We start from the raw sequence: 106,492 nt of genomic DNA, 5'->3' as shown, positions 1-106,492 counted from the left end.
ACAGATAGACCCTTTCTGACTTTTCTTTCCGGTCCCGTCAGAGTTGAATTAACGGAAGGCGGCCGTGCTACCATCTTACAGAAGGGTAATACAAAACATGACAATACCTTGGTCAGAAGGTCGTCACGATTTTAGTGCATTTCATTTACAAGTATAGTTTGCCGACCCATTCAAGTACGGGGGGAAGTCAAAAAGTAAAGGGCCTTTTGAGAAAAGGTACATTTATTCTAATAGAAAACTGAAACCTAAATTATTTTTCCACGTAACCTCCCTGCACTTCAACGCACTTTGCCCAACGTTCCACAGGTTTTTTGATTCCATCGGAAAAAAGTTTTTGGGTTGTGCCTGTAACCAATTTCGCACTGCACCAATGACTTCTGCGTCGGTTGCAAATCTTCCGCTGGACGCGTCCTTCAATGGTCCAAACATATGAAAATCACTTGGAGCCAGGTCTGGACTGTATGGTGGGGGTTCCAGCAATTCGAATCCCAACTCATTTATTGTTTCGGCCGTCCGTTTGGCAGAATGCAGCCGAGCGTTATCTTGCTGCAGGATGACACCTTTTTGCAGTTTTCCACGACCTTTGGATCTCATTGCAGGTTTCAGTTCGCAACACATCACAATAGTTCTTTCACAGTTTTGCCTCTTGGGGTGAAATGAATGGCTACCACACCTTCCATATCCCAGAATAGTGTTAGCATGATCTTACCGGCTGATGGTTGATGCTTAAATTAACATCTGGGGATGATTTGTGTTTCCAAACCGTGCTCGCAGCCTTACGTTCCAGTTTGTGATGATGTACCCAAGCTTCGTCTACAGTAACGGTTTGCTGTAAAAATCCATCTCCCTCGTGTCAATAATCGGCCAAATGTTTACGAGATGTCAAACCTTTGTGCCTTATGCTACACTGACAATTATTTTGGGACCCACCTTGCACACACTTTCCAAAAATTTAGCCTGTAGTGCAAGATGGAATATGCTGAACGATGACTGATATGTAAAGTATTGACGATTTCGTCTGCTGTGATTCGTCTGTTTTCCATCCCCATACCCTCAACGACTTTCAAATTGTCCTCAGTCATTGACACCGATGGCTTGCCCGATCATTCCTCGTCACATAAAGAAGTTCTTCCCTGTTTGAAATGCTCTATCCATTTGTAGATTTTGATTCGCGATAAACAACTGCCACCATACTGCGCTAGCATTCAATGAATAATTTCCATAGGTTTAACACCTTCCGCAAACAAAAAGCGAATCACTGCCCTCATTTCCTCCATGGTGCATATCGACAATGGAGCTGCCATGTTTAACGGTCTGCTACACTCTTAATGACTAATGCGAAAATAAGAGTGACACATTCCGTAGAAGTCTTGCAGACGCCACTAATTCAGCGCTGGATACTAGCAGTGTTGCCAAACCCTAGTGCGAAAAATTGCAGAAGTCCCTTTACTTTTGGACTTCATATTACTCTCATACTACTTTTGGACTCATATTTTGGACTTTCATATTAATGCTTTCATGCAGGACTGGGCATCCATTTCTGGTTATTGATTATATAACATTGACATATAGCTGTACATGACATATCAACTAACCTGCACAACCACATTTTCTGTAGTTTGATTTATATGCAGGGTCTGAATTGTACGCCAGTTTGAATTGGACAGATCACACCGAACAATAGAAAGGAAAATGGAAATGCATAACTCATAGCCCTGAAAAGTAATTGAAGATTACCTGTACAACAGAAAACCATTATAGATTGATTGTGACCTGTACACTATCGAACCTATCCTATATATATATATATATATATATATATATATATATATATAATGTACCATAATACTGGACAAAACAATGCACATATCTTTTTGTATTGGAATGACTTCTAACCCAATTTTTTCTTGCAATGCTGAGAACTTTGTGAGCTGTTTATTTTATTGAATTAACGGAAAACTAGAAATGATTCATGCTGTCCGTGGTTTCTTATTTAGCATTGGTAGCATGTAGTTGTCACTCACTGCAGCGCTTTGAATGAAAGCAGATTCATTTTCATCATTTTGTGATTCCTGCACAGTCATCTTTGTGGAAAGCTGTGAATTGAGGTGAACTGTTCCATCACTAGCATTCGGCTGCAGTAGGTGCGATTAATAGAAGCATGGAACTCGCCTGTTCAGTTGATGTCGGTGGTGGCGTAAAACGGCTTTGTAGGTCTGCCAATAATAATTTTTGATAGTGAATCAAATACTGCCAGAACCGAATACCAATCGAACGCTTTTTGAATACTAAAGAGCCATTTTCTCCATTAATATAACAGTCTTCCCACTCCAGTACGTTCACAATGCTGGCAAGTTTTGGTCGCCACATTGCACCTTACGAAGAGTTGTTTATTAAAAAGTACAAATGGATCTCCAGCATTAGGAGCAAATAAGCAGTTTTATTCACATACGCAGGACCCATTGGCGAATGCAAGCGATTAGCGGCTTGGCTTGGAAAGTCTGACTTTTTGAGCGATGTAAGTTGCTCCAAGTATCTTCTCGTTTTCTGTCTTCTATATGGCCGCTGGGATGAAATTCGTTGCACTATTGCTCCAATGTTATGCTTCATCGCACACTTCACGATACGAAACATTAAAAAAATATTCGTACTTTCTAATATAGTGCTTATTGGATTTGAAGACTGAGCGTAATAGGGCAACATATTGAATTCGTTGTTCAATAGTTTCAGACATCCACTCGCTGTTTTGTAGAACTGTGTAGCTAATTTGAAGGCAGCGTACACGTTACCTTATTACAGCTGTGCCCTTTGTGAGAGTGACAGTGAATCACTTAAAACCTTGTAATTAAGGTATTCTGTGAACTTGTGCACATCAGTTTGATGGAAAGTGTTCGATCGCTAGCAGACAGAAAGATGGTGAAATTCTTACGCAGCAGTGCCACTATGTCAGGATGACAACATGGATATTAATGTAATTTCTCTTATTAGGCTGTTTCAGCGCAGAAAAATCTGTTCAAATGTTGACAATATCTTGTTTCTGCCAATATAGGCAACATTATCCTTCTTAATCGATCAAAAAAAGTCGCAGTTTTACCCAAAAGGCAAAGCATCAATTGCAATAGAAAATTAGTGGACAGCTATACGAAGTAAGGATAGCAGCTTTATCAGCCTTATAAACTTGTAAACATATAGGCAAACGAAGTTAACAAGCATGGTGTCATGCACACACAAGCCAACATGAACACGTCTCATTTGATGACAGCGGAAACTCGCTGTCTGTCAAAATGCTGCACTGAGGAAATGCGGCAGCAGCAGCTAACGAATTGACCTTTACATTGCCGTTCAACGCAGATGGCTTTCAAGATGCAGCAGCCCGACTGGGCACGCGCGACCGCCAGGAGTAGAACGCACCCCCCTTCTCCCTATACTCCCCCCTAAGCCTTAAGAGGAAGCTTTAGCTCGGGCCCAATTCCAACGTGGCCTATTCAATTACACGTAAAGCGCAGAAACGCTTTTCTGAGAAACCCCTGGACTGATTGTAATGAAATTTGTTGCATTTGAGAGAGAAAATTAAATTCTAGTGATTGTTGGGAACGGAATTTCGATTTAGGACCTCAATTTTGTTGAAAGAATTTTCACAAATTCAAATGTTCTAAAAAAATGGAAGCATGAAGTTAACAAATTAATATCTCCGTCTAGAACAGATATCGCGGTTCTGCAAACGACGCCTATCAGATCATTTAAAGTGGACAATTTTGATGTTGCAATTTATATATTACGCAAATTTGTTACGTCGTGTGCAAGGGTTCTGCAAAAGCTGTATATACACATTACTAAATTTTTGAGATTCATGTGTAACATAAATTTCGTCCACTTTAGATGTACTGTGAGATGCAGTTCACATAATTGTGATATGAGATATGATATTGTGATATGACATAATGAGTTACGGAGTTCTAAACTTCATAGTTTCGTTTTCTTAAAATTTGCGATTTATGCCCATTTTTAATAGAAAAATTGACGACCTAAACCAAAAATTCGAAACCAACAGTGACTGGATTTTAAGTTTTTCTTTTTAGTACAAGAAACCTCGTCAAATTTGGCGCAGTGGTTGCCGAGAAAAGCGAATTCTCCTTTTACATGTATTTAGATGTGAGCAATCGAGCTGACGGAAGGCGAAACGCGTCCTTCCCGCGTTCCGTGCGCGAGACTGAACCGCGATCGCAGGCTCACCCTACGCTTTCACTCGCCGATACAGCGTGCGGCGACGATTTTATCGCCCTTCGATTTTATACGGAACCTCACGACGACGCCGACGGTAGAAATACGCGTGGAGTGTCCATACAATTGATATCGCAGTATAACTAAACTAGCCCATGAGCTGACGCTGCAAATATTCGTTACGTCACGAGATGGCTAGTGCGATAGCTTCGAGATGACGTCGCCACCTCTCTAGTCTTTTAGTGCTCTGAGATGTTGGTGTTCTAAGTAAGAATGACCTTAATTCCGCTATAGCGGGTTGCTACTGTTTCAGTCGTTCATGAAAGAACAAAGTGGCTGTCTGACCTGGAAATTGGGTGAGGTCGTGCTTTGAACCAAATATCTGTGAGGACGTTGCTTTGTACGCATTCCGCAACTATTAAGACACACATACGTTATTTTTCACCCGTACCTGTACAACCTTTGTTGTGCGACTTGGCGCTCTGTGAAATTTGAAGTGATATCCCGCTTTTGTGTGAAAAGCTAGCGCGCGCTAGTTCAAAGCATGGTTCAAAGCTACCGCCACGAGAGCCGATGTTGATGTCGATGCAATATTCACAGCAAGCTGCTGGAATATGTGGCGCCGTCTATGAACAAAACTTGCTGCTGTTAGTTGGCTTCCAAGATTTCCGTGATGCGTTCGCCATTTCGGATAGTTTAGTAAAAAAGCACAATACGCAGTACATGAATGAAATTGTGTATATTATTACAACAGAGATACTGTAAATGTCTTTAGAATTATGGACAGTGTCAACTAGAGGGCGTTAGGCATAGCTTAACTTCGAGTGCTTTGAGGCTGCATCATAGGTGTTCTTTGGTTGTATGTTAGTGAGGAAGGGTAGCACGTGGGTCTAGTGCTCTTGCACATGTGTGTCATCTCTCCTGAGCATCAAAAATGGCAGACGCATTCGCTGTTCGTGGGATATGTGGCGGACTGCTGTGATCGTTTTATTGAAGCAAGTGCCTCGGAAGCGCCTTGACAGTGCCATAAACCGGCACGGATGTGACTTCTGCGAGTAATGACGAGGCCCGCAAGTGTTGACAAACGCATCGTTCATGGCGTCAGGTACGTTTGCGTTGATCCGTTTTTCCGCGTATTTCGCCCTCTTCGTCCGTCCGTCCGGACGTGTTCGGCTGCCGATCGTCCTCTGTTTATATAATGTTACTTCCCTGGTGAGCGCCGTGTAGACCGGTCAACACTAGCCGGGGCGTCCCGCGGTGCCGTGGCCCTGTTGCATTTTTTGTCTTCTTTTCCGGGAAGGTTTCGCGATCAGCGTGGGGACTTAGCGCCTTCGAGCTTTTAGTCAACAGGACAGCTCATGCGGCGACGTAGGTGCGAGATCCTAGCGCGCGGATGTGTGCGGAGGGTGTCATCGCACAACCGTGCTGGAGGGGCGTTTTTCGAATCGTTGCTTTCGAATCCGTTCATGCGAAACGGGAGGAGGCCCCATACGTTCGCGTGTCGCCACGCACGAACGGCTGTCGGAGATCGTTTCGAAGAGAACAATGCCGTTAGCTTAGACATCTCTGTCCGCTGTTTGCCGACGAGAATTGCCGTCGTCCAACACACGCAGTGCCGCAGGCCAGGCGAGCCTTACGTAACCCGTTTCGACGACAGGTGTCCGAGTGGACCGGAAAACAAACACGCTAAAGAAGAAGGAAAAAAGAAAAAAAGACATATGCGGTTCCTCTATATCTCTGCGCTTGCAGCGCTCTGGAAGGTAGGACGGGCTGGGACAGCTTTCTGTATCATTATTATTTTGTTCTTTTGGAACTCCCGAAGTTTCGAACACCTGTGACTATTGCGGCGTTTTATTCCCATTTGCGACGTTGTCAGCCTAACGGCACGTTCAGTGGATGTCCAAGGAAAAAGAAAACACGTTCATGGATCGAAGAGGACTGGAGTTTCTAACATCGTACGTGCCGAGGAGAAACCGAATAGGCATGGTCTGTGTCAGCGTTTCTAGATATAGCTTGTCGAAAGCACACACCGTGGCCGGCGATAGGGACCCGGCAGTGTGTTCGTGCGGGACGCCTGCGTTATCCGAGCTCTCGCTTCTTTTTTATTTTTTTGTTCCGCACTGTGATAAGACGTGCAAAGCCCATGACTCTCTTTGCAGACCTGAGGTCAGGGCTTTGGAGAAAAGAGCACTACTAGATAAAAGGGATCGGGGCAGACGATTCCTAACTGACGACAACTTTAGTTTCTCTCATAACGTCGTTTTGTTGCAGACGACTGTCAAAACTATCGCAGAACATCGTCACGCGAAACACGTGACTCGGCGCGCTACTCGGCTGATCGACCTTTCGCGGATTGGAGGTGGAGTCAGTGTCATCTTCCGGTGTCCCTTTTAATGCGGATGAGATTGAAATTACAGCTGCTGTCCGGATGATTGGACGCTGCATCGCGTCCAATCAACCGGACATCCAAGCCCCCCTCCCCTGACATCCTGTTTATCAGTCGATCGCTCCCGTATGCTGCGTGCGCCGAAAGCGATAGTTGACGGTTATATTCAGAAAAGCAAAATCACCGGTTTCGCGGAATTTCCCTGCGGTTTTCTCGCGCTCAGGCTCTATTTTCGCGCAGTGTTTCTCTAACAGGGGAAGCCTGTAACCTTTAGGCATTAATTTGCGTTCTTTTCCGTGTTTATTGATTCTTTTAAAACAGATAAGAAATCAGGAACTTCTGTCCTTGATGAAAAAGGGCATATTAGCTCGTTAGCTGATATGCCCTTTTTGTAATAGAGAAAGAGCTAGATTGTACGTCAGCTTCAAATATGTTGGCAGATTTCCAGTCTTTTGTTTACTCGCATCACACCTCGTCTGTATGCGCATCATTGTGTAGCGCTTCGTGACTCAACCTTTACTGCACGCGTCCCACTTCCGTCACTGTCATCTCAAAGAATTGTCATACCCCGCCACCCACCCCTCTTTTTTTTTTTCTATCTGCCAGCGGAAACACCTCATTGATTATTTTTTTTAAAGTTAAGCAACAGAACAGTTACTGCGGAAGTGCGAGCTAATATAGCTATTAAAGCCTGCCTTGAAATTGTTTATGAAAATACTCAACTCTGGTGGTAATGAAGTTAATTGAATGTTTTAGTAGTACTTGCTAAGTCGAGATCTCTTGCAGTGATCCTTGATTTCAGACAGGGAGGCGTTGTTTCAGGCAATTGTTTCAGCGTAACTCAACTCTCTGCTGAATTGTCACGTGTCCATTTTCGTGTTGGAGCATTCTGTACCAATAGCGACAAGGGATGCAGTAACGTTGCGCTGTACTTCACATTTGACGTTTCTGTAGTTGCCGTCGGCTGTGCTCTTTTCGTGCATGCATCGCGCTTTGTCGAAACGTCCTCCAATTCCCCTCTCCCCTCCTCTCCACGCCCCGTTCCGAAGCAAACATATATCGCACGAGCACGCCGAACTGATCGGGCTTACGCTTCGTTCAAGTGCGCAGTTGTTGCACGTACCGCGTGTCGTTGGCCTGTTGGCCCGGTTGGTGCGCAACACAGCTGCTGTCGCACGCAGCCTTTGTTGGCGGAAAGAGCGGTTTCTCCCTCTCCCTTTGCGGACACAACAAACACGCACGCACAATGGACCCATTGCGCAAGCGTCATTTAGTCGTCGTAGCTGCCGTGGATTTTTTTATTGCCGTCTGGAGGGAGAGGATGTGCGCGAAAGGGAGAGTGAGGGGGACCGTCCGCCAGGGGCGCGCACTGACGAATAAACGGTAAACTGCGCGAAGCGGCGCGAGCGCACGGCGTCTATTTTTAATGCGGGCCTTCTGCACGAAACAAACAAACAAAAAAATAAATGCGGATAGTGCACTCAGACGGTTATGACCCCACGCTCCCCCTTCACAGTTCGTCGGCACGCCGTAGCCGTATTCTAACGTGGCGCTGGCTGGGGGAGAGGTTCATTGCAATGACGAAGTTGTGGCCGAAAGTGAGGTGACGTTTACCTGCCATCGCGATATGTTTTGCGGGCGTGTAGCTGTTGCTTCGCTTTTAGTTTTGCCTATAGTCTATTGCATATTCGGTGAAAATGGGAATAGCGATGCTTGCATGTGTGACATTTGTGCTTTCATCAAATAGCTGTTTCGGCATCATATATGTGTACATGATGTTGGAATAAACATTCAATATTAGTGTTGAATTGGAGATGCAATGAGACAAACAGTATTTGTTGGGCTCCAATTTATACCTTTGTTTTCTACTGTTTAGTCTTCTGTCTCGGCATTATTAAAGATATTGAGTAGCCACTTCTTATTTTCACCTTTTGAAACCATAGCTTTTGCTGCTTGGAGGATTTCAACACTATAAATGATTAGCTGACCCGTTGGTTAATAACAGCAAGAAACAAAGGCAGCCCTTGCTGCACAAATGGTGCCAGGGGCGTGTTGTGCTTTCCATCCACGCAAAATCAATCACCCCTCGCCCGTGTTATGTGGACATTCCCGCATATTCTCGCTACCTTGAGTGTGCCGTCAGCTTACCTCTCTGCCCTCCCTCCCCGCTGACACGTGACACCACATTTTCGGATGGCGCTTGCGGTGGGGGAGGGGAGAGGTTATTCTGGGCCACCTGGGCTCGGGGGAGACACATGCTCGACAGACACGGGGGTTCTCACCCCTTATTGCTTCTCCGAGGAAGAGGCCGCACCCGCCGACCCGATGGAGGAGTGTTCGGACGGCGTGGTTTTCCTGGCGGGTGCAGCCTTGCTGACCATCTCGCTGTGTTGCCTGTCGTATGTGATCTCGCTGTACATTCAGGTGGCCAGGGAGAGCCACTGGGTCAGCTCCTTCCTGGGTGATGTCTCTTTGCCTGTCGTTTCTTCGCTCTCTTAGACTCTCTGTCACATGTGCTGACAGCCATCTCTTGTCACTTTTAGCTGCACCGTGATGGCTGGTTTTCACCTTGACATGGTTAGCCCTGTAAATACTTGTGAGCTCTTCCTCAAAGTAACATCTTTCTCCGTGCATACCTTTGCAGTGAGGCAGTCCTTTTTCATTTAGCTGCCCCACGATGACTGATTAGCACTTTGGCATGGCTAGCCCTGTAGCCCTGTAAATAATGCCTGTGAGCTTTTGTCTTTGCGGATGTACAATTTTGCAGTCTCGCCACTGAGTATTCCATCCACTGCATGTTGTGCTAGTGTGCTGTCGTACAGCTGCTCAATCAGCTGCCTTTCTGATGGATCTCTCTGAAGTTTAATGTGTTTAGCCTCACCAGTGGTATCTCCACTGTTGCTTTGTTATGGTGGCGTGCGGGAGTGGTGTTCAAAAAGCATGTGCTTGTCAGTGCATCTTTAAGGAATATATCATTTCACGTAATATACTCATTGCATTGATATTGAAAGTGTTTGCTTTCTTGAATACTTTCCAAACTTGAATGTAGTAAACTATAAAGAAAATAAGGTACTCGAAAAGAGGATGGATTGATATCACAGGCATGCGTGGTACTTGTAGTGCTTGACATTGGGTGAATGAGAGAAGCTTCAGCATAGAGCCAACATTTTCATTAGGGGACTTCACTTTGTTGGGGCACATTTTCTTATGGAGCTTGCAAATAATGTGCATGCTCTTGGCAAGTGAGCTCTCGCTGTGGTCTTTCTTAATTTTTCGGTTTTAAATTAGACTGTTTGGGAATCTGTTACGACTCTTCAAGTGCGGCATTGAGTCTCTGTTTTGCTTTCTTGTGAACCTGTGGGCTTGCTGAATTAGTTACTTGTGCAGCTTGAGACATTAGCTAGCTGCTTCACTCCTAAATTATGCATCTAAGACTTTTGCATTGGTCAGTCATAGTTGTACTGGCTTGCAGTTAGTGGACCTGTGATTAGGCCCATCGCTAGCTCCTCTATTGGCTTATCATTGCCCTTGTTTACACTTCAGAGGTCCCTCTTAATTGCATCTACAGCGTGGTTGATATTTCGAGGGAAGACTTTGATAGTCTTTGGCTACTGATTACAGCTGAAATATAGCATGATGGCATGTTCAGAATGATGGCACGTTTATAAAGTAGAAGCGTGTAAGTTATATTGGCTTCGTTACCAGCCAGCTGTTCCGTTCAAGAGTGGACTGTACTGATCATATGTTTACACATTTCCCAGCTTGTGTGTGTGTCATTATGACTGAGAGTCCGCATGCAAGATCTTTCAGCGATGGCTGTCTCCAGTTATGAAAAACGGGAGGCTTGAGACAAAATGGTAATTTTTGCTGGTTGATATTTATAGCAGTAGTGGACATCAATCCATTGTGTGATAGTCATCAATAAGCTCTTTATTTAACTCAATTTCACTAACAAGCTTTAGTGGTTTAGTGGCAGCACAAAAAACAGGATAGCCAGTGCATATCTGATTTACTCCGAAAGGATGACAAGCCTGGAAACGCTTGAAGCTGTGGGAAAAAGTGGCAAAGAAAATCTAAAATAGAGAATGTTGCAAATCACCAGTGGTTGTGCAGGCATGCCATGCATCCTCTGACTCTAGTAATCAGTTTCCTGTTTTGTTTTTCCCTTGCTGCAGTTTGCCTCAATATTGAGTATTGCAACATGTGTCATTATCTCTCATTGTCCAGTGTCCACCCTGTGTGCTGTCTGTATTGTACCTGTCCATTTAGCACCTTGACATGTTACACTTTTTGGGAGCCAATATAGCAGCACCACTTTTCACATATTTGTCTCTAAAATAAGTGACAAAATACATTGGTGTTTCGCCTAATTTTGTCCTGATGCTTATTAAGGACGGTTTTGTGGGGAAAATGTTCGCACATGTGATTTGAAAGTTGGAGTGTCACAACAACCTGCATGAAAACATACAAAAAAAGCATGGGACCACTTGTAACTTTGGGAACTTTTCTAATGAGGTAATATTGTTGAAATTAATGGTTATTGCACCAAGCTGTCTTCCTCTTTTCATTTTGGAGCAGTTTTTTCAGGTATATCAACACATTTGGTAGCTTGCTTCCCATAGAGTTTTTCATTAATACGTACCTCTCTTTCTATTTCTGCACCCACTACACTGACTTAGCAGATATGACATTCTGTCTTTGAGCATGAGGTCACTGGTTCGACTGCCGGCTGCAGCAGCTGCGTTACGATGAGATGAAGTGAGAAGGAGGAGGAGGAAATAAAGGTAGAAGGCAGGGATGTTAACCAGAAATGCGTCTGGTTGGCTACCCTACTCTGGGGGAGAGGAAAGAGGGAATAGAAATATAAGATAGAGAGATGAAGTGGACAAAATGCCCATGTATACTATGGGGACGCTGGCCGCAAGGTGGCACAGCGGTGTCGCCATCATCATCACAGTGGGGCTCATGCGCCCCAGTCACGTGCAGCGAGCCTGGCATGGGGAGTAGGGATCAGGAAGCTGGGTCTCAGTTGGTCTGGGCTCCGAACAGAAACGGTTGTCCTTTGCATGTCTCCCGCACACTGCGTCGCTTCTGAGAGCATCAGCTGGTTCCACGTTACAGGTGCCAAATGTGGGCTCAGGGCCGTGGCTTTAAAGCCAGTGGCCAGCTGAAGCTCTCAGAGATGACACAGAATGCGGGAGACATGCAAAGGACAACCCTTACTCTTCGAAGCCCAGACCAATTGAGACCCAGCTTCCTGATCGCCGCTCTCCATGCCAGGCTCGCTGCGCGTGGCCCAGGTGCATGAGCTCAGCTCCGATGATGATGATGGCAGCCCCGCTGTGCCGCCATGCTGCCGTCGTCCCCATAATACTTATGTTTAAGTGCACATTAAAAAATCCCAGGCAGCAAAATTTAATCTTGAGCCCTCCGCTTGCATTCCCATGGCCCTTATGTTCCTTTGGGAAGTTAGAATGAATGAATGAATCAATCAATCAATCAATCAATCAATCAATCAATCAATCAATCAATCAATCTTTTGTGATTGACTCATTCGGATGTGTGGTTTGCAAACTGTCTTGAAGAGGTAGTGTTGTTTGTTTCATAGATATCGCATGAGCAGTACTGTATCGGAGAGTTGACTGGGATGATCACGAAAAAAAAAAAAAAAATCTGGCTACCTTATTTTATCATTATTATTATTACTGTTACTACTTCTTTTGCATACCTACAGTTTTAGTATGGTCAGGTTTAAAAATCTATGTGTACGTTGATCCACCGTCAATGCTTTCAAGATGGCTATTGCTTTTGTAACAAAGCTCCATTGCAGCATTTTTTTAGCATAATCTACCCACTTCTCTCTGTAATGCTCCTGCCTTGAGAGAAAACAAAATAAATAAAAGGTGGCATGCATTGGCATTCCCGGTGCCTTCCTTTTGCATATATTTGTCATGTACAGCTGTCATCTGGCAGATCTTCATGCTACTGCTTTAGTAGTGCACAAGATTGTCTCTTAGTGAAAATTGATAATACATTGGACTACCCAGTATCATTTTGTTCACTGTCTGTTGCGATTGATACAACTGTGAACAGACCCAGCATGTTAATGCGTGTAAAGACTGATTCCTTGGTCTTATACACCAACACATGAAGTTGCAGCTCACACTTAATTGCGACACATTTGCTAGTTTAATGATTAGATAGACATTATTATGCTCATGTAAAATGTTAGAGCAGAATGGCAGTGTAATGTTTATTCAGTCCGGTTCCTGGTTTGCTTAGCGTTGGTCACTGGGCAGGGCTTTTAATGTTCCTGCTTGCTTGTAGCAGGTGTTGTAAAGAAATGATTGATTGGGTGATTAACATGCCTTTTGGGTGATTAACATGGCTAAAAGATGTAGGCTTTGTGCATGCAAGTGTCATTGAATCAAATTAATATTCGATGCTACTATGACTACAGTGGCAGGAAAACTGTCTTTTTGAGAGACATTTTGTCTTACATAATGAACACAGATATAACGTAATCAAGGTTGAGATGGACTAACATCTGTTTATTTAAAATCACGTTGAGCAGAAAGTTGTATCACTGACAAAGCCGGAAGGAACATCCTAATCAGGGGCTCTGTAAGTGTCTGTTGAGTGTGGAGGCAGGAGCTGGGGTGTAGTTTGCCTGCATGAAAAAATTTTTTTTTTGTCACTGTGAAACCAAGGTTTAACTAACTATAGTAGAGGGGGAGCCAGCCCGTAGGGCTGGGCTCGCAGAGCTTCTGTCGGGAGCTTGGTTTGACGGAGGCAAAGAATAGATGTTTTCACAGCTTGAGAATGGAGAGTCGACTGGCTTTATTCAAATGTAGAAGCAGGTTTGTCGAGTGGCTGTGGTGGCGCCCCAGTCGGCGGCCACCTCAATTACAAGAAAGAGCAAGGGGCAGTGACCTCCACGGCAAGGCAAGGTGAGGTAAACTGGATTTCCCAAAGCAGGGACAATGTAGTGACAGACGTTCGCTACACTTCCGTGCAGTAGAACCTGTGGGAGCACCTGCTCTCGCTGCCCCCGCTCCCCTTTCTCCCGGGTTCCGGAGCCCCTGATCCTAACGTTGTAAGCTCAATATGGAACCCTTGTTCCAACAAGTGTTCCACGGGGGAATAAAAATGTCAGAATGTGAACAAGTGTCCCTTGTCCACCATGGGGACATTTGGAAGTTTTCTACAGAACCATTGCTTTCACAAGGGTTCCATAGGTATGCAAAGGTTCTGTAGGGAACTTGAGTCATCAGAATGTTCATTTGGTGAACAAAGGTTTCACAGGAAGAGCACAGATTTCATCAGGAGCTTGAAATAAAACGTTCATTTTGACTTGGTTGGAGACCCAATTTTCTGCTCAACAGATATGTATAGTATTGTATGAGTAGTCATCATAAGTATTACTCCCTCTGCATTGGAAATGCACAATAATAAATTCTGCAGGTATGTAAATAGCTTTCGAATAGAGGAAAAAGTATGCGAAATGTAATGTAATAAATGTGTATGTTGAATAATCTAGTAATCGAACTTAACATGCAAGGTAGGTTGTTAGCTGAAGTTTTTTTTTTGCTCTTATAGTCTTTAAGTAAACTGCATCTTAGTGGTTTAAAGTGGCAAGTACCTTTAGATCCTGTCTCCTGAAAAGGAATGAGCAGATGAGTTGTAGATGAAGGCAAGTGGACAGTAAGAGACTTTCTGACTACTAACGCAGCAAGATAGCTGATGCTTGTCTGTCACTAAGTTGTCATGGGACTGAAAACAGAATCTGCACCAGCAGGCAGGACCAAGCAAGTTAATGGATAGATCTTATATTGAGACATTTTAGATTGATATGCTGTTACGTGCTGGACTAAAGAAGTTGATAGGAATCGAGGATTAGTATGTTAAATCCAAAATTTTGTTGATGGATGAACCCTTTAAGAAATCAATAAAATAGCATATTTGTGACTAAGCAAAGTAGCACAGGAGCAGTGCGCAAATTACAATCATAGTGTGCAAAATAACTATGCACTATCAGCTCTCTCACACCTGCCATCAGATAGATTCGTGAGGTCAATGGCATTCAAGTGCTGGCTTGGTGGTGACTGAATACAGTTGACACTAGCCGCTGGTTACTAAGTTTAATAATTTCCATTTGTTCACAGCAACAAGTTCTAACAATCTCTAGTTACATTGACAACCACTTCTTGCTATCTCCCCCCCTTTGTTTAGGGCCTCTATCATATCTGCACTTCTGTTAGCTTGACGTTCGTATTGCTAACACTTATTTATGATATCGTCATGGCATACAAGGTATTAGAGAGGAGATGTGCTCTAATCAGACATACAAGCAATAAATGTCAAAAGAGCACAAAAACACAACAAGCAAATAAACAGCATTGTCATTAAATAATTGCATAGCGACTGACAAATAAGGCATTACTAATGCAAAAAACATAAAGCATACAGTATGGGAAGCTGAACAGCTGTGTGTAAAAAAATTGTGTTGTTACTCGGGTTATGTGGGTAAAGGGATCTGCAAATATGATCAAGTGTCTGTTGTGCTGATTAATGAAAAAGGACAGTCACTCTTATCATAGGATATTTTAAGAAAGAAGGACTTGGAATATAGGACAGTCTTTGGATGGGGACCACACGGGGAGCATGTTGTCTAGACGTGGTAAAATGAATGGAGCAGGTCTGATGCATTATGCCGCTGCACGTGTTTGCACATAGGCTGGTGATGAACTTGGAAGCACATTAAGTGTTGTATGTATGCAGTAACTTGTTTTTATTTGTTTCATCAGTGTGTCACTTCTCTGTTGTGTTAGTTACCAATAAATATCTTCCACCTCGTCTGGTTGATATTGCAGTATTTCACACCTGAAGTGTTAACAAGACCAATCTCGCGTTGTCAAGCCATCATGTTATGCACCTGTACCTCCAGTCGATAACTCCGACCAATGGCATCATCTTTTACAATACTGCAGATGCTCAAGGGTTATCTAATTTAATCAACCTAACCTCATCTTAAACCTAAGTGTCCAGCCTATGAGTTTTCCGTGTGAATCATCAAAGCCAGCCTGACGGATAATGTAGAGCCAGTGTGTGCCGATGCTGGATCTGGATTTTTTGCAGTGTAGCACGCCTGACTGGACAAGTTCAGCAGTGCGTGGTGAATGTAAGGGGACAGGTGTGGTTGCAGGGTGTCGAGGCGTGACGTGCGGTTGTGTGCGTTTCTCTGACAGGCAAGCCCAAGCCTCCCGTGCCTCCAAAGCCCACTGCACTGCTCTCGGAGGGAGGTGCCCGCCGTCCCATCATCAGCGTGTCGCCGTTAACCGAGACGACCGAGCAGAACCATGCCAATGGTGCCACGAAAGAAGGTGACAGTTCGGAAGACCCCTGCAAAAAGGAGACGGCTCATGAGTAAGTTTGGTTTCGCAGTTGCTGATGGTGGCCAACATGCTTGACGTTTTTTCTTTTTGTAATTTGGGTTGTGCCGAAAATTTTGCTGTTTGGTACCAGACATTGCTTTGAATATCCTTCTGCAAGGTATCGTATAAATTGATATGTTTAATATATAGTATTTGTAACTCACTTTTGCTTGGGAGGCATTTGGGTGCTGTGTGCCATAGAGTTTTCTGCTACAAATACTAGAGGAAACATTCGAAGCTGCGGCCTTTCAGCTAGCATGGCAATGGTGGGTTGTACATGGATTTGTCCAATCATTGTGGCTTCAGATGTTCTCGTGGCATTATTTGTTATCTGTAAATTTCAAAGAATTTCTGTTTTCTAAATGAGAAGGCAATGAGACTCTGTGCATCTGCATAATCATTGCAAATTACCCGCCGTGGTTGCTCAGTGGCTATGGTGTTGGGCTGCTGAGCACGAGGTCGCGGGATCGAATCCCGGCCACGGCGGCCGCATTTCGATGGGGGCGAAATGCGAAAACACCCGTGTGCTTAGATTTAGGTGCACGTTAAAGAACCCCAGGCGGTCAAAATTTCCTGAGTCCTCCACTACGGCGTGCCTCATAATCAGAAAGTGGTTTTGGCACGTAAAACCCCAAATATTATTATTATTAATCATTGCAAATTGTTCGTTTCGTAATGCAATACTTTATTGAATATGGTCATTTTGTAGAGAGTCATGAAGAAATTTGAAGCCATAAGGATCAAGGTTGGGCAAATGCGCATAATATATACCCATCATCCCAATGCTGGTTCAACCACCATGCTTGCCGCTCTGGAAGCAGGTTTCTTTTCCTAACTTTTACAGGAAACTGTACACATGAGCCATTGCAGTAAACAATGCAGCAAGGTGCTTAGCTATGAGGACCAGACAGACAATGTTGGTCTGGAATGTTCACGGCTTGAAAGTCACTTTCTCCCTTGAGTAGTTTTTCACATTTCATAAGGGAGTCATCACTACTTTATTAACTAATAAATTTGTTGATTTCTTCGTAAGCATTGACCAGAAATATGAGCAGTGTAGTTAAAGGTGTCCGTAGCCTCCTAAGATGATCTAAGGCATCTTTTGTGTCAACGCTGCTCAAGCCGTGACACATTGTTCAAGCCATTCAAGCAGTGTTCAAGTTGTTGCACTGGACAGTGCGGAAGGCTCAAAGTAATTAGTGCCCGGAAACCTTTTGTCAGTTTTGTGTAATGCAGCGATACTAAGCTCTATTTTCCATTTTGTAGTCTCAGGCAGATATCATCGTAGACCTCTTTTTGATAGTAATTGTTAAGGAAAGCCGACATTGCTTAGATAGCTGTGAAGGTGAGAGACCAATTATTGGCTGCAGCATCTCTCTTATGATTTTGTGATCATATTTTTGGTTGTTTATTTGTTAGTTTGCAAGACTTGCAGCAGCAAGTTACTGAAAAGGTATTTTATGCGTTGCATAACTCTTATTGTACAGTCTGGGAAAAAGAAGTTTGTGGACTGTAGGTGCATTGAAAACATTTCATTTTGTTGCAGTTGTGGGGATGCGCGACTCACGTGCGTCCCCAGATATCTTGTTTTCCCCCATCTCCTGCAATCCCGCTTCGCCGCGTGGCCTGCATGACGCCCGCGGCAGTCGATGTGGTTGAAGTGCAGTGCGAGAGATGGCGCGAGTGTTGCGCTGTTACCGGCGGGGTTACTCGGGTGCGGGAGCGGAAGGCGCTCTCCCTGGGACGGGATAGCAAGCGGCACGGACGTGCCGTGTCGCGTGTGCGCCGACCCATGCTTCTGCGAGACCGTCTTGCGTGGCCGCCTTGGAATGCGCCACCGTTCGCGTGACAGTACGCGCAAACGACCAGGCGTTGGGATCCAGCATGGGGCGAACATATTCGCTCGCTATCCGGTCGCGGTGAGTCGGACTTCTAGATTTGTCGCGCGCCAATCGGCATGTTTTGTGGATAGCAACTCGGCTAGCAGGCATTGATCTATGAAAGGTGCAATAAATGCCCTTGTGACTGTTTGCACTACTGTGTTGTCAGTCTTTTGTCCCAAGAGCACGGAGATCCCCACACAGTCAAGGCGCAGTCAGGTGGCAACTCGTACACTGTGATGCTCAAGCTTAAACCTCGAAGTCACACTCCTCAATGCTGCAACTTTCTCACTCTGCTTATGGTCTACAAACATTTGTCCCATGCTGTAAATTTACTGCACTATGAACTGGGGTAGGCTGCCTGATTTACAAGTTTTGACCCAATCTGCACCCACAACAGAAACTGAGTTTTGTAGCAAAACAGTGCCATTGCAGGAACAAACTTCATGAGCTGGATCAGTAACTCAAAGCCCCTTGTGCGCTCTACCGCTATCCACTGCACTATGCCAGACTGTTGCACTCAAACGCAATGCACGGCTTACGCGTCTGTGTTCCACTCGGTCAGTGTGTCTGTCGTGCTCGAAAAGAGAGGGAGCCACTTGTTTGCTCAAAACTGTGGCGCCGTTATATTTGCGGCGCGTGCGTCGCCAGCTTTCTTGGCATCGTGCCACCTTGAGGTTTGTCTGGCTCCCACGGGCTTCGATGGGCACGGGCCGGGTTTTCAGGCCTCTGGTGGTTCTATTTTGGAGCACGCACACCGCCTCCCGGCATTCGGAAATAGGGAGAAGTTGAAAGTCGTTTCGCTCGCGTTTGTTCTAGCTACAGGGGTCTGCCGTGTACATCCCTGCATGCAGCCCGGTGAGTTAGCCGCTGTCCAGAGGCACAACATCACACGTTTGTTTGCCTTCCTTCTAGCCCTGTTTTCCTTTGCAAGCGGTGGCCGCGCTAGGTTTTGCAGACTCAGCTTTTCATTTTCGGGTGCGGAAACCAGGCTTGCCGTGTGTCCTTCGCATGTGGCCCTGAAGAAGTGTTTTTCAGGTTCCCTTGCAGCTCCAGACCCTGTGTGGTGGGAAGGGGCTTCTGTGCCTAATGGAGTGAAGATAGTGTTGTGAAGTACAAGTGTGTTACAGATTGTGCATACATCAAAACCTTGCTTTAGTTAATGGGAGAGCTCATCCTGATTGAAGTCCTGTGATTTTCGGGGTGAAAAGCACCATTGTAGTAAACAGCTAGCCTCTGCAAAGCAGCCGTAAGTAAATTTTAGCAGCTTTTAATGTATACAGCATTGCGTCAGCTGAAGCGACCAGTGGGCTGAAATCCAAGCTATGAGCAATCGTTATAAACATGTGATGTGTGACAGCGGTGCTCTGGAACAACTCTTGGCAAAGATATAATGCATGCCCTGTTGCTAGCTATTGTTTTGAGTTTTCGAGCTTGCTGTCTCTCTGCCTGTGCTCAGGTGTAAACAATGTTAACGATCAATAGGCTGACAAACTTCGTTCGGTTTTTATGGAGCACTCTTTGCTGAACACAGTATTTAATGTAAATCTGCTTATTGTAAATCCACAAGTGTAGTGCTAAACATCTTGTTTTGATCCAACTGGTGCTGAATGCTGCCGAACCTCGAAGCTAAAACTCCTAGAGCGTCTATTTGTGTCATCAAAAGTATAGCTTAAGGGGGCAGCCTGGTTCTGAATTTATTTCTCATTTATCAACCTGTCTCGATCAAATTGCGCCTACTTGTTTAGTTCTTCATGCTTATTTCAAATATTATTTTGTTTTTTACACGCCTAAATTACTTGACAAGTTGAATAAAATTAATTAAAAATCTCATGCCATTGATTCAGGAGGTCTCTATTGTGAGAAAATAGCAAAATAAATATTTAATTTTAATGCAGAGGTCAATAGCCCAAAAGGTTACGAATCCAATAATGCAAGCATATTTAAAAAGTGGTCAACATAAGTGCCATTATAATACATTGAAGTTCACTTCTAATATTGATCCATGAAGTGAGACGTTTTACAGATTACTGAAAATAGTTACAGATTTCGAAAATGTCAGTTTTAAAAAATTCAACTTTTTCGTGATTTTCGGTCTCCTAGGACCAGGCACCTAACACAGGTTGACTGAGCCCTTTAGGCCCCTAACACAAATCTACTGAGCCTATGGGGAACCTAACAAAGGTTCCCAAACTATTCTACTTCTCAGATGGTTCACTGCCACAGAGTTTATATTAAACAGTAATGGGTTCCACTGCACTTGTGTTTGCCCATAGTGCACTGTGCTTAAAGGTGAGGTCTTTTCACCTCTATAATGCCATTGAAAAGACATAACTTGCTCAGTTGGTCCTTAACATTTTATAATCTGCTGCTCAAATTTGCCTCTTGTTTCTGTGACGAGGCAAGCAACATTCTGTTCTACGAAAAAGTGGGTAGTAGTTGCACAACTGGACTACACAAGCCTGCAAGGCAGGAAGTGACTCAATGACAGAGTCGGCTGTGGAGAAATTTACGCAAGCGCTGTCGCTTCCTTGTTTTAAGACGATAGTGTTAAGGGCCCCGTGTCGAAGAAGATCCGATGTCGACATCTGACGTCACTTGGCAAAAAGCATTGCAAACCACAACTGTGCAGGCCCTCCGCATGGCGCAGATGTGTTGCTGAACTAATTGAATTTCTCAAAGTAAAATATGTCAGAATAATCGTAAAGTATGACCTGAACACAACCTACACACATGATAGCATCGGAGTTTAATTTGAATATACCAGAAAACATAATTTTGTTTCGTGGAAACGCAAACACAAACCCCTTTTCTGAGCAGGCACAGCCTGCTCAGTTCCTTGCCACAACACCTTCGTGCTCGGCTCAGTGCATCCGCAAGAAAGCTGCAGTTGCCGGGAAGCGCGACAAGCAGTCAGGGATCCTTGAAATCTGAATGCAAAGCTTAAGGGTCCTCCAAATTTTTTCACAGTGAAATCGAGAGTGAACAGCTCGCTAGTGGTAAATTTGGCTGTGGAGAAGTTCAGTTTGGGTTTGTTTTGTGCTCATTAGGTTAGTGACAGTTCTCGCTTCTTAGTTTAATAACTGCTTGTGGCACCAGTTTTACATCCTCCTGCCCTCTGTCCATCATGCGCTGCTGCTTTCGTACATAGGACACATTAGCAGGATTTATACAGATGCTTGTCAGAGCACTGCCTGGCATCTGTATTGTAGCATTGTGTTCCTGCTATATTCACTCACTATGATGGCTCTATGGATGTGATGTCGTACTGACCGGTTAGAGTTCATGGACTGAATTCCTGGTCAATGTGATGTCGGCCGCATTTTGTTGAGACAGAATGTAAAACTGCTTGTTGATTTTGATTTCTATGCACATTAAAGAACCTCAGGGAGTTAATATAAATCCTGAGCTCTCCACCATGACACCTTCTGTAGCCCACCTGTTGCTTTGGGATGCTATACCCTATGAATCAATCAATCAATGAATAAATCAGTCAACCAATCATTTACTCATTTACATTGCATTCCAATTAATTTTCCCCCCTTTTTGTTGGCTCAAATGGGAGTGATATTCTTGGAACCAGCAATTTGGAGCTGTAAATGTTACAGTAAATCAGAATCGGGTGATAACAGTTAAACAGCGTGTAATAAGAATAGTTGTAGTATTACACAAACCTGGGCATGGATTGTGTGAATTAAGGCTTTGGAATTCGCGTGGTTATTGAAAAAATTGCTCTCTGTGCTTACAGGCAAACAGTGTACTGTTAGTCAACAAGTTCGAAGGCAATTCGTTTCTCTGTGCAACTCGCAGAAAGTGGGATGTCACAGGCTTCCTAGAATACAGGCTGCTGATGCTGATCCTGTGAATGCAGCTGGGAAGTCACTGTAAAAACTATTGTCGTAAATGTCAAGGCTTACAAATGTCAAGATTAGTAGATAGTGGATCCACTTAGGAAACACTTGTCAGGACCAGCGGGAAAGCACAGACATGCACGTTTGTTGCATTAATCTTGAAAGCTAAGTCACTTAGCACGCATCATGGGCAGGACTGACATTTCTGCGTTCCACATTTTGGCGGAAGCTTCTGTGCCACCTTTACAAGGTCTCGCGTGCTTGCAGGGTGACGGTCGTCATTGAACACCGAGCAGAAGCAAAAGCCCTGTGCAACGGTTCGAACGACGCAATGCCTGCGACCGATGACAAAGTCGACCCCGCTCCAAGCACTAGCACACAGCCAGTGCAAAACGGCGAGTCCGAAGCGCAGTCCAAGGACGCACAGCAGCCGTCGGACAGCAGCAAGCGGAATACCATAACAGAGGACTGGTAAGTGCTCATTGTCTTCCTTCTCTGACAACTGCGTCCAAATTATACATGTGCTCGCTGTTCTTGGCTGTCGGCCTTGCCCTATCGGTCGTCTGCTCGTCCCTCAAGCTCTTGGCATTTTAACCTTTTATAGTATAGTCAAATCTCAATGTACCAAACATGAATATGATGAATTATCGAATGTAACAAAGTAAATATGTTCTTTGCCTATATGACCATGTATGAGCACAGGTGCCGAGCGATAATTTGGACATGCTTGATTATTTGGACACCTACTGACCAAATAACACCACTGGCCCCATAGACTTAATGTATAAGGATGACCAAAATTTTGGATGTCTTACAGAGAGTCGTGGAATAATTTGGTCTCCGACTGCGTGGTCATGTGCTAATTTGGCCACCAAGTCAAGCAAATAATGTAACAATTATTTTATTTTGATACGTCACCGGTGCCTCCTCGAAACTGAAACTAGCTAAGCCTAGTTGGTCTCGTAGTTGCCAACCGCAGCTGAACTGCAGGCTGAGCAAAGTCACTAAGTCGTAAAGGCTGTATTTGTGATGCGCGCGATGTGTTTTGCGAGTATCATTCCACTATTATGAGCTGCTGCTCATGGCCAACTGAACCCATCGATAACTCGGGTGGAGCATCACTCTGGCCACTGACGAAGTGCCAAAAGTGTAAAACATTTCACCAGTGATTACGAGACTCCCTAATGCGAATTTTGAGTGCAGTTGTGTATGTAGCTGTTTTGAATTCGGGATATATCATGGCAAAAAACTTGATTCTGAAGGCGGTGGTGCTGAGCCTCTGCTCGGGCAGCTCGTTTAGCAGCAGCAGCAGACGAAGCATTTCCCTCGGTTGCGTTGCTTATGTATCAGAAAGCGTGAACACGGGAATGCGTGGCTCGCATGTAGGGAATTCCCTAGCGGCTGCAGCGCTACAGGCGAAGTAGCGCACGTGCATTGGGTCCGAAGCCCACACCAGCACTTTGTTTCTGTGCTGGCTGCATGCCTGGTCGTGCTGGCACTCCACTTTACTCCTCAAAGTTACTCCTTTACTCCTCCTTTACTCCACTTTACTCCTTTTTGCCATACTCTCCTTCGCTTTCCACCTCCTAGTTGTGCTGCACCCTACTCTCTGCCTTCCTCCTCGCGTCTTTCATCCTCCCTCTGCGCTCTTCATTTGCTTTCATCTTTTGCTGTGCTTGTTCACTCAATTACGTCGATGCTGACGTTCGCCGCAGAAATGGCTGCCCAAGAGATGTGCTCTAAAAGGAATATCATTAAAGGCATCACTAGAAAATCGCTGCCACAGACTGCCTAGGCCAAAAGCAAGCATATGTGCGCGTAGCAATGCTTTGACAAACTTGTGTCGTACACTTGGACGACCACTTTCGAAGCTACTTTCACTTTTGTTATCTTTTGCGTGACTAGCACTGGACGCATAAATGGGAGGCAGCATTTCCGCACAGTTATAAGATAGCAGGCTTGGCCCTGTGCCAAAAATGCCACTGCTTGTTGATACCAATGCGCATAGCGCTAGTCATGCTACAGATAGCGCCCTTGGCATTATGCCAAGAATACCGTTGCTCGTTGTCGCCAGTTTGTCTCGCGTCAGTGAGGCAAAATTTAATGTATCCCTGAAAGTGACGATGTGAGGGTATGGCACACCTTTTGTGGCCACTTGTGGAATAAAGTTATTTTCTGGTGAATTCACTAGTTCGGGCTCCGATCACTCAGACTGTTTCGCAGTCCTCGTTGAGTGTGAATTATAGGATGGCGACTGTATATGCTAATCACAATATATTAGATATAATGTAGCTATGTCTATGTTGTACGCGACTTCGTAGTAACAAGGTTTGTCTTTATCGCCTGTTAGCCACTCCTTAGGCCAGCCACATGTTCCTTTGCTACCACAGTTACTCATCATTGTCTTCTTGCCAATGTAACCATTGCCTCCTCTCGTTAAATGGCATTACTATCTGCATTTTCTATGAAATTCTCTTGGGTCTTTACTGCAATTTTGAAACTTTTACCGTTGCTTGGGCCTAGTCAAATGTAGCATTGAATTTGAAGGTATGGGATGTACAATACAGTTCACTATTAAAGGGAACACTAAATTAGTATTTCGTGACTGATTAGAGCCCTGTTTTTACACGGATGCCTCGGCAATAATTTTTGGGCCAATAGTAATGAATTAATTGTAATGGATTAAATCAACCACTTTTTTTCTTGTGACGTTGATGATGTGTTCAAGATACGTTGCTTTCAATACTAATTGTGTTTCCTTTGACAGTGGACTGTATTTTACACCATTCGTGTAGGCCATTTGCCAACAGTTTTGCTGGTTTATGGTCACAGATTTAATGCAGTGCTCAGCCTGTTCAAAGTACTACTCTTTTCTCTAGCATTGCTTTGCAGTTCAGTGCATTTACTCATGTTTTGGTCATACAGATAAGCGATAGGTTAATATTAAAGTTTTGGAGAGCCTAGAAAGATACTTGTTGCCATATGTGCAGGTCCATCAAGGACAACGTTGAGTCGGGAGATGAAGCATGCTGCACACGACTCTCGCAGCTCATTCACCGTAAGGCAAAGGAGCTGTCCACTCACTTGACGAAGCCGCCAAAACCGCTCAAGCCCCTCAAGGAGAGCAAGGGACTGCCGGCGCAACCAAAAAGCTTCGGTGATGAAATTCCAGGAGGGCGGCATGGCATTCGCTATGCTGATGAAGACACTGAGGCCAGCTCTGACTATCAAGATGTTGACCTGAGCAAACTCGCGGTAGCAGAGGTGACTACCGTGTCTGTTCACAAGGAAGGCACGCCCAAGCCAATTGTTGAAGAAAATGAATATGAAATAGTCGAAGTGCCTCGCGAGGAAGTCAAACCCACACCCCTACCCGTCGCCCCCATTATGGTCATTATAGAAGACGAAGCAACTAAGCAATCTGGTGTCATTCCCGAGGAGACCCAGAAGAAGACGCGGTCTCTGGAAAAGCCAAAGAGGCCACCACCACCCAAACCAGAAGCAGCGAAAAAGCCGCGTGTTAGATTCGGCGTCGAAGTGTTTCCCTCTGACATCATTGCTGCCATGGCAGCAAAGAAGAAAAGTAGCAGTGCCGCGGCAGAATCTAATGTGTCTCAGTCAGCGGCAGCCAAAACAGAAGCAGCTTCAGCGAAGGACACGCCTTCCGACAAACACGTGCAGGAGGAGACTCCTCTGGAAAATCCCATTCTCGTCCGAGTCAAGGAGAGAGAGGAGCCAAGTCCCGTGCTTTCGACCAAGATGCCAAAGTCAATGTTCCCACCGTCCTCTCCTGTCAAAAAGGTAAAGCCCCAGCGACCTCCTCCTCCGAAGATTCCTCCTGCCACTACGTCGCCTCATCCCCCTTGTTCACCTCCGCCTCCCCCTTCATCACCTCCCAAATCCCTAGAGGTGTCGACAGCTTCACCTGCTAGCGCTGCGCTGAGTACAACCTTGGAAAGCACTCCTGTCGCAGCAGACGAAAGCAAGAGTCCAGAACCTGTCGAAAATGCTGTTCCCAAGGATTCAGCAGTCATGGCGGAAGAAGCCAAAGTCATTCCAACAGAAGTGCCTTCGCGTTCCCCCATTGTTTCTCGAGAACCTGTGATAGAAAGCGAAGTGGTCGCTGCTGCAGCAAAAACAATTGCGGACGTTTCCAAGTCTAGCGAAACACCACGAAAAAAGCGAACTCCCCCGCCGAGGCCACCCCCTCCAAAGTGTAAGCCAAAGCCAGCAGAGATGGCAGCGGTGGCCATGGTGAAGCCCACAGTTTCGCAGAAACCAGTGGTTTCGCAAAAGCCTGGGACTCTGCAGAAGCCTATGCCTTTGCCGCAGCAGATCATCTCGCCGACGCCGTCCAATCAAGCAGTTCAATCTGGCATGAATGTGTATAGTCAGACGGACGACCTCGTAACATTTCGTGCAAAGAACATTGTAGCCGATCTCGACGCCCTCTTGGCTCAGAGGGAGGCGGAAGAGGCAGCACGAGCAAATAATTTGTCCTGCATCGAGGCATCCCTCAAAACAATGGCACGAGAAGCCGCACATCAGTTTAAACCATTTGAGGATTTAATGTGCAGAGCTCTTGACAAAAAAGAGGACGTTCCACAGGCTCCACCACGAAAGCGGCGGCAGCGCTCAAGGACTGTGGAGGCAGTCAGGGTCTCGGGAGAAGAACAGGCCAGGCGACTGCGGAGAAGCCACTCACTCTCCGAAGCTGATATCCGAATCAAAACGGCCCAGAGGCTTGGTCACGAAGACAGTTCTGATGTCGCAGCGACTATAACCGAAACATTTGTGATGGTCTTGGAGTCGCCTCTTACGAAAAAGGAGCTGAAGGACCTGTACACTAATGTCACTGTAGCCCCTACGAAAGAGCGTCGCTTCAAGGAGGTCCCACAGCCAGTGCCTACCACAGGAATGCGTTTCAGACCTCTCCCACCTCCTCCACCTCCACCGCGAGGGAAATTGAAATTGCCAGTGTCGTCCGCCCCAAGTTCTGCCGATGACAACCCTTCAACGCCACCAGCAACAGCAGTAGCAGCCGGAAGTGAACCTCCTAGCACTCATCCTAGTGAAGCTCCTGCCCAGGAGCCGAGTGAAAGCCCAGGGGTGCCTGAAAGTGTTGAAATGAGGACAAGTCCAGCTAAGCGTGATTCCAAGCATGATTCTAAGTGTGATTCTAAGCGCGATTCTAAGCGTGATTCCAAACGTGATTCCAAGTCAGAATCACTCGGCCGGCACAGCACAAAGAGTGGAAGCACATCTCCGAAGGTTCAGCAGGAGAATGGGGAAGCGAAGGCGTTCCGGCTTTCCAACAGCACCTTCTACGGACCACCACTTGAAATCCCGCCGGAGGCGCAGAGGGGTGCCGAGTCACCATGCACGGAGCCCAACGCCAGCAGCGAAAAGTCGCACTCCAGCTGGTACGACGACAGTGATGCGTCGGGCGACATTGCGGATGTCGACTCGCCGGCGGTTCCCAGTGACACCGACCCCACGGTCTGCTCGCGCCGGTCGGACTCTTCTCCCGGGTCGGTGCAGCGGTCAAAGACGAGGCTGAAGGAGAAGAAACGTGCAAGTGCGAAGTTTTACTGCGACATCGAAGCAGAGCGAGGAAGTTCCACGGACGGCGACGTGCCGCCACGCGCCTCCTCCAGGGCGAGCGGTTCAGACAAGATGCTCGAGGCAGCTGAGAGCAAAGGGGAGGACACTGACGAACTCCTCGAGATGGCTGAAGGTCTGCAGAAGGAGATGACAAAAGTCCTGGTTGAAAGACAGAAGAGGCTCCTGGAGACATTTGACAGCGAGCTGTCAGCACAGATGGGTGAGTGCCCACTTGAGAACGATTTCGCACTGCACCTGAAAATGAGTTACCAAGCAGGGAAGAGAAGTGCACATTCACTAGAACATCTTCTTGTAGGCTAGTTGATGCGTATTTGTTTGCATAATTGTCTGTGCATAAAAACACAACCACACGTGGGCACATTGGCAGGACGAGAGCAAACGACCAAATTTATTGCCTGCGTCGCCTGAGAATGTATGCATTGGGGAGCCTTGTAATGTACTTTCGCAGGAGGAAGGCAAAAGAACACATAAATTAACCAGCAAGGTGACCCAGGGAGGACTGTGTTTTGTTTGCCTTTCGGTATTATTGGTTGTGGTTTTACACGCTGGCAGTTCTGATATCAGAAGTTCACATGCATCAGAAATGTCTGATGTTGTCTGAACAAAGACAGAGTTTCAAAGTACTCATTGTTCTATGTTGTGGGTTCTGTCATCGCTGCCTGGCCTCCACCAAACTGTATTCTATTTCTTACAGCTGTTTGGCCGGTGTGGCCTTCAACACCGCACTTAGTGCGTGCTGTGAAAATAAACTAATTTAAAATTTTATTGAAAGCGGTCTGGTGCATTTGGGCATTCGAGAGTGTACTAGTATCACATCAGAAGATACTAATGAGCATTGTCAGCAAGGAAGATGGTTGCTGACTAGTTTACAAAAAAAAAAAGTGGAGGTTCAGGGTTTCCACAGATTGTTTTTACTGAAATGCGATATTATCAGAACAGTCAGCTCTTCAGTTACCTTTAAAACAGTTAACACACAATTGTTATGTAACCTTTAAAACAACCAGTCGCGAACTCTCTAACCAGCACCTCAGCAATTTTGTAGACATTATTGAGACGTCTGTCAAACACGGATTACTAATCATTAGGTGCTATAGCTGCATATTTAGTTTTAGTTCTACATGGTTTGTGTTTAGTTGCTTTAAACTACATTCTGGGGACTGCAGTGTTTTTTGTGCACTATGAATTCACAACTGTCTTGTCAGTTTGCCACACCTTGAGTTAAAGCAAGTACTTGAACAAAGTACCTCGTACACTAATTAATTTTTCTTTTTGCACGTATCTGTTGAGTTTCCAATGCATTGGATCGCCTCATAACGCCTCTGCTTGTTAACAAGAGTAGTAGACTCCTGCTTCCAGACTGTGTCCTGCTCAACCAGCAGATTTGTAAAAGATTTGGCATTCTGTAATTTTTCATATTTTGCTTTAAATGTTCTCAAGCTTGGCTTCACATTTTATGAAGACAAAAAAAAGATAGTAGAATTTTCGGTGCACTATTTCCCTCTTTTCTGTTAAAGGGCCAAGGAAGGTTATTTAATGAAGGCTGTTTTGACCAGTTTTTTTCATGAACGAGGGATCCACTTGGATCCCAAAGTGGCACTTTCTACCTGTGAAATTGGTCAAGCAACGTGTCTGACCACTGACAACACTAAACACTCTACTACAGCGCTCCGCATTCCCCTGGGACAGTAAATTCTATGAATCAATTGCTTGTAAACACATGCATAAAGTGTTGTCGGGAACTGGTTCTGTACTGCTGCATTCTGTCCAGTGCTTATATCGTTTTCTTGCTTACTGAATCTTGGTCCTTGCTAGAATAAAGAAGATTTTATAGGTACAGTGAAACCCTGTTGATATGTTCCTCGACGTTGTGTTTTCCCGGCTGCTGTGTCACATTTTTGTGGTCTTGACCTAAAGCCCATTGACTCCTATGTATTATGTTCCCATTTGATATGTTGCCATTCTGTAATGTTCCCGCATGTTATGTTGCATTTGAATGTGGCAGTCACACAAATTTAGTAGTGCTGAGGCAAGTTCGGAAGTATGAAATGCCAGAAGTATGCGATCGTCGGTCCCAATAAGCGTGTCATGGCCCCCTAAAGTCAGTTTTGCTGTAATACAGACATGGTATGCCATGATGCATACAAAGAGAGGAAAGGGGCCACTGTCACGGAACATGGTACGTGTCCTTTAATTGTACATGCACGCAAAGCTGTTTCTGATTTTGCTGTGGCAATTTGGGACATTGCTCACTGTTACGTTTTCCCGGCTGTTAGATTTCTTTTTTCCCATTGTCCTTTGAAAAACGTATACCCCCCCCCCCCCCCACCTGTTTTTCAAGGGAAGGTTATACGTTGCTGCTGTACAAACTGGGTTCTCTGTAAAAGTGTGGCTTTAGCGTCTCCTAAGGACCCTACATTGGTGAGAACCAAATTGACAGCAGGAACTCATTATCCATGTATGTGTTGGAACTTGGGATACTGTGCAGTGCAACCTGGGAAAATATTCGTGGGCAATCACTTCACAAGATTTTGAGGGACTAGGCTCCGGACATGGCTGCATATACGGCCAACAGTGTTTCTGGTTCAGTGCCAAGCTTGCTATCTTCCCACAATGACAAGAGCGCCATTGGCTGTATACTACATAGCATGCAGCATCATAGCCTTGCAAAATCTTGCGGTAGTGAAACTATCTCTGAAAGGGATCTCCTGCGAATACCGCCCCCGTCTTCATCTTTTGCCTTTGTATGTTCCAGCATGTCCAGGACTGTACGGTCCAGGACTGTATGGTTCAGGACTGTATGGTACAGGACTGTATGGTCCAGGACTGTACGAGGGCTTTATTTACACCCTTATGAATTCTGTGGTTTTACATGCCAAAACCACAATCTGATTATGAGGCACGCCGTAATGAGGGGACTTCGGATTGATTTTGACCACCGGGGGATCTTTAACGCGTCCCCATTGCACGGGATGCGGGCGTTTCTGCATTTCGCCCCCACTGAAATGCGGCATTTACACCCTTGTAAAACTCTGCTCCAGATTTTTTGTACCTGTGACTCTTAATTTTTGTTGTAGAATATTTTTCTTCTTCTTCTTATTATTATATGGGAAAAGTAGTAGCTGTCACCATTACAGGTAACAAAATGTCTCTCTTTTATTTTCGTTTCGATAAAGAAAGACATAATGAAAGAAAAATATCTTTTTGAATTTGTGAATTTGGACGTGTTATGGGATGCGTTATTAAACAGTTAAGGCACTTCCGAAAGGTTAAGAGTTGATTCAGTTCCATATGCCACGGCCATGCTCTGGTAATTAAGAGGGCCGTAATAATACGCTCAGCCAATGTCATGCTGTATGGCTCGCTGATAAGCTGTCCGGAAACAGGCATATCTTTTTGTTTGAGAGAGAGAGAAGCATTATCAAGGGCTGGAGAGGCTAGCTTAGCCGTACGCCTGGCATGCAGCTCTGATCAATAGGGTAAGAGGTGACAATGAACAATAAAATGAAAAATGGCAAGAATGGTTGATTGATTGAAGAAATTTTTTATTTTTGGCAGGACGGCTATAGTAAAGCAAGATAAGTAAAAATATTATTGCAAAAAAAAAGGAAAAGAGAAAGGAACCAACACACATCTTCATGTAATGAAATTAATGTCAGGACAAAGAGAGATAAGCTAACTTGATGGACTTAGCAGGGCCCTGGTTGAAGCCTGTGTCACTGAAAAAAAAAGTCAAAGGGGACTCTGTAGCACACAAAGTATTTATTGTTCACGCATTTCATGACAACATTCTGCAGTTCAATATCTGCATTGCAATGGAGGTTTGAAGAACTTTTTATGGCAGCCCTTTAAGCTACTGAATGTTTGTAAATGTAATAACCATGTAATAACCATGTAAATATAACCATGGGAAGCTATAGGAGAATAAAGCCAAGGAAAGCTTAGAAAGAGCTAACCATTTTTATTTTGCTTGAACTTTGGGAGTAAATATATAATGACAGTTATATTTGTGATATAATTTGTTTTTTTTTTAATAAGAAAAAAAGGTAATGAATATGAAAGAAAACACAACCTTTGCTGACAGGGGGACTCGAATTTTCAACCTCTGTATGCCACTCACAATGCTCTGCCAATTAAGTTGTGATGACTATTTTGCCTGCCTCTGCACATTTTCATAGGCATTTAACTAATTAATTAATTTGTTTGTTTGCTAACATACCTCAAAGGCTATTATGGCATTATAGAAGGGACGAGACGTAATACAGATAGGTAACACAACCTAGCCCTGGGAGCATGGGCACACGATTTTTACTAAAAATCAAGCCTCTCAGTTTCCCCAATTCTTTCTCACTTAGAAGTGCAAATTATGTGAGGCGAGTCTCTGCTTACACAGAATGTGTAGGACATTGCAGTACTGTGCTGCAAAAATTATAGTTATGCAGCACTTTCATTTTCTATTCTTTCTGAAAAATAAAGGATGCTACCTTCAGTGCAACGGCATTCTTGCTTTTGGAAAGCGTACTTGTTTCAGCGCATCACAAGAAGCCTATGTTGCAAGACTTGTATCAGTGTCTCCTTTGGCTTAAGTACAAGATGAACCATTCTTATACTTTTTGGTTGCTTTTGATAAACGACAGCATTGGGATGGGGGACGTAGTCTTATCTTTCACGCCTGCTTTTCGTGGCGGCTGGTTGCCCTTTGATTGCAGTCTTGCATGCATGCACGGCATGGCATGTTGCCAATCAATGTATATTCAAATAAGAACCATGGCAACCCAACCTCTGAGAAGCCCTGAAGTGTTCCTTTGAAACGAGATTACCGAAAAGCCGCGAGAAAGTGAACAGATGCCGTTGAGTTCGCAGCTCGTATCTTCGCCCTGACAGTAGCCTCTTTATTCATGGCCTTCTTATCTTATCACCGCTGGAGACCACGGTGTCAGGTAGGCCGGCAAGGTCGTTCCTGCGTTTGAAGGGGGGAAGGGGAGGGGACAGAAAAAAACCCTCGTCCCAAGTGCACGTCCCGATTCGCGGGTGTGTTTGTAAGTGGCTTGTGCTCACCAGAACCTGCAAATTTTTTTTTGTGTCATTCTTGAATTCGCATTTCTCCACAAATGTCTGCCCTGTCTTTAAGTTTTTGCGCGAGGTATGCACCACCTGTTACCGGCTCCCGTTTGAATGTTGGGGCATATCTCGCCGAGGCTTGAGTGCCATCTGTTATGGGACAGGGGCGTCCAGCCGTCTGCTTCTAAGTGTTGTGTTGTGTGTGCAGCGGAAAGTGAATCCAGGGAGCAGAGGTTGACGGATGAGAAGGACTCACCTTCGCTCATGCCTCGCAAGGATCTACCCAGCGTCCACTCATCTGCCTCAGAGGTGAGAAGTTGTCTTGCATCTAGTAGCTTGTCCACTTTCCAGAACGTCTGTGCGTGTTGCGATTGAAGTCGTTCACATTCACTGGCTTTGCATACCACCTGGAATCATTTTCTGCTTATCTGTTGTCTGGAGCTGTTTGCTTATGCTGTGCAAAAACAAACACTTTGCTATGCTGTGGGCCGTGGTTTCTTTGCAGCCTGGCTGCTTGCCCGCTGATGTTGAGTGGGCAGTGGGATCTAAATCACCTGTGCAGCATTTCGTGCATATGCCAGTTTGTTTTGTAGCAAAATTACAATAAAAAAGCCATGTTGAGACGGTTGCATCATTTTCCAGATTTTTTAATTTCGGTCCTGTGCACGCACATATAACTGAGATCAGGTCATCTTTGTAACTTTTTGTTACTTTTGGTAAATTGTTCACTGATATGCAAAAACTTTCGTATTTCGAATTTTCATGTGTGAATGACTATGTATAGGAGTGTTGTGATGGTGAGTAGTGCTTTGCCTGGCTGACCAAATTTTGCCTGTGATGTTTGAAATGAAACGACCTTGTTCTGCTCAATCATTGAGTGCGTGTAACTGTAAAGTAACATGTTGCATGCACGAGCTTTTCAGTCTTTGCTTGCTTTGCATGTAGATGCCTTCCCCGGCTTTGGTCATTACGGGCATCAAAAAGAGGAGATGCTTATACACTTGAAAATATGATACCATTTTCTCTAACACTATAACAACAAGTTTTGGTGATAGTACAGTACAGGTGATAGTGGTTAAGTGGTTATATATAGCCGAGCTCACTGGTCTGCCTCAATGCGTGTTGCTGTAACTTTCAGATTTCCTTTGTTTTGATTGCAGGATATGGTGGTTTGCTGCTATTTTTGTTGCTTCTTTTTACATTTATCTTTAAATGTTGACAATTCCTTCATTTATGTAGCAGTAGGAGCCAATTACTTATCACAATAGCAAGGTTCTTTCTTTTTTGTTAGCATTTTAAATTATTCTCAAGAACTTTCGGCACTGCCAGTTACATTGAAAGCTTACTGGCAACTTGGCACATTGTGTGGTGCTGATGTTTCACTTGAAAAGGCCAGCAATCACTTGAGAGTGTTGGTGATGCATGACATGATGTCAGTAGAAGTTGTGTTGTACCAGAATATAGACCTCATATAAAGAATTAAGGGCTGATTCATCAGAACATAGCCTGCTTCGATGCACCGTCTTGCTGTGAAAAACTCTTGAGACATACTGTTTGTGCAGCTGCTCCGAACATGGCACGTGTTACCAAATTTTGCCCCCTTTGCAGGAGCATAATGCCTCTTTGTAACTGCTTTACTCTCCCGAGCAGAAAATACCATGTCTATTACTATTACTACTGCTAACTACTACTGTTGACCGCTACTGCTATTACTACAGCTGCTGCCAACTCTGTGTACTACTACTACTATTGCTACTATTGAATGCATCCTGTAAATGTGACAGAAGGAGGGAAAAACTTCTTTGTTTTTCTTTTGTGTCACACCGGGGTTTCGCTTACTTTTTCTTTGTGGTTGCATTGGCTTGTGAATGCTCTTGTTCCCCAAGCGTGGAAGCAAAGGCTGCAACTTGCTGCAACGGAAAGAGGCTAGACAGTGGCATTGTGGTCTCTGCGTAACATTGTTGCCACTTGGTACATAAGAGCCTCCTAGTACACGCTAGTATCCTGGTATTTGTGTCTGAGGCGGTTGAGCAGCTATCATGATAACGAGAGGTTCTGGGGCTCGACACCGGCTAAGCACAGTGAGTGTCCATACTTAGTTCCACAAGTAGCAGGCAGAGCTGCGAAGGCTATTGACTAGACTTTCTCTCGCTGCTCGCTTTCACGACCGAAAACATTGTGAATTTCAATTTAATTCAATTTCAATTTATTGTTGCCTTTGTATAACAGACATGTATAAAACGTTTGTAAATGGAAGGAATATATAGGTATGCATCGTGCAATTCAATTCACACACCTGCAGGTGAGCTGGCAGGGCTCATCGGAAGAGGAGAGCGATGGGGAAGAGACCCGGAACATGACCCTGGATGAGGCCGCCCGGCACCGGAGAAAGCGCAAGTGTATGTACATTGCCCGGGAGATGGCAAGCTCCGAGCAGGTTTTCGTCGACGCCCTACACCTGCTGAACAAGGTGATTGACTTTCCACGACAACAGTGGACAGTGTTCTGTCCCAAAGCTACAGTTCGGCAGCGAGAAAAAAAGAGGCCAGAATTATCTCTGAAAGCCCTCCACCATGGTTATCTCATAACCACCGAAGTGAGAATTTCAGATGGGTGTCTGTGATGGGCAAAAGCACATGTAAAACAAGGATATGGTGTGTCCACAATAGTAAAAAAGCCACAAAAAGTAGGGATATATCCTGTCCACGAAGGGCGAAACAGAATGTAAAAGAGCATATTTCTTGTATGCTGGTATGCCCTGGCGAAGACTGGCAAAATGGAAGGTAAAACAAGAATATGTCCTTTTCCAATGACCAACACAGCACATAAACTGAGTATATGTCCTGTACACGGCAGGCAAAATAAAACGCATAAAACAAGAATACGTGCTGTACAGAACGGGCCAAAACAGCATATAAAACGAACATGTATGCTGTCCGCAATGGGCAAAACAGCACACAAAAACAAGGATATATCCTTGCACAACTGGTAAAACCAGCACATCAAACAAGGTTATGTCCTTTGCTTCGTACCTGTTATGAACTAGCTATACCGTGAATTTCTGCTTCACTGACTGTGAGCGATACCATTATGAAGAACTGCAGATTACAATTTCTATAACCTTGGATTCATTAGCATGCATCCTAAAACCTAAGTACACAGGAGCTTTCGCATTTTGCTTTTATGTGCAGCTGCTAATCCAACAGATGAACAAATTGTTAATCTTGGAGCTCGTATCATTAGGTGATGGTTATTGCAAAACCTACCGTTAACATTTTTACGATACAATGGTTCTGAACCTGGGCTTGGTTGCAGGACTTTAGGGAAGCCGTACGAGCAGCTAGTGAAGAACGTGGTTCGTCGATCGTCCCCGATGATGTTCTGGACCAGATTCTCAAGCACCTTCCCCACCTGGTGGACTTAAATGAGGAGTTGCTTGGGCAGCTACAGGAGCGCGTTGACAACTGGTGGGTCTTTTCTTCACCCGCGTCTTTCTGCTTTACTCTTGGTACTGCATCGGCAATGGCCATTTATGCGCTGTGGTTCTGTGCCAGATGACCATGAGGCCTCATGAACTTGCCTGCCTAGTGAAGCGTTTCAGGTGGCATAGCAGCTTGATGTTGTGATTTTGTTGTGTCCTGTGCCATACACTTCAGTAGCCTTTTAAGCAAGTGTCATGGGGCGTGTGAGTACATTTCAGCTGCATAACCAATATTCTAGTTGACATTAAGAGAAAAATAAATGGAGCTGGGTAGGCCATGTAATTCATAGGGCAGAGTGGACCATTATTAGCATTACAGAATGGGTGCCAAGAAAAAAGAAGTGTAGTCGAGGGCTGCAGTAAATTAGGTGGGGTGATGAAATTTGGAAATTTGCATCTGCAAGTTGGAATCGGTGAGCGCAAGACAGGGGTAGTTAGAGATCATTGAGAGAGGCCTTCATCCTGTGGTGGACATGAAGTGTAGACTGATGATGATGAAGATATATGATGACAGATGTAAGCTCACATTGTAGAGCATTGGGCCACTTAGACATTCCCCTGCAGAGCCTTATTGAGTGAATCCTGGTATTTGCGACCGTGTTACACTTATCATTGACAAGCTGCTAACAGTCCTTCTTAAATGTAATAATGGGGTGCTTTCATTTTCTTCCACTTGATGACCTTCCTCTTGATCGGCCACGAGAACAAAAATTGCCTTTTTCTTTCCTCTGTCTTATTCAAAGGGAAGGCAAGGAGCAAGTAGCAGATGTACTCATCAAGATGGGTCCATTCCTCAAGCTGTACTCATCCTACATCAAGGACTTTGAGGCCATGACTGCCACTCTGGAAGAGGCCAAGCGGAAGTACCCCGAATTCCAGAAAGTTGTCCGCAGTTTCGAGGTCAGTAGTTGGTTCACTGGAGCATTGGCAGAAGCCTCATCCTAATCTTATTAGACCAGCTTGTACTGATGGGCTAGATTTATAAATTCTTTGGTCAAAGTTCTGACTGCGTTCGGTATTTTCCCAAGACAGAAGTGTTCTTGCCAATTTTGCATCATGAAGCTGGACATGATTGGGCATTACAGTTGAATATTATGTAGCAGACATGATTTGGGTTGGTCGAACAGAATGTTTACTGTTATGTTGAAAATTATGACTATCTTGAATTATGTTTGTCATTATGTTGAATAAACTTCTTTTTCTAGTTTAAGTAAGTCAGATCTGCAAGACCAGGTTTGTTTTTTTGCTACCTTAATTTGGTTTTTGCTTCTACGATATTTGTGTACACTGCTATTGCAGTCTCTCACTCTGTGCATGTCATGCCAGGTTGTGGGGCCACAATTTGTCGCACGAACGCTGTAAGCTGCATATTAGTCACTGTGTTGTTGCTGTGTAAGGAAGCACTCCAAAAACGAAAGTTGTCGATAACAAGGAAAGTTCAGAGGGTGGCCTAGTCGGTAAATGTCAAACTGGTTGAACAGTTGGAAGAAACACGACAGAAGGAAGGAGAGGACATTATACCAAACCAAGCTGACACCTAAACCTCTGCATGCTTTACTACATCAGCGATCATGTCAATTTTATTGTTTGAATCTCTTGATCCTGTGTTGCCGGCTTGCAGAGTATGACGGTTGCAAGTCCAACACTCTGGTTGTTCCTTCTTCTTCTTCTTCTTTTTTAATTGTATTCCTTCCGCTGATTTGGGTGATCGATTGTGGCTAGACAAGAGAAACCGCAGTTCAGAGAGGCAGCGTTTCAAAAAGAGGACTTGTATTTTTCTTGTCGAAATGTTGGCTTCTGCCTGAAGACTCTCTTGTTCAGCCATTACTGATGACTCCAAAGGTTTCCTGTGTAGCTTTGCGCCACAGTCTAGGTGGATGCCAATTTTTTTCCCTTTCATTAATATTCTTCCACCTTGCGGGCTTCTACAGAACTGATTTGCCATATTCTGGGTCTCTACGCTTAGAGTTGTCGATCAATTCAGGCTCTCCCTTTAATCTGCTAGCCTTCTGGTTAGCTCAGATGGTAGAGCGACGGCCCCAGTAAGGCGTTGGTCCCGGGTTCGATCCCCGAACCAGGACAAATTTTTCTTCAATTTTGAAGCTTTCCTTTTGAGAAACCCATTTGGGCTTCCTGTGTAGCCTTGTGCTACCGTCCAGGTAGTTGCCTATTTTTGCCTTTTATTTATGTGAATCACTTGGAGTTCACATTTTCCTCTGAACTCTATTCTGCTGGTTCAAGTTTTTTAACTCATTTACAACGTGTGCGTATGACACTTGAGCGTGAGTGAAACGCTTTCAGGTTGCACAACTTTTCAGGCTGCCAATCTGTTGCAAAGTAAACCAAGTTGAAAGACTTCAGACATTGTAAAATATTGTGAAATGTTTTTAACACCTTTGATCTTGAAGGTGCATTACCGAGGCGTCTCTTCTCGCAGCAAAGTCCTCGCTGTCGGCAGCTGAGCCTGCAGCAGTACATGCTCAAACCGATCCAGCGGATACCCCAGTACCGGCTTCTGCTCACCGACTACGTCAAGAACCTGGAAGTGGACACGCGCGAGTACTGCGATGCCTGTGCTGCTCTCGAGATCGTGTCCCAAGTGGCCCAGCACGCCAACGAAAGTATGAAGCTCGGGGTAAGTCTTTCGCCCTCTCTAAGACGCTTCACTGACCCACTACCAAGCAAGGGGTCGTGGGTTTGATCCCCACCTGTGGCAGCTGCATTCTGACTGGGGCAGAATGCGAAAAATGTTTGTGTGTTGTGCTCTCGGTGCATCTTAAAGAAGCCCAGGTGGTTGAAATGAATCTGGAGAACATCACTACGATATCCATTATAGCCCATTGTGCAGCTTGGCATTGTTAAACCCTAGAAATTGGCTTTTAAAACATTTAACTGAAACTCAGAGATTTAGAAGGCTGTCTTGCTCGACACCAAAGGGTGCCTTTCTGCTTTTCAGAGAGCTGCATCGGAATGCAAAGCGTGCCTTCTACCCAAAGAAAAAAGAAAAAAGTCAAACTAACCTATAAAGCGTGGCCTGTGCATGTGTTGTTCTATATACATGTTCCTTGGTCCTGTCTTTTTCTTTTTAGCACCAATGAACCGTGACTCACAGCTGGTAGGTTACAATTAATTCTTTGTACGCGTAACTTATGTGAAACTTGATAGAGAAGGCGCTGCAATACTGCTATTCACTTTGCATCTTTCTGCTTGAGCTCACCTGGTGTTTGGTGCTGCTTGCGAAAGATAAGCTTGTACCTCTTGACCATACTGGCTGTTAGGCATGCAGCATTTGGCTCGGCATTTGGCCTATATGGCACCAGTCTAATCTGTTGCACTCGCAGGTTATTTGCACAGACAGGATAAGCTTCATCATGTATGTGGACATCAGGCAGCAGCTGCTCCAGGACACTACACATTTGATAATGTGCAGTATGAAACTAAAGTATCTAGATTGTGACCATAGCTCCTTTGAGTTTACGTGTTGAGATTTAAGAAATGCTCGTACATTGCGACATCTTTGCATGTTCAAATTTTTACAGGCTGGATGGTCTCCCAAGCCTTCCGCTTTCTTGACTGTAGAACTAAAATTGTGGTACAGCCTGTTTTCTGTTCTAAATGATGTAGCAAAATGAAAAAATAAATTGTTGTCCACCTGAAAATAGTACGAAGCTACAAAGGAAACCCATTCAGGTTTTTCAGAAATAAATATTTGTAGATTAATGTAATTCATCCTTGTCCAGGTATTGAACCTGGAACCAATGTCTTTCTAGGGCTTTTGCTCTTTGACCTGAGCTAACCAGGAGGCTAGCAGATCGTAGAGCAAGGCCAAAATAGTAGACAACTCCAAGCAGAGGGAGACATAATATGACAAATGAGCTTTGCAGAAATTTTCAAGGTGTGGCGAGCTTCATGACAGGGAGAAATCATGATCCATTTGGCACTAGTACGAAGCTAGAACGAAAACTTACTGGGGCTTCGCTGAAAGGAAGCTTTGTATTAGGCTCTTGATAGTTTACTATGAGGGCATATGTGTCAGTATTATGAATCACATTTGCTTTTATGTCTCTTTCTAGGACAACTTCTCCAAACTAATGTCGCTCCAAAACAGGATCTCTAACCGCTACGAAGTGCTGAAACCAGGGAGGGTGAGCAAATTTTCTTCATGAATGTATGTAAATCCTTGATATAATGAACATAGATATAACAAATTATCGGTATAACGAAGTGAATGAAAATTGTCTCACCACCATTACAGTGTAACAGATAAGCATTTTAAAACTAATATCGGGTATAACGAAGCTCTTTGTGTGTCGGATGCAACATCGCTATAGCAAGGTTTGACAGTATGCACAGTCCAGTGCGCAGCTTCTTATCTCATGCCATGGCCGCTTTCTCTTTGTTGACCTGCAGACTTTCTTGAAGGAGGGCGAGCTGATGAAGGTCTCTCGCAAGGAGATGCAGCCAAGGTACTTCGTTCTGGTATGCTTTCAATGATTATTAATTAGCAATGCATGCGAGCATGCGCGCATCGGGAAGGGGACGTATAACCATTAGCGATAACTATTATGGCTTATTTTCACTTGAGCTTTTTGGTCGAGCGAGCAAGCAAGTAAACTCCCCCTCTCCTATGGTCGCTTCAGTGGAAAAATCTGCCTCTGAGTCGATCGTTCCAAGGCCAATTTCCCATTACTCACAAGAATACCATCACACTTCGCTGGCCAACTAGAATGCATCTGGAAGCTGTGTTTGAATACATCGCTTCAGCTATGCCTATACGTCACACATAGCTACGCTCACTATGCGTCTGCTGAACTTGCGCCTGCTGTTTGTCTGCTATGTGCGTCTGCTATGCGTCTGCTGAAGGGCAGGGGGAAAAGCCACTTGCCGGAAATACCCTTAATTTGCATCACAGGCGTGGAACTTCGAGATGTTGTTAATGTGCAGCTGTCACATGACAAGCGGAATGTGAATTACCCGAAACAGTCAGCAAGTGATATCATTACAGGGAAGAATATTTACTGGGAATATATATATTCAGGGATAATGCGTAGCTTGAAACCAAAGGGCAGCAGGATACCACTGAACGATGTCGGCGTCACCTCATCTTCCTCTCCTCCTCTCAATGCCTTTCTATAGCGGCACAAACTACTTTGTAACCTTAACTCCTGGCGGCGGGAGCACCATCTCGGTGCATTTTAGTGCGTTTAATCAGTGTTCGGATTATAAGGCTTCAGTCGGGAAACATGTGCGATGTCGGTCACTGGTGGATCAGAGGAAGAATTCGGAGTCAATGGTGAGATCTCGTATGTTAGTTTTGTCACTTGGCACAAGGCCCGGTAAGGCCCGACGTAGCGCGGCAGCAGTTTCTGGCACAGACCGACACGACGCAAAGGCAGCCAGAGCAGGACAAGGGACCCAGGGCTGAAGCTAACATCCTGATGGCAACAGTCATGAAGGAGCTTTTGGATCGTCTGAGATGCGTCAAGTCTATCACGGGCAATGTGACATGCCATGGCCATGCGAACAATAGAATCGTGGGCGTAGAAAGTAGTGGAGTTGGCATTGGAAGAGGGAGCAGAGAATCCAGAGGCAGGAGCGGGTTGTGGCCATAGAACAGATAAAAGGGAGAGTAGCCAGTAACATCGTGGCATGATGAATGATAGGCAAATGTAACAAACGCCAAAGTGCAGTACCAATCCCTGTGGTCATTGGAGACGTACATGGAGAGCATGCTTGTGAGTTTGCGGTTGAGGCATTCAGTAAGTCCGTTTGTCTGGGATTAGTAAGCCATGGTGAATTTGTGGGACGTAGAGCAAGAGCGAAGAAGGTCGCCAACAACTTTTGAAAGGAAGCAAAGGCTCTGATCAGTGAGTAGCTGATGAGGAGTGCCATGGTGCTCGATCACTTCGTGAAGAAGGAAGTCGGCTACATCAATTGCACAGCTATTTGGAAGCGCTCGTGTAATGGCATAATGTGTGACATAGTTTGTCGCGACAGCGGCCCACTGTTAATCAAGGACAACGTTGGAAAAGGACCAAGGATGTCCAAGTCAACACCGAAAAAAGGTTCACTTGGGTTGTTTATCGGCTGAAGGTACCCATCGGGAAGCAAAGGAGGCTTCTTGTGGTGTTGACAGAGCTTGCAAGCTGTGACGTAGCATCGAACTGAGCAGTGTAGCCCATGCCAGAAGAAGCATCTGCAAACGCGATTCTAAGTGCGGGAGACAACCAAATGGCCAGCGGTATGTGCAATGTGCAACTGCACGAGAACAATAGAGCGTAGATGCTGGGAAACAACAAGGAGCATTTCAGCGCCATCGGGTTGCATGTTGTGCTAGTATAAAGTGTTGTCTTGTAGTAGGAACAGGCGGAGGGAACGCTCATGCTCTTCTGAGGTGAGGCACTCGATAAGGGATCATAAAGGCGGGTCCCGAAGCTGTTCAACGGGGACGTCGAGGAAGTCGGTGATCGAAAAAACGCAGGCATTAGCTTTAAGTTCTTTGGCGCCGGGTGGATTGACCACATAGCAGGAGAGGTGCTGTTAGCCATGGCAGCAGATCAGAGGTGTCATCCACTGTGGAGATCGAGATCAGGTTGCGGCAAGTTCACCCCGCACTTCCACCAAATATTATGGGGAAGAATATTTACAGGGGATATATGTACAGGAATAATGTGTAGCTTGAAACCACAGGGTAGGGTGGTACCACTGAATGATGTCAGCGTCACCTCATCTTCCTCTTCACGTCTTTCCATAGTGGTACAAACTACTACGTAACAATATTGGAGAGCTTTAAAATAGGGGCCCTAAACGTTTGGGGCCCCAAAGAAGTAGCGTCGAAGTCATTGCGCATGCGCGAGACACAAACTGCGTTTAGGTTTTGCGTCGGGCGTGCTACTTCAATGATTTAGCTGGAGCCCCAAAAGTTTTGCGTCAACCATGGCGTCAACAAAATTCTATTGTCGAATTCATGGCTCGTAGGCCTAACACGGCTTAGCTTGGCTGGTAAAGGCACATAAAGTTGGTTAGTCAAAATTAAGCACAACTAATTGCTTGCTGCTAATAGGATAACCTCCGAGTTGTTAAACGCACAAACACTAATGTCACAATTATTCTTCTCATCATAAAGCGCTATATTTTATTTAATTATGTATAATAGATTTTGTTTGATGTCGTAGCGGCGCAGCAAGCGCAAGATGCTATCTGCAAATGCAAAGCCCTGTTCTAAAGCGCTTCACTCCTGCATGCCCCGACGCTAACACCCGCAAAGCGTATTGGGTCCCCAAGCTTTTGGGGCCCCTATTCTAAAACTCTCTATTGCTTGCTTGCCTGAGTGACATTTTAACAAATCAGAAATAAACATAATGACTTCTGTTGGCTGTCAGTGTGTTTGTATGTTCATCTGTTAGACAGGCCACACGGTCAACTATAAATACAGTAAAACCTCGTTAATTCAAACCTCGTTAATTCAGAAATTAGATAATTCGGACTTGTCCTCCGGTTCCGGCAGGCATATGCATTATTCAATGCAATCAAACTCTCATTAATTCGGACGTATTTGGTCGCACATCGGTTAATTCAGACAACTTTCGGAGCTTGGCGAACAAGAAGCACTGCAAATTTGCTACGCAAAAGAGCAAAAACGGCACTAGCGTCCAATCGAAACGAAGCGGTGGAGCCCACATTGCCACAGTTAGCGGAAATCATAAGTTGATGACAGCAGCGCCGAAACGCTTTGTGCCTATTTGTGCCTTTAACACCTTTATTTTTGCATTTACCGCTGTGCGTAACTCTGTGTTGGCCTTCATGCTTTCATAATTCCATAAACGCTTTCCATGATCGCGTCGATAGCGGCCATGGTTTCTTCTGTAGTGGTTCCGGAAAACAGCAGTTTCGTTTTGACTCGATGCAAAGCTGTCGAGGATAAAGAGCACTGGCTACATCACGATGGACTGACCATCTGTTGGCGATCAGCTCAGTGACGAGAAAATAATCGGGATGAGCGCGCGGTAGTGCAAAGCATGTCGCAAATGAAGGTGCGTGCCGCAGCCGTGCTGTGAGAGCGAGTGAGTCACGACATGACAAGAATTGCAGCTTCCGCACTGCTTTTGTGCAAAATAGAAACAGGAATCGCTCATTCATTCACTGTATAAAAGTGTATTGACGTAGTAACTAGCATTTACTTATTGTTTTCTGGATACCCTCAATAATTTGACATTCAGTCAATTTGGATATGTTTTTCAGCTCTGTGAAGTCCGAATCAACAAAGTTTTACTATACGCAATGTCCATAGATTCATCAGTAGTCTACGTGTGGGTTGTTTGTTCTGCATTTGTAAAGCACTTACACTGGCAATAAGTAATTACTTTTAAGTGAAATTCTTTTAAACTGCAATTACCATATTTTTAAAGGCAGATTTTGTGTGATACTTTAGGGGGTATCGTAGCAGGTTATTCCAGAAAGGCATCTACAAAAATATGCGTAGCCTTGGGGCCATTAATGACAGCAGAAGCCATATCTCTGTGTTGCTTTGAGCTACACGTAATATTGCTATACCGATAAGGTAATAGTAATGAAAAGTAAATGTAACATACTTATAACAAATTATTTAGAAACCAAAAGGCCAAGTAAGGACTGAGGTGCAACAGTTAGCATGGAGGTTTCTTTTTTTGTCAGTCGTGTATAATTGGTGTTACATAATAATTTTTTAGTGTGGTCTACATATTAAGCAGCATGCTCTTCTTTAGGAATGACTAAATTGTCTCGCAAGCAAAAGAAACTGTGCAGAGTACAGATATAGAACTTCACTGAAAAAAAATTGCGCTGTGTGTATGAAATACTGCGAACAAATCTTCAGTGTGGGTTGCCCTGGCTTGTTTTATTTCTAAGGTGCACCTCCAAGACGAAAGTTGCATGACAAATGCGTTTCGAGGCCTTTTGCAATATATGTAATAAATATACGCCAGGGTCAATGTTGCCAACATCGGTTTCACATGCAACTTTATTTTACAGTGACTGTTTTGTGCTTTCTATTCAAACTATTCAGTCTCTGCTCGGGGGCTTTGGATTGGATTGGTACTGTCTTAGCTATGTGTCTCTCTCATCCCTGACAGTTCAGCGACAGTCTCCTGTATCTGGTGCCAACGCCCCAGGGCTTCTACAGGGTCAACTACGAGCTTCCTCTGTCCGGCATGAAGGTGATGGTGCCTCCGCAACAGGACTACCAGAACGAGTTCAGCGTCTACACCACAAAGCGTTCCTTCATCTTGTCGGCCAGGTGCGCAAGAGAAGTGACTTAGTAGTATCGTCTGCTTGCGGAGGCGTGGTTCACGTTCAGCATTTGTATTGGCCTCACGAACCATTGGTGACACTTGAGCTTCAAAACACTATTCTCAAGGCCTTGAAGAACCCATAAATATTGTTATGGTTTTAATTAAAGCAACCATGACATCACACTTTTGTTCTTTAATTAGATATGTGTTCCACAGCAAGCTGGCAGTGCCCCCCCCCCCCCGCCTCCATATTTTTTTGGAGAAGCGTCATCTTACATAGCTTTTTGCTACACAACATCAGGCAAACTTTCTTCTGTGTCATGACGTCACGATAACATTGTGTCATCGTTTTTTTCTTCCTATTGTTCCTGTTTGTTTGCTCTATTAGGCTTTCAAGATGAGTGCCGAGGATGCCAGGTCCAGCATTTCAACACCGGACTTTGATATCAGATTGAAACGTCTTACAATTTTCAAACTTTCCTGATGTCGTCCTTTTACATCCAAGAAGTGCGTGATAAAGTTTCTGCAACTTGGAAGGATCTAGGAGCTGAGCATGCTTTCTTTGCGCTGCGCTGACCTTAGCTGGGTCAGCTTTCAGAGATCAGCCAGTGTCCCCAGCAACTGTCGCCGCATAAACAAGGGCAACAAAGCCTAAAAACGATCCACACCTTCCACTGCACATTTTCCAATGCATTTGTGACTGCTCCTGGCCAACTAGTTGAACTCGCCTCAAGCGTCCACAATACTTTTTATGGCCACTTCTCCCACTTCTGGCTCAATCATGTCCGTTTAAAAGTACTGACTATTGGGTGTCTCGGTGATCCATACTCAAGGAAGAATGGCAAAAACAAACAGGGACGAGGAAGAAAACGCATCGGCACTCATCCGTGTTTTCTTTCTCGTCCCAGTTCATTTGTGCCATTCTTCTTTGATCATGACCATATTGCCGAACATTTTTATGACTGCACAAAATGCTTCCTCATTGTTGCATTTTTCTCCTCCTGTAGCTCGCCTGAGGAACGTGAAGAGTGGATATCGGCTCTGAGTAAAGCCATTGAGGACAACATCCATCGCAAGAGCTCCTTCCACGTCCTCAAAAAGGCACGGAAAGTTCTCTTTTTGTGTCTTGCGGCCACGTTCACAAATGCGCTTTAACTCTGAGGTCCTCCGCAGCTGCTGCTGCTGCTGCCGATTATGATGATGATGATGCAGTGTCCCCTTTTAAGCAAAATATTGGCACATGCCAGCAAAGCTTGTTCTCTTCAAAGGTCATGGCAACACATTTTCTAAATTGAATTATGCATTGCATGTTAAACTGTATGCATTGCACAGCAGGCTGGCAAAATTTTTAGCGCATTCAGTGCAGTAGGAAATTTGTATTCAAACTTTTTTATGTCACAGTTGAACAGTGCAGCCATCTGAAAACAGGATCATGTGACAAAATGAAGTGTGTTTTGCGTGATCGATAGGCGGTGTCCAAATCCACACTCTCAGTGTTGACTCCCTCAGAGTAATGGGAGCCGATCTCGAAGGCCAGGCTTTTGTGTACTGCAAATGCCGAAAGCAATTGCAGCAGGTGGAAACATGCTGTGGTCGCCATGTGTTGGACACCGCCTATGTGTGCGATGATACGCATGTGGTTTCGTTTTCGCATGTATGTCTCAGGAGTTCAGTCCGGGTTTCTGCAGGCATTTTCTGGTTCGTGCCGTTTTCATCACAAGAGTGGAATAATCGCGGGTGCGATGCACCCTCCAAAGAATCCAGGAGATGTTGCACAGCGCACATGTGATTTCAAAGCAGATGACGCAGCAGTGGCCCTGCACTTCTTCGCACTAGCCATGTCAAAATGGCAGCTGCTAATGGAAGTAGCTTAGATGCTGCAATTTCCAATTGAAATTTTGGGTTAGAATGTGCGCTGGGAGCCCACTTCATGTGTTTAACCACATTGGCCGCTCTACTCTTAGCTGCACAATGATAAACTGAAAGTAGCTTCTGGTAACTGAAAGTAACCATTCTGGTATGTCTGAATCCCATAAATACCTTAGTACACTAAGGTACAGCGACCAGCGATTGAAAGGCAGTACTCAGAGTGCATAGCTGCTGAGGATTTCTGTGGCACCGGTAGACGCTGGCGACACTGAAATGCTGATGCACTGTGCTATGCAATTAAAGCAACAGGATGCATTGTGATGCATCGTGACTGCATTTGAGTCGCCAGTGATCACCCAGCGTTCACCGATGAGACAAAAAGCACCGGCAGCCATGCGCTCCGAGTATCGCATTTCAGTCGCTAAGCTCTGTACATCCTGTTCATTGACTATGTTCCTCTACGATTTCGGAGCTACAGTTTTAAAACCAGGCACCTTCAGCAGTTGTTTAAAGGTGCAGGAATGGAGGGGAATGTGTGTGTGGCCTTAAGCAACTCCTCATTGTGAGAGTTGTCAACGATCACCAGTGAAGCACAGTGACTGTTTCAGCTGAGGAGTGGTGCTGTTCTCCGCTTTCTATAATTAGAAGAAGAGTGTTGGGTTAAGGCACATTTATGCACACAGAAGGACACAGCAGGTGTGATCCTGTTAGCCACAGAATGACAAACAGAATGAAATAGGTATGTTTGCACAACTGTAATAATTGCATGGTTTTCACAGTACACCGCCATCATTCATGGCCAAAATACAGCATATTACTTACTGGGATAATATGCAGAGGACAAAGGTAATATTCAGTAGCTTGGCAAGAGAATGAAAATTCATAATTGGCAGTTGGCCTCTAGAATCTTTGAAAAGAATACATTTGTCTAGGCCACTTACTCACAGGGGACCCATGATCATGAAAAAGGAACCTACGAAAGAAGACGAAAGGGTTGGAGTGCAGATGGCCGGCATTACCATGTCGTGAGCAGCAGCTTACCACTATCCTTGAAAATCAAAGTTTACAGTCATTGCATTCTAGTGGTGCTTACATATCAGCCACAAACCTGTAGATTAACTAAGAAGCTTGAAAAGAAGCTTGGGACAGTACAACGAGCAATAATACGAAAGATTAATGGCATACAACATTAAGAAACAGGAAGACTGCCGTGCAGATTGGAGAACAAACGGAGGTAGCCAATATTACTTGACATTAAAAGAAAAATATCGAGTTGAGCAGGCCACGTAATGCATAGGGCAAATAACAGGTGGTCTAATAGTGTTACAGAATGGATGCCAAAGGAAGGGTAGCACAGTTGAGGATGGCAGAGAAATGGGTGGTGTGATGAAATTAGGAAATTTGCAGGCATAACATTGTGTCAGCTGGCACAAGACAGGTAATTGGAGGTCGCCGGGAGATGCCTTCGTCCTGCAGTGGGAATAAAAAAAATATAGGCTCACAATGATTATTTACTGTATTTTCACTCGCTTCTTGCACCTCATGCAGGAGGGTTCACAGTCCTCATCGAGCTCCGAGCTGGGCCGCGAAGCACCCGTGTGGATTCCCGACCAGCGTGTGACCATGTGCCAGCTCTGCACGAGCGGCTTCACCTTCACCCACCGGCGGCACCACTGCCGGGCCTGCGGCAAGGTCGTTTGCGCCACCTGCTCCTCCCACCGGCTGCCCCTACCCTACCTGGGCAGCGACAAACCTGTCCGCATCTGCGACGACTGCTTTCGCTCCCTCCAGTGCGGTGGTAAGCTAGTCTGGCCACTTGTGGGGCTTGTTGCTAAAGTAATAAGTTACATCGTAGGTTAAAGGCCAACCGCCATGAAAATTTCCATTTGGCTGAATTTGTTATAGGCAAGTAGCATGTAGTACTGCTGAAGCAATTTCAAAGCGGTAGGGCTGGTGTGTAGTTTTGTTGTAAGCAGCCTCCACACAGCACCTAAGCAGACAGTGTGCGCAGCTGGTGGTTGTCACTATGACTAAGTCCCAGCACGCTGCCTTCAAGATTTTTCAGCACAACAAGGGCGGCCGTGACTACTGCCTTATCTCAGAGGTGATGCCAAAGAGCAGCTCACTCTACGTTATGCGTCACTTACGGCAAGTGGTAACGGCAACGTTTTTGTTTGTTTTTTCAAATTGGCTACTTAAATAATGGCAGCTATAATTTGTATTGCCGTGAATACACACCTGCAATTCTCATTGTAGCGAAGCCTCGCTTGACGTCATAATGCACGTTGCGCTAAAGTCCCACCATCTTTGACAGGTAGAAGTGATGACCAAATACACTAAACCAAAATTGTTTTCAGAGCCTGGCAAATAGCCAAAGAAGTAGAGACAGAGAGAGCTGCCATGGCGAGGAAATTGGGGCAAATAAAACAACAACAAAAAAAGCAAATTAGAGTTAACATTAGAAACTCGATTCACCCTCCCTTGAAGTTTGCTTTCAGCATACTTCAAATCCTTCAAACATCCTAGAACTTGAGTTGGACGTTTTGAGTGAATCCTGCGGCGTTACCTTTTTTTTTAACCACTTGGCCATTTTTCCATTTTGCCTTTTCCAGGTGATCTGGGGGACCATCCAGAAGCAGATGGGGATGGCGACCAAAGCCAGGCGAGAAGGAAGAAACTTGGTGGAGTTCTTCAGGTAGATATTTGTGCATTGCATGTCTGTGCGGGAAATGAGACAACTCTTGACAACAGGGATGTACATTTGGTTGAAACAACCGTGCTACTAATAGCATATAAAGATTTCCAGGTGAAATAATTGCCAGCCCGGCGCACCAGGTGGCATGCTGGAGGTGTACAGTGACCGTTACCATACACCCCAATCAGCTTGGCATGAATCTCTGTGGGATTGTGTCCTTTGAAATGCAGAAAATGCAGAATGTTGCTGCCGCGAGCGTTGGTGTCGTCCCTCGGCGTAACTGAGCGAACAAGCACAGCAAAAGATGAAAGCGAATGCGGGAAGTGCAGCGTGAGAAGTTAAAGTGCCGCTCAAGACTTGTGACGACCGGTACGAGATGGTGCCGGAGGAGTGCGCCGTCGTCTCTTCACTGAAGGCATGCGGCGAGCACGTCGCATGATACCATATATGGAAGCAAAGCGTTGCATGAGTGGAGACCTGTCTGTGGTGGCTGCTGTGAATCGCACTATCGCATCATCCACGCGCTGCCTGTCGTGATCTCATGATTAGCGAGGCAGTCGTGTCACACTTCACTCTGTTTGCAAGGTGCCGCACGAGACAGATTGTTCACGCCAGCCAATATATCGTGAAATGAAAGCACGTATGGAGCTGCACTAAAATTTTGCATTAGGGAGTATCGTAACTGTCAGTGAATTTTTGTATTCCACTAAAACTAGAGAGATGTGCACTCATTTTTACCTCCTATTGTGTATGCCTGCTCCGAACTTATGGTACCGATAGTACAAACTTTAATAATGCCCCTCGTAGTGCCATGCCTCAATGAACTGCCTCAATGAACCTTCCTGTTTCATCCAGAATACATTAAATGTACCTGTTGTCTGCGGTGATGCCAGCCAAAACAGTATTTCTCAATGACAGGATTGGTGGCTTCATCTCGCGTAGGAGAGCATAACGAGTGGCCTTATTCACAAGCGATTGCGATGCTGGGCTGAGGCAATGTAGTACTGTATAGACTTCTGTGGATTCAACTTTTTTTAATCCGATTTTTCGGTTATTTCGACCTCTCTACATTTTCGAGTCATTAAAATACTTCTTCGATCCTGGCCAAAGCTTCCAGCTGGCACCCATGCCTTTCTATGGGCCCAAACTTTCATTATTTCGATGCTAAAACTGGCCTTTGCTGGACAACTTGAACGCGACCAATCAGCATGCATGTGCCTGACCCCTATGGTGACCCCAATAGCAACCCCTTTACTGGCACCGTCTGCCTCGGCAGAGCTTAAGGGGGACAGTGGCTGTATTAAACACTTGAACTCCTGAACTGATTTTTGGCCTGCCCTAGGAACGTACCGTAATAATGGTAGCTCACAATGTCTGATTACGTTGTTTAACCAATTCTAACCCGCACCTTTCTTCTTTCTTTTTTGTTTCAACCCGATTGAACCATTTGTATGCTTTGCCGCATAGCATGACTGTGTATTGGCGAAGCTGACTAATCACTGTGCAGCGAAGTTGACTTTAGAAAACTGGCTGCCACGGTGCAACACATAGTAGACCCTTACCCATTTATCTTGCTAAAATACCGGCTGCGTTTTAGATTTCTACATTGTTTAGGAGCTTTAATGTTATCTTTATGTTAGTTTGCTACTTTGAACTCATAAAAAGTGGGTGTGCATTTGAGTTGAGGGCTTGTTAGAATTGGGCAAATATTGCTAAGTGAATCAGCTGAATGTTTTGACGATTCTTCTGCATTTTGTTTAATGTGTCCCGCCAGATAACCCTATCAGTCTGGACGGTCCCGCTGTGGTCGAAGTAATGGAAGTCGAATGTAGTTCCAATTCTTTGCATTTTAGCTTATTATCTGTGGTTCGAGTGGCACTTCACCTAGTTTGTCATCAGTACCAGCCACTCATGACCAACAGGCAGTAATAAATAAACAAAGTCGAACAGAAGGAATCTTTACATTATACCTGCCCTGGTTGCTCAAGTGAGACGTCAAGCTGTGTTTTAAGTCACGTTATACCGAAAGTGTCCCCTTAAAGTGATCTGCCAAAAGTATGGCCTAGCGAATGCGAAAGGGGTTTTGCGTTTGTTGTGACAGATGCTAGCGGCACTGTTGTTTTTGCTGAAGTGATTTACTTTTACCCTGGTTTGGCGTCCACAATTAAAGAACACCATGTGATAGCATATGCTTATGCGCTTTTGGTGCTGTACTTGGAAATACGGGGAAGTATTGTTTTAATGCTCAAGATGGTTCTGTGTTGCTGTTGCAGGAGGTTGCCGCCAACGACCTGGGCTCTTCGATCAGCGGCTACCTGCATCACTGGTCAAAGAAAGCCTGGAAGCGGCAGTGGTTTGTCGTGAAGGAGCATGTGTTGTATGTATACAAGGCAAGCGAGGACGTGGCCGCCCTTCGGACAGTTCCACTTCTCGGCTACCAAGTGGGCGCCGTCAAAAAGGTTTGTCACTTCTTGCATCTCTTTGTTTTTAGCATTAAAAGAGCCTACCTCCAAGGATATTTAGAGCCTACCTCCAAGGATATTTAACTTAAATGAAAGGCCAGTAACCTGAGAATTAGGTCCCATGGTTCTTTCCACTGGGTGAACAAGAATACCTCGATCTGCTAGAAAAAAAGAACTCATGTGAGGGTTTGTGCTGGTGGCTGTGGTGCGGTCAACACTGATGAGAACACTTTAGGTGTGCTAGACATTTTGGTTATCTGAATACATTAAGCTCTGTGTTGTTTCTACCGACAGAGCAATAATTTGTCCTAGTCAGGAACTCTGGGCTTATGAGGTTACATTTTAGCAGCTTTATTATTGTGGTGAACAATAATAGAGCTGCTAATGAGCCTAAGTCTGGAATGATCGCTAATAATAAGTCTGGAATGATCCTTAGCTGAAAATGTTCAATCAATATTCCAAACAACTGGCTTTCCACGACATGGGAGCACTTGGACACCTACCGTGTCTGGTCTGGCAGATGTGTAGATTTCATTGAAAGGAACACGTCTAGATTGGCAAAAGTGTTAACAGGGGAAGGTTTCCATGTGCAGATTTTGCCTTCTCCCACTGCACGAATGTGTAGTCCACATTTTTGGAAGTGCTTTTGCCAAGGCCACACCATTTCTGTCGGCGTCTTTTGGTTATACTAGCCAATACCCACGCCACAAGGCCGAAGTTTATGTCATTTGCCTAGGACCGTAAGTTTTCTTAATGCCATTGTAACTAATTTCGCTGCTATATGCACATTATTAATGACATTAAAACCTCCCGGAGATGACAACTTCAGTGAATGCAGTTAAGTTTGTTTGCCAATCGTAACAGCGTCATAAATAAATTATTTAGCAGGTAAAAGTTCGAAACATTCCAGTGAAAACATTGGGCGGCATATATTATGCGCAATAATTTCTGTTTACTTCAGAAATGTGTTTTTCCTGTGTAGCCATAATGCTTGCATAGCAAGTGAGAGCACGTATTTGATGACTGAATGAGTTGCGAGAATGCACTACGCTGTAAATGACGTTAAGTCTAAATGCTGTTAAAGGCCAACTGCAAGGAAATCTTGACCGCGTGATCAGCCTAGTTTCAAATAGGGTAGATAAGGGTAGCTTCCAAGCTGCATTTTACGTTTGAAATGCGAGTGGTTGCGCAGCAATAGGCTTGCAAAAGTAGACATTGTTGGTACTGCAACAGAAATAAAAAACTGCCACCATTGCCACTCGCCAGAAGTAACACAGAACTTGGAATGTGCGGCTCGTTGGCTTGACCTCCGAAAGTGAGCGCTGCCTGCTGAAGAACCTCTGAGGTAACATGCCGGGACTTGAATCATATTTGCTAACCATGAGCTTCATGCATCATTTGCTCAGGCACTGTTAATAGGCTGCTAATAAAAAAAGAATGAGACGGCTGCCAGTCCTGCAGCATAGCTGAGATTGCTCCATGTCACTCCTTCGCAGTGATCGCTGCCTCAGCCGAGTTTTGTTGCCTCTTCCATTGCCTCCCGCCACCTGCAATACGGCCAAAGGGTAGCAAATAAGCCAATTTAGCCAAACTGAAATTCCATTGCAGTTGGCCTTTAAGTATGTTTGTGTGGCTGTGCGCAAATGGAAGCAAACTTTAAAGGCATTTAGCAGTTAATGTTTCAGTTTTCATGGTCATGTGACACAGGTGTAAGTGTGTCCATCAAGTGTAGCTTTTAGCGATGCTGGCAGTGAAATGGCTACTTCTGTTGCATGCCTTTAACATCAATGTTTATCTCGCTTGGTTAAGAGGATATCATAAAGCATGTTGAAATAATCTTGCAGCAATGAGGTGTTGCACATCGTGCCGTGGTGCCAGTACGTTACCCTGCAGTGTATTGTCCGGCAGCATGTTCACTCAAGTGGACCTGTAGAACTAGTCACTGATAGCCTGTTTAGCTGAGCTTTGTTGCGTAACTTACTCTCTTTCCTTGCTATCTGTGTCCGATTCTTGCAGGGCTTCGAAGAAGTTCCACGAGAGCAGCTCTTTCTTCTGGAACACACGGGCCTTGACCCGCTTATCTTCTATGCGGACACACCAGATCTTGCAGCAAGGTATGTTTATTTTTCACAGCAGCAGTCGTTACGGGTTTCTTCAGCAATGCTTTCGGTGTCCGTTGCTTCTGTCTTGCACCAGCTTCACCCATTGGCATGGGAATGTACTGTCGAGAGCAAAAGTCTAGAGACCAAGGCATCGGGCGAAAAATTTTGATTTCTTCTACTAAAGCCATGCAAACTGGAATCTTCATAATGAATTACATTAGCTGAATGGGCACATGCAAGCTATGCCACTTGATTTTAACTTTTGTGCTATAAGCTACCAAGAAAAAATATTTTTTTTTTGTCGCCTGGGTGGTCTCCAGACTATTTCTAGTCATTATACTCACAAGAAAGAAAAGACAAATAAAAATATATATATCTTGCTTCCTCTGCACATGGTGCTGGGACGCCAAAAAGACAAAAAAAAAAAAAGTTAACGAAAGAACAACAACAAAAAGAAATGCACATTCTTATCAGTTACTCAAGCAATTGTGATACGATAGCATTATGGTGCCTCACATTCGATGATTATCCATCAACATCCACGTGAACTGTTACAACCTCTAACTGATGCTGCTAATATATTCCTAAATGCCGTATTTTCTGAACTATTGTCCACACCTGGTGCGTAGCGCGAAGGAGCGAATTTTTGCTTGAAGCAAGGAATCCTTTGAGTAAGAAATTCATCTTGCAAAAGCCTGAGAGTGAATGTTAAAAAGTGCATAGTGTTATGTACGTGTAATGGTGAACTAAGTGCTACCCTTTGGCTGTATTGCAGGTGGCGGGAGGCAATGGAAGAGGCAACAAAACTCAGCTGAGACAGCGATCACTGCGAAGGAGTGACAAAAATATGAACGCAGCAGCCACCATGCTTCGTGAGAGGAGACGCCCGGTCCAGCCGCGAGTCGGAGACAGTTTTGAACACTGTAGAACCACGTTCGGGAGTTCCAGCTGCAACTCACTGTCGAGCAAATAGTCCGGGAGAGCCTTTCGTAATCTCTGGGTGAAAAAAAAAAGATGCCGTGCCGAGTGCCTTATCCACTTACCTCGTCTCTGCCGCAGAAGTTGTAATCTCATTCTACAAAATAAGCGCCAGCCGGTCGTTGTTGTGCCTTACAATCGAACCGACATGCCGTCCACGTGGAAAGAAGGCGTGCCCGCACCTGGTGAGGCATCTGAAGATACTACTAGTAGCTGCTTGCAGGAAAATCAAATGGTCCTTCTTTCATGCATGTCATTTTGTGTGTGCGCTTGTGTACGTGTGTGTGTTCAGACTTGGGAAACGCCCCGACGGTGGGGCCCGACGTCTTCACCTTTGCTCTTATTGCTTATCTGCCTCTTTTAGATACATTTTCATTTCTCCTTGTAGGTTCCTCGTGCAAGACCTAGCGTGTCATGTTAGCGTATTGTGCCATTCCCTAGGCTCGCTTCTTAATTTATTGCTGCCATTGCCGCAAAATGTCACGTTGCCTCGTTAGCTCGTGCAGCCCTCCTAGCCCTGTTTATTCCTCGTACAAAGTTTTACACTTCAACGTGTTTCGCAGTACGCACTGATTCTTTGTGCGATTATGTGGAGCGAAATGCTCCTCATGTGTGCGTGTTTTTTTTTTTTTTTTAGACTGTTGATCCTGTGTGGAGCCCAAGTTTCAAATTAAGCGAATTTGTGACCGACTGTTACGAAGCATGTCACTTTTTTTAAAAAGAACTTTCAGCATCAGCAACCTTGTCAAATAGATTCTTCTAGTTACAGGTTGATTGCATTCGAAGGATATGTAGCCGTAAGGGAAGATTCGGAACACATCCGTGTTTCACTCCAAGCTCTGTGATGAAGCCTTGCTTCAGAAACCACGTTGCCAAATGAATGCTTAAATTCCTCAGGTGCATACAACTGTTTCATAGTCACTTTGAGGCCACACTGATTGCTTTGCATGTGGTCATCACTGTGTAGTTTTATCGTGATCAATGTAATTATGCGAGAAAGGGGCTCTGCTGCATGGTCTCTTTACTGCCTTGCACAACATTCGAAAGGTGGAGGTTTTTATTGATTGTTGTTGTGAATAGCTCTGCAGCACTCCGTGTGTTTTTGCATTGGACGAGCTATAACGTATGCAGGCAAAGCTGCGATTGCCACTGTGCCTTTTTTTTTTTTTACATACAACTTAACAGGATACCATGTGAATCCAAGTTGTTAGGGCTGCGTGCAATCGAAACGAGGAGGGCAGTTGTTGATCCTTTTCCAACTAGTTTGAATGTTCTATCTTTTCATAGTATATAAAATATATATATATATATTTGCTTTGTAAATAAAACAGTTGCCAACAGATGTGTTCTCACTTTATTGTGAAGCCAAGCAGGTGTGCCTTCCTTCCTGATTCTGCATAAATTCATATTTGTTTCCGAAGATGTGCCTTCAAAAACAGTAACAAAGAATGTAATCAATACTATTAATCTTGCGTTAATCATTTTTAATCTTTTGTTTCTCTCAAGCAGCACGAATTTGCTGTTTTATTGCTGACCGTGAAAATGTGCTTGGCAGGTTTTTCAAATTGAAATATTTTCCGGAGCAAAAACTGACCTATATTTAATAATCAATTGTCGCAGTGTATTCTAAATCCTGGATTCCTTATTCTATTAATAATCCGCCGTGCTGAGTGACCGATTTCAGCAGCATGCGAGCTATAGTGGTGGACGCTGGAAACAAGAACAACAAAAGAAAAGCGATAAAGGAAAACGAAATGCTACGAGATCCAGGACCTAAAAACGTAACGCGATCGGAACCAGTTGATAAGTTTAGCAAAACGCCGCGACAGCGCTCGATGCAATGGGCAGAGCTGGTTTTCAGAAATGCCGTACATGTTAAAAGGTAGGTACGCATTTACGACGTGGGCAAGTGAGGCGTGCCATTCTGCGATGTATTGAGGCGTGCCACGTCGCATCTAGTTCGTGGTGACTTTCAAAGCCCAAAGTCGGGGAGCCATTCGATATCGCCGACGAAACCCTACCCACCATTATTGCTGCACGTTTTAGCAGCTGGCTGTCGATACGCGTAGGTTTAGGATTGCGCTTCGAAGTCGGGCCAGCTATTTTCTCCGTCTCGGTGAGATTGAGACGCCTGTGTAGTGGCGCAAGGACACGCTGGATTCCGCGAAATGCTTACGTGCGATGCAAATCGCCAGTAAGAGAAAAAAAAAAAAAAACTGCCTTCGTAACGGAACAAAGAGGTCACGTGAGGTGTTTGTTTACATGCACCAGCTGATCGGGGAGCTACGGGCAACACTGAGTGAGACTGGGCGGGGCTTCGTTCCTTCTCCCACAGAGAAAGGCAGAGGGCCCCTCGCAACTTCTTCATCGTTTTGTTAACGCGCGTATTTGTGCCTCTCGAACTTGACGTTGTCGCCAGGTTGGCAGCTCCCGAAAATTCCGGGCCGGGGGATAAATCGGGCACGTCATATGCGTCGGAGTGACGCTAAACCCACGCGTGGAAGCCAGGCAAGGACCCAAGGACCGTTTCGCTTCTTCGTGTTTAGTTTTCTCTTCCCTCCCCAAAGCAAAAAAAAGACGGGCATGTTCACGTGACGTCTACGTCACGTGCGGTGTTGCAGCAGAGCAGTCCAGCCAGCCACCAGCAGCCAGCAGTTCGCCATTGTGAGCCGAAGCATTGAGTACCACACGGCAAGCGCTGGTAACCGCGCGGGTCCGCAGGCGGTTTTTCTATCGCAGCTTCCTGCCGTGAGGTAAGACAAGAAGATGTCTTCTCCAAGCGCTGGGAAGAGGCGTATGGATACCGACGTCATTAAACTGTATCCTTTCCTTGCTGCTGAAATGAGTCAACAGCGAATGGGAAAAAATGCGATACCCAGCGCGCTTCACACCCTGGAGCGTTGCATTGCTTGGTCGCGTTTCGCTCGGTGTTGGATTGGTTTGGAGGGGGGGGGGGCGAAATGTGCGCGTTTGGCACCCAGTGCGTGGCTTGTTTGGAAACCGACACAGCGCGCAAGAATCCCCGGCTGACGATGCGGGGACTGCAACTTCACGCTCGATACATGTTGTAGGTGAGTCCCGTCGTTAAGGGCACAGGCTGCTGCGATCGCCGTATTGTTGCTTCGCTTGGCATGTTCCTCAGCTGGTCTAATCAGGTTTGAGGGCACGCTGGTGTGATCGGACTCTCTTTGTTGCTGCCCGAGTGCCCACTGTACGCTGCGGTACCAATCGCTACGCGCTCATGTTTGCCTCACGCTGTGTGTGTGCGTTAACGGTTTAAAAAGTACCCAACCAAAAGTGTGGCCTGTGACCTCCAGGTGATTTGAGCAACCCTTTCGACCACGCACGCCCCGATGCGTTGCCTGTTTCCAGGCGCACGTTCGCGACTGCTGGTGTTGCGGTTGTGTATATGCATGTTTTTTTTTTGCCTTCCTGGGAAAATAAGGGGGGGGGGGGGGGGCTAGCCGACGATGGTTTTATGTCTGTCCAAACGCGAACATCTGCTGGACGCGTCCTCTCGCTCGCTCGTTTAATCGACGCTTATTTTCGCGTTACGTCGTGACGAGCAGAGGCAGCGACGGGGAATTTTCCCAGCCAAGAAAAATACATGTATATCACGGGTTCTTTCGCTGTCCTCTGATCAGCTGCTGCGACAAAAGCGCACACCCCGTTGCTAGCGTGCGTTTCTGACCTCCTTTTTGTAAACGACTTCTTCTTTCACTGGTTCCAGGTTGTTGCAGCCTTCTGCGTTGCTTGCGCCCCCCCCCCCCCTTTTTTTTTTCTTGGGTGTTCCGGAGAGGTTACGAAGGCAGGTTTTTTTTACCTTGGTCATGACATCCGAACTCGCGGCCGACCGTCCGCTGCAGCTGTTCGTTAGGCGCTCGCATGCCCGCTTCGTAGTGCGTGACGTTTTCTCGACGTGTTCAGTGTCGTCTTCGCAGTTCTTGGGAGCTAGAGCGTCGCGGCTTTTAGAGCGGCGGAAACATTTCCGTCTATCCGCACGCACTACCCCAGTTATGTGTTCTGGCTCTTACCTGCCCCGAGGCGAATCCAGCTAATTTGTATCGCATGCTGTGTGCAACGTCGGCTATGCGTCGATGTAGGTTTCGCTTCTCGTAATTCGCTCGTGTTCTTTTCTCCCTGGCCCAGTTGTCTGTATACCTGTGCGTAGTAACCTGCGTATAAAAAAAAAAAAAATACCCCCCCCCCCCTCAGCCTGCGTCTTGTTTCGTAATCAAAAAGATCGAAAAAAGCTGTTGTTGCGAATGCAAATTTTGCAACATTATAGTGACTCGTCTTGTGGACATCGGCTCCAAGTATTTGCATGAAGAAGCGCGTTCGGCAGCCAAATTTTTTACCGGCCTGAGGCGATTGAGTCACGTTCGTCTGTGCCTCGTTTGTTTGTGCCTATTGCGTTCTCGCCCAGTGGAAAGAAATAGAAAAAAGGATGACGGCAGCCCAGGCGGCGTAGGCGTACAATCCCCTCGGCGATAAGGACGTAAAAAACGGGAGAAACAGAAGTGTCCGTCACATCTGGCGGTGCACCAAGACGCGCGACTGCGAACGACATTGCGTCGTAGCGCGCGTTCCGCAACGACCACCTACGGTTTCCTAGGCGCGTGGTTTGGCTGCTATCCCTGTCTCGCCAGTTAGCCTGGCTTTGAACTGGCAAACTTTTATTAGATTGTAGCTTTTTCTCGATGAGTTCTTAGTATAGGTCATCCTGAAACCTTGCGCTACACAAAAACGGGGACAAAGAAATATGCACAAAGCGCATTTGTAGATATGTCATCACACAAAAACGGGGACAAAGAAATATGCACAAAGCGCATTTGTAGATATGTCATCATCCGATATGTGTAACTTTTTTTTTTTTTGCCAAGCTTCTAGACGAGTTTGACTTTATCGTACGCAAATATAGGTTTGGTTGCTTGTGTTTCGATGTCTAAAATTGAAATATAAACAGTACATTTCGTAATAGTGTAGTGTTGGGCTTATTAATTTGCACCAGCTGTTGTGCCCATCAGGTTTCTTTTACTTGCCACCCAAGCAGCTGTTTGCACTCTTGGAGATATCCTAATCCCATATCTGTTCTTATCTTTGTTCATGGCAGCTGTTGTGGTCTTGCTGATAAATGCATTTGCAGTAGCCTGTCACGCCACAGAACAACACTGCTTTGCTTGCAAATAACCCTGCATAAATTTTTTGCTCATATTCTGTGAAATATTGTCAGTTAACATACGAGAAGCCTCATATAAAACATCTCTTCTGCCCAGCCTAATCTTTTATTGCTACTTAGCAGCAAGCCTGTTTTCATATCTGGAGTTTCGGGGGTTAGTTCCCAAAGTTGTGAATTACACCGTGCACACGAATGTGTTGTACACTTTGCAGGTAGTATTTGTTGCACTGTGTGCACTTGTGTCAAGTTAGTGCAAGGCTTGTGAAGGTAGTGTGGAGTTCGCATGATGCACTGAACTGCTGTTTAGCTTGGGCTGGGAGGGTGCACTTTGATCAAATGTGTAATCCTCCTTTATAGGCCTAGTGCACATGACATAGGGACACGGACAAAAATGCTTAATTTCTATCCAGATCTTCTTTAATATGATACCGGGTATTAACTGCTCTGTTAGCCGAAAATGTTATTTCTCACAGCACTTTCATGAAACTATACAATGCTGAAGAGGTAAGCAACTGGAGGATTGATCTTGAACTGTAGTGCATAAGAAATTCAAACCGAGGAAGAACATACCTCACAGTAGACTTTAATTGTGTAGCTGTTTCTGGTAAACGAACATTGTTTCCTGCATTCACGGGCCAGCTTTGTGCAGTGTACTCTCTCTGCTTACGTGTTTGTTGGCATCCAGCTGTGTGGAATGGATGTTTGTCATTCAACTTGACTGCTCAACTGCTTGTCATGTTTGCTGCTGAAAACATTCACATAAAAACTGAATGCCAAGACAGAGGCGCTAGACGACTTTCTTGCATCTGCTCCCGTTGCTTGGTGACCACCTTGGATGAAATGGGCTGTTTGGTTTCCCTGATGGATCTCAAAAACTGTACAACTTGGTATTGATTTCATCAGGGACACAAATGACGGCGTGCCGCTTCTCGGCTAACACATTTGTACCTTTGAAAAGGTTAGTCGTATGTGCAAATTTTCAGGTAACTATGAGAAACGCTTGCTTTTTGCCGAATGCACTGATACCTTGGTGGCTGTGCACTGTTCCTAATATACTAGCGATGCAGGTGCCTAACCGAACAGCTAAACACAGTGTCATGCAAGTATTTAACGTAGGCACAGCTGTATCAACTTACTGCAAAGGTCAGATTATTAAGTCATGAAAGTAAAGCTAAAGCTATTGACACGTATACTACTAGAAGCTCACTGGTGCCTTTGTTGTCAGTACAGTCAAGCCTTGTTATGATGAAGCCGGGTACAACACAAAATGCCTTAGTTACGTCTGTTATTCGTTGTGTGCCAATATTGCCGAAAAGCATTTGATTTACATAATTTTATCCATGTTCATTGTGTTGAAGTGTGACTGTATTTAGCTTCAGCAGTGAAGACCACTTTTGGAAGCACATTTTTAAAATTAGAGGTGCTCCCAGTAGCAGCTTGCACGCTTTCTCAATCAATGCTGTCTGTGGCCTGTAATATAGCACTGTTTAAGCACCTTGACTTGAAGCCCAGCATTGAAAGCAAGCACGAAGTCACCATTCTCGGAGGGCTGAATGAATTCTGCGTCAAGTTCTACGGCCCTAAAGCAAGTGAGTTCAACATGCGTTCTCTCACTCTATTTCATTTGCAATGTCTCAATTTTGCTGCGACTGAGGCAGAACTGCCAATGATTGCAGTTTGTTTCTGTGTTCTGTTCATATATGTGCGAGTTGGGAGCTGTTAGTTGTACGAAATATTCCTGTTGAGAATGTACACGAAACAGTTTGGACGTGCGACATAGTGTGCTTCAAGAAAACTGCCTTTGTTATTATTTTGAACCTTTCAAAAGTCACAGGAGTTACTCATACTATGCAATCACTTCAATTAATTTGATGTTGGGTAATCTGAAAATTAATCTGAAAGTCTCTATCATAAGCATAGAGTTTAATGGAGGTCGACTTTATTTGGACCTGTGTGCACTTTCAGCAATGCCCTTGGTCTTGGCTGTCCTGTCTTCAGAAGTTTGGAAGGACCTTGTTATATTATAAGCCACATTGGCCTGCAGTTGATTGAGCTTTGTGTGTGCTGCATTTGTGCAGCTTGTGGTCTTTAGTTCTTGCATTTCCGCAAGTTCTTGCTTCTTTCCCTTACACCAGCTGTTCTTGCTTCTTTCCCTTACACCAGCTGTGGTAGCCAAGTGGCTTTGGAATTGTGCTGCCGAGTTCGAGGTTGCGGGTTCGATTTTGGCCGCAGTGACTGCATTTTGATGGGGCAAAGAAAAAAAATGCTCATGTGCATGATCAAGATTAATCCGTGGTTTCCCCACTATGGCGTGCCTCATAAGATCGTGGTTGTTGCACACACACACACACAAAAAAACAGTTTGCTTTTATCCTTGTATAGCTATTGTTGACATGAGCCAGTCCAGCAGAGTTGGTCTTATGCCCACAGACTGGCTTGACTTATTTTCGCTGTTTCTGCAATTGGGTCATGACCCCCTCTCACGGTTACGACAAGATGCAGCGGAAATAGTTTCAAAAGGGGTCTTGACACAGGTCAATAGTTTGTATAGACCGTTTGAATGAGAGCTGCCTGAGGCGTTGCCATAACAACCTGATGAGCCAGTGTGAATACCTGCTCAAAAGCACTAGTGACAGTGCCAGCATCAGTGCTTTGTATTGACACGCAGGCGTCCAACGACGAGTTTTTGCATTTTTGTGGGAAGTTATGGGAAGGGGCTGCATATTTGTGCTGTTCTGAAGAACACGAAAGGTACCGACATCAGCTTAATGTCAAGCTAGTCAAGTCTGCATTCACTCCCAGTATTCTCTTTGGGAAACACTGCTGTAAAACAGTTCTCTTTGATCATCGGAACAAAAATCATTCTTACCAGAATACATTCTTACCAGAATACTTTGTTTGGAGCTGGTTTCTAGCTCAGCTGACTTAAAGTACCACTATTCAGTGTAACAAATTTTCTCATATGTTTGTGTATGTTGCTTCTCATTTCACAGAACCAAAAAGCTTGTATATAGTGAATTGCCGGATGGGGGATGGTAATGTTGCGATGTTATAATTGCAAACAACAGTGAATAGGCTGAACCTGTGCACCAATCCACAAGAATTTTGAATGATTCCCATGAAACATTCTTAAACATTGCGCAGTAGTGTGAGAAACTGAATCTGCACTTATGTGACTGTAAACCTTACTTTTCATCCACATTCTACTGTGATTGACCATCATGAGCTAGTAAATGTGCATTTCCATCCCTGGCTTTGAATGGATTCTCCAAGATGTGATAACGACACAGTAGGAGGGAGAGGGCATCAGCATGGTGGTTGTGAGGTTAGAGATGAGCATAAAAAAATTTGGACAACGCTTAAGCTTTGCCTTTAAGAGTGGAAAGCAATAGCATTCGAAGATCCCTGACTGCTTCTCATGCTTCCCAGCAACTGGAGCATATGTAACCGTAATGTTTACTGGGAAAGGTTGGCCACAAACGCTATGCACGAAAGCGGGCTTTCTGGTAAAAACGCAGCCTCTTGCATGGGTCGCAATGCGACAGAGGCGAGCGCTAGCTGGAGGTATTGCAAGGAATCAAGCATGCCGCTCCTTGGCCCCCAAGACTCCTGTGTGCCGGCACATGCAAATGGTGGACACTACGGCTGGTTTGCGAATGGTAAAAACGCTGGAAGAGGGGTGTATTCGAGTCTTCGCGTAACAGGATTATGTTTTCTCATATAGTCAAATTACAATCGGAGTGCTGTCATTACTGCAGGTTGTGTGTAAGTCATAGTTAACAGTTTTTCCATGCATTTTAGCTTGAGAAATTCAATTAGTTCAGTAAATTACTTGCATCACATGGAGGGCCTGGATATGGGTGGTTCGAAAATCTCTTCACCAAAGCGACGTCCGACAACAAATTTTCTGCGACATGGGCTCTTTAATGCTATTGCATTAAAAACTGCGTAGATGCAACACATACGCTGGAATGATGTGAATTGAAGTTTTAGTAAAGCACTTAATTAAACAGTATACAACTTCATGAAATTCGTACTATTTTGTTTACTTTCATCCACAGCAAAGGTCACAACTCTAGTCTTGTGCAATTTTTATTGTTTATACACTGCACCCTTCATAAGCTATGCTGCAATGAAAACGCCAAGTCGGGCGGCTGCAGTGTCAAATGTCTGCACAGCGATATCACAAGCATGAAGGTGAAGTACGATTCTTGTAAAGGATAAGAACGGCAATGACATACATCTAGCTACATTTAAAGATTCAGATACCACTTTTGTCACAGTGGCGCACACGCATTCCAGAGTATTGGCCAGGAGTGGGCCATACACCCAGTGGTATATTCCGAATAGCCAAGTCAAAGAAAGCCAAGTAAATGAAGGAATCGGTTGAATATAATGCACTAGGTTATTAAGAGTTCAGTGTGTTGTAGAGATATTTATGAAGCTTGTAACAACAAAGTTGAGCTAGTTGTTAGGGATTCCTGTTAGAAAAAAGTTAGGCATGCAGACACAGATGCATGAAGAGAGAAACGAATTACACAAGTGTGCATTTGTGTTGTCAGTTTACCTCTTCTTATGTCCACATCTGTATGCCTAACAATTTTTTTTCCAACAGGGTATCTCTGAGCTGACATGTTCAGGTAATGAAAAAAAATATTTATTACGAGGGGCAGAAGTGTGCTTATTGGCACTGCTTTGTCAGTCAGTAGATAGGGGGCTAAAAAGTGCATTTGTTTGTAGTGGCATTCTGCACACATCTAAACTTTGTAGACATAGTCGGAAATATATCTGCTTAGATACCGCAGCAGCAGCCATGTTAAACCTGGGATGGTAGGCGAAAAAAGCTTCAGTTTTCAGTAAACAGTGGTGGTCCAACTACACCATTTGTGCCATTTTGCCTGCTCCTGGCTGGGCCCACTCGGGTGTCATTTGCGCCAACTGCACAAAAGTTCATTATTTTCGCGTTTTCGCAGCAACGCAATGTTTTCAGTAAGGTTATGCAACTACTCCGTTATACGAATCGATTTGTGAACATTCAAATACAGTCTACCGATTTTTCGGTCATTTGAAAATTTGGTCGCATCGCGGCACTGCCACGTACATACCCCGTAAACTCAATGTATTGGAACTTCTGAAATTTCGGACGCAAGAAACCTTCGCTGTCAGATTTTCCAGACTTTTTGCCATGACCGCAGGTCCGAAACTGCATTAATCGAAGCCGCCACCGCGGCCATATTGATTATCTCGCCGCCTCGAATCAGCGCTCTCGCACACAGATCCACTGGCAGCCGTAACCACCACCACGGCAATGCTAGCCCTAGCTACTTCGAGGTTACTTAAATGATATTGCGCGACAAAAAAAAAAAAAAGACACGGACGTGATAGAAGACGACACACCAAGCGCAAACTTTCAACTAAGTTTATTGTGCCACTGCGTTGATTTTATACATGGGAAGCAGTGTAGACTGTGTAGACTGTGTGTGTAGCAGTGTAGACTGTGCATGCGCTTACAAGAGAATGAAGTGCGAATTCGTGTAATATAGTTGCAAGTCATGTGATGCCGCCTCCAAGAAACTTAGTTCTTTTTCTGTGAGAGCCAAAGACGGGAAGCTAACACACTTATCACCCAATTTCGCGATCATCTGCGCTTCAGATATTTCGCGGATGAGCTGCGTGCTGCCACGTGAAACAATCGTGCATTGATCCTCAAGAGGTTTGCATCCATGATCGCGACAGTGGATCACCAAGATCGTTCTTTTTTTTTTTTTTTTTGCTGTGCAAAATCATTTAAGTAATGGATTACCAATTTGCCCGGAATGCTGCTCTCATTAACTTTGAGGTTAGCGACCAGCTTGCTTTTCGGCGCCGAGTTTTTCATTGAAACAATTCACCGCTGTTAGCAATGGCGCCGACTCCGCCATTGTAATCCTGGCCAATGGCATTCAAGTGCGGTGCGTTGCATAATGCCAGTTTCTTAAAATCAGCTTCGCCTCAATACAGCAGTGTTATGCGGTGAAGCATACGCGAAGTATTGCGGTGAAGCATAAAAAGTGGGAAGGGGTAATTGTCACGGGACACAGTATGCTTATTTTAATTATACACGCGTGCACCTACCATCTCCTATCACAGTATGAGCACCGATATGCCTAGTAAGTTTACTGACAGGCCTTTAGAGCTATTTAGAGCTTTAGGTGGATATCTTTGTTCTTGTTTGCGTACAATTTTTTTTTAGTATTTACAAAATTAAGTTTCTTGTCTATCTAAATAAAGGTGCTTGCAACATAGTGTGCATGGTATAGCATCCGTAGGAAGACAAGCTTAATTGGCTGCTGTTTGCTTTGTCTTGCTTCACTTTTGAGCAGCACTTACTGATTGCACAGTAATAACAAACTTTGCCAAATGGCTACAGATTACTGCTGTACTACTCCAAGTGTTCCAAAAAGACAAATTTTTCTGCTCCGAAACTGCTCCAAAATGCTTGTGTGGCTGCTCCTAAGCTGCTCTAGAGTGACTTTTCTGCTCCAAAAATTGCTGGCTGGATCATCACTGAGTAAAGAAAAAGGCTCTGTGCTGGCTTTCGCTATGAGTGTAGCATGCTGCCATGGAAAGAAGAATCTCCCCAGTGAACAGGAAGGTCTAATGCTGTAGCCAGGGCCTTCGCATAACTGTTCATGGTAAACAAGGGAAGGTAATCAAGAGTCACTGGAGTCTGCCAAGTTCTAGTGGGCTCCGAAATTGCAGACTTTGGGAAGCGCGCACTTAATGTTGCGTTGTGTGTTCTGCCTTGCAGCACCTTATGAGGGAGGTGTCTGGAAAGTCAGGGTTGACCTACCTGAGAAGTACCCTTTCAAGTCGCCATCAATAGGTGAGCTTGGCCTTCTTTCTGCTGTGGGAAGTTGCCCATTTGGATATCTAGTGGCATTTCTTGCAGCGAAAGGAATGGGTGTCTCTTTGTAGCATTCCCACTGCGGCCAGATGGATGGTAATCTTTCTTTATGTGAAACTTCATTTACCTTGTAGATTTTTACAGAACTTATTGGAATAGGAGCAAAAGAAAAAACTAAGTGTGGCAGATGTGACAGTCCAGCCGCTGTACTGTCCTTTCCTGAACAGAGCTTGAAGCACGTCACTGTTACAGTACTGTTACACTTAACTTCACGCTAAGTTTACTAGAACATCTGTTGCCATCATTCAACCACCGTGGGAACCATCACAGGTTGAGCATGAATTTCTCTTATTGGATATTGGTTTATTGGCAGCATTTGCTGTTCTTTGTGGCTAAGTTGTGTTCTTTCTCCATGCTGTTTCTTTACACCAATGAAGTGTTTAGTATTAAGTTAACCCAGCACACTTTCTTAGTGGCTGAAATGTTTTGCTGCCAAGTGCAGGGCTGTGGTTTCGGTTCCCAGCCCCTGCTGCTGCATTCTGATGACAGTGAAATGGAAGATTTGCTAGTAAGCTGCATCTTAGCTGCAGTTTAAAAGGAACCCAGGTGACCTTGATTAATATGGAGCCCTCCCCACTGGGGCATCTCGCATGTCTTGCTTTGCGATGCTCATTTCCATAGCTCAATCTGCGTTCACAGTTGTTTTGAGTTTCATGGCAGCCACTTTAGTAGTGCCAGGTATAGGCAGGGAAGAAGTTTTCTTGGAGCAAGGTGATGATGACATAGCCGTTTCATTTGGGTGACCACGTAGATGGATTAAGCCAAAAAGAAACCAAAGCTGATTTGACGTCCCTGCTCTTGGCATTCACCATAGCAATGGTGAACGCACAAACGGCTTATTCACGAGCTCAAAGCTGCCAGTTCACATGCTTCCTGTAGGCTTGAATGTGCTCACAGTTTAAAAAAAAAGAATGGAGCCATGTCAATTGATCTTGTGCATCGGCATGCATGTGATTTGTTTATGCACTGTAGATGTTCTTACCACTCTTTCAGCAATCTTGTCGGCTTTCTGCTCAACTTCTGTAAGAAAGCTTGGAATACTAGGAACATCTGTGTCATTGCTGATTTTGTTTCTGTTGTGTGTTGGTAATAGCAATGCTTATCCATTGTTCGCATGATTTTCTTTTTCTCACCAGGCTTCATGAACAAGATTTATCACCCAAACATCGATGAAGTGTAAGTGCCTTTATTTTTGACCATTTCGAGAATGGGGACTGTCAAATTGACAAAATGGGGCAAGCAGTTGCAAACATGCAAGACTGGTCACGTTATGCAGCTTGTACTGTCATGGTTCAGTGCCTGGCATGGCATCTTTTCTTGACTTGAGAAAGGCTGCATTTGTGCAGAAGTTAATTGTACACCTTTCATTGATAGTGTGCACACACGTTTGTTAGCTGTGCAGGTCGTATTAAAAGTGAATGTTTGACAGAACCTCATTTGCTTGGGAAGAGCTATGTAAAGGAGACTGAATAAGCTCCAATCAAAAGCTTTTTGATTTGCCACCTGTTGCCTAGAAACGAAGGCTACTTGACAAAGGATGCTGAGCTGTCAAGCTACGAATGAGTCAGTCAGTTATATGTGTTCGTTCACTGATGAGTGTGCTAATCCACTACGCTAGGAGGGCCTCTGCTCTTCCTTTTCAAATGCACATCTGTGCCACAGGGCAAGCAGCATGAAAATGAGAGAAAAAAAAAATGAATTGTGCACTCAATTTCAGTCAGTCTGGCTCTTTTCTCAAAGTTAAGATTTAGGTTAATAATTAAAAAAGAAAACAAAAACATTATGTATGGCTCTGCTATTGCAAACACCAGAGACCAGCGGATCTGGGGGAAGCCCAGCAAAAGTTAAGACTAAGTGTGCAGTTTGGCACTACTTTACTAGCGCTCAGAATTTCTTCACGATGTTCTGTGTAGTATCTCGAAGAATTCAATGAGCCGTGTTTGCGAGCTTCAGAATCTTCTCCCCTCTTATGACGCCTTGCTTAAGCTTCCCTAGCTTGCGCTTCAGGATCAGATCTCTGCTGACGCTTCCATTCACGATCAGCTTCTTGATGGCGCTCCAGTCGAGCGGCTCCTTCCTCGGTAGTCCTGACGGTAGACTTAGCCATTGCTAAGCAAACACCAGGTCACTTCTTTTTTCCCACTGCGAGAAAGGGGACTGCCGAAGCGTGCACGCGGATTTTTATCGAAGAGCAATGACGTCGCACCACCTGTGCCCCCACGGCGCCGCTCCTTGTCCCCCGCTAGGCACACCAACCCTCTCCGCATCGCTATGCTGCGCGATGCTATTTTTATACTCTGCTTTCACTCTCTCTCAGCTCTCTCTCCCCCAGCTCAACAAAGCTGTGTACGTCAAGGGAAACCCAGCGAGGTTCTAATAGCTCCACTGTAAAAAGCTTTTCATTGGGCTTTCATAGGTCGTTTTGATTAGACTAGTCATATAGTTTGTGTAGTGCTGTATCTGTCCTGAGTGGCTATTGGTGTCATTGCACGTCAGTTTGCCTTGTGGTGTGATAAGTTTCTTAAATTGCTAGTGGCTCAGCATCTGTATACATTGCCTCATTGCTGTTGTGGAATGGTTGCCGTTTTGCTTTGTCTAGTGCTGGTGAGTTTACCTGAAAGTGCAAACTGAAATTTATTTGCATGAGATGTCATGGTGATTCTGAGATGGAGTGTAAAAATGCTAAATGGATGGAATGCAGAACGTCAAAATTAATCTAGAGCCTTCCACGGTAGCGTCTCTCATAGTTCATGCGTTGCTTCAGGATGTTGGAAGTACACTGAAAAGAAACACTATATCAACTTACATTGGTAAAGTACTCACCGAAAACTATTTTTGTTTATCTTGTGGTAATGAGTTCATTACCAAAAGAGGAAATAAAGTTGAAAGTTTAATACAATGTTTATTTTTTTCAAACGTCATGTCATTGCGGTGTTGTGGCTTTCAAAGCATTTTTCATATTTGGGCACTTGCAGCAGTAAAAATTTTTCAAAACTTGCCACATGAAGTCCCTGGCACCTTTCGAACACAATGTAGTCACTCGTTATTGACAAAAAGTTAACTAGGCCCAATCAGGCACAGTCAAAATACATCACGTCATGACGGCCTGATTTGGGAACTTGAATATGGCATTGCCACAAGTCTTTTGTGTTTGCTTCTTTCCTGGCTTATCAAGTCTCCTGACAATTTGAGTGGCCTTTTTGGTATTGCAGAATGGTAACTTACTAATACTGCTCAAGCTATTTTTCTTGTTAGAGTCTCTTTATAAACTCAATCAGCCTATTATAGTAATCCTAAGGGTATGATTAGTGTTTCTTACATCTGTTCTTCCCACCTGTAGGTCTGGCACTGTGTGCTTGGACGTCATCAACCAAGCATGGACGGCACTTTATGGTGAGTGATGGCAATGACCAGGCATTTTCTCTAGCCACTGAATCTTGGCACTACGTTCAAGCCAGCACACAGAAAAGTGCAGGAAGTTTGAAAGCACCTTTTTTTCAACAAGATTTCCAAAATTTCAACCATCCAAAAAAATTGTTTTCATCGCGAAACTGAAATGATGTATGCTCGACTTGTTTGCCAATTCATTAGACAATTGTGTGGCTGCTGTTGTGACAAAGGCTCATGCAGTGTTGCAGTCGGCGATTAAAACTATAGTATCTCTAAAAAAGGTCCTCAGACCGGTTGTTGAAGGCAGTTTCAAGTACAGTCGAATGCTTCCACAAGAAAATTGCATATATGGTGAAGGATTCCACATATCCTCAGCCAAATTCTCATCTTTCATATCTGTCGCTTACCTGCTAACCAGTGAACTTTAATAAAAAATCTCTTGGGAATGACACTGAGAGGATGGGGAGGGGGTGCTTACAGTACTAATTTTTGTGTAGAACAGCACAAACTGAGAAGCAGCACACTGTTATTATAAAAGGATCACAGTGACCTTTTTCATCCAGTTTGGTGTTGATTTCACCTGCTGTAGGAATTTGAAAAAACTTGCTTGACGCAGGTACTAATATAGCATTCTCAGGCCATCTAAAGGCTTCCAGCGGAACATTCAGTCCGACAACCGGAACTTTACTGAAAAAAAAAACCAAAAGTTGTGAAAGCAGTACTAATTTAGAAAATTTACAGAAAATATGGAAGAATTGGCAGCCGTGCTATTCTGAATCTCTACAGCGAATATGTCTGTACATGTCGCTTTACAATAAGTGCACATAGCGGTGCCACTACTGCCCTCTGCAGCTGCCACTGAGCTGTGGTCAGTGCTGGTGTTGCACTTGACAAATGTTTTGTTTAATAAGATTAAATAAAGTTTCTTTCACAGAATGCGCTGAGCCTGCTCCATTGAGAGTAGTATGGTGTGCAGTCTCTAAAACAATCTTTAAAACCTTCATGCTTGTCATCTTTTTACACGCAAGAAGCATGTGGTAGAGCTTATAGAGAACTTTGAAAATATGTGACCGCACTTCCTCAAGCCATTTGTTATGTGCAGACCTGTCCAACATCTTCGAGTCGTTCCTGCCGCAGCTGTTGACCTACCCCAACCCCATCGACCCTCTGAATGGTGATGCAGCAGCCATGTACCTGCACAAACCAGAGGAGTACAAGAAGAAAGTGCAAGGTGAACGTGTGGCACAACCTTGTCTAGTAGTCACATCCAAGATGTCAAGTAGGCCTAATATTTTTAGACTTTAGGAAAGCACTTGACATAGTCCCACATAAGTTCATTTATATGTTAGAACAGATTGGACTGCCACATTTTCTTGTATGCTGGATCTGTTCATATCTAACAGAGAGTAATCAATATGTAGAAATTAATGAACAATTGGACGTTCTTCCAGTAACATCTGGGATGCTGCAGACGAGCGTCCTGGGGCCCCTGCTTTTTAAAAAAAATATTTCATAATGATATTGTGGATGTAATAGATTGTCCTGTAAAAATTCACCTGTTTTCAGATGACTGCATACATTTTAATGAGATATGAAAATGAATGAAGACCAGCTAGTTTCAAACTCTGTCATAAACAACATTCGCTCATGGAGTAAAACCGGGGGAACGGAACTGAACTTGAAGATGTTCGGTAGTCCATGTAACGAAAAAAGAAAGCTCTTAATTTCTCCTACTCTATCAGTTGTGAACCACTAACTGAATTGATGGAATACAAGTCTCTTGGCATCACAATAACAAATGCCTGGAGTTGGAATACCCATATCAATAACACTTAGCCCATCTGCTTTTCAAAAACTAAGCTTGCTCCACCACAAGCTTAAAGAAGGCCCCACTCATGTAATACAGTTAGCTTATGAGTCATTGATAAGGCCAAAACTGGAATATGACGTGTCATTTGGGACCCATATACTAAACTAACATCGATGCATTGAAAAGTCTTCAGAGAAGAGCTGTTTATTTCATTTTTTTAAAGTACAGCCGCAATGACTGTCTCAGAATTGTCTGCTGGTTTTAAGACACTACAGTCCAGAAGGAAATTTTTACCCCAGAGGTTTTAATACTTGCTTTTCAATCACTCATCCTGGACCCTGCCTCCTCTGTAGCTCCATTAACCTGACAAACCTGTCGTACTCGTCCTTTACCCTTAGCTCCGTACTTTTCTGGAACTAAGCTGTTCAAGTTTCCCATCTTTCCCCAAACAATCGCGGAATGGTAGAAGCATCCATATGCATCCCTTCACTCTCTAGAAATCTTATAATCTGTTTTCAAGTTCTGTCAAGAATTTTTTTTCTCTCATTTAAATACTTTACTTAAAGTTTACCTGCCTTGGTAGCTCAGTGGCTATGGTGTTGCGCTGCTGAGATTTAGGTTGCGTGTTTGATCCTGGATGCGGTGAAATGTCACATGAGTATCTAGAACATTGTATTATGCGTTTCTTCCACTTTTAGAACTATAGTTATAATATTGAACCGTTATTGTGTGCACATTGTGTTCTGAGTTTCTTGCCTCTCCTGCTTGGGCGTTCTTGCCTGCAGTATTCGATAAATAAATAAAATAAAGTTTACCTGCCTTGGTAGCTCAGTGGCTATGGGTTCATTAATGTGCACCTAACTCCAAGCACACGAGTGCTTTTTTTTTTTTTTTAAATTTGCCCCCTCTGAATTGCGGCCACTGCTTCCAGGATCCAACCCGCAACCTAAATCTCAGCAGCGCAACACCATAGCCACTGAGCTACCAAGGCAGGTAAACTTTATTTTAAGTATTTGATAAATAAATAAAATAAAATGATGACACGCCCAGGACGCTGACGGTGCGCGAGCAGTGGAATCGGCGGTTGAGAAATCTAAGGTCAGCGGCACGTGGTCACACTCCCACCTGATTGAGTGGGCTTTGTTAAATATGTAATTTGTGGACGCTAGGCACCAGCGTCTGTCAGGTTTTTCTTCACCCACAAATTGGCGACTCTGGACTTCGCGTCATCTCTCTCAGTTCCAGATGCCTCAGCCGCTTCACTGGGCCTGCCGCTGCCAGGAGCTCGAGCCCTACTGTCTTCGCAGCCCACCTTCTATACAGCAAGTCATGGCCTTGGGTCCTCCCGATCAAGTACTGCTGTCAGTGCCACCTCCCCATGAGCCCGAGGTCTCCGCTCTCAAGCTCCCGAAGTTCTTGTCGTCGGACTCGGAACTTTGGTTCATTACCATTGGATCCTTGTTCCGTCGCCACCGCCTAGTTCGCAGTTGACCATGTTCGACCACGTCGTTGGAGTGTTTCCACCTCGTACTGCTACGATTGTTGACGATGTTCTATGCTCCCCACCCGTCGACCGCCCCTATGACCACTTAAGGCGACATTCATTCAGCGCACCACGGAAATGGAGCAGGATCAAATACAACTACTTCTTACATTGGAGGAACTCTGTGACCACAAACCTACCAATTTATTGCGTTGCATGCAAGCGTTGGCTGGAGACCTGGCTCCTTCAACCAGCAGCACACTTCTCCGGGAACTTTTCTTGCGGTGCCTTCCACTACAAGTGCGCATGGATCCTGACCTGCGTCTTCGTCTTTGAAGCTGTAATCTCCCGCTCAGTTGCCCGTGGAGATTATGGATGTCTGTTTTTCCTCCATGGCCATAGTTAATCGCCCTCCTGACCCTCTGTCGCACAGCGCAGCCGCTGGCAACAACTATGAGCATCTTCTTGAAGCTAATGAGGAGCTCGCACGGCAAGTAGCGTGACTGACAGCTGAAGTTGCTGCCTTCCGGACACGCCAGCCTCATTCTTCATCGCACCCTTACCGCCTCAGTTCTGGTCACTATGGATGCCGTTCTCCTTTGCTGGTACCACCGTCGCTAGGGCTCTCGCACGAAGTGGTGCCACCAGCCCTGCTTCCACATGGGAAACAGTTGCGCCAAACTCTGATGATGACCGCTGTTCCCGAACCCAGATCCAGTCGCCCTTTTCACATCGCCAACCACGTTACTAAAGTCTGCTATCTCGTCACCACTGGTGCCGAAATCTGCGTCCTTCTTCCTACATTGGCTGAGAGCCGCCGTCCTCCCGACTCGCCTCCTCTCACCGCGGTCAATGGATCGATCATCTGGACCTACGGCCAAAAATCGGTGATGCTTGACATGGGCCTCAGGCGTACCTTTTGCCGGATCTTTGTCATTGCGGCCGTGCGCCAGCCCATCATCGGAGCAGACTTTCTTGGGCACTAAGAGCTCGTCGTCGACATGCGGCGCAGCCGTATCTTGGATTCCAAGACGACCTTAACTGTCCAAAGCATTTCCTGTCACGCTACACCGCTCCGGCTTCTCCAGGCACACATAGATGTGCCCAACCCTTGGTCAGCCATCCTTGCCGAGTTTCTGGACGTCTTCTGACCCCCCTCCATTCAGTCCTCGGTCGCCCGCAGTGTGACGCATCATATCGTCACGACTGGCCCTCCTTTATTTGCTCGGGCTCGTTGCCTCACGCTGGATTATCTAGCTGCTGCCAAAGAGGAGGTTGAACACATGCTTGACCTTGGCTTCATTCGTCCCTCCTCCAGCCCTGGGGCCTCGCCACTCCATATGGTGCCCAAGAAGGCCAGTGACTGGCGCCCCTGTGGCGATTATCGTGCTCTCAACAAGGCCACTGTCTTAGACAAGTAGATAATGCCTCACATTCAGGATTTTATGTCCACATTGCACGGCTGCACCATCTTTAGCAAGGCCGCCCTGATGAAAACCTATCACCAGATTCTTGTGGAACCCTCAGATATTCCCAAGACCGCAAATATAACACCCTTTGGCCTGTTTGGATATCTGCGTATGCCTTTCGGTCTTCGCAATGCGGCCCAGACTGTACAGCATTTCGTTGACCAGGTATTGCGTGGCTTGACATGCTGCTTTGCCTTGCTTGATGACACGTCCAGCACGCTGATGGTGCGCAAGCAGTGGAATCGGCAGTTGAGAAATCAAAGGCCAGTGGCGCTTGGTCCTGCTCCTGCCTGATTGAGCAGGCTCTATTAAAATATAATTTGCAGACACCAGGCATCAGCATCTGTCTGGTTTTTCTTCACCCACAAGTCTTTCTAAAACTCTGAAGGAATGGCTGGTAAACATACAGGCATCTGGGTGCTCATATTGTGGCTGGAGACAGCGCATGTGTGTGTGCAAATTAAGGAAACGTGCTATGTCCCATAACAGTAGCCCCTTCCCCGCTTGGTATGCCCCATCGTATAATGCGGCCATGTTGTGGCATAGCTAACTTTAAAGACAAATCATGCCAAGTGTTTTTCTGCCTTTTTTATAACTAGACCAGCCGGATAATTCGAGCAGTTTCATCAGTTCCATCAGGATCGAATTAACGGAAGGCGTCTGTGCAGTCGATCGAGGATATATCGAAGTTGAAGGGGCTTGCGAAATAGCTCGATATATCAAGGATTCAAAATATAAGATACAGTAAACGCTTATTTTAATGAAATCGCGTTATTCGAAATATCGCATTAGAAGTTTTTCGTGTTATAGTAATGACGACATTACTATGACATTTCTATAACTTTTATGCTGTTCTCCAACTGCCGCTTAAACGAAGTCAATTTCTGTCCCAATGAGTTCGTTATGAGGATTAGCTGTAATTCCTCTCTGAAGCTTATTTGAAGACTCCGCATGTCTGGGAGAGTTCCCAGAGATTGTGAAAAGCACAAATTTACAGGTTTTTTTTCTCCAAGGCAGAGAGTTCCCAGAGATTGTGAAAAGCGCAAATTTACAGATTTTTTTTTTCTCCAATGCTGTGCCGAATGCACAAAAGTTTGCTTACTGGTTACACGCAAATGTCACAAGTCGGTCGCACTGCGGAGTGGTCCTTGATAAGACTGATTGCAACACTAATTATAGCCCCAAAACTATGTGTTGCCTGGATGTGAGACTGCACTATGCCTTGCGCACGTCAAAGTGCTTGTGTGTTTTTATTCGGGATAAGGTAAAATTGGATGCAAACCAGCCTGCATTTATCTGTGCCAGGCCACCATTAGTGCACTTGCTTGCGCTGTTAAACTGCGCATGAACGCGCCTTGCCGTTTAAATACCTATGCTGTTTAAATGGCTGATGGTCATATGGCGGCAGTGAGTCAACCAAGCAGACTGTTCTGTCAGGTAATAGTTTTGGGACCGGCTTCTTTTTGAAACCAGTTGCCCTCGCTTGTCGTCCGCAAGCCTGCCTGTCTCTTCTTGCTTTGAGTCTCCCACATTGTTGCTGTGATGTAAAAATCTGTCCAAGTAGGGGTTGGGGTCAAATTCGTTCTGGCTCCTTGCAGGACCTGAATATGCTGTTTGCGTAGAACCATGGTCTGCAAGAAGACAGAACTGGGGGTGCAGGCACCTCCAGTTTGTCAACCCATGCCCAGAGCTACTCAGTAAAAAGATCAAGTGTCGTCCACACTTTCTTGTGAAACACGTACCGGACTGAGAGGCCTTTCACCTTCTTGAAGCAGAGTGGTGATTTGCTCTTGCTGCCGTTTACTTCAGCCATCAGTATGCGCAGCTAGCAAAACTGAGACATGCCCTGCTCATTTTTTCTCCATGACATGTTCTGCCCTTTAGGTTCAAAGTCTTGTTTGATACCATATGTCAAAACAGTGCTGTTTCGAATTCGTTGGCATTCAATGTTTCAGACAGCGCGAGAGGTGACCGTGTCCCCTTTGGAAGTTCGCTGTACAAGAGTTGTGCACAGCACTATACTTTTTGCATAGGATTTCCAAGGGGATATTATGATATAAACAAAAATATATTTGAGCTTGATACAGCATGAGAAGTGACTGCATCCCCATTTGTTCAGTGGCCGGGAGTTTAATACATGCATAGTACAGCGCTCTACTTTGGCATAGGATTTCCAAGGGGACATTACGATAGACAAAAGTATATCCGTGTTTTATATAGCCAGGATCAACTGTGCTGTTGTTCTTGTTTCACAACCATGTTAACTTAGCGTTCGTGCATGTAAATTTCTCTAGACAAATAGTCTACATTGAAAAGTGTTGACTTAAATACATCAGCAGTCTGGTTTTCAACCTTTTTTACAAGCACGACTATATTTACCTGAATCTAACATGCACCCCTTTTCAGTGAAAAGGGGTCCGAAGATTGCCTCCGTATTAGTCGGGTATAAAACCATAACATAGTTGGCGGTGTTGGCAACAGCCTATTGTCGGAGCCTCCAGACGCAGCGTCATTGCTGTCACCATCACAAAATGGCGACAGAAGACATTTTCATGACAGTTGCTGTGGTTTCATTTTGTGTTAGACCACAATCTGGAGCAGTATTCTCAGTCAATAACTTTCATAGGTGCGAGATGTCATGTGACTAGGCACCGTATGCGTCGGTGTACAGCTGCCAGCATTTTTGGCGCTGTGGCAAGCTCACTATTTGCGCATAGTGCCAGGGACGCCGTTGGCTGCATATTTCGAGTTTGATGCAGAGACTTGCGAAAATGATAGTGGTGTCTCTAAGAATTATCGCTCTAGAACACCGCCTGTGTGTTTGGTATCTGTGGCCGGTGAAGTGCAAATGGCAATGACGCACCACTTTCATTAGGAAAGCTCTTTAAAAATTTATTGTCAGAAAAGGTAAATTCTGCACATCTCGTTTTGACTGACCGCAAATGTAGGGTGCCTGCTGTATTTCCGTTTTATAAATCAGTGGCATATTACGTTCAGGTTCATGATTATTTTCTTACTTAAAACCTGCTCTAATTGGGTGTACATTGGAATCGTGTAAATAAAGCATTTTTCAAGACTGCGCATTTAGATCAGGTGAAAAAACCTCAAATGCAATGATGGCTTGTTGTCTTTCCGTGACCCTGTCATGCTGACGTGAATGTTCCATTTCACGCGCAGAGTATGTCAAGAGGTTTGCCACGGAGGAGGCGTTGCGGGAGCAGGACAACGAGTCGTCGAGCAGCGAGAGTTCCATGAGTGATTTCTCGGATGACGAGACCAAAGACATGGAGCTGTAAGACTTCATGCATCTGTCAGCCCGACAAAATCCACAGACACACACACACCACTCACACACAGCAGAAAGCGCAGAGGCCGGGAGAAGAACGAGACAAGACACGAGAGCTGTCATCGCCTTTTTCCTTTCTCTGTCACCTCTGCTACTGGAGCGCCATCTTTCCACCTTCCCGACCATCCCCTCTCCTGGCCACTGCACATCCTCCGCATCAGATTGTCACCTCGGCAACCACCTATGTCCGTTTTTCTTCTTGCACCTGCATAGTTTGCAAGAGAAGGACTTGGCCGCTAGAGCGCAGGGAAGCGGCATGTGTTACCCTGAATTCAATTCTGTGGCCGTGTGAATCTTTTTCCCCCCTCCTTCTGTCCGCCTCCCTGCCAGCGAGATGTGCCAAGACAGTGACCGTGTGGCGGGACTTTCTCTGCTCCCTGTGCAAGTGTTGCGTCTTGTCGTCATGTTTCTCGCGCATGTGCTGCCTTGCTGTCGTCGTGGTGGTCCCTGCGCCCTCCTCGCTACTGGCTTCGTCGGCTGGTGAGAGAAGTGCCAGCTGAGCCGGGGATGCACGTGTGTGTGTGTGTGCGTATGTGTCGCGTCTCTCGCGTGGACGTGCTCGTGTCTCACTCTCGCCCCTTCTGCATGCCTGTAGCTGTGGCAAGAGAACGTCCTGCTTCTCAATCGGTCACTTTTAACTCGTTTTTTTTTTCTTTTTTTTTTTTTTTTTTTCTCTCGCGCACTGTGTTCGTGCTTCTTTCAAGGCCCGCAAATTCGGTCGATCACTTTCGGGGGATGTCTTGTTTGGCGTGCGCCGATTGGCTCAACTTTCAGAAGCGAATGTGATGAAAGGAGCGGCACACCTTTCGTTAGTGTCATTCTCGCATCGCAGAGGTCCTGGCTGCGTGCTTAATGTTGTGCAACGCAAAAGTTGGGAATACCCCTGAAACGTCTGGTTTGATAATTGGGTTCCCGCTGTCATGCGTGCAGTCTGTAACGTTTTATTGACTAGCGTTCAGCAAGGTAAGCTGAGCAGCAATTCGAGAAGGAGAGAGCTCGTTTTAGAGAACGCTTTCCTTTTCAGTTCTATTGCGTTGTATGTTCTCGGTAGTCTGCCGTCTTTTTGAGCGCTTTTCCCCACAAACCTTCAATTGACTGGTTTGCCTTCGAGGACGAAGGCAGTTATATTAGCTGAGCATGTTTGACGTTGAAAAGTTCAGTAACATTGTCCTTCTCTTCGTCAGTTTTTCTTTCATTGCTGCACGAATATATTGTCATACGAGGTTCATTGTTTAAACGCTTTTAGTTGCGTGGCCCGGAGCCCCAATTTTTATTCGTTTGCACAGTGTGTAAATCGTTTTTTTCGTCACTATGCGCGCATGTTGTTAGCTGTTGGTCATGCAGGGTTTAGCACGGGCCAACTTCATTGTCAGCACTCGAGTAGAGCACAGCTTGTGTATTCGTTAGTAGTTGTGTAATCAAAATGAATCGAGGAAGGACAAGGCTGTTCTCCAAGGCTTTAGCTATGGTGTCAGTTCGTCGCTTCCAGTTTTTTTTAGTGCATTAAGAGATTGTATGTTCATTGCAGCAGGTGATTTCGAATGCATGATTGTGCCTTTTTGTAGCAATTCTTTGACCTAGCATCACCTTCGTATTTCTTTAGCCGAGAATGCGGTGTTCCACTCAGTTCACCCAAAACTGGTGGACCAGACAGTTTTCTTTCAAATAGTTAGCTGCTTAGTCAGCGACTCTAAGCGCGATCTTGATGCGTAATTTACAGACATCAGAGTTGATTGACCAAAGCGCATTGTCGAGCGTGCCGTGCTGTTTTAGCATGGCTGGCACCCATTGTTAGCGCCTTGGTCTCCACTCGTCCTTGAGCTGCGAGGAAAGAGGGGGGGAGGGGTTCTGGGAAAACGGTCCATTCAAGCTCCATCATAGTCGCGACCATCCTGTCCGAACGGTCATGTGTGCACGCATTCTTCAAATGCCCGACCAAACTATATAGCGCTTCTCACCATTTGTGAATGTTCTTCATCCCGGTACTCGACGCACTTGTCTGGGTGATTGATCGGCAGATATAAAAGCGGCGCATCTGCAAACGAGTTTCGTGCGTGTTCCTTTCTTTTTAACTTATTGCAAAGCACATCACAAAACTAATGCAATGGCTCTTCAGTAAGGAACACGAGAATATGCAGCACGTGCTGTAGTTATTGCTTCATTACTGCGACACGATACTGAGTTCATTGCAAAACCGAGCACTTTGGGGATGAGGAACACCTTCGTCAAAGCTCTAGGGAAGATGATTGACGATATTTTTTCTTTGTGCTCGATAGCGTCAAACAAAACAAACTGTGATAACTTCACTAAGAGTGCCCGCTTGCGGGGAAAGGATTGCAGAGCGTGCCCCGATTTTCTTTTTTACAATTTCCTTTTACTTTCGCAAGCTGTTGGGAGTCGAGCTGAATTGTTGTCGTTTCTTGCGTATTTACTTGCGCAAAAGTTGGACATTGGTACTCATGGAGTCACCGCATGTCGGCACTTTCGTTTCCTGATCGACTGGTGTTGTGCGTCTCGTAACAGTGCAATCTCAGAGAAGCCAGTGGAAATGTGCACCTATCTGGCAGCTGCATTGCCAGATATACCCCCATGGCAGCGCTATTGGCGGACTAGCTGTAAAGAAACTGTTGGCATCTTACGCATTCGGTTCGTCACATATGTCCTTCGGGTAAGAAGATGCGGTAAGTTCTGGACCAGCAAATTTGCATCCAAAAAGCAGTACCAACATGGCTAAAGACAAGCTGTAAACATGATGCTGCCTATAGCAGGAATTAGCGTCAGCAGTATCCTAATGCTTGCTTTCATGATCGAGATGCGGAGGACACATTTACAGTATATTTTTGGTGTAATGTTGTACACTATTGGCGCGTTTCCGTTGCACCTCATGATGACCGTGTTTTTTCCTTGCTGAAATGATTTGTGCGATTGTCACCTAGTATAACCACTGCTTTGTATTGACATATGTTACTGCTTCGATACGACTTGTGCAATTTAAAATGTACGTACTGAAACGAGTGATGCCTTGTCGAAAATGTGTTCCATGTGGTTGCATCTTTACATTGAAGCTTGGGCAGGGGGAACAAATATTGAGGTTGCCATATCAGCAAACAGAATGATGATCGTTCAGCACACATTGGCGTCGTGTAAATGTAAATTTGTCTGCACATTTTCACTGGCTGACAGCAGGCATCTTGGAGGCAACAACTAAATGAGTCTTTTGAATGCACAGTTTGTCACGGAGGTGCACTGGAAGCCGTCGGCGTGCTTTCAAAGAGCAGCAGTTGTTTCGTCCTTGCTTCCATGTTGCAAGCTTGCGCTTGCTGCCATGCCGTGCATGTAGGATTGGTGCACCAGTGTCACGTGGCAAAGCTGCCGCTGTTGCAGTTGTTTTTTTTTCCCCGCCAGTGCCGCCTTGTTTCCGGAGATTTCCTTCGGCAGTTTGCAGCAGTCAGTGTGTGAAAAAGTAGTTGGATTTGGACCGGTCCCACAGCACTTGTACGACGCCATTTTGGACCGGTTTTGCTTTTGTTTTTCTTTGTCTGGCAGGGGCCGTGCTTCTTGAGTAGTATTGCCAGTGTGAACGTATGCATCTTAAACCATTGCTTGTCTCAATCACTATAGTCCTTTTTTTTTTTTTTTTTTTGAGTACGGAGACACCATAGTTCTATATGAATTTATAAATAAAGCTATATCCATCTTTTTTGCAAGTCTTGCGTTTGCTTCTCTGAATATTTTTCCCACATAATTGTTCGAGCAGTTTGTGCAATGACTTGTGTATTGCTGCTCATCTTTCACATGGAGATCGAAATGTATGTTGTACAGTTAAAGCTCGATATAACGAAGTCTGTAAAATCAACACTTCGGTGTAGCAAAATTTCATTGTGTTGAAATTCAACCATTTATGCAAATAAGCAGTCGCCAAAGGGTATTTATTACATGAAAGGGGCTGGTGGAATTTCTCAATTATCAAGCAATCGGAAACAAATCCCAGTGATAAAAAAAAGTTATTTTGGTGAATTTGGGAATCTGCGATCAAACGTGCCATTTCGTGGTTGTCAAGTTCAATTATATATTCACATTGGTGGTACAATGTAAAGCCTGCGACGCTGTGGTCATAAGTGTTTCCTGCAATGTACAACGCTATCGTTAGGAGCGTAGGCAGAGAAAAGTGAATGCTTTGTCTGAATGACTCTTCAACACGTCTTCGAAACTCGAGATTATACGACCTGAAGTTGCAGCCATTTGGGCTTGGCTAGTCTTTGTGCCAGCCACAGCTTACCTGCAAGATGGGGCGGGGCACATCGGCCACTTGTGCGCATGGCCACATTAACAGCCATGCGCAGCTACGGCCGGCTAAAAGAAAGGCAGATGACCCCCCCCCCCCCCTTCGTTCCTGCTTATGCAGACAAAATGTGTGCGTGGGGCGCTAACATCCTTTTTGACTGGCCTTTGCACGCTTTCCCTCGCACCCACAGCGTGCAGGGTGCAATATGATCTAACTGAACTTGCACTTTATATAGAACACGATGGCGAGATGGTCTTGCTGCTGCTATAATGCTGCTACGCTTCGACGACCTCTCTCTGTCGCGTGGCACACGATTTGATAGGTGCGTATATTCGCAAGCAGCCACATGTAATTCAACCATTGGATGGTCTGCATCTGCTGCAGTTTACCTTTACTTGCCTCGAAATTCCTTCGCCGTGGCAGTGATACTTCGTTATATTTAAATCGTGTATAAACACACTTTGTTATGTTGAAGATTCAAAATACCACCAGAGCTTTGGCTTATCCCCTCCCATTCAGTGGTTTGTGCCATGTCATGATGGAGATTACTATATGGAGGATCGCAGTCGTGACGCCATGTGCCTTGCACACCCTGCACGACGTGCTGCAACTGGCTACGTGTCGCTGCGCAGAGCAACGAGGGCAATGCGTAGGAGGAGGAGCATGAAACGAGGAGCGGGCAAACGAGCATGAAACGAGACACTCGCTGGTTGCCTAGGCGACGGAGAAGCCTTTTGCTCGCTGCTTATCAGCGGTGTGCTCTGCAATGAACCAGTGGTGCAACGGCTGCTGATTTATCAGATCTACCGATATTTAACATTTTCTGCGTATTCAGTTATAAGGTGTTTGAATCTACTGATTTTTTGTCTGTTCTACGGAAACGAAAGCAAAAGCCGCTACTTTTCCAGTACACAGTTTATTTTAATGCGGTCGCACCTCATGAACGAAAGGAAAAGGCGGGTTGGCTCAGAGATGAGTACATTCTTGCGTTTCCAGATTCTCAAACCTGGTGCTACCTATGCCTTATGAACAAAGATGGAGAAAGGGTAAGACGGTGAATCGTTTGAAGTGGAGGGCACTACCGCAGCCCAGACGTATGAAACCGCACCGATTGACTTTTTTTCCTGTGGCGCTTTGAGCGCCTGCCCTGTGGTAAGGGGGAATAGGAACCTGCACTTAGTCATCATTGTGATAGCAATTATACTGACATTCCAAGTGCACTTTCCGCCATCGGCATCACCGTTGCCATGAAGTCCGTATAAGGTCCAAGGGCAATAACACCGTCGCCGTGTGCCATATGCTGTATGTGCAAGGGAAGGCGTGCGAAGGGAGCCGACGATGGCGGCTGAATCTCGCCTGGGCGAAATAACGAAAGCAGGCAGGAAGTGCGCCATCTTCCATCCATCGTGCGCAATGCACCCGACGTTGTGGGGCACCGAGTGGAGGGGAGAGAGAGGGGCGGCGTTCTATTCAGGCTGCAACTGTGCATATGGCAGTCGCGCAGCCGTATGTTGAGCGAGATCTGCATTGGGGGCAGAGTATAGCTGCGTCGGCAGCTCATAGCTTTGTGCGTGCTCTGGGTCCTCTGCGCTCGCTTTGCATTGAAGTAATAGACTGCCACAAATGTCACTTTGGTCGCAGCTGCTGCCGCATTTCCTCACGCCAGCGTTTTGACAGCGAGTTTCCACGATCGAGTCAGGTGTGTTCATGTTTGCTGGTGCGCGTGTGCGACTCGGTGCTTTTAATTTTGTGTGCCCATGTTAGTTTATGCGGCCGATAAAACTACTGTCCTTACTTCGTACAGCTGTCCACTAATTGGCTGTCGTAATCGATGCTTCGCGTTTCGGGCGAAACTGCGACTTCTCTTTTACTTACTAGTTCTGAATAGTGTAGTCAGGTTGTCAGTTACTGCTCGTGTATGGCATATGTCACGTGACGGGGCACGTCACCCATTGCGTCACATTAACCGGTCAACTTCAGCGTATGCGCTCCATTTAGAGCTCAGCAGAGCTCACCAACACTAAAGCTTTCAGATACTGTGATAACTACCATCTGACGCTTTTCATTAGGGTATCGCTGGGTCTTGAATATCTTTAAATCCCTGCTTGATTATGGGTGTCGGAAACCCATTGTTTCTCAGAAGCACAGCCAAAAATCTCGAGCTCGTTTTTGTACAATTTCTTACAAGCTACAATACTACTACTACTGAGCTTTATACAAGCGCTGAATTCGCCGGTTCAAAAACTGAATGCAGAATTGAAATACAAGATCTGCTGAATTCTGATTTTTCGCCAAAAAATTATTAGTATTCTTTTTTTGAGTCGTGGCAACACTGCACTGAACGTGGCTTCAGCTTCTGTGCACCCGTCACGATTCGCAGATATTGAGCGTGCAACCTTGACTGCTGTCAGTTTAAGCAGTGTTGCGCAAATTTAGTTTGCAGCTATTAGGCTTTATGTGCACTTGCGAGCTTCCACCGTTCCTACCAGTGTACGCACATACAGACTTGGTCGGCGGGCGCTGTAGTTGCCGCGGCTGATCGCCTGAGAGACCTAACTCCGCTATGCATGCGCTGCTGTCGGTGCAGACCGTGTGCATGATTGCAAGTGTAATCTCTATGTAACTGTCTACGGGTGCAAACATAACAAGGGCGAGCAGCTTCCTGCCACGGCATGCCGCCTGACGTCCCCACCGGCTAGGCCTACGCAGCCCGCCTCATCGGCGACCTTAACTGTGGCTTAGTGCTGAGTCAGCGAAACGCGTTGCAGTGTCTGTGCGGCACGTGGAAAGTGGAGAAACCACCTTGATGACAAAAGTGAGGGCACGGCCAACACTCGAATGGTGGCAACTTGGTCCGCGGTCGCTATGTTTTCAACACCGTGCATACGCCGATCAGTCCGAGAAATCTGACGACACACAGTACTGCATCAGAAATTTCGGTCGGTGACGTTTTTTTAAAATGATTACTTTGTCTGATTCATGTACAGACTGCAGGTACTTGGACTTGGTCTGATTTATGCGAAGACCGCAGGTACTTGGACATTAACCTCTGTACGTTCATAAATTTAAAGAGATATAAAACTCCTGGTCACATGCTTCAGTTCTCGGATACGCGCTGCACCTTGGTCTACATCGTTTGCTCATGTGCAACCTTGTAACACTTTTATTTTGTGCGGTACCGCTTATAGTGCGGATATTCGCGATTCCGGCGACTTACACTATAAGCGGTCTGCTATATATGCTTTATATACATATTGCCGCTAGGTGTCACGAGGAGTCGGAAAAACAGCAACAGCAGATGTAGTCTGGGTCAGGCTGGACGCTGTCGGCGTTCACGACATGCCCGAGAAACTTCAGCTTTTCATAACCAAAGTGACACTTTTCAGGCTTTAGCGTGAGATTAGTGGAGCAGAGCGCCTCAAGTACCGCCTCTAAACGCTTCAAATGTTCTTCGAAGGTCACCGTAAACACGACGACATCATCTAAGTATACTAAACAACTGTGCCACTTCAGACCTGTTGAAACAGTGTCCATCATCCTCTGGAATGTGGCCGGTGCAAAACACAGGCCGAAGGGAAGCACTTTAAATTCGTACAGTACATCCGGGGTAACAAAGGCAGTTTTTTCGCGATCTCGTTCGTCAACTTTGATTTGCCAATATCCACTCTTCAGATTCGTTAGATCCAGTCGATCCAACGAATCATCAATCGACGGAAGCCGAAAAACATTTTTTTTTTTGCGACATTATTCAACTTTCTATAGTCAACGCAGAACCAAAGCGTTCAGTTTTTCTTTTTGACGAGGACCACCGGTGACAGCTAAGGGTTTTGTAATGTACGGCAGGACTTGATCCCATGTTTTATGCTGGACGTCTACAATATATAATATATGCAATATATAGTTTGAGACACCAGTCCGCCATTCCGATTAAAGGCTGATGCTAAAGCTCGACTTAGCTGAACCACCTTCATGCAGTAGCTTTTGCATGTAAAGTCGACCCCTCCATATAACAAATTATAGGTCATGACGAAGTAATGTTTCTCGCTGCTATCAGCGTATAACGAACATATGCTTATTATAATGAATGTTAGATATAATGCAGGTATTTCATGTTGCATGCGATTTTGTTGTAATGAGGTCAAATTGTACTAATAAACAGTCATTGCTCGACAAAAAGTACTCGTAATGGTCCAAGATTTTACTATGGTGGGCGAGCTGGTGTCCGTGCCTAAACGGCAAATGTTGCATGCAAACTGCACATTGCATTGTGCAGGAAGCACACTGCTCGCGATTTATCGACAGCATATTTCGGAGTGTTGCAATTGGAATTTATTATGCTTCTGGTCGTCGCAAACATGCAGAGTGGCACATATTGGTATGTAATGAAAGGCAAAAATGATCACAAGTGAAGCCAGTCTGCTGTCCCGCTTGCAAAAGACTTGATGCCTTGCTGGTAGAGAAACAATTGCATCAGTCTTCAAGGGCAGTAGCACCAGGCAATAAGTAGGAAGCAGCTCTCAACATTACGTTGCTGGCTGCATTAATGTGTTTGTGAAATTCCATTTGGCATTCCTTGTTCTTTTTTTACAGGCATTAAGATTTTGCTGCCTGGCCAAGTACGAACATTCACAAACATGCTGTTCAAGAGGCTTGGCAAGATGACTGCAGTGTAGGTGCAGTCTGATCACAAGAATCGGCCATGGCATGAGCATTTCAGAGAACTCCTGCCCCACGACAACAGATGGCACATCACTAAACTACACCGGACAATTCTGGCCAAGCCAAACATGGAATGGTGCTTGACAAAGCTGAGAAACAGATCTCGGTTGCCCGTTTGTTTAGCCGACGGATGGAATGGCTTGGTCACCAGGAACTGCTATGCCATGAGCATTTTGAGGAAAAACTGCCGACCACCTCTATATGATGACAAAAGTAGCATTCTCAGCTGGCACATTTGTAAGTAAAAAACTACGATGAATTATTGTTATGGAGCCCAACACAAATGCTTAAGACAAGAAACTTGGGAGAAAAAAAAATTTTGTGGACTTCTGCCGTCGATAGCATGGGGTGAAGGAGCTGCGGCCTTCTGTCCATTTGCACCTTAGCTATCCAGCAGAAACGCTCGGACGACGTGCCTTGACGACAGAATATCTAAATACAGCGAAGCCTCCTTGGAGATTGCACTTTGAGAGTGGGAGGTTACCGGCGCACATTATTGTGATGTTGCCTTCGCCATTCTGTCAGCAGATCTTTCTCAACAGTTGTGAACAATGGAATGGCATAACTGGGAGCTTCTTGGAAGGCGCCTCCTTTCTAACAATAGTCCTCCATCGGTTGGCAACAGGTGTACTGATTAAGGCGTGACAAAAAGAAAAAAAGAAGAGCAACAGCTGCAATGTTGTGTTGGCGCTTCGACACAAGTCCTCGAGGAAGGCACCTCCGTGTGGTCAGTTGATGAACAGCTCTTCTGATTTTATGCTTCCCGTTGACAGCGTCTGGGTGCTGGAGTTGACGAGAATTGGGGCCTTGGCATATGCCCTCGACAAGGGAGACAGCCAGCAGTCTTCATCGCAAGTCTGCACGCCAATGTCGCGGAGGACAATCCGCGTCCTCTCCTTTTCGGCAGTAATTTCTGCTGCTACCATCTTCGCCAGTCGATGCAGCACATCGTCCTGAAAAGCATTGAGGCAGGAGAAATGTAGGAGGCAGAGACATTTACAGTTTCATTACAAACAGCAACAAGGTAGATAGGGATTCTATTCACTAGCACAGTGCTGCTAAAAAAATGAAAAGGAATATGCGTTACACACGCACGTACACACCACATTTTAGTTTTCATAACCTGTCCCTGCGTGCTGTCCACACCACCACCACCACATTGGTAATGGAGCCCAAGTGTGAAGAAAAGCCGGCTTGATGCTGGCCCCATGTTGGGCATACATGTAAGCTATTGGGAAGAAGAGGAATTTATGGGGTGATAAAATGGCGTGGAAATAGGAATAGGTGTGTTCAAGCAGGATTAGTGTAAATGTGAGGATTGACTAGGTGTAGGAAAAAAAAATTTCCCGCAATCAGCACAGCACTGGGCGTATAACCTGCATAAAGATGAGCACACAAAAAAGCTTAATTGTATAAAAAGCCTTGCACAATTCCCACTGCTAAGAAAAACTATAGAAACCTTGTTTTTTTTAGACGCTCGGTCATTGATGCTATCACTGCTGCTGCCTGCCAACGCACAGTGTGGCTTTACCGCGAAATGGGGCATGTTGCCAGGAAGCGGCTTGGCAAAATTTCTGTGTAGCAGTAACAGCAGACGTTAAGCTAAAGGCATAAACCAGTGCCACAAGTTCAAAGCATCACTTCTGTTGAGAACAGAGCTCCTGAGAGTGAGAAAATTATTAATGTGAACACTCGTTTATGTAATGTCGCACAAACTATTGGCAAACCACAGCCGCTTGTGGCTGGTATATAAATTGTGCACGCACGTGAGGTTCTTGCAGTTTTATTTCTTCACTAAATTGCATTCCTAGTGCTTTAATGCATGTTAAATGTTTCAAAAGAAACGTACTGCGTAAATTTCAATTGTTAAAGAAGATCAACACAGAATGGCCTCAGAAGTCTTCTCGAAAAAAAACTTGCAGCAGGGTTGCCACATTTGAACACATGTAAGTGTGCTGATGTGTGTGGAACATTCTCCATGGCTAATCAATATGCAAATGAAGCAGCAGGAGTAATGAGAGATTGCTGGTTCAGGCCTCTGTCCAGCATTTTGCATGAAGTAGGCTGCTGCTGTTGATGAACCTTCACCGATCTGTGATGAATGCCGATGTTAATGTGATTATAATTAAAGCAATCGGCGACCCGCCATGTTGCTACCTCAGACGCACAAAGTGGCACTTTCGCTGCCAACCACACTACATCACAGTATAGCTTGTTATCACTGCACCCCAGTTCAAACTCGTTAGTGTCCGCAGTATCCTGGCTGCTACTTTGTTGGAATGGCATAACATTGGCCCCGCACGTGTCTGTTGTGGATGAGGTCCTATCGCTCTAATATATAATAAGGCTACATGCTCCTTGTGCTGCCTTGGCACACAAATTCTGGGGGACCGGCCAAGAATGGGCATACACCAATATCGCGCATGCAGTGCTTAAGTCTGTTTGGACACACACCCAGAGACCCAAGTTGTCTACTAGGCCAGACAGCAGCAAGTTGTCTATTCAAGCACCCAGTGGCCCATGCCTAGTTGGTGACACAGCAGCCAGCAGATACCTTGTGGCCCCAAGCTAGTAGACAAGTGGGGTCACTGGGCGAAAAAGGTTAGGTACAGACATAATGCAAAGAATACTCATTGCTTTAAAAAATTGCACTCGGTGACAAATCAAATATTTCGGCAGATGAGCACAGAGAAAAACTTAACAGACTAGAACTGGACTAAAACAGCAGTTACAATGCACTAAAGGTGCTTTTAAACTTCAGCATGAGCTCATACTCGAGGTAAGATCTATGAACTAACTCGTGAAGCAACAGAAGAAAAACAGTGACTCACATTTACATCTGACATGAGGAAAGAGGTCCCTGAAGCATCACCTGGAATAAAAGTGCAAGCCAAATAAATTTATTATGGCAAGTCATACTGTCAAGAAATCAATTCTGTAGCCCGCTATATGTGGTATAAAGAGAGATCAGTTACTAACATGCTTCACTCAGACTCTCTGTAGGGAGTAGCGCACAGAGCATGCAACATAGCAGCACATAAAGGCAATAGATATACATGCGGTAAGTTTTTATGTACCAAGCAAGCATATAAGTGCACGACCACAAAGTTAGATCACAAACGTGTGTATTGATGTCATTCGATGAAGTTAAACAGCAACTGCAGTAACTTTTATGGATGGTGTGAAATTTGTCTGTTACTAATGAGCACCTTTTCGTGAATCTTTTCCAAGAAAAAGTTTTTTAATCGGCCATGTTTGAATGGAGTAAGTGATTGGCAATCAAATGCTGCTGCTGCCATGCCCCCATTACATCCCCCTTCCTTTTTAGATCACGAATTGTGCTTGAATCCGTGCACTGGCAAATCATCACTTCTCCTATCATAGCAACATGATTTTATATAATGCTGCTTCATTTTCATAGGGCACAGTGTCAGTGCAGTGGCATCATTTTCTGCCACTACCACCAGATGCCAACCACCACCTTATCAATCATGAGATTTTTTTTTCACTTCTGCCACAGGCGCTGCTCTGCCATTGTCATACAAACTGGTCAGTGGTGATCATGTTTAGATGTGTACATATGAAATGTAGCAGAGATTTGAAAAATTTGAAGGTAAATTCAAGACATTTGAATGGAACCAGGTTTCTTGCTGCAAGAATGAACAATAATTTCACTTGTACATTCATGACAGTGTTACTTAGCAACATTGTGCATTTCTGGATGAAAAAAAAAACATTGCATGGCTCTTTTAAAAATTGCCAATTAATGCGGCCTGTTTATGTCCTATGATAAATGTGCACAATGATATGTCTTGCACTGGACTTCAAGTAGAAAAGCAATTCCACTCTATTTACATAGCAAGGTCAAACCCATTTACTAAGCCATGTCACAAAACTTTAAATGTGATGCATTTGCTGCTGCTGCTACTGGTGGCAGGCATAAGGAAAAGATGTACTAGTAAACCACCTGTACCACATCTGGAACACATGACCAACTATGGCTTCAGTGCTTGGCTGCCTGTTTCACAATATGTTACCAGTTCCACTGAGAAACTAATCCAAGAGCTCCAAATTACTTTTGTGCAAGCTGCAAAAGCGATGGAACGGCAAGTGATAGGCATAACATTGAGACACAGAATGATGGCTGTACGGATTAGAAAGCAAACATGGGTAGGTGACACTCGAGACGAGATGAAGCGGAGTGGTGTGGACTGCCGTGGATATTCTCCACAAATAACTCAGAAAGGTGAATTCATAAGGATTAACTGCGTGCCTCACAGAGTGTGTGAGGCAACTCGGGAGAAGTTGAAGACAGACGCTTGACATTTATTGTTCAAGAGGTGGCAAACGTTTTGCAGAATTGACTTGACATGTGCTCCCACCGTATCAACCACTCTCAGAATTCGACCACGATGAGATTTGCAAGAGATACAGGTCAGAGCAGTGTGGTAACCACTCGCATCATTTACCAGACTTGCCTAGTTATGCATAAATGTCCCCACATGTCCCCAACATATCTATTAATTTATTTAAAATACCTTACAGGCCCATTTAAGGGCATTGGGTAAGGGGGAACACAAAGTGTTTCAACAGGAGTAAACAATACAAATACAGGCAGTCACAAGTAAAGCAAAGTTCAAAAAATATTTGTCTAGGCTAAGTTTTAGACAGCGTAAACACAGTAACATACACAAAAAATACAAAATACAAGTGTAAAGAACAGGGAAGGAAAGCAGGTCAATAACATCCTTATACAATGTTTCTACAGGAAGCTTTGCAATTCTTTGCGAAAGGCGTCGCGATTTGTTAAGCACGCAATGTTATCAGGAAGACTGTTCCATATGCTTATCGCAAGTGGCAGTGCTGATGTGTTAAATGACAGTGTATTGGCAAATATGCGCTTGAAACTATGGCTATTGTTAAGGCGACGTGACGTGCGCGCTGGTACTTCAAGCGACAACACATGAAGTAGATTACTATGAATGTATCTATGGAAAAGGCAAAGAAGACTTATCGTGCGACAAGTTTCAAGTGGCTGGAGGGAAATATCTGCTTTAATCTTAGTTACGCTGCAAGTTCTGTCGTAGTTGCTTGTGATGAAGCACGATGCTCTGTTTTGAATTGATTATAGCATATCAACTAAATAATTTTGATGTGGTGACCATACTGATGATGCAAATTCTAAGTGTGGGCGAACAAAAGTCTGATACGCTGATTTACGAACTGTAACAGGGGATTTACGCAAGTTCCGTCGAAGATAACCCAGAGTTTTTGAAGCTCTTGCACAGGTAGCTGTTTGTGTGTACTCCAGGAAGGATGAGTTGTAAGTTCAATGCCAAGGTACTTGTAGGACGATGTCGGAGGTACGGCGGTGTCATTTAAGACGTAAGAAATGCGAGAGTTTGAACGTTTTCGTGAGAAGGACAGAACTTTACATTTGTCTGATACCAGGGTCATATGCCATGTACTGCACCAGAAACTTACAAAATTAAGGTTGTTCTGTAATACTAAATGGTCATCAGATGTTTTTATCGTACGGTAAAAACGCAATCGTCTGTGAAAAGCCTTGTGCGATATGTTTTGTGGAAGGTCATTAATGAAAATTAAGAAAAGAAGAGGACCAAGGACACTGCTTTGCGGTACGCCAGAAGTAACGTCGGAAATAATCGATGAGTGGTTATTAATAACAGTGAACTGTTGCCGCAAGCAGAGAAAGTTTTGGAGCCAAGGTAAAGTTAATGAACCCAGTCAAAGCGCGGATATATTTGAGATGAGGCGACAATGAGCGACACGATCAAATGCTTTCGAGAAATCTAAGAATACACAGTCAGTTGTTGGTTGTTATTCATGCTGGAATGTAATTCTGTTGTAAATTCGAGCAACTGAGTTTCACAAGATAAGCCTTTTCTGAATCCATGCTGGTTAAAATAAAAAAAAGTCGTTTGATTCTAAATGGCGGTAGATATGCAATGCTATAATATGTTCAAGTAGTTTACAGCAGATGCATGTTAATGAGATGGGACGTTAATTTCGTGGAGAGTACTTGTTATCCCCTTTGAATACAGGGATAACCTTTGCAATTTTCCAGTCCAGGGGCAGTTCGCCAGATGATAAGGATTTCCAAAAAATATGACAAAATTTGGCTTGGAATTGTAACGGTATTTTTTAGTATTTTTGAGTTGATAATGTTTATATCAGATGTGGATAATTTCGGATTATTTATTAAAGACGAAATGCCATCTGCTGTAATATCTATTGGTTCCATAAAAGGATATTCAAAGTCGGGAACTATGGGTACAGTGGAACAGTCTTCCTGTGTATATCATTTTTGATATGGAGTTTGTTACCTCAAAACATTGATTTAAGTGTGGAGAAACTTAAAGCGATAACCATAGTTGTGTTACTGACATGCTGAAGTGAAGTATCAGTTGGGGATAACTCGGCAAACCAATTAGCAATCAATTGTTTACTGTACTAATTTTTCATTATTTTTTACCTGGCGAGCTTCGTACCTCAAGATGCTGAGTTAAGCGCACAAAACTTATTGTGAAACCCATAATAGTGTTCGTTGTGTGCTGAAGTGAAGCATCAGTTGTTGATATGTCTGCAAACCAGTTAGTAATTAATTACTGTACTAATTTGTTAATGACTCGCCAAACATTTAATTGCTTTTGGTACAAATTAGTCTCTATTGCCATAAATAAAGGAGCACAGGCTCTTTTAATTTTAATGCGATAGCGTTAAGGGCCCCGTGTCACAGAAAATCTGGTGTCAGCATCCGGTGTCCAGTGTCAGACTTTGTTTCAGCAAAAAGATTTTCAAACCACCAATACCCAGGTCCTCTGTGTGGCGCGAGGAAGATACTGAACTAATTGAATTTCTCGAGCTAAGACACAGAAAAATCGTAAAGTGTGACTTGCACACAACTTGCAGACACGATAGAAACAGACTGTAATTTGATTATACCAGAAAACATAATTCTGTTATGCAAAAACTCAAAAGAAACACTTTTTCCAGCGTTCCGCCGTTTGCATGTGCCGGCATGCGAGTATCTCGGGGAACACAGAGCGGCATGACCAGTTCCTTGCAGTACCTCCAGATGGCGCTCGCCTCCGCTGCATTGCAGCCCACGCAAGAGGCAGAGTTTCTACCAGAAAGGCGCCTTTGTGCCTAGCGTTCGAAGCCAGCGTTTCCCGGTAAACATTACGTTTCCATACGCTCCAGTTGCCAGGAAGTGTAAGAACAGTCGGGGATCTTTGAACGCTATCGCATTCTACTCTTAAAGGTGAAGCTTGAGCATCCTCCATTGTTTTTTTTTTTTTTTTTGGTGTGAAATGGCATTTGGGCTTTGTTGTAATATGCATTTTTGTTTGTTGTTATTTTTGGCTGGGCTAATTTCTTAACACAGGCCGATAGACGCAGTACAGCAAAGGATAAGATAGTGTGATGAGATTACAAATATGACAGGCATAGGGTGGAGCCAGGTGACACAAGGCAGGCGTAATATAGCACTACGCAAACCCTATGTCCGTGTTCAATATGAAACTTTCCTATGCATCTTAACTGCACAGAACACTGATGTATGTTGTGGCAGCTTTGAGGGGGATGAATTAGTTGGAACTGGCACTAGCATTCCCTGCCAAGTTTTTTTCGAAGGCAGTAGTCAATGCCAGAATTGAGTACCAGAAAGACAGAGCAGTTTGCTTGAAATCCCAGCATCAGGCTTTCATTAAACAATTATCTGACATGTTGCACGGGCAAATTGGATCATTATACTCCAAAAATCAAAATGAGCACAAATCCAAAGTGAACAAGACACACAACAGCAGTGGTGTTTTCAATAGTGCCTTTTTCTGTCCAGTCCATTTTATTTGTTCTCTTAATTTCTTAAGTGTTTCTCTGGATGATTTAGATTAGTTCCTGATGTCTACATAAGGTCTCATTCAACTCTTTGAAGCATTATTGTTATCCTAGATACATTTCCTCTTTCCCTTGCATTAGTTTTTCTGTACTGTCTGAAGTCCATGCTATTTTCAATATTATTGATTTTTATTCAAGGCGGTATTAACTTTGTAGCTTAGCCACAATGCCTTGTTGGTAAGAACAATTTTCACTAGCTTGACAACCATGGAGCCTCCCGTGCATTTGACTAAAACTGCCGAGGAAGATGCTGAAAAAAGAATATTGTTAAGAGAAACATAAGGGCATGGAGAAGTTACAATGGCAGTTGTCCGTCGGAGAGAACCTGAAACTGTTTTGCTCAGTTCTTCAGGGAGCTATGTGGTTACATATGTTCAATACCTTGACTCATTTCAGTTCGCATATGAATATTATTCTTTTTATTCAGCTGTGTTTTCTCTCTGTTTGTTTTGGTTTTTCTGAATAAATGCCACTCATTCAAGGCAATGTTACAATTTAAATGAAGCGAAGTATTTTAATTCGGCAAGGTAGTGATAATAGTGGATAACATGTGCATGACCTCGTTGCCTGTAGCTGTTATAGCTCTCTGTGCCATGAGGACGGAGGCAATGTATGATATGCTTGTTGAGGGTACAATATTGATTAAAGATGCATGCACAGAGAAGTGCAACAGATCCGTAACTAGAATTAAGGCTTTTATACCCATTTTATACCCACAGGGGCACATACTGAGTGGCCCAAGCTGTCTATTCCAGTACATACCCAGGCACACATACCAAATATGTTGTCTAGCTATTCAAGAGAATGACAACGAATGCCAAACACCACGGTAGAGGCAAAGAAACATTTGCTTTTAAATGTTTCAGTTTTATCGTTGAAGCAAAACTGGCATGTTAAAAAGCTGTATTTGAGCCAAATTCACGCACCACAACCTCCACCTGGACTTCCTGGAATGTGCGCGAAGTCGACGGGACTGGTGACATTCGGCGACGGATCTGGTGGGACGCCTGTCATAGATGTGGAGCTGCCAGACCCACTCAGTCTGCACGGCTCATCGTACTCCAAGGCTGCTTCTTCAGAAGGCACTCGAGATGGAGTGCGAGACTCCTCTTCCTCCCTGTCGCTGCTCAAGGAGCAACGAGGCAACAGACAGAACTGACACTTGGGCATGTTGGCAAAACTTCATCTTGAGTAACAGTGCAAGGAGGACAGGACACTAATGAAGAAAGTAATGGGGTAGGACGCGACCTAGAACAAAAGCAATGGTACAGTGCCTGTCCCATTGCTGCTTTCATTTGTGTCTGTGTCTTCCTTGCACTGTTTTTTAAGACAAGGCAACTGAGTTTGTAAAGGAGGCAAGTTCAGCAGCAAACTCATGATTGAGCCTGGCATAGCTCTCGCACAACCAGCGCTTGAGCAATACAGATCTTTCAGAAATAAAACAATAAAAACTATGTGCAGCCAGACATGTTTTGTGGCAGCAACAGTGCTGTCCATAAGCATATCAGCGAGCTTCACATTGCATTACAGTTTGCCACAGCTGTAGCATACTGCTCAAGTATTAAAGGGCAACTGCAACAAATTTTTGCTTTAGCTAAATTGGTTATAAATGAGTAGTGGATACTATTAAAGCAATCTTGAAAAAAAATTGAACGGTTGTAAGTGCCCAATTTTCTAACAGCTCTAGAATAGCACCCAAGCAGACGATGCATATACACAGCGGTTTGCGGATATGACAAACCCCAGCACGTTGCCTCCGAGATTCTTTCAGCACGCTGCAGGCACCGCATAATCTCCGAGGCTGTCCAAGTGAGACAAGCTGGTCCTGAAATGTTCTGGGTTTTGAGTCGCTTCTGCTGAGTATATATTTACATATTTTTGCAAGCATTTTGTGACACATTCACTCGTATTTCAAGCTTAAAATTTTGCTCCGAGGTTGCTCTTTGCCTACACTACCTGAAATTATGATTTTTGCACATTCCAAAATTTTGCTGCAGTTGGCCTCCAATCCAACACTTCATTTTTCGTTCCATCACTTTGTAGCTTGCACAAAAGTAATTGCCAAGATGTGTGATTAGTAAGTTACTGCACTGTAGTGGCTGCAACTTCATTCTTGACAAACATGCTGGCACGGGTGCACTTTTGGAGCACTTCTTTGAAATGGAGTGGTAGCAGACACCACCAATCTCGCACTCTTTTTACCTTTTCACTGCATGCATTCTTGACGCTTAAGTTCAGTGGCTGGGTCACACTACATGCTACATAACGTATGAAGTACTCTTATACTGCGTAGAATGATGGCATATAATTTGTAAGAACATTTTGCAGCATATTTCTTCTCAACACTTTATTTTATATGCGCAGCTTGCAGGCTTTGCACAAATGAAGTTCAAGAAGCAGAGGGCAGTAATATGTCTTGCTTTGAACGCAGGTGTGCAGTCGTCAGATCAGTCAACAATGCAAGAGTGTGCACCAAGCAGTACTTTCTGTGCTTCCTACTGACAGTCATCAGCATTATCTGCAAGATGACTTGTATGTGCCTTGGTTCGAGGCATGTTCCATCTGCAGTTGAAGATGCGGTGTATTAGTGGTGCCGCACTACTGAAAGAACTGCTGTCAAATAAAGGCGTGACTCAATCGCATCACTGCACACTCCCACATGAGTGCGCAGTCACACGTAATGTGCAACACTGTGACAACAGTGCTGCAGTGATATTTTCTTCCAGAGCACAGAAAACATGTGTCTCGAGCTCTGGCGCACACAGCAATGGCAATGCTGTCAGCAGAGGCCAACAAAAGCATGTTTTTTTTTGTGGCACTACTGGACATTACATTAAAATTAAATTCTGGCATTTTACGAGCAAGAACCACGATCTGATTAGTAAGCATGCCGTAATGGGGGACACTCTGGATTAATGTTAATCATTAGGGGTTCTTTAACATATATCCAATGCACAGCACACAAGTGCTTTTGCCTCCATCAGAATGCGGCTACCTCGGCTGAGATCATACCCGCGGCCTTACGCTAAGCAACGCGTCGTGACCACCGAGCTATTGCAGTGTGTGCTACTTGACATCTTTTTACAGATCCAAGGTATATACACACTGTATTGTGATAACGAGGAAATTACTGGCTACCATATAATGAGGAAAAGTGACAAAGTGGAGGAAACACAACAACAGGGAACCTGCTTCGCATTCATTGGCCAGACCCGGTTTTTGTGCCATTAAAACACATAAACCATCATCATCAGCAAGAAATGAAAATACCATGACAATATGTCATGTTTCCTCTAGTCGCGAAATTTTTTGCCTCCAATGCAAGCATGGAAAAATAGTCAAATACCAAACTGCTCAATTTTCAATACTGCTAACGTGTTATAATTGCGGGCACATTAACCCTTTGACTGCCGAGTTATTGCCCTGACTCCTCTTCAGCCTCTGCAATGTTTTTTCACATGCTGGCTCAGTGGACATACAGGGTACTCCGTTGTCGTTTTCTCCAATTTCAGCTTTTGTGAAGTTCATTGATTCCTCTTCTGTTATAGCCCAGACGGACAGACCAGCCACACTGGCTATGGTTGCTCTTCCAATTCAGAGCCCCAGCCATTCTTTTTTTTTTTTCCCACATGTTGGTTTAGCGAACATTTCATGCAACATAGAAACGGGTTCTTCATTGTCGGTTTCTACCATTTCGAATTCATCAACAGTTCAAAAACCTCTCTGTCTGTCGCACTGCGCATGGACCTGCCTCACTGGTTCGTCGTGGCGGTCCTGCCGAGACATTTGCTCCACCTGCAGCCAGAAATTTAACTTGCAAGATTTTTGTGCATTTAGATGACGACTACAGATGACACAAGAGATAAGCAATGCTATTTTTCGCACGAGCTGCTTCTGGAAAAGCAGGGAGTGCATTGAAAACAGAACTCTGGAGTAGCAGGCATTGTGTGACAGTGGGTGGCCGAGTTACCTCTGGAGTGGCAGTCGAAAGTGTTAAGGAACACTTAACTAAAGCAGCGAAAAAGAATGCTAGACAAAGGCAAATAGGGCTTATATAGTACAGAATGGAATAAACAGATATGCTGTGGTCAAATTTACGCAAAGGTCTCAACAAAAAGGCATACTTCGAGTACCTAGGAATCTCAGCTGTTCAATCCAGCAGCAGCAGCACTATTGTGTAAATTTAGAGATGGCTGACCAATTTTCCGGAAGTTGCCATAAATGTTTCACATGCCTCTAGATCCCTTCCTAATATACAACAGACATGTGCACCCAAGGACTAAATCACTACACAGTGCACTTGGCTTCCATAATTAATAATCTATAAAGTGTTCTTTTGTAACTGTAACAGAACACTGTTACACGACTACACAATGTACATCATGCGGCACCGGAACACAGCTGACAAATCGCCTTTCTTCAGACATCATATACAGTCTTATTATTTAGGCACTATTTGCAGTCGTTCAAATGCGAACAGCACAGTGCGTGGTTTGCTGTGCAACTTAGTGGAAACCAAAGGACACGGCCAAATGTGACGTGTCCTGAGTGGCATTTATAACACATCGAAGTTGATCATACAGCTGTATGCTTTTTTTGCTTTTCATTAGGTTGTAAGAAAAACGTACTCCCCATGCGCTCCATTGTCCACATTTGAATGAATGCAGGTTTTCAGTACCGAAGTACACACCAACCGGTCCAAATTAGCACTCTGTTGTCGTTATTGCTCATGTTACACTTACCAACTAATATGATCTACAAATTTCGCTATCATTTTTGAATCCGTATAGTATTTACTATTCTGTTGTTACAAACTGAACATGCGATGAAGTGCATATCCCGTCAAGCCTCTGCAATGTCATTTTGTCTACACCCCCAAACACATGTTCTCACACATGTTCTCATATGTTAAAGGAAAACTGATGAAAAACATTAAGTTAGGTTAGACTGCTAGATCACATGGTGAGCCAGGGAGGGCCTAACATTGAGGAAGGTTACAAAAATAAATCGGAGAAAAGTGGAGTCTCGACAGAATACCTCATCAGTCTATACTGATTTGGTGTTTATAGTAACCCTGTATTAAAGACTCAAACTTACACTTCAGGCCTGAAGTCTCCGAAAGAGCTGGTGTTGCCCACAGTCTCCAGATCCCTTCGGAGCCTCTGGCTAAACTCCTCGGGACTCAGCTGTCGGACACCTCTTGGTCTTCTTCCTTGCCAGACAAGATCACAGCGCACAATTTCTTGCCCTTTTCTGTTGACACCAACCATGTAGTCGAGGCTCACTATGCTTCCTTGATAAAGCACCTCGTTGAGGTCACCCAAGAAGATGCTTCCATCTTTGTAAAAACAATCACTTGTAAAGTCTATCTTCCTAAAGGCTCCGGACTCTTTAACCTCACACCTTGCAATGCACTCCATGCTTTTTAATATTGTGGCCTTGGAGTTCTCATAAATGGAGACAGACGGCTGGATTGTACGGGGTGGCAATGGTGGGGAAACACCCCTGACAGCTGGCTCTTCGCCAAAATCATCCTGCGACTCCTGTACACAGCCGTCCACTTCTCCGTGAGTGTCTATGCCTTTGTTCACAATCTTGTTGAAAACGTCCTCACTGTCGCCCACGTGTGGCAATGCGGGCCTCTGCCCCATCCACGCTAGCGTTGCAACCCACGCATTATCTCCGGCATCTACAGCATCAAAGTACACTTCTTGTCCATCGCTAACTTCCCAGAGCAGATTGTCAAGTGGCTCCTTGTCCCGAAAAACCACATCAACTGTTGCACTAGCCACATTTGCCTTGTTAATGCCAAACTTTATGGTTCCTGTAGTTTCAGATTCTGGGTAGAAGAAGCCACGTTCTCCGGACAGTTTCTGTCTGGCTTCCCACCCTGACAAGGTCGAGCCTAAGAGATCCAACTTTTCTTGAATAGAAGTATCGCTGAAATCTGCCCTGGCCGAGTTTGAACCCCAGTCTGGATAGCCGATTGGAGATTCATCTATGTCTGCGTCGCAGCTGCCGGTATCTTTGTGAAGATAATCTTGGATGTCCAATTCTTCATCATCAGACATGAAAACCTCGTTGCCACTTTCATCATCAGATTCAAAGGTCCCCTCCCGCCCAGATCTGCGGGTCAGATACACTGTAGTGGCTTCCCACTTGACCTTATCCGATGGCTTCTTGCTGGGCTTGGCGTTGAAGCGCACTTTGTCATCGACGGTGAAGACGTCTGGCAAGTTCTTGATGGATTTTCCCAGAGATCTGTCCACATTGTTGGCGTGAAAAAAGGCGCGCTCCCTCTGGTTGCGCCCAAACTTTATGAATCCGTAGTTCGCCTTCACCGTCTCTATGACGCCGTCCTGGTTCACAATCGTCGACGTCGACGACGATCCCACGCCGCCGCCGCAGCTGCCACTGACGCTGTGCGGAATCGGCGACGAGCAGGTGGACGACGGGTGTGCGCTCTTGATGCGTGCCACGCGGCTGGCCCGAAACTTGGCCTCGCACTCCCTGGGTCCCGCCTTGGCATCCAGAATGACGGTGTCGTTCACCTGGAGCCCCGACGATGGCAGGTTGCTGTGCTCGCCATTCTCGAAGGCCTGCACGTCGAAGTAGACGCTCGTCTTGATCGGGTACTTGACCGAGATGAAGCCGTACACGTTGAATATGCGGTACACGGTGCCCCTGACGTTGGTCAGACAGGTGACGTCGTCGTCGTCAGTGCCGCGGTCCGAGTTGGAGGTCGGGAAGCTCTCCATGCTGCCGGTGGGCGAGGAGACGGTTGTCGCCAGCCTCCGGCTCTTGGTCCGCACATACACGTTGCTCTGGTTGCGGATGACGAACACCTTGGGGAACTGCTGCAGGAAGATCTTGAGGGACTTGACCGAGCAGCCGTACTTGGTTCGCAGGTCGGACGGCAGCTGCGACAGGTGACCGGTCAACTTCTGGAGCGAGATCCCTTGGTTCGACTCTACTCGGTCCTTTAGAAACTTCACCATAGCCTCGCTCGAGTTGCTCCGCTGCCTAGCCATGGCTTGCGCACTGAGGTGAAGCGACAGAGCGAAAGAAGGAAAGACAAAGCACAGCGGTAAAGCGTGCAGCAGGAGAGGAAAATCAGGCTGGGTTAGGGCAGAAAAAGAAAAGACAGGAAAGTAGAGCCCAGAAGAAGCGAGATCGCAGGGTAGGGGCGCCGCAACCAAGACAGAGCAGCTGCCCGGAGCCAGAGGCGCGGCCGAAAGCGCAGGCCATGCGCGCACACAGTGCATGCATTGTAATCACGCGGCAAGACGGGCACCCACATCGCAACCGGCAGGTCGCGCGACATCGAACTAGCGCCCTTAAACGTTAAATCGCAGGGCAAAGGACGCGAGAAAGCCATGGTGACAAGCACGATTCCACCATATGACATAGTCTTACCCGTGCACCGATACCGCCGACACGACGTCGATGCCCCGACCACGACCGGCGAGTTTCTGTTACCCGCTGCAGAAAAATCGTCCGCTTGCTTATCCCCTGTTGCGGCTGGGTCAGCGGGCTTGATCTGGCTTCATCGCTTTGACGAGTGGCGCGCTCTATCCGGATACAGCTGACTCGTCCGCTTCCGGTTTTTGAATACGCGCTTGGTTTTGCCTGGTTGCTTTTGGCGCGCTTTGAACGGTCTGCTGCTGCTGCCGTTGCAACTTTCAGATAGGCTCAGAGAACTTGTGCAATACGATCACACGGAGAAACCGGATGACAGTCCTTTGCAGCGACTTTAGCGCTCGCCGTCTGTGAAGGCTGCAGTGAGGGTTTCGTGTTGTTTGCCGCATGGCGGCGGGCCGATGATTTGATCTCGTGGAGTTTGAGCTCCGGTGCGCGCAAGTCGCGCTTTCTTTGGCTTTCGGAAAACGTGCTCAGAAACGTTAATGCGAAAAGCGCGTTACTCTTGCCCATTATATTCTTTTTTTTCTTATGTTTAGTTATTAGTTTGTGACCGTGCAAATTAATACCGCATGTCACTCGCACGATCAAAGAGGGCGGTTTATTCAAAACTCTGTTCACAGACGGCTCACACAGTCAAGAGTTTTCGGCACAGCGTGCGTGTCAACACGTGTGGTTCTCGAAGAACGCCAATCTTGAGCACGATATTCCTCGGTGAGCTCGTCGTACTATTGAACTTTTCTTTCTCTGTTTTTCCTTCCTCATTTTCGTTCACGTATAAGTACGAAAATCCAAGGTTACGTTCTGTTTTAGCTTCCCTGGCTCTTGTTAACTTTCAAACTGTGTTCGATATCCCTAGTGGCATGTTTTTGAAGTAGCTCGTTTTTTAAGTGTGGTTTTTTTTTTTTCTTGCTTCATTCTGCAGCACAGATTCGACGATTGTTCGTCGATGCAAGGCAACAATCACGACCACGTCACCGCTTGCTTCTTAAATCATTCGACGAGGTCCCGTGTTTCGGTCCCTATAGTACTGTCTTATTTCATCAGTGTAACTAAACGAGCTATGACTGCTTCGTGTAAACAAATTATTTCGCAGGGGGCATGCTTTCTTCTCAAGCCGCCGCATGCACACGTACCATATGTAAAGTAGCCTTCCAGGTCAGTCGTTGTAACTGTTTACTATCACGTCAGTCAAGTCAAATCACTTTATTTTCAAACACACGGGAAGCGAATGACCCACTACGGTAGCTTAGTGGCTGTGGCTTTGTGTGACTGAGCGCGAGTGTTTGAAATGGGTTCGATCCCGACCGCAAACCGATAAGGGCGGAGTGCAACAAAGTTTGTGTACTGTGCATTCGGTGCACGTTAAAAGAATCGCAGGTGGTTGTCACTCACTGCGGCGTAGCCCCATTAGCAGATTGGGGTTTACGGCTCGTACGATACCCCGGAATTTGATTTGATCGTATCGGGACCAACAGGCGAGAAAGGCTACATCGGTCGCCATTAGTCTTCGTATTAGTCTTCGCGTTGTCAAGTCAGTGTGTCGTCTAGCTCGGATGAGAGCGGCTATAGTGTTCCAACATTCTAGTAGACTATAGATCGGCAAAGCATATCCCACGTGGCCAGCCCGGTAAGCGGCCCATGAAAAAATTTACGAGAAACGGTTGACACCAGAAAATTTCTATCAGTTCACCGATACGTACGTCGCACAATGCTTGTACTCGCCAAGCTTTCAGCATTCCGCGTTAGCAGCATGAGCAACGTGTTTCGAGATGGATCAGACACATGGCCCATTTAAAAGAACTGCTTCTGCTGCCAGTGTACTTCTCTAGTGCTCATATATTAATGCGGATATCACTCTTGGCATTGTCGGGCCAGTTTTCTTTCTGGCCAACTAGCTTTGCCACGATAAATGCGGGCCGATCCCGAATTAAGATAGTGCATTATAGAAATGTGGTTCAATCCCGAAGGTATAGTGGGTATATATTATGCCACTGTGTATATGTGCCGTTCTCCAGTGAACCTCTCTGACGCCAACTTGGGTATGCGCCCCTGCGAGAGTGCGTACTCCATAGAGGGGGTAGGTTGAGCGCGGGCTCTCCGTTGAGGCGTTTTTTTTTCTTATTGAAATGTTTTTGTTGAAATTTTTTTATTGAAATCATCATCACCGTATCGGACATTGCCGGATCTATTACAAGTAGAGGTAGCGATACAAGCTAGATACAGAAGTATTGAGGGAAAGAAAGGGTTGTGGAGATGTATCAAAAATGCCAGAACGATAAACATGTACGACATACCTGATTAAATCAAGCAGGCTAGTCACTATTTGTGACCGCCCCGTTTCAAAGGGGAGGTAAATAAATGATCGTCATCATCATCGATGCTGGCGCCACCGTCGCCTTCATCCGAAAGAGTGGGGCCCGCGCGCCGGCAGTACCTGTATCGTGTCGGAGTCTACAGCAGCTGCCTGGAGCTTGGACAGTCGTTTCACTCTGCTCTATCTAGCTTTGTTACTCAGTGGCGGAAACAGTGATTTTATTCTCCACCGACGTGTTGTAAAGAAAAAAAATGGCGAAAGAGCAACGGAAACGACGGTGCGTTGAACCGACGACAGCCACCCGGTCCGTAGCAGCCGGAACTTCTGGATGACGGCAGCGCCGCCGCAACTTCAGCGTATTTTTTTTTCATCGCTCAGCGCTTCTGAAGGCGTCCCGCTAGACCCGCTCCCCCTATTCTAGTGCACTTTATACCTGCGGCCACTGGGCACGTGACCCTGGGTGTGTGCCGCTCTTCAATGAACGTCTCTGACGCCACTGCGCATGCGCCATTTGTTATGAACTTCACGACGGCGCCGTCAGAAGGCGCATGGTGTCCTGAGGGAAGCGTGAAAGTGGAGCTCGGTTGCAGTACACGCTTCATACATGACGCGTTTCGGCTATTCGCATACTTGGATAATCATCGTAGATATGAGTTCTGCTCGATTCTATTAACGAGTCATGACGTAACTTGTTTCCAATGTTCCACGTTATGTACGACATAATCGTGGTTAAACAACCAGACGCTTTGACGACTCGTTTTTCGCTTGATCAGCGGACTTCCCGCCGCTTCAAACTTGTTGAAATGTAATAAAAATCGTTCTTATTAAAGGGACCCTGAAACGATTTTGACGATTTTCTACAAACGCACTGAGTCGTTAGAGTAGGTCATTCTGATCA

The 106,492-nt window shown here is 45.0% G+C and overlaps 4 protein-coding genes across 13 annotated transcripts; 3 read left to right on the top strand and 1 right to left on the bottom strand.

Annotated features, from left to right (window-relative positions):
• The first annotated feature begins 5,086 nt into the window (after window positions 1-5,086).
• On the top strand, window positions 5,087-46,375 carry LOC142557417 (uncharacterized). 5 transcript variants are annotated; one of them, XM_075669246.1, is made up of 13 exons: window positions 5,087-5,326; window positions 15,856-16,033; window positions 22,040-22,243; window positions 24,763-27,596; window positions 32,664-32,764; window positions 34,758-34,925; window positions 35,771-35,922; window positions 36,680-36,836; window positions 38,374-38,571; window positions 40,010-40,081; window positions 40,347-40,415; window positions 45,047-45,210; window positions 46,213-46,375. In XM_075669246.1, exons 1-13 carry the CDS (start codon window positions 5,317-5,319, stop codon window positions 46,358-46,360), a joined length of 4,455 nt encoding a protein of 1,484 aa, XP_075525361.1. In that variant the 5' UTR covers window positions 5,087-5,316; the 3' UTR covers window positions 46,361-46,375. The 5 variants fall into 5 exon arrangements, with proteins under 5 accessions (XP_075525361.1, XP_075525365.1, XP_075525363.1 ...); XM_075669250.1 differs by lacking the exon at window positions 5,087-5,326 and adding an exon at window positions 6,072-6,207; XM_075669248.1 differs by lacking the exon at window positions 5,087-5,326 and adding an exon at window positions 6,076-6,176.
• Window positions 46,376-48,593: 2,218 nt separating this feature from the next.
• On the top strand, window positions 48,594-56,653 carry LOC142557421 (FYVE, RhoGEF and PH domain-containing protein 6-like). The gene is made up of 5 exons (XM_075669258.1): window positions 48,594-48,872; window positions 49,687-49,769; window positions 52,043-52,228; window positions 54,248-54,345; window positions 55,109-56,653. The coding sequence occupies exons 1-5, from the start codon at window positions 48,617-48,619 to the stop codon at window positions 55,146-55,148; spliced, it is 663 nt and encodes a 220-aa protein (XP_075525373.1). The 5' UTR covers window positions 48,594-48,616; the 3' UTR covers window positions 55,149-56,653.
• A 1,058-nt stretch (window positions 56,654-57,711) lies between these two features.
• UbcE2H (ubiquitin conjugating enzyme E2H) lies at window positions 57,712-82,634 on the top strand. 2 transcript variants are annotated; one of them, XM_075669257.1, is made up of 7 exons: window positions 57,712-58,130; window positions 62,003-62,079; window positions 67,281-67,355; window positions 68,573-68,612; window positions 70,777-70,829; window positions 71,929-72,057; window positions 78,766-82,634. In XM_075669257.1, exons 1-7 carry the CDS (start codon window positions 58,078-58,080, stop codon window positions 78,882-78,884), a joined length of 546 nt encoding a protein of 181 aa, XP_075525372.1. In that variant the 5' UTR covers window positions 57,712-58,077; the 3' UTR covers window positions 78,885-82,634. The 2 variants fall into 2 exon arrangements, with proteins under 2 accessions (XP_075525372.1, XP_075525371.1); XM_075669256.1 differs by lacking the exon at window positions 57,712-58,130 and adding an exon at window positions 58,163-58,382 and having other exon boundaries at window positions 61,972-62,079.
• A 4,891-nt stretch (window positions 82,635-87,525) lies between these two features.
• Window positions 87,526-103,645, bottom strand: LOC142557418 (uncharacterized). 5 transcript variants are annotated; one of them, XM_075669252.1, is made up of 5 exons: window positions 103,275-103,645; window positions 100,956-102,899; window positions 96,785-96,981; window positions 90,770-90,810; window positions 87,526-88,891 (listed from the first exon to the last, which is right to left on the bottom strand). In XM_075669252.1, the coding sequence occupies exons 2-5, from the start codon at window positions 102,887-102,889 to the stop codon at window positions 88,667-88,669; spliced, it is 2,397 nt and encodes a 798-aa protein (XP_075525367.1). In that variant the 5' UTR covers window positions 102,890-102,899; window positions 103,275-103,645; the 3' UTR covers window positions 87,526-88,666. The 5 variants fall into 5 exon arrangements, with proteins under 5 accessions (XP_075525367.1, XP_075525370.1, XP_075525366.1 ...); XM_075669255.1 differs by having other exon boundaries at window positions 100,956-102,778; window positions 103,275-103,642; XM_075669251.1 differs by lacking the exon at window positions 103,275-103,645 and having other exon boundaries at window positions 100,956-103,268.
• Window positions 103,646-106,492: the final 2,847 nt, after the last annotated feature.

The sequence above is a fragment of the Dermacentor variabilis genome, chromosome 9 (genome assembly GCF_050947875.1).
Source record: "Dermacentor variabilis isolate Ectoservices chromosome 9, ASM5094787v1, whole genome shotgun sequence".
Lineage (NCBI taxonomy): Eukaryota > Metazoa > Arthropoda > Arachnida > Ixodida > Ixodidae > Dermacentor > Dermacentor variabilis.
Note: the sequence above shows the minus strand (reverse complement) of the source record. Positions and strands in the feature narration are given on the sequence as shown.

Coding starts and splice junctions, on each gene's coding strand:
- LOC142557417 (XM_075669245.1), top strand. CDS start 8,933: ATGGAGGAGTGTTCGGACGGCGTGGTTTTCCTGGCGGGTGCAGCCTTG. Junction 36,837..38,373: donor AAGTTGTCCGCAGTTTCGAG/GTCAGTAGTTGG, acceptor CTCTTCTCGCAG/CAAAGTCCTCGCTGTCGGCA. Junction 40,082..40,346: donor AAGTGCTGAAACCAGGGAGG/GTGAGCAAATTT, acceptor GTTGACCTGCAG/ACTTTCTTGAAGGAGGGCGA.
- LOC142557421 (XM_075669258.1), top strand. CDS start 48,617: ATGCAGGAGGGTTCACAGTCCTCATCGAGCTCCGAGCTGGGCCGCGAA. Junction 49,770..52,042: donor AACTTGGTGGAGTTCTTCAG/GTAGATATTTGT, acceptor TTGCTGTTGCAG/GAGGTTGCCGCCAACGACCT. Junction 54,346..55,108: donor ACACCAGATCTTGCAGCAAG/GTATGTTTATTT, acceptor GCTGTATTGCAG/GTGGCGGGAGGCAATGGAAG.
- LOC142557418 (XM_075669251.1), bottom strand. CDS start 103,123: ATGCACTGTGTGCGCGCATGGCCTGCGCTTTCGGCCGCGCCTCTGGCT. Junction 96,982..100,955: donor GGAGACTTCAGGCCTGAAGT/GTAAGTTTGAGT, acceptor CTCCTTGAGCAG/CGACAGGGAGGAAGAGGAGT. Junction 88,892..90,769: donor TCCTCATGTCAGATGTAAAT/GTGAGTCACTGT, acceptor AATGCTTTTCAG/GACGATGTGCTGCATCGACT.
- UbcE2H (XM_075669256.1), top strand. CDS start 58,178: ATGCGATACCCAGCGCGCTTCACACCCTGGAGCGTTGCATTGCTTGGT. Junction 68,613..70,776: donor CACCCAAACATCGATGAAGT/GTAAGTGCCTTT, acceptor TCCCACCTGTAG/GTCTGGCACTGTGTGCTTGG. Junction 70,830..71,928: donor AGCATGGACGGCACTTTATG/GTGAGTGATGGC, acceptor TGTTATGTGCAG/ACCTGTCCAACATCTTCGAG.